The sequence below is a fragment of the Phaseolus vulgaris genome, chromosome 2 (genome assembly GCF_051622355.1).
Source record: "Phaseolus vulgaris cultivar YP4 chromosome 2, ASM5162235v1, whole genome shotgun sequence".
Taxonomy (NCBI): Eukaryota; Viridiplantae; Streptophyta; class Magnoliopsida; order Fabales; family Fabaceae; genus Phaseolus; species Phaseolus vulgaris.
This window is the reverse complement of record NC_143499.1, coordinates 5,982,513-6,126,691: the sequence shown is the minus strand read 5'-3', so window position 1 is coordinate 6,126,691 and position 144,179 is coordinate 5,982,513. Positions and strand designations below refer to the sequence as shown.

The 144,179-nt window shown below is 35.3% G+C and overlaps 9 protein-coding genes across 10 annotated transcripts; all 9 read right to left on the bottom strand.

Annotated features, from left to right (window-relative positions):
• Positions 1–14,980: 14,980 nt before the first annotated feature.
• On the bottom strand, positions 14,981–21,889 carry LOC137810482 (peroxisomal acyl-coenzyme A oxidase 1). Its single transcript, XM_068611752.2, has 14 exons — positions 21,342–21,889; positions 20,589–20,697; positions 20,414–20,475; positions 19,940–20,149; positions 19,645–19,732; positions 19,398–19,560; positions 19,019–19,217; positions 18,426–18,623; positions 17,366–17,497; positions 16,887–17,007; positions 16,642–16,752; positions 16,341–16,410; positions 15,967–16,150; positions 14,981–15,877 (listed from the first exon to the last, which is right to left on the bottom strand). Exons 1-14 carry the CDS (start codon positions 21,477–21,479, stop codon positions 15,668–15,670), a joined length of 1,995 nt encoding a protein of 664 aa, XP_068467853.1. The 5' UTR covers positions 21,480–21,889; the 3' UTR covers positions 14,981–15,667.
• Positions 21,890–40,046: 18,157 nt separating this feature from the next.
• On the bottom strand, positions 40,047–42,468 carry LOC137810481 (kihadalactone A synthase LFS; the record flags this gene model as incomplete). The annotated part of the gene is given in 10 exon segments (XM_068611751.2): positions 40,047–40,199; positions 40,201–40,257; positions 40,367–40,446; positions 40,576–40,621; positions 40,983–41,039; positions 41,131–41,189; positions 41,543–41,634; positions 41,745–41,866; positions 42,234–42,285; positions 42,387–42,468. Coding segments are annotated over 10 exon segments (720 nt in total), but the record flags the coding sequence as incomplete, so codon positions are not given.
• Positions 42,469–47,770: 5,302 nt separating this feature from the next.
• On the bottom strand, positions 47,771–54,365 carry HOS1 (ubiquitin-protein ligase). The gene is made up of 10 exons (XM_068611750.2): positions 54,045–54,365; positions 52,672–53,062; positions 52,277–52,411; positions 52,002–52,177; positions 51,132–51,533; positions 50,866–51,024; positions 49,891–50,379; positions 49,181–49,318; positions 48,335–49,053; positions 47,771–48,171 (listed from the first exon to the last, which is right to left on the bottom strand). Exons 1-10 carry the CDS (start codon positions 54,156–54,158, stop codon positions 47,997–47,999), a joined length of 2,898 nt encoding a protein of 965 aa, XP_068467851.1. The 5' UTR covers positions 54,159–54,365; the 3' UTR covers positions 47,771–47,996.
• A 6,923-nt stretch (positions 54,366–61,288) lies between these two features.
• Positions 61,289–64,028, bottom strand: LOC137810479 (homeobox-leucine zipper protein HAT4). The gene is made up of 4 exons (XM_068611749.1): positions 62,743–64,028; positions 62,252–62,541; positions 62,084–62,163; positions 61,289–61,997 (listed from the first exon to the last, which is right to left on the bottom strand). The coding sequence occupies exons 1-4, from the start codon at positions 62,906–62,908 to the stop codon at positions 61,661–61,663; spliced, it is 873 nt and encodes a 290-aa protein (XP_068467850.1). The 5' UTR covers positions 62,909–64,028; the 3' UTR covers positions 61,289–61,660.
• A 13,606-nt stretch (positions 64,029–77,634) lies between these two features.
• LOC137810477 (uncharacterized) lies at positions 77,635–82,161 on the bottom strand. The gene is made up of 12 exons (XM_068611747.2): positions 81,903–82,161; positions 81,372–81,456; positions 81,197–81,248; positions 81,092–81,112; positions 80,940–80,993; positions 80,147–80,197; positions 79,415–79,477; positions 78,982–79,047; positions 78,757–78,795; positions 78,420–78,542; positions 78,242–78,334; positions 77,635–78,069 (listed from the first exon to the last, which is right to left on the bottom strand). Exons 1-12 carry the CDS (start codon positions 81,988–81,990, stop codon positions 77,740–77,742), a joined length of 1,065 nt encoding a protein of 354 aa, XP_068467848.1. The 5' UTR covers positions 81,991–82,161; the 3' UTR covers positions 77,635–77,739.
• Positions 82,162–86,185: 4,024 nt separating this feature from the next.
• Positions 86,186–87,376, bottom strand: LOC137809915 (RING-H2 finger protein ATL22). The gene is made up of 2 exons (XM_090298156.1): positions 86,597–87,376; positions 86,186–86,471 (listed from the first exon to the last, which is right to left on the bottom strand). Exons 1-2 carry the CDS (start codon positions 87,225–87,227, stop codon positions 86,356–86,358), a joined length of 747 nt encoding a protein of 248 aa, XP_090154282.1. The 5' UTR covers positions 87,228–87,376; the 3' UTR covers positions 86,186–86,355.
• Positions 87,377–88,193: 817 nt separating this feature from the next.
• On the bottom strand, positions 88,194–92,064 carry LOC137810478 (deSI-like protein At4g17486). 2 transcript variants are annotated; one of them, XM_068611748.1, is made up of 5 exons: positions 91,926–92,064; positions 91,505–91,745; positions 89,960–90,247; positions 89,618–89,698; positions 88,194–88,684 (listed from the first exon to the last, which is right to left on the bottom strand). In XM_068611748.1, the coding sequence occupies exons 2-5, from the start codon at positions 91,665–91,667 to the stop codon at positions 88,539–88,541; spliced, it is 678 nt and encodes a 225-aa protein (XP_068467849.1). In that variant the 5' UTR covers positions 91,668–91,745; positions 91,926–92,064; the 3' UTR covers positions 88,194–88,538. The 2 variants fall into 2 exon arrangements, with proteins under 2 accessions (XP_068467849.1, XP_090154283.1); XM_090298157.1 differs by having other exon boundaries at positions 91,833–91,993.
• A 1,895-nt stretch (positions 92,065–93,959) lies between these two features.
• Positions 93,960–97,147, bottom strand: LOC137810476 (nudix hydrolase 8). The gene is made up of 9 exons (XM_068611744.1): positions 96,790–97,147; positions 96,374–96,642; positions 96,122–96,187; positions 95,833–95,970; positions 95,531–95,608; positions 95,351–95,401; positions 95,200–95,234; positions 94,754–94,862; positions 93,960–94,393 (listed from the first exon to the last, which is right to left on the bottom strand). Exons 1-9 carry the CDS (start codon positions 96,926–96,928, stop codon positions 94,187–94,189), a joined length of 1,092 nt encoding a protein of 363 aa, XP_068467845.1. The 5' UTR covers positions 96,929–97,147; the 3' UTR covers positions 93,960–94,186.
• A 27,900-nt stretch (positions 97,148–125,047) lies between these two features.
• On the bottom strand, positions 125,048–126,214 carry LOC137810475 (ethylene-responsive transcription factor 6). Its single transcript, XM_068611743.1, has one exon. It carries the CDS (start codon positions 126,052–126,054, stop codon positions 125,140–125,142), a length of 915 nt encoding a protein of 304 aa, XP_068467844.1. The 5' UTR covers positions 126,055–126,214; the 3' UTR covers positions 125,048–125,139.
• Between the last annotated feature and the right edge of the window lie 17,965 nt (positions 126,215–144,179).

The window sequence follows — 144,179 nt, the reverse complement described above, 5'->3', positions numbered from 1 at the left end:
TCACCCCCCTCCATGGTCTTTCTAGAATGTTCACACAAATATGCTTTCTACACTACTCTAATTACTAAGCACCCCTAATGGGCCTTTATGTAACAATTACAAAGGTCTTCTCTTCCCAAAATCGTAGCTTTGACCCATGTGTATGTGAAGCTAGACGGTCTAGAAGGAATCCTCATCATGGCCTAGACGCTCCTTAGGTAGCCGCTCCTCATCATGGCCTAGACGCTCCTTTTTGAGTCTAGACGCTCCTCATCACAGGCTAGACCGTCTAGTCTTGGAGGCTTGGCTTTCATCGTGTGGTGAGCTTGGGCCCTCCTCCATCACTAACTATTCTAGAATATATAATGGATCGAGGTTGGATTAATGTTGTTCGTATAAGTGATGAGTACGAAAGGGGAGTAGAGGAATTTATACAATTTGCGCAGCGTAACGCGATTATTAGTGGTCAAGATGGAGCAAAGATCAGGTGTCCGTGCGTTAACTGTTTGAATGGAAGGATACTGGATGTGAATATCATGAGGGAACACCTGCTATGTGATGGATTCTTCGATCTTATACAACTTGGACATGGCATGGTGAATTATTAAATTTACCACGTGTTTCCGTAACTGAAGAATATGTGGGTTCTACCATGGATGAAGCAATACATGATGATGGAGATGATGATCGATTGGAGGACATGATTCGTGATGTGGGAGCTGAGTGTTTTGCAAAAGCACATGGATATGGAAGTATGTCAAAAGATGTAGAGACTCCTTTGTATCCTGGATCAACTAACTTCACACGGTTGTCGGCGGTGTTAAGATTGATGAATTTGAAGGCAATAAACGGATGGACTGATAAAAGCTTCACGAAATTGCTCCAGCTGTTGAAGGATATGCTTCCAGAGGGAAATAGTCTACCTAATCGTAATTACGAGGCCAAAAAGATTCTTTGTCTAATGGGTATGGAGTACAAAAAGATACATGCATGTCCTAATGATTGTATATTATACCGGAAAGATTTTGAATTGTTGAAAAGTTGTCCGAGGTGTGGGTTATCACGTTATAAGTTGAAACAAAAAGATGATGATTCTATTGATGAAATGGACCCCCAATGAAGGTTATGTGGTATCTTCCCATCATTCCAAGGATGAAGCGTTTGTTTGCAAACCCAGACGATGCTAAGAATCTTAGATGGCATGCAGATGAGAGTAAATGCGATGGCATGTACCGACATCCACCTGATTCTATTCAATGGAAGAAATTTGATGATGATTTTTCAGAGTTTGGTAAAGAATCAAGAAATATCCGACTTGGTTTAGCGACAGACATAATGAATCTGTTTGGTAATATGAGTACAAATCACAGTTCATGGCCTGTATTACTAGTTATTTACAACTTACCTCCTAGTTTGTGCATGAAGCGAAAATACATGATGTTGTCTATGATGATATCTGGTCCGAAACAGCCAGGGAATGATATTGATGTTTATCCAAGTCCCCTAATTGAAGATTTGAAGTTAATGTGGGACCAGGGTGTTGAAGTATTTGACGGATTTGCTAATGAAACTTTCAAGCTTCATGCCATGTTATTTTGCACCATTAATGACTTTCCGGCATATGGTAACTTATCAGGTTATAGTGTTAAGGGTCACAAAGCGTGTCCAACATGCGAAGAAGACACTGCTTCTCAACAATTGAAACATGGAAGGAAAACAGTATATCTTCGGCATCGGAGGTTTCTTAGAAGTCATCATCCTTACCGGAGGTTGAAAAAAGCCTTTAATGGACACCAAAAGGGTAGTGGTCCACCAACTCCATTAACCGGTGTTGAGGTTTACGAAAAGGTAAATAACATAGACTACACCTTCGGTAAGTAAAAAAAAAAGTCATCTATGACAAATATTTGGAAGAAGAAATCAATCTTCTTTGATCTTCCGTACTGGTCGAGGTTAGAAGTCAGACATTGTATAGATGTAATGCATGTTGAGAAGAATGTGTGTGATAGCTTAATTGGTACACTTCTTAACATTAACGGGAAGACGAAGGATGGTCTAAATGCTCGTTTAGATTTGATTGAGATGAACATATGCGACGAGTTGGCACCCATAGAAATGGGTAAGCGTACATATTTGCCCCCAGCCTGTTACACAATGTCAAAAGATGAAAAAATTAGTTTTTGTCAATGTCTAAAAGGTGTGAAAGTGCCACAAGGACTTTCCTCAAATGTGAAGAGCCTAGTGTCAATGCTAGATTTGAAGTTAATTGGGTTGAAGTCTCATGATTGTCACATCTTGATGCAACAGTTGTTGCCGGTAGCTATCCGTGGGATCTTACCAAAAAATGTTAGACATACCATAACCCGTTTGTGCTCATTCTTCTCTTCCATCTGTTGTAAAGTCATTGATCCCTCAAAACTAGATGAACTTCAAAATGAAATTGTTGTTATCTTGTGTGAATTGGAGATGTTTTTTCCTCCGTCTTTTTTTGACATCATGGTTCATCTAGTTGTGCATCTGGTAAGAGAGGTTAGATTGTGTGGACCAGTGTACTTAATATGAATGTATCCTGTTGAGCGGTATATGAAAATTTTGAAAGGTTATGTGAAAAATCATTATCGTCCAGAGGCTTCAATGATTGAAAGGTACATAGCTGAAGAAAGTATTGAATTTTGTTCAGAGTACATGACAAAAGCAAATCCAATAGGTGTTCCAGCTAATTCATGGCACCACAGGCGTTCTACAAGTAAATGTTTACGTGGTGTGAATATTGTAAGCAAATCTCGATCAGAAGTCTTGCAAGCACATTTGTACATATTGAATAACACAGATGAAGTTGTACCTTACATAGAAGCTCATAAAGCCATTGTGAAGGCAAATAACCCAAGACAAGTAGAGAAATGGGTCTTGATGGAACATAATAGAACTTTCATGCCTTGGTTTAAAGACGAGGTGTTCAAGGATTCAACGGTTGGTTGCTGGATTGAAGTTTGATGTCATCTCATGTACAACGTACGAAGTGAATAATTGTATATTTTACACGAAGTCCATGGATGAAAAGAGTACAGTTCAAAATTCTGGTGTTACTCTTGAAGCCGAGTCAATGCAGTTTTCGACTTCGAAAGATACAAATCCAGTACTTGGATCAATGGCATACTATGGGTTTATAGAAGAGATATGGGAGATTGACTACACTAAGTTTTCCATTCCAGTTTTCAAGTGTAAATGGGTTGACAATAAAAGTGGGGTTAAAATTGATGATTCAGGATTCACACTAGTGGACTTTCGAAAGATAGGGTATCGAGATGAGCAATTTATAATGGTTCAACAAGCATCTCAAGTTTTCTACGTGAAAGATCCTACGTTAGAACATTGGTATGTCGTTTTACACGGCAAAAAACAAGGGGAGACCATAGATGATATTGAAAATGGTGACCCCTGTTCATTCACACCAAAGATAATTAATAAAGATGACGATGTAGTTGGTGATGTACATGCAACCCGTAAAGACCACAGTGAAGGAATTTACATATGAACTTTCAACCCCATGCAACCTGTAAATAAGCATTTTAGATTTAGATTTTTATGTATTATTTTTATAAGATTTTAATTCGATGCAGATTAACTAATGTTTGTTACCTAATTTTTTTAACAGAGACATGGATGACGATCAGACCTCACTCAAACCTCGATCCAGACGAGGCAGCAGAGGACCTACTAGATTGAAGCGTCTCGCATTGAGACGTGCTGCTGGTGAGAAGACACGTGTTGACATTGACGTCAACACTGGAGTGGCTTTTGGTCCTAAGGCATATGAGTTTATGAGCTATCTTGGAGTTGTTTCTCGTGAGAGGTTCTCCATTCTGATTAATTCATGGGATGAGGTGTCAGAGGTCGACCGTAACATGATCTGGGAGGATGTTCTGGTAAGCTTTACATTTTGATATAATGATTTTTAATATTCATTGATTAATTTTAATTTGCTGATGTTATTTTGCAGGCAAACTTTGAAATTCCTGATGTGGAACCGCTTCGATCAAAGATTATATCCAATATCGGACTCAAATTTCGTACCTTTAAGTCAAGACCGACTTCGAGATACATTTTTGGCGACCTTAAAGAAGAAAATCCATGTTTAAAGTACAAACATATTGATGAAGAGACATGGCGTCTTTTTAGAGAAAGCCGTGAAAATAAGGCTTGGATGGTAAGTGAAGTAACTTTTTTGTTTATATAACATTAATAAGTTTATCTTATTTACTTCAGTTTGTTTATTTCAATTATGACAGGATCGTCGGAAGAAAGCTCAAGACATAGCTTTGAAGAATCTTACCCCGCACGTTATGTCTCGTTTGGGGTATCGAAAACTTGAGCAAACACTGATGGTGGAAAAGGAGAAATCTAAACAGGGGACGTTGTTTGAAAATGTGGAAATAGGGGTCACCACCTTTTCGCCTTGTAAAATGGAAGAGGGCCCGAATTAAAAAGTCGGATGCACCAAGTTCTGAGCAATGGGTTATCATTGAAAAAATTGTAAGTTATTTTTGTTATTTTCATTTATTAATTAATGCTTTAAAATATGATTTTTGTGTACTCTTGCAGGATTCCTTGGAATCCGACGGTAAATTTGTTGCTGAAGGTCGTCACGATATCCTGGTTGAAGCAATTGGAAGACCTGAGCACTTTGGTCGTGTTCGTGCAGCTGGACAAGGGGTCGGAATTAAACTATATTTTGGAGTTTCAGAACGACAGTCATTCTCCTCCTCTAAAGAGAATGAAACTCAAATGAAGACTAAGATACGTGAAGAATTAATGGAGGAAATGAGAAAGGAGACTGATTTGATGTGGCTACAGATGAAAAAGGAGAATGATCGAATGCGACAAGAGTTTCTATCACAACAAGTTTGTGCTGAGCCGATTGAACCCCTTGTTAGTCCCACTCCCAAGAGCACAAAGGGGAGTTGTGCGGCTCCTCCAACATCAGGGGATGATATCAATGGGCAGACGGAGGATTGTGAGCTACTGGTAGTGGGCGACAAACTTCCTCGGGTGGTGGCCCTTGGAAAAGTCTATCTAAACGCCACCACCTTACATAGCGTTCCTCTCTCCCCTGATGTGGCGAAGGTAGCGGTTGAAAAAGTACGATTTCCTGATGCTCGTGTTCCACTACCTTCAGATGAGGTAACCACTGTAGCCGATGCATTTCAGACATTCGTTGCCTGGCCCAAAGAGCTCATTCGATCTATGCCCAAACCTCATGTACTAATTTCATTTCATTATATTATTTTTTATTTATATTTATATATTACATATAATTTAATACAAATGTTGTTTATCTTGTAGAAACCTTATCGGCCACCAAGTCCGGAAAAGAAGCGTGAGGTTCCAATTGACGATCCTCTAGCTTCCTTACGTCTCATTACTAGTCAGATTGGCAATGAACCTTTTCCAGTTCCGTGGGATGATACATTTTTTCAAATAAACACTGAACTGCCACTGATGATTTACAACACAGATTTATCAGAATTTATATATGGGAAACAGGAGCTCAATATAAGTATAATTCCATTTTTTATGATGTAAGTATCTTTACCTATTATTCAATTTACTTTATGTTAAATTATTATTGATTATGCTTTAACTAAAAACTTGTATAGGTTTTTGCATAGAGTCTGTATCACTGAGGGGAAGGAAAATATGTATGGATTCTTAGATCCTGCATATACTAATCCCGTTGGACCAAACTCATCTGAGACTCAAGCATACATCACTAACACCCTGGAAAAAGAGGGAAAACAAATTTATTTATGCCCTTATATTAATGAGTAAGTTTAATTATATGTCCTCAATTATTATTATTTCATGTTTTAAATATTTACTAACTCTTTTCATTGATGATATAGGCATCATTGGCAGTTACTTGTCTTATCAATGGTTGATAAGACTGCTGTGTGGTTTTGTTCCCTACACAAGAAGATTCCCACAAACTTTAAGGATATCATTGATACGTAAGTACATTATAAAATGAACTTTGTATATGTTACTAATTAACCATCTACTTACGAGGTTTTTTGTATTAACCAGTTCATGGCGTAGATATAACATCCTAAAAGGTCGATCAATTTCAAATAATTTGAACTGGATAAGAATAAAGGTTTGTAATTTTTTTCTTTCTCTATTATCATTGTTTATCAATATACTAACATATTACTTTTTATTGAATTATAGTGTAATAAACAACCAAGAAGCTATGAGTGTGGCTATTACATTATGCAATGGATGATTACCATTATAAGACTAGGTGTTAAAACTGGTTGGAAAGAGGTACTATATATGTTAAATCATTTTTATAATTCTTGAACATATATATATATATATATATATATATATATCTGAAAACTAATTTATGTCAACTTTGCAATGCAGTTATTCACAGAAGAAACACCAATGAATGAGGAAGGCATTTCATATGTTAGAGATTATTGGTCCACATATTTCATAAATTTTTATAACTCTAGCATAGGTAAACAATAGTGGTTTTATTATATGTAATTTGATTACTTGTAAATGTACATTTTGATGATCTCAATTGATTACTATATTTCTGTATTTGTCTGGCTGGGTTTGATCATTATGCAGGTTATTAATTTATATGGTTTATGCACAATACAAACTGCACTTTAAAAAAAAAAACTATTTACAAATGCGATCATTTACCAAAACCGCATTTGTAAATGTGATTTATGAATGTGGTTTTTACCAAGACCGCATTCGTAAATCCTAAACCCATAACCCTCATCCCCTATTCAGAATAATATACAAATGCGGTTATTTTAAATGACCGCATTTGTAAATCTAATTTATAAATGCGGTTCTTTGACCACATTTGTATATGTCCGATTTACGAATGCGTGCTGATCAAATGCGGTTCTATGACCGCATTTGTAAATGTAAAATAGCCGCATTTATTTTACATTTCTGCACTAGTGTCACCTCACACCTCCACCATCGCAAAATCTTCATTATTCAAAACCTCACTCTCGCGAAACCTTCACAAACAATGTTTCACTCTCGCGCCTTCTCACTCCACCCTCACTCTTCGCAAAACCTAACGCTTCGTCATTTGTTTTGTAAACAATCATCGCGAAACCGTCAATCTTCACATGTCATCGTTTGTTCTTTGCACAATTGTCGCCAGCTTGAAGGATGTCTCCTCACAACGATTACAATCGTCATCGTCGCAACAACCGCCGACTTGCACGATATGAGTTCAAGATAACCTTATCTTTGAAATCTATTGTTGGATTGCCATTATAATTGTGAACATATATTTGTTTAATGTGTAAAATTGAGGTGTGTGACTATTCTGTAGAGAAAGAAGTGCCTTATGATAACTTCGGTACATTGTATTGAACATCTAATTGTAATTGATTTCCTCATCAAGCCATTTTATTACTCAAATATGTTTTATTAGTTGAATTGCTGTAAAATTTTCTTAATTGACATTAATTTTTCTGGTGTGGTGAAAATTTGGTGTTTACTGGAACAAAATTACAGCAACCGCTGTAGTGACTTTTGACACAATGTTTTTAATTTTGGTGAAATTTTTTGGCTGGTGTAGTGCATATTTTATGGTCTTAATCACTTGAAATTGAAGTTGTAAATTATGTTTAAGCCATTAGACATATAAAACTGCTGAGATTAAGTGTTGTTGGTCCTGATTTGCTATAATAAGAAGTGAGAAAATTCTGCAAACCATGTCATACAATTTCAGAACCATTTGTTGATTCTTTTTAATCTGGTGCCGAAGTTGTTGAATTTAGCTGGCTGGTTACAATTGCTTATTTTTAGTGCATAATTTTTCTGGTTTATATGTTTTAGCTTAAATTAATTTGGTGCAGAATATTGGTGTGTGAGAACCATGCATTGAACTCAATTCAAATTTGGTGTTTTGGGCTAGAAAGCATCCAACTGTGACAAATGTTGTGTTTGCTAGCTGGAATTGTGTTTGATTTGTGAAGTGATTCGATCGGTCATCGGTAGTCGATGACGTCAGCAGCAGAGAACCACGTGGACCGCTCGCGAGGTGACACGCGGACCAGGTGACAGATAGATCGGGGTGAACGTGATCGGTTGTCACTAACCAAGTGACCAACGACAGGTCAGGCGGCAGAGAAGTCAGGGAACAGATCACCAGAACGGTGATCGGTGGTCAGTAACTGAGTGGCCACCAACAGACCAGTTTCCCCGATGAACGCCTGGGGGCAGAACGCGAGAAGCAATAGAGCACCGATCAGTCATCGGGATCTCGTGTTACACGCAGTTAAACTGGGACTGAGGTTCCCAGCGAGAGCGTTACGCATGGACCTCGCATGAGCACATCTCAGGGAATCATGCACGAGAGTGGCCTGAGGGAGCTGGTAAACCAGTCAGTGATTGGTGATTCCCTCAACCTATTACGTGCGTGACACTGTGAAGGGTAAGCCGTTTACGCAGAGAGCAACGTTTGGTGAGTGTGCCTAGACCAGCCACACCTGGCGTTCTCCTAAGAGTATGCGATTTACCCAGATGGAAGAAATATCCTAAGTTACTCCGCAAGGGCGTAACTTAGGCACACAAAGAGAAGCGCTAGAGCCCTTCCAATAAGTGACACGTGTGTGGTTAGATGTGAGTTGCATGCCTCCACGTGTCATCATCTGAGAGGGGTGCGGTCCAGATAAAGGTGCACTCTGTACCACTAAGGGTACAGACAGGTGCAGCCAAGCGCAGAGACGCGCAGACACGCACAGACTCCCACGCTCTCACTCTACTGATTCTAGAGGTACGTTGTTGCAGAAAAGCATAACAGGGTTCTGGCACATGTCAGAGAGGCATAACAGAATTCTGTTAGGCCCAGATACAGGCAGAGACATAAAAGAGAGAATCAGGGTGAGAGTCAGGGGAGATAGAACAGAGAGAGCAAGAGTTTTTCACACACACTACTAGTTTTCTCATTTGGTGGTTCTGTGATCTAACTTGATCGTCGGAGTGCAAACGACCGCTAGAGGCGCCGTCTGTGTGTTTTGCAGGTCGCGTTTGGAGATCCTAGAGAAGGTTCTGAGGGCGATTTTGCAGGGAACACAGTCGCGTAGACGGGGCAGAGAGTGTTACGAAGCGATTCCTCCACGTTCCAGTTGTCGGCAGGATCATGAAGCAACTACCATTTTAACAATTTTTGTTTGTTGGTGTATGTGGTTTCTCTTAACTTTTGGAATAAAAAAATTCACTAAACTGGTGTTATAAATTGGAGTTGGTATTTTTTTTTGCTGTAGTCGCAACAACCCATATTTTAAAATAGTTAGAAATTTAATTTGAAACATTCCAGCAAATAAAAACGGTGCAATATTTTTATTGAATTGTGGAACGGTGCTTGGGCTGAAACGCTTATCACTAACAAAATTGATTTTGGTAGATCAGGTGTTAGATTTAAATTTGCTTGCTTGCTGGAAATTATGTTGCTGTGAGAAATCAGAATGTAGGCAGTGTGAATCAATTTGGAATGTTGGACAAAATGCAAACTTTGGTTCCAGAAAAGATGTTCCAGAACATTTTGTTGCAATGACAACTAATTTGGTTCATGCATCCATCAATGAGGTATTAATATATTTAAATATTTATTGGTGTCTTTTATTTTATAATTATAGACATTGAAAATTATTAACTTAAAATTATTTATTATTTATTTCAGGCACCAGATGTTGGAAGTGGTGCTCCATCACCTAATTAAGTAATAGGATAAAGTGTTGGAATCAAAACTGATTAGGGATGAACATGTTGTAATAGTTTGAATGCTATGATGATATTTAAAACTATTTTTGTGTTTTCTTTACTTTTGAACAATTATGTATCAAATTTTGAACAATTATGTGTATTTTAATTTTCAATGCAATGAATTATAACTTTATATAATATTTCAATATATTAAAGTAAATTGATCTATAGGTTGAAGAGACTTACATCATTCAAAACTGAATGACGAATATATTTAGGTACTTGTTGCCAGTTGCAATCTTTAACACATCAGACATGTGTATGTATAAAGGGATGTCACTGTTTCTTTCCAAAACAATATCATCCCATGGAACCTCCACTGAACTTTTTGTAACTATAGCCACAATAATCTATAATAATGTGGTTATAGGATCGTCAATGGAAACCAATTGCTTTTGAACTTGGTTTTTGATGCGATTGCAAGAAATTATAAAAAACATATTCATTAAACTAAATATAATACATAAATATAAATTAATAATTACAAATAAATTTCTTACAGGGGGTTCATGAATAAGTCGAACGAGGTGTCTAGGCCAGACTATGAATGTCTAAAATGCCTTGACCACAATAGTGACCTCATCAGTAGGCAAAGGAACAAGAACATCAACAACTCGTACTTTTTCTACTGTAACATTTATCATATTAGAGGTGAGAGCCACATTATGTAAGGTAATGACTCATTCATGCTCATCACTTATGCAAAATGAATTAATCTAATCTCGATCCATATGTATGTTATGTAATGGCCATTGAGGTATTAACTAATGCATGTAAAATCTCACGTTTTTTATTATAGGTATGAATCTATCTTATTCGAGAATATAGACTTTTATTATAATTTAATAGTACATGCACTTTAATAAACATTGCTTGTATTTTACGAAATTTCGGCAGCATTCACATTGGTCTTTAAGTGGCACAAAATGAAAGTGGTTACATCCACAATGCACCTGAAGAACAACACAAAATGCTATGAACTAAAATTACCTAAAATATATAACATATAGATTACAAGTTATGTACTAATGAACTAATAAAAAATTATTGTTCTTCCCAAATTGCCCACCTGGACAAATCAGGACTCAATACAATTACTGTCACTACAACCTCCTTTACTTTTATTTTTTTATTTTTTTTTACAATTTGAGGAGTAGTAGACAAATACATGTATTAAATATCAAACGGAAAACTAAAGATCTCTTAATGAAAGTTTACTAAATTTGGATCTCTCAATCTAAAATCTAATAATTTGTCGGATGTCAGACACTCCCAAACTCAATACCAACACATATTAAAGAATTATAAATATACATGCAATTCAAAAAATTAACCATTCTAATTATACATGCAATTCAATAAATATAATTATAATTTTACATGCAATTAAAAAAATAATCATTTCTGAATTATGACAATTACAACTAATAATCAAATTAACCATTTAAATAATCTAACTAAAATATTAATTATACAACTAAAATTATGTTCATATTAATTATATAAATTTACTGAAAATCCTAAACCCTAAACAAATAAGTTTACTGCAAATTTAACAGATGAAGAATATTTTTTTATCACATTTGTTATTTTTAAATAAAAATACTCAGAACAAGCCAACACTTCTAAACTGACAAATATTTTAAAGCAGAAACAAACACATCATAAAATCAATAATGCATTAGGAATTAGGACTAAACGTGGTTAAAATTATTCACGAGTTAATATTGTTTCATTTATTGCTGAAATCACTGGGGGTAAAGTAACACGTTATTAATAAGGGGAAAAACAATTATTCATTAATTTATTTTGTATTTTCACCTTTTGACAAAAAAAAAAACAACATATTAGTTCATGAATAGTGTCAAAGTTTTATATGAGTTAATAACTTTAGAAACAACTAATTAATTCCTTTATTGAATAATTTAAGACTATCTTTTAGTCATGTTAAATGTTAGTCCAGAATAAATAATATATACAATAACAATGTATTCAATTGTCATATATGATAATTTTTTAAATCTCTACAACATGTATCTTAAAATTTACATATGCAATTAATGATTAATGAGTTGATCGTATAACACTGCATACATCAGCAATACATAGAAACTAAACTCCTTAAAAATGAATATTTGAAAATATCAAATAATATAAGTTTAATAATTTAATACTTGGCATCAATTATGTGAAAAATTATTGGAACAGTGTATTGTTTTTGTTTGAATTAATTATGACATTACCGAAATTAGTTGGCAAAGTGTATTATTTGTTGGGTTGCGCCATTCATTTCCCTTCATTTGTAATGTAATGTGCATAATTAGATGTCCTACATCTTTAAATGGTCTTCACTCATATGGATTAGCTTTTTGGTTGATGTGATGGATTAGCTTTATCAAGTGGAGCCACTGCTACAACCACTCATCAGTTTTTCAGAAAAAAAAAAGTATTGTTGTGTGCTGAGAAACATGTAAAAAGGTCAAAAATATAAAAAAAAGTATACACACCATAATTTATGTTGTTAATTATTTTTGAATTGTATATGTTTTTATGTGTATATTTTCACTCAAAAGTAGTTTTTATTTATGGTTGACCTTTTAAATATATGTACTAAGAAATTATTAAAATAAATTTTAACCGATTTTGTTTTGATAAATAAATTTTCATTATAGACAAAAATGTTAAAAGAAAAATTGGTAATAACATACTACATGAAAAACATGAAATAAAAATTAATTTTAGAAAAAAATATAAAGTAGTTGCTATAATAACTAAACTAGAAACTATTTTAAAAACTAAAAAAAAAAATTCTAAATTAGTTTATATTATTGTTAAATGATTTCAATTTGGTATCTAATTAGCAACCAATGTTTTAGCTACCAATTATTTAATTTTTAAATTTGGTAGAAAAACCTTAATTGCTAATTAGATACCAATTTAAAAACCATTTAATATTCAATAATTTATCATAATTTCTTCATTATAATATTCACTAGATCTAAAATTATAATCCATCAAATCTAAAATTTGAAGTAGGGAGAAAATTAATTTTTAATCATAATAGAGTAAAAAAAAATATTTAACCCATTATTTTTTGCAATTAATTTTAAGTTAATTGTATGTAAGTCTAAGCGAAAATAATGTAATTTTGTTTAAAACGATTAAAAAGTATTCTTTAAAAATACTCTGGAATGCAGTTTTTCAGTTAAAATATACACAAAAATGTTAAATTTTCAATTGTATTTAATAATATTTTAACATAGATAGACTCTTTTATATCTTCAAGCAACTTGTGGTATTTGTTTATCAGAATTTTGATGTCCTTATCTTCAATCATCTCCCATCGTTAGTAGTTTCTGATCGAGAACTTTTGTTTAAGGATGTTTTCAAGTGTATATTTGATAATAGAAGAATCCCAAGTATCTTTTGCTTTCTTGTAAAAGCAATACACATTGAACAAATCATTAGATAATCCACCTTGCAAGGTGTGACAACATACCTTATTTGCATGGTCCAAACATCAATTTGTTTCGTATGTGTGTTGGAGTCGAGTTTAGAAGTCGTAAGTGTAAAAGCGACTTCATACATGTCCATTAGGGTAGACACGTGTTCTTACTAATTTCAAAAATTCTGACCAGTGAGGACTTCAATTTTTGAGACATCCAAAAATGGTTTTCCAAAGAAGTTTGCATGGTAGAAACACCGTTTGATGTCTCCGGTGTAGAGTTGTTGTTGTTGTCTGTATTTCAAACATAAGTTCTTACGATTGTAGTAAAAAGGCTAAAAACACGAACAAAAATGATTTTCTGATTTCTCAAGATACAACAAAAACTTCTCGAATAATATCGAGAATATTAAAACTAGAAAACAACTCTTAAAGAGTGAAATCCAAGATACTGAAAATATTAAAAAGAAAGAGAGAAAGAATGAAGAAGAAGGAAGAAAGTCGTGAGAGATATATATCTAGAGCAAAGTGGAGACATACATTTATAGATGAAGAAGGACTCAAATCAGAAAAACCGCTACATGATACAGACCGTCGAACTTGGAGGGAACTGCCAAAAAAAGGGAAAAGACCTCCAAAAAAGGAAGAGGGTAGAGGATTTTTAACATTTTGAAACTCTGTCCGAGATCTGAACCACCCAAGAAAAGTGGGATGTTGTGCATGCCATCTTCAGAGAAGATTTAGGCTTTGTTTGGATTAGAGGGTGTGAGGGAGTGAAAAGTTGAGAGTGTGGGGGAGTGGAAGTGTGAAGAAAATTGAGATTGTTTGGATTGAGGTAGGTTAGAGTGGATGTGTGAAGAAAGTTTATTGAAATATATGAGTAATTTAATGGTTGTAAGGATATTTTGAATTATTTTTAATTGTATAAATTGTAAGATTACAAATTTACCCTTGTGTATAAAAAAATAAAAATAAATGATAATTACTTTATACACATTTTATTTAATTAAAATAATTTAAAATTTTAACTATAAATAAAAAAATAAAATAATGTAGAATTTAAATAAATAAATAAATAAAATATAAAATTTAATTCTAATTAAATTATTTTTCAATTTATTATTTTAATATTTATATTGTTAATATTAATAATACTTTTTTATTATAAATATATTTATATTTTAAGGTATATAAGTATTTTTTATTAAAAATATATTTAATATTTTTTTATTATGAATATATTAATATTTTTTTTGGATATTTAAAGTTTACTTGAAATAAAATTTCTATTAAAATGGAATTCTATTATTTGTATTTTTAGAATTTAAATATTTAAATGGATTTTGTATTTTCATTAATAAATCAAAATCTAGATTATTATAATATATAATTGAATTCTATTATTTATACTTTTAGAATTTAAATATTTAAATATATTTTTTATTCAAAAGCCTATGTGGCTTTCTCTTCCCTCAGTGCACTTTCTCTTCATACATGAGAGGCACCAAAAAAGCTCCATCTTCCCCCTCACCAATCACTAGAAACAAAAGCAGGGTGCACTCTCACATCTGTCCGCGTGAATAGTGCACCACTCAATGCAAACATGGCCATAGTCTCCTCTACAACGTAGCAAGATATTCAACAACTCCTTTAACAACTTTTGCAATATCTCGATTTTGTTTTACAATAATAATGACTTTTAAATTATACAGTCCAAAAAATACTTTTTACTTTAAAATTGTACAATTAAAATAAAAATAAAAATTCATATTTATGAAATGCAGACAAAATGTACGGAGGTGCAAGAAGAGATGCTCCCATAAACATACGTGAATTAGGCCTAGAACTAGAAAATATACACTAGAGAAGAAAAATCATAGGCATGAGATTTGACATCAAATATGGTTAATGTAATAAATGAGTTTTTCGAGTTCCAGATGCACCTTTGTGCGATGGAAATAAGGTAGCTAACAAGGCTTTTTCTTCCTGCACCTCCATATATTCTTCTCCCACCTCCATACATTTTCATATTTCCAAAAATACCCCTCTGTAATATTTCGGATTACATAATCCAGAAGTCTTTTTTTAAATTCATAATTAACTTCCAGATTACATAATCCGGAAGTATTTTTTCATATGCATGATTAGTTTCCGAATTATGTAATTCGAAAGTCTTTTTTAGCTTTCAGATTACATAATCCGGAAGTCTCTTTTAAATGCAGGTATGAATTACATAATCCGAAAGCTATTTTATAGGGTGACACAAGAAGGTTAAAAAGGTCTTTTCATGTTGTGTATGGGGTGTCAGAAGAACCTATGGAGGTGCAGGAAGAAACAGTCAGCTAACAAATATGAACGCGCAATTTTATTTATCGTTCCACGAAGCTTAGTGAGACTTATTTAGAGCTTCAAGGATAAATTTCTTAGATGGAACTAGAGTCTAGCATTGCGTAGTTGTTGCTTGAGCATGGGTTGAACATACTCTTTAAAGCCATCAGGAACAACTGAATCATTCAAAGGATCCTTCCATGCCTCCTCGTACAACTTAGGATACACATTTCCATCGTAACGTCCAAGAATTGAACCCAGGTAGTGATCAGTGTAATTATATGCATCAACAAGCGCAACTGCATTAGGACGAACCTACACACACGTAAAATCATCAATAACTCTTCATTCAATTGCTTAAAATATAAACACCACAAGATGCTATTGAATCGTTGAGGACAAACCTGTGAATACAAGTTTCTCAGCTGCTCACTGGCAAGTGATCCTTGTTTTGGGTCAATGCAGCCAGTCGAAATAAAATCACCCAGATGCTTATGAAGTAGAAACAAAGCATAAACGCTGCAAAGAACTTCTAATATCTCTTTCACTCCCTTTCCAGGTATATCTTGCTGCAACTTCTCAATAAATCTGAAAAAACAGGTTTGATAAACTTAAGTGTAGAATATTCAAGCAAATCCTAGTTTCACTTTGATGCTCCTCTTCACCGGAAAGAAGTATCTTATTATGTGTTTCTCTGGATTAAATATTTGACTCCCTCTATCCCAAGATTATGCAATGTAATTGTAAATCTATAGATACAATAATGGAAGAAGCTCACTTGGAAACAACAATGAGCTGGCAATGAGCAACAGCCGCCTCAACTAAATCAGCTGCGAGTTCTTGAAAACCTGTTGTCAGAAAAATCATTAGCCTCCATTAGAAAATCTATTCCACCAACATGTTATTAGCCAGCATTATATATGTAGTCAGATGGTTTCTTACTAAAATCATCACACAGATCACTCAACACAAACCAACTCCTAACCCCCCACTCTCCACCATCTCATATCAAGAAAACAAGTCAACCACAAGGACAATTGCATATAGCTTCTGACTTAAAAGATGATCGAATCATTTACCCTCTTCAGGATTAGAGAACTTGCTAAGATTTTGAGCACATGCAACACACATCCTAGCAGCCCTGGCTTCAAATGCTTCCAACACAACATTAGGTTTCAACCAATCCTCAGCTGCAAGGAATAAAACAAGTATAATATTACAACTCAGTTACTAAGTACTAGAAATATTAAATAAAACCATATTTGATTTGGATATCATGAAATTGAACTGGTTAGAGTAGGCATAATCTCCAATTTCATTATACCCTTTTTAACATCTGAGTGGTATTGCATCAGTTGTTCCATTCGAGCCATATAAGCTGTAGTACCAACAGGCTTATTTCCAGTGCCCAGTTGAGAAACCGTCTTCATGAGATGCCTTGACACCTACATCAGATTTTCTAGAAATTGTCAAAACAACATAATTATTCCTAAAGAAAACCTCCAAAACCAGAATGCATGGGGATGTAATATGAAGAACACATAAAAAACAACAGTACTATTTCGTATTTAAAACCATACAAAACCCACAAACATGAGGGCTTTGCCCCAAAATACAGGTCTTTTAAAATATGTATGAATGCATGTCAAATAAACAAAAACCTAGCTCTCAAGAAAAAAAAAAAGCTAGTTCTCATGCTGCACATTAAATCTTATTAACGGCTGTGGAAGGACTTAGTTAGTGAAGACTAAATTAAATAACGATTAACAAAATACAGAATGCATTATTTAACATTTAACAAACCTGTAAAAGCAGCACAATATTGTCACCTTCATAAGTGCAAGCAGGAACATAAACAGCAAATAACTCAGGGAGACCACTGCTACAAAGGTAACCATGACCACCACATAACTTGCGGCATTCTTCAATTCCATCCTGCAAATTGAAGTTACTTTGACTTTAATCGAGCCTAAAAGTTCAGAGTTACATAGTGATGTTATAAGGATAACATAAAAGATAATAGCACAACGACAACAACAGAAACACTTCATCCCTTTCTATGCAAGGATTACTCATCCAGTCAATTATCCCACACACACATAGATGACTGAACAATTCATTAATGACAATATATTGCAGTACTGCAGTTCAGGGATATTAAACTCTTCTTTTTATCAGAAGCCAGAATTTAAATAACTATTATTTACAATTGAGCTTGCAAAATATATAAACCTGAACGTACTGCTCTGTAGTGTTAGTTTTTATTTCAAATTGACAACTAGCAGATGCAGGGTTGTAATGCGTGAAGGGTCATAATTGTAAGGACCTGTTTGTTTGTGTTTATATAAAAAAACCTTTTTAAATTAAAAAAAAATGTTTTACAAAAATTATGTTAATTTAAAAGACAACTATTTTAGTACTTTTAATTTAAACTAAAAATGTAGTTTGAGGAACAACAAGCTCTAAAAAACTAAATCATGAAGCTGCTTTATACAAAACTCTATACAAATGCACTTAAAATCTGCACACGGTTCATTTGAAAGGTTTTAGCATTGATGTTCAGTCAAACCCATCAATGTCTTAATAATAATACATATTTCAAGCAAAAAAGTTAAATGTATAAGGGGTACACCAAAGCAATGAGAGAAAAATAAATTTCAACATGTGGAGAGAAGTAAAAGGAGGAGGACCTGTCAATATCACTCATGGACTCTCCAGTTAGGACAACAAAGCATATAAAGATAGGAAAAATCCCCAGATAAAACCATATTTTAAGTGCTATATAAAGCGGCTTAATAATTAATTTAATTAAACTGGTAAGTCTAAGATCAATCAGTAAAGAAATACAGAAGTAATAACATACAGCAGTGGCGGTAGTAGTCAAGGATTTCAATCCAGCAGTGCATGCATGAGCCTCAGGCAATGTTGAAAAATCATTAGCTTTCAATCTTTCTGTCACATCTGTATAAAGCCATAGCAGCCACTCACCAACAAATCTGAAAGCATAAGCAGAAGCCAGCAAAGGGAAGAGCCTAGACTGCTGTGTTTTGTAATCAATCACCTAAAAGAAATGTATAACCACGCATTAAGCACACTAAACTTTGAATGAAACTAATTGGAATCACATTTTTTATGTTGCCCATTTAACAACATATAAGTGCAGAATTCAACGTCATACAACTAAATTTAATACACCAGATAAGCAGGGATCTCATCACACTTCCCATTACATATCATTAAAAAAGGCTGTTAACAAGTGAGACTTCCAAAATTAGACAACTAGAGGCAACTTAGCATTAACAAAGCAGCTTATTTTAAAATTTAGTATGTAATTTTGGTTTTAGCCTCCTTTTTATTAAGTTCTAAAATTTATAATATTTTTTAAAAGAGATTTTCGAGCATATCTCAATAAAATACGAATTATCATCAAGCAACAACATGCATTTTAACGCTTACCTGTGTTTCTAGACCTCCATTATGCGATCCAAACTGTCTTCGAACAGCACTATATCTTGTAGCAATGCAAACTGCTCGAGACAAAGCAACTGATGCATCAGCTACAATTTTTTGTCTCACGTTTACCATAGTGCCATAAACTAGTTGTTTTGGAACATTGGAGTGTACATATTTTCCTTCTCTGGTAACCTGTGAAACCCTGGTATATTAAAGAACAGAGCAGTCACCGCATGATACAATTGGCAAAAGAGCACTGCTAGAAGCACTATTTGACACATTCCCTATTTAAGCATTATTAGTATTATACACCACAAAACCACAAACTTGGATTTTTGGATTTTCCATTGGCGAGGCTAGACAATATGTAAAATGGAAATACCTCATTAACATTTGACTCCTTGGAATTCGTACATGGTCAAATGTTAGAACTCCATTGTCCATGGTGTTATATGCTGCATTTCCAAATTTCATGCCAATATCACCAACAGTAATGCCTGGAAGAGGTAAGTGGTTATCCAAGCTCCGCAGCTGGACAATGAACCCTTCAAATTGGACAAGGAATTATAGTCACTTAATTTGCCTATGAATTCAACACCAGAATTTGGATGAGTAAATTTAGAAATTACCATGCACTCCATAGTCTTGACCATCAATAATTAAACGGGCATAAACAACAGCATGAGTGGATACTTTACCCAATCCACCAGGCCACCACTGTTTAAATCAATGTCAGAAGCATGATATATATATAAATATATCCAAATACCTTTACAAAAGTACAAACTGGGAATGCATAAGAAAAGTACCACTTTTTCCCCTGAATTTACTTGTTAACCACAAGGTAACATGTAAAGTAGAATCTTATTTAAAATTGCAAGAGACTAGTAAAGGCATACAGTAGTCATCATCAATTTCACTCACTTTGCTGGAAGTCAATGTGGGGCTATGGATAACAAACTCGTCTGTTTTGGGATCAAATGTTGCAGTTGTTTCTAGTCCTTGAACATTGGATCCATGACCAAGTTCAGTTTGGGCATAGCAACCAATTATTTGCATCCTATAAGCTAGAGGTAACCACTTCTGCTGCTGCTCATCAGTGCCCGATCCTTTGATAGCAGGCACAAACATTCCCTACAAAATAATATAAATAACTAAAATTTAGTACACAAACAAATGATACCCCCTCCCCAAGATTTATCCCATGCAAAGCGAAAATACCAGGTCAATGTTACATTTCTCTGATCAAACACACAAACTCCTTTGAAATCCTTAAACTAATATTAAGTTCATTCTCATCCATATTTTTTTTATGTTATCAACACATTTCTTCCACATAGATAAGTAAGACAGGCACAGAAGATAAAAATGCAATCAGGAAAAGAGTTTGCATTATACCCAATGAAGATCCGTAAATGCAGGTTGATCCACAAAAGATCTGAGCTTATAAGCTTCCTGTTCTGTAAGAATACAGTTTGCGAAATTATAGAGAACAATAAATATTAATATAATAGGCAACTATATGCGTCCAAAGGAAAAAAAAAATCCAAAATACCAAGAACAGCAAACTCACCACTGAGACGGAGCTCGATTACCCTTTTCCATGCATGAGCTGCTTTCCTCAAGGTGTTTTTAAATAATTCTTTTCTATCAAGCACGGTTCTGTCATCCTTTCTAAACACCTACAAATGAAACAGGTTTCAGATTTTCAAAGAAGCCATGACCACCAAAGTAATAGCTAAAGTGAAGGAAACAGAATTGAACTACTTTACATGCTCGAGTTGAACATGATTTGTGAAACAGTAGCTACCCGCTTATAGCACGAAATACATAACTGGAGTTTGTTTACTAATACATTTCAGTTTCCGGAAAGTTGATTTTGGCTTGTACGTGAACTAATCTTATTTCACAGAACAAACTTGATTCATTTTATCTTTTTATTGACTGCTACTTTACACTGTTCCAAATAGGACCTATGCAAATTTTCTTTTCACTATTGATAGAAATTAAATCAAGTTAATATAAAAGATATATCTTTTTGCATACACCGGCCACTGCCATTTCTCCACCTATAAAAAGGCTATGGGCTGCAAACATGTAGTTTGCAAGAGTTGAAATCAAATATAGAGATACACTTGTTTCAATTCTCCTCTCTGGTTTCCAAGATCCGTGTGTGTGTGGTGAAGTTAGAAATATTGAATCCCAATAATCTACAACTATTTTGGGAGATAAACTGCAAGTACCATAACATGATTAAAATAACTTTTCAGTAAAGTTGACTACACGATTTAAAAAAAGGACTTTAGGATTGAAGAAGGGAATTCACCGGATCGCTAGCAACAAGGCGAGAAATCCGATCAGAAAGCTCAAAGTCTTCACGAGAACCAGCCCAAACGATCTTCATCTCTTCCACATCGAACTGCGCCTTGTTCCTCTCGAAAGCCAAGTGATCAACACCATCCATTTTCCCCAACCCAAACAATGTCTCTCTGAAATCTGGTTTCCAACACCACAGCGCAACTTTTAATTCAGTGTTCCGTCCTAAGAATGAATGAAGATAAATTGTTTGTGTTGTTTTTATACCACGTTTTCAACGGACAAAAAACACAAATAAGAAAACGTGATAAGGTTGACTCTTCGATGAAAACAAGGCTTTGTGTTGGCCGACACGCATGTTTGGTATAAATGTTGTGTTTGATCTTTAATCCTAATGGAAATGGATATTTCTGCCCTTTCTTTCTCATTTTTTTTTAATATTTTTCACACTTTCCATTTACTGTCACTGCAATCTTCATTTTGCATTTAATCAAGTGTTTATGTAAATCTTCATTTTGCATTTAATCAAGTGTTTATGTAAAAGTAACAAAAATCGATAAACGTGCAAAATTGTGGTCGGTGAAATTCATATTTGACTTGGTTGCTCAGATGGCGATGACTTTTCTAGAAGAACAATTGAAAAACTCCAGTTCAAGATTTTTTTGTTTGGACGACTGGGAATGAGAAAAAGAAAAAAAAAAGACTAAATATGGAGTTTATAGCTGATTTAATTGATAAGATAAAAATGATTAATTAAATAATGTAATAAATTCAAAATGTTTTAAACTTAATTTTAATATAAATAACAATTTTAATTCTTTTAAGATATTTATATTCTAATGAAATAAGAAAAAATTGCTTAGAATTTTGTCATAAATTATCTAATTAACTTATTGTTGTTAAAGTAATTAGGAAAAATAATAAAATTTCTTTTTATAATTAAAATAATTTAATTCCATTGTTTTGCAAGTAATAATAATATAGATTGATATTGTTTTCAGATTATATAATATTATTTTATTTAATATAACACATCACAATATTCGATATATAATACTTCATATATATTCATGAAATGAATGTTCTGTCACCACTCTCTTATCGTTCATGCTTTGATAATATATTTAAAAAACTAAATTTTAAGTTGAAATTGATTGGAATGGAAAGTTATTTGGATTTACGATATACTGAAAATTTTAAAAAAATTATGAAAGTTTGAATAAATAAATAATTTTTTAATAAATAAAATGTAAAATTATAAAAAAAAATATTTAAAATAAAATGTGGCTAAATTATTTTTATATATACTAGCGGGAACACAGGCACGTCAGTGCCTGTGTATCCGCATTTTTTATTTCTCTAGTATTTTTTTTATTTTTCAAAAATAATTTCTCTTAATAACATTAAAATGAGAAGTTAAAGAGTAGTGAAGAGAGAAAGTAAGAAATAGGTACCTATATAGGAGAGAGAAAGTGGAAAGTAGGATATGTGAGTTATATGTAGTGAAGAATCATAAAATCTGTTTCTTAAATCAATTTTAATAAAAAAAATATCAGTTTAAATCAGAAAAAGTAATTAATCAATCTCTCCATTCTCCAGTTAAATAATAACAAATAAAATAAATTTGAAAATTAAAAAAATATTTTATTAATTTTTGAAATTATAAAATATCCAAATAACCAAAATAAATTAATACAATAAATTATTAAGTAAGGATAAAATGGAAAAAAAATTAAGAGCAAGAGGAGAATAAGAAATGACACAATGACCATAATACAATAATAAAATTAAATATTAATATAAGTAGAAAATAGAAAAAAAAAATTAAGAGCAATTAAGAGGGAAATCCCCTTTATATATAGGTATAGATAAAAAATAAAATATTTTACAAATTTTTCGACATATTATTTTAAATTATTAAAAATATTAAATAAGTACAAATCATAAATTATTTAATATCCTACTTAAATAAAAATTTGAAATACATAAAATTATTAAATTATTAAAATTTTTAAATAAATATAAATTTTAAATTATTAAAATAACTTATTTAAATAAAAATATAAAATAAATAAAGTTCTTAAATTATTTAATTTTCTACTTAAATAAAAAAACTTAAATAATTTTTTTTTAAAATTATTCAAAATATTAAATATAAATCCTAAATTATTTAATATTTTATTTAAATAAAAATATGAAATAAATAAAATTTCTAAATTATTCAAAAATCTTAAATAAATATAAATAATAAGTTATTTAATTCTTATTTAAATAAAAATTTAATAAATAAAATTTCTAAATTATTAAAAATTCTAAATAAATACAAATCTTAAATTATTTAATGTTTTATTTAAAGAAAAATTTGAAATAAATAAAATTCCTAAATTATTCATAATATTAAATAATTTTTATTCATTAAAAAATTTCTATTTAAAGTTTAATTTAACAAAAATAACAATAACATATATTATGCGTTAAATATATATATATATATATATATATTATTTATGTTATACATATAGTGTTAATTTTTTCTAAAAAATCATTAAAAAAATAAATAAAACTCAAAACATTAATGTATATACTTTTTACGCGGATGGGAAGGAAGATCTTCCTTATTATCAAGATGTTATAAACCAATAGAATAATCAAAACACTCCACAATTGCAATACTCAAGAACGACAACGCAAACATCCTTAAGCTTCACACAGGTTGATAAATATACAAAATTGTTAAAAATATTCATAAAATGTTTAAATGTTTGGCCATGATTTTTTAACTTTTACATCTATTATGGTAATTGTATTTCTTCTTATTTTATTAATATTATTAATACTTTATTTATTAGAAAGAATTAAATTCTCGTTTTATAAGTAAACATACCACATGTAACCAGATAAATTTTATTGTCAATTATTATTATTATTGATAATAAAAATATTATTATTATTATTATTATTATTACTATTATGAATAATAATAATATTGCTATTGTAATTTTTAATATTATTAATCATAATAATATTAATATTAATTATAATAATAATATTATTAACAACATTAATAATAATAATAAGAATTTGGATTTTAATTTTGGAAGGAGAGTTTATTTTGAGTTTTGATTTGCAAACGAGTGAAATAAGTAATAATAGTAGAATATGTAATTTTTTTTTGTCGTAGACAACGGTTTTTTATCTATTGCATTTACTTATGTGTCATTGGCCAATTTTAGACCACAATTTTATTGTTTAGTTCACACATTCTAAAGCCAACACTTAAAAAATGTGGTATAAATAAGCTACAAACATAGCTTTGGTAGTTCTTAAACCACACTTGTAAAATTGTTGTTTTTCTATGTTTAAGTGACCATTATATAAGTGTAATATAGTTCAATGATGACAAGAACCTTAAGATGATGGGGGCATGGGAAAGTGTTTTATCGGATCTCACGGGTGTTAAGATGTTATGTCCAAAAGTATCTCTATGATTTTTAGGACTTTTAGTTACATCATTTAGAATTAAATATGTTTGTTCATAGTAAAATGTGAATTTTAAAAGGCTTAGTTAATTGTTCTATTATCTTTTGAATTTAAATTAATATTATCTAATATTTTAAAATTTGTATTTTTCTTAACTCATTTCAAAATACTATAAGTAGATATTCTCGTATTTTTCACCTAAAATTTTTGATATATTAGATATCTCTGTTAGTAATTACTAAAAGGTTATTCTAACTAATTATACATGTATGATATACATTATAGAAAAAAACCTCCATAAAAAAATATTATATCATGCCAAAATACTACATAGCCTAATAAAAAAATTATTGTCTACTTTAGAAAGAAATTAGTGCTCCATCATAGTTTTATCCTTAAAAAACTTCTCGATTATTCTTTATAAGCCTTAATTAATTGTTCTATTATCTTTCGAATTTAAACTAATATTATCTAATATTTTAAATTTTGTATTTTTCTTAACTCATTTCAAATATTACAAGTAGATATTCTCATATTTTCCACCTAAAATTATCTATATGTTAAATCTCTATGTTAGTAATTACTAAAGCATTATACTAACTAATTATACATGTATGATATACATTATAGAAAAAAATCTCCATAAAAACACATTATATCATGACAAAATACTACATGGCCTAATAAAACAAATTAGATTATTTGGTAGTGTCTACTTTAGAAATTGGTGTTCCATCATGGTTTTGTCCTTAAAAGACGTCCCAATTAATTGGAGGAAGAAGTATATAAATTGTCATTGATTCGACTCCTAAACGATGTGACACTATATTCGTACCGGAACAAATTGCAGATGAAAAACTAACATAAACACAAGAATATAAAATGAAGAGTTTAATTGACATATAGAGTGAATGCAGAAGTTTTTATATAGTTACCCAATTGAAAATTTGTATATTTCCTAATTTACTAGTTAAACCATTAGATTTTGATCACAATATAAACATAAACATCTTTTGGTAGTTCCCCTCAAATATCTCAATATCAACTTCAGTGCATTCCAGTGCTCCTCACTAGGATATGACAAGTATCGACTCACAACATCAACTGCATGGACAATATCTGGTCTTGTGCAAATCATGGCGTACATTAGGCTTCCTATCACAAAAGAATAAGGCACTCTGCTCATATCTTTCTTTTTTTCTTCACTAGTCGGACATTGCATTGTGCTTAGCTTGAAATGTCCAACAAGTGAAACATTGACAGGTTTTGCCTTATCCATGTTGAATCTTTTGAGAACTTTCTCAATGTACTTCTCTTGTGATAGCCATATCAACTTCTTGGAGTGATGATGCAAACCCACAAAGACCCCAAAAACAAGTCAACAAGAAGATGATCAAGGATGCCAACTATGAAGGGTCATCTCAACAATCAAAGGAAGACCTCATCAATAGGAGGAATGGACAAGGTACACAACACTTGAAGTTCTTCCTACTAGTCTTCTTAAATATTTAGAAAAATGTTGTAAATAAGTTGGGCTCACATGAGGGGTCCAAATAGTAAAGAATAAGCAAGAGTATGTTTAAATAGCATAATTAGAAGGTGAGGACATAAGTTTGGGCCTTAAGAAGTCCATTAGGGTAGAAAGGAACCCTACCTTCTAGAAACACATAGTATGGTGCGGCATTAACCTATGGTCAACACCTAAAACCGCAACACATTGGCTATTATCCTTTAAGTTTACTTTCCAAGGCTCCTAAATCTATAAATAGGGAGGCCTACCTCATGTATTAAAAAAAGTTGAATGAAGACTAAAGTTACTATACACAAATTGTGTGAGATTAGTGAGACTTGTTTCTCCCAGCTTAGTCTTATCTTGTGAGTGTTTGGGAGCTCTCAAGTGGCGACATCATCACTTATCTTGGAGCAAATTCACCATTCTAAGTGGCGTGATCTTCTTCCCAAGCTTCATCCATATAAGCTTTCCTTTCACTCATCTTTTTACATTTCATTTCCATTCCTATTTTCAATTCCAAAATATGTCTTGTTCTTGTGTTGCTTCTTGAATTCAATTCGGTCATTGTGTTTACCTTTGCTCACCTTGTGTTTGCTTAATTTCCACACCTATATTTGTCATTCATTTTCGCCATTAATTGTGTTTTTCCTTTGGTCTTATGGAAATGAACCTTCACATATACTTAACACTTGTTAAGTTAGTGTCCAGTGGGAATTTTTCTTAGGCTTTTCATCTATATTTGTTCTAAAATCTAAATCTAAGTGTCACTAATCAAATGAACAATCTTAAAATCAACTCACATCAAGTGATCTCTGATCACTTTCACCCCAAGGATTTGCTGTTGCAGGACCTAAGTCTTTCATGGCAAAAGACTTGCTTAAAGCATTATTCAAACCAACAATTTTGCTTTTACTTTGTCCAATGATCAACATATCATCGACATATAATAGTAGGATAATAAAGTTTTCATTTTCATACCTCTTGATGAACACACAATGATCAACAATTGTCTTCTTGAAACTCTGTTTGGTCATGAAGGATTCAAACTTCTTATCCACTGTCTGGGTGCTTGCTTCAGACCATACAAACTCTTCATCAAACGACACACTAAGTGTTTCTTGCCTGGTTCTTCATAGCCTTCAGTCTGCTCCATATAGATTTCTTCGTTGATGTCTCCATGTAGGAAAGTTGTTTTGACATCAAGTTGTTCAACTTCTAGGTCTAGGCTAGTTGCTATACCCAATTCTACTCTAATGCAGGAATACTTCACCACTGGTGGGAATATCTCATCAAAATCAACTCCTTTCTTTTGATTGCACCCTTTCACAACAATTTGAGTTTTGTACCTTGGTCTCGAGCTTCCTTCTTCAGTTCTAAGCTTATACACCCATTTGTTTTTCAAGGTTTTTCTTCCTTTGGGTAGCTCCACCAGATCATAAGTATGGTTCTCATGTAAAGAGTTCATATCTTCTTCCATGGCTTTTTGATCCACTCCCCTTTCTCAATTGACTCCATAGCCTCTGAGAAGTTTTGATGTTTACCATTATCTTCAAAGTAATAGAATCTTCTTCAGGGTACTTTGATGATGACTTTCTTCTTCTTTCAGAGCGTTTCAATTCAACTTGCATTTATTGCTCTAAAGGCTCATGTTCTTATTGTATTTGAGGGTCTAACATTATTTGATCATGATCTCGTTGTTCATCAGTATGGTCAGGAATTGGGTGAACAAAATATGTCTATTTGTCTATTTGATCAGGATCTATTTATTGAGGAATCTCTTCCCCTAAATCAATGCGATCTCTGGACTTGCACTGATTTTTCTCTTAAATATCTTTGATCCTCAAAGAACACAACATCTCTGTTTCTAACAATTTTCTTCTTTATAGGATCCCACAATCAGTACCCAAATTCATCCTTTGGGGACCCAAGGTATATACACTCCTTGGCCTTAGCATCTAGCTTTTTTCTTTCATCCTTTGGAATATGAATAAAGACTTTGCATCCAAATACTCTCAGATGGTTGAATGACGCTTTCTTCTTGTACCACACTTCCTCTAGAATCTCTCCATCTAAAGGTATTGAAGGTGTCAGGTTTATGAGATCAACTGCACTCTTTATTGCTTCACCCCAGAAAGACTTGGGGAGGTTAACACCTTGTAACATGCATCTGACTTTCTCTTCAATAGTACGATTCATCCTTTCGGCTACTCAATTCAGTTGAGGATTCTTTGGTGGTGTCTTTATCATTCTAATGCCATACATCTTGCAATAGGCTTCAAAAGGACCACGGTACTCTCCACCATTGTCGGATTTCATACACTTAAGCTTTTTCCCAGTTTCACGCTCCACTAGAGCATGAAATTCTTTAAATGTTGATAGTACCTAATCTTTGGTTTTCAGCAAGTACACCCATACTCTTCTTGAGTGATCATCAATAAATGTGACAAAGTAGTAGGCTCCACCAAGAGATTTTTCAGATGGTGCACAAACATATGTATGTACAAGTTCAAGTACCTTTTGCCTCCTTGAGGGATCACCTGATATTTGAAAATTGACTCTACATTGTTTACCATAAATGCAATCAGTACAAGATTCCAAAATTTGACCCTTTATATTTGGCAAGTGATTTTTGGCGAGCATCTGGTGATGGCAAATTCATGAAGTTCTTCTTAGAATCATGTGAAAGATGGTGCGGAAGCCATGGATGTGTATGAGCAAGATCCTCCTAAGAGCTATGGTGATCTTGAAGGTGCATGGTATGTATGGAAGTTGGGAGGTTCGGCCAGCCCAATGAGAGGTGAAGGATGTGAAGATTAGAGCCTAGAAACTAGGTAGAAGCAAAGCTTGGCACAAAGTTGGCAGCATAACTTTACTATCAATAATCTTGGAAAATACAAGAGATGGCCTTCCTATTTATAGGCTATAGGGGCGTGAAAGCTAAGCTAATTCCTAATGAAATGAGAGCCAAATGAAATGCAAGGCACATGGCACATGTGCTCATGACCGGCCAAGTAAACAAGTTTCTAGAATGTTCACTCATTTATGCTTTCTAACACTACTCTAATTACTAAGCACCCCTAATGGGCCTCCATGTAACATGTACAAGGTCTTCTCCTTCCAAACCGTAGCTTTGACCCTTGTGTGCGTGAAGTGCTTGGTCCTAGACGGTCTAGGCTTCCTCCTAGACGCTCCTTATGTAGCCGCTCCTCATCATGGGCTAGACGCTCTCCACATGGTTCTTGACTGTCTAGACTTGGAGCTTCGCTTTTCATAGTGTGGTGAGCTTGGGCCTCTTCCATCATCCCCTCCCTCTTGAAAAGGATTTGTCCTCAAATCCAATGCGTTTGCTTCCTAAGGGAATGGTTGTGGCCATCATCTCCTCTTTCTTGAGAAGACCTATCCTCAGATCTTCAGACTTGATCTCAGATAGCAGCTTCTTGCTTCACCAAAGCTTGTCCTTCTGGATCAAACGTCCACCTATAGAAATAATCAAATAAAGCATAGGTGTTAGTTTGCAATTTAATTTTACTAGGTTGCCATTTTTGTTTTTCTTTTGGTTTTCGCAACCTTGGACAAAGTTTCTCTTTTAATGGTTGTGTGTGGTCTCTAATTATCGTATGCATTTTAAAATATTCATTTGTGGTTACTTTCTCTTTAGGCATAAATCCTATAGGAGATGGTAACAACCTAAAAGGAGAAAGATGATTTAGGCCACACATAACTTTAAAAGTAGAAAAATAAGTAGTTTTGTGAACTACTTTATGGTATGTTGGCTCATCTCTAGAGTTGTGTGTGCACTTGATTATGCTAGGCATAGTAGAAAGAGCTAGGTTTTCAAATGTATTTTGACCATGTGTTTGAGGATGATAAGAATGTAAAGGGTGTGACTTAGTTGCAAGTTTTCCAAAGGAAATCGTCAAATCATGGTTTGCAAAATTTGGAGCTCTATTCAACACTATGCTTGAGGATAAATCATGAAGATGTTTCACCTCTCTAGAGAAGAGTTTATCCATAACCATGAAGATTGAATCAAAACCTTTTGTTGTCCTAGGAAGCTCTAATATGAAATGTGTGTCTTCCCAAGGATCATTCACAAAAGGTGAAGGAATATAGAGTTCTTGAGGCTTTGCTTTAGGTGTAGTTTGAAAACATGAAATGTACCTAAAGTAATGTCTTTGAACTTCTTTTCTCATGGGTGACAAAAGTTTTCCTTTTAAAAGCTCTAGAGTTTTATCAACTCTAATTTGGCCCATGAGTTCTCCTTCTTGTAAACTTTTTCTCTCATGTGTAAAGAGAGTCTCGTTGGTACAACCATTGTTTATGAAAATTTGTACACTTGGCAATGGTTGTCTCAATAAGACATGGCAAGTTATTCTAGGTACTACTTCACATAAAAATTGGTTTTTGTAGATGCTTATAGGTAACTTGTCATTCTTTTGGGGATATCTTAACACATTTGAGAAATAGTCTTGATCTATGCAAGCTTCTTTTAAAGACTCTTCTTTGGTGCTCATGCTTGCAAGTGTTCCTTTACAATAGGTAAGGCTAGGTTGTTCAACAAGAAGCATGTTTGCAAGGGTATTTTCAATGTGCTTGACTTGTTGAATGACCTTGTGGGAAGGAACACTCTTCTCCCACGCATTTTGTTTTCCCAAAGTTTTCTCTTTTTTTTATTTTCTCTTCATCCCTTTTGTGTTTCATTTGTATTTGGTCTTTTACCACTTGGGAATGTGGAAAAGGGCTAAGTACAAACTTTTTGTGTTTGTGGATGAAAGAAATCTCGTTAGTTAGACAAACTTTTTCTTATCAAATTGCCATGGTCTACCTAATAAGATGTGGCAAGCTTCCATAGGTACTACATCACATAAAACATTGTCGTTGTAGTTACCTATAGAAAACTTGATTTCCACTTGTTTGTCTACATGTAGTTCTCCATCCTCATTGATCCATTGTAAATTGTAAGGTTTTGGATGAGGAACTACTTGTAGATTTAGTTTCTCGATCAATATAGTGCTACAACAATTGCACCATGATCCACCATCCACAATAAGAGAGCATATATTTTCTAAAACATTGCATCTAGTATGAAAAATGTTCTCTCGTTGTGTCTCGATGGATGCACTAGGTTGATTGTGGAGGATTCTTTGAATCATCAATAAGTCCCCCTCCAAAGGATTTATCCTCTCTCCTTCCCCCTTTTCTTGTGTACTAGGTTCATCCTCACCACTTGTGTACTCATCTTTTCCCTTTAAGAACAAAACCCTTTGGTTTGGACATTGTGCTTGCACATGCCCTCTTCCAAAACATTTAAAACACTTGGTGTCCTTAGCACGGATGGATGGGGTGGAGGCATCTTTTACTAAGGGTTTGGTAGTTTCTTTGGGTTCGTCTCTAGGTGTACTACCCTCCCTTTTAAAGTCTTTTTTGGGATAAGAGTTGGAGTAAGAACCCACCCTTTGACTTGAAGTTTTGCGCAAATTTTGTTGTTCAACTTTAATGCAAAGTTGAACCAAGTCATTCAAGTCTTGGTAGGGTAGAAGTTCTACTCTATCCCTTATCTCAAGGTTGAGCCCACTTAGAAACCTAGATATGGTGGTGGTTTCTTCCTCTCTAATGGATGCTCTCATCATGCAGAGCTCCATTTTCTGCCTATATTCTTCCCCACTCATGTTCTTTTGTTGGAGTCTTTGGAGCTTGTCCATCAACTCCCTATGGTAGTAGGAAGGTATGTGGCGATGTCTTAGGGCTCCCCTAAGGTCATTCCAATATTCTACGGGAGGCTCCCTATGAAGACGTCGGTCTCTCTCTAGAGAGGTCCACCAATACATGGCATTGCTTTGGAAACTAAGGGTTGCTAAGGGTACCTTCCTCTCTTCACTCACCCTATGGCAAGCAAAGAGTTGCTCTACTTTCATCTCCCAATCTAGGTAGGCCTTTACATCTTCCTTACCATAGAAATGGGGTAGGTCTACCCTTACTTCCCTTGGGCTCTCTTCTTCTCGTCTTCTAGTTCTCCTAGGGGGTGGTTGGTAGTAATCATGGATTCTAAGGCTTCCCTCCCCTAGAGACTCATTACTTTTAGATGCATGAGTAGGAGTTTTTTTTTATTTTTGTGATTTTTGTGATTTCTCTTCTTGGGCTTTTTAGCCAATTCATTAATTTTTGTCTCATTCTCCAATTGTCTAAAAGAAATAATTTGCACAGCTTGTGAAACTTCTTTCAAAAGAGATTTTATAGATTTTACTTCACTTTCAATAGACTTTGGAGAGTGAGGAGAAGACATGGCTAAAGTTTTATGTATACAAGTTTTTTACCTTGAGAAAATTTAGGAAAGTCAAAGAAGGTAGTTTTCCAGGTAAGGGAGGTGAATCTCAAAGGACTACTTAAGTACCAAGCCTTTGCCTTAGCCAAAAACTATCCCTCAATGTCTTCACACAAAACTCTCTCTTAGTAAACTACTTAGAACACAATGAAGTTGAGAAATCAAATTTTCAATGCAAGAAAACAATGCAAGCTAACTAATTAATAAAGCTAGACGATTTAACAAAGCTTAAACAAACCAACCACACATGCAAAGCGTAACTAACGAAGCAAGTTATGTAATTAAAAATAATTAACAGTTGCTAATTAAAACTCTAACTAGTCGGCCCTAGGTGAGGCTTCTTGGACACTTTGAGCCCTTGAAGACACACTCACCGTCTAAGCACGTAATTAAGAAGTAATTAACACAAATTAAGTTGCAAAGAAATTAAGAAAACTCCCTTTGTTGATCCTCTTTTTGCTATTGGCACTTCCTTGGTTGTCTTTGCTTGTTGGGCCTTCCAAGTGTTTGTGGTGTTTTGGGAAAGTGTTTGATTCTGCCTTTGTCTTTGTTCCCCTTAGAATAAAGGTCCTAATTCTCCAATTCCAACACCTATCAAGAAGACTAGACCTTACCCAAGTCAAATTTCCACTTAATCAAGCACCAAAAGAGAATAAATTCCAGCATATTCCAGAGAATCAAAATTTTCCTATAAGTGAAAATATTTTTCTGGAACAAAACAGCCAGCACAGAGAATGTGAAACAGGGGATTTTGGAAAAACTGGAAAAAACAGTAAGATACCAAAATTTAAACACAATGGAATTGAGAAAAGGAATTTGTGTAAGATCTAAACACAAATATGAACTCAAACTAAAATTAAAAAGGCACCAAAAGATCAAATGAACAGCAGATTCAAAGCAAAAGTAGATACCCAAAATCAAGAAACAATCAAACCAAACAAAGGACTACTATGAATTGATGATATTGTGGATGAACATGACTTGACAAAACATATATGGATTCAGAAATTAAAAACTCAAAGAGCATAATATGAACCAAATTAAAAGTGCAATAAAGACTCAAAAACCTAAAAGAAAACAGCAACTCAAAGGTGTATGGAATCCTATCACAATTTGCACTAGAATTGTTCAAGATCAATTGAACAAAGTGCACCGGTTGGATCTTCCAAATAGCACACTGATGAGCATATATTTATTCACACTCATTAGCCTTATTCATAGATTATTGGACTATAATAATAATAAATTCATTGTTTTAATTAATATTCTTATAATTGGGTTTATTTGGGCCTTAACTATTATTATTGTTAATTTTGTGTTTTTAGAGTAAATTATCCGGAGGAAACATCTACCTTTGTGAATGGGCCAAATATGCAAAAGTCCAAGTTGCTTCTTGAACCAAAACAGAAAACAAATTCTGAGGAGAAGAAAGAGAAAATAAAATCTACAATATCTCAGAAACAGAATTGGAAGCAAATCTTCTGCAAAATAAAAGAATTCTGGAAAGATGGAAACTTGGAAACGGTTAACAAAATATAAACTACAATATTCTCTCAAGATCCTTGGAGCATAAAAGCCTATAAAAGGACACAAGCATCAAGGAGAGAGCTTCATAGGGTTTTCTTAGTTTATTTTCTTCTTAGTAATTCTTTTGTTTTGCCTCCGCATGGAAGGCTAAACCTTTTTGGTTGATTCTTTTGTAATTCCCCATTGAGTTCTGAGGTTTTGTTCAATAAAAGTTTCGATTTTTAATTCTCTATAACAGTTGTTTTTATTGTCTAATCTCCTGGAAAACTGGTTTTTGTGAGAGGTTGTACTTGAACGCATGATTGAGAGTCTTCCTTATCTTAAACTTTGGTTTCTTAGTTAGTTCCATTGTTCTAATTAATTTCTTGGGCGCATGATTCAAGGGAGAGGAGGTAAGCATTCCCATGGAGTATACGCATGGAACAAAGTGGGTATTGATTAAACTAGTAGACGCATGCTTTACTAGTGAGTTTCAGTTGAATCAGATCGGCGCATGTTCAATCTGGTTTAGCTCTGTTGGAGGATTGAGAAAAGATTAATCTTTAGAGAACCTGTGAAGAATTCAATGGTGGAAGAACTTGGGATCAACCGCTTTTTATTTGCTATTTTAATTTCTTTTATATTTTTTGTACAACTATCTCAAACCCCTTTTTCATCTTTATTGTTATTGCTAACTTTTATTGCTTGCAGATAGATTTTAAACCCTGATCAACTGATTTTACTATTGGATTCGTTGGAAGACGACTTGGGGACATTTGTCCACAATTATACTATCATCTCTCTAGTGTTAGACAAGTCTACGCTAGAATCATATTAATTTGACAGCAAAACGACAGCTATCACACACCAAAACAAATTAAAATGTAAAAAACAGCAAGACAATTATGGAAACAAGATGAACAACATGAAATAAAGAAGAACTAAAAATGAAAAGACCAAGAACAACTCATCTTTGAAGAACCTATGCTCATGATACCAAATGATGGCAAATTCATGAAGTTCTTCTTAGAATCATGTGAAAGATGGTGCAGAAGCCATGGATGTGTATGAGCAAGATCCTCCTGAGAGTTATGGTGATCTTGAAGGTGCATGGTATGTATGGAAGTTGGGAGGTTCGGCCAGCCCAATGAGAGGTGAAGGATGTGAAGATTAGAGCCTAGAAACTAGGTAGAAGCAAAGCTTGGCACAAAGTTGGCAGCATAACTTTACTATCAATAATCTTGGAAAATACAAGAGATGGCCTTCCTATTTATAGGCTATAGGGGCGTGAAAGCTAAGCTAATTCCTAATGAAATGAGAGCCAAATGAAATGCAAGGCACATGGCACATGTGCTCATGACCGACCAAGTAAACAAGTTTCTAGAATGTTCACTCATTTATGTTTTCTAACACTACTCTAATTACTAAGCACCCCTAATGAGCCTCCATGTAACATGTCAAGGTCTTCTCCTTCCAAACCGTAGCTTTGACCCTTGTGTGCGTGAAGTGCTTGGTCCTAGACGGTCTAGGCTTCCTCCTAGACGCTCCTTATGTAGCTGCTCCTCATCATGGGCTAGACGCTCTCCTTTTGAGTCTAGACGCTCCTTATCATGGGCTAGACGCTTTCCACATGGTTCTAGACGGTCTAGACTTGGAGCTTGGCTTTTCATAGTGTGGTGAGCTTGGGCCTCTTCCATCATCTGGAGTGCTTTCTCACTCATATGCCCCAATCGTTTGTGCCAAACATCTTTGGAGTCTGTAGCACCATTTTCTTCTCCATGACCAATTCTTCCTTACTTAATGTAAAGGGATCCTTCATTTGAATCTCTAGCAATGATGAGGTTCCATTTTGCTAGTTTCCACTTTCCAGTACCAAATTGGCTTATAAAACCAACATCATCCAACTTACCCGTTGAGATAAGGTTGAGACACATATATCTTTCTTGTAACATGATTTTCCATTTTCACAGTACCATAGTCACCTTTCTTGTAATTTGAAAAGAAATCTTCATGTGGACTTACAATGAAAGAGGCACTAGAATCAACGATCCAAGAGAAATCACCATATGCAACATTTAGGTAATTGTCTTCTCCAATAAGAAAAACATCATTGTCAACGGCGACGACTGTGGTTGGAGTACAATCCTTCTTCTTTGGATCAACTGAGTATGGATGGACAGTTTCGGCTTTCTGATCTCTATTTAGAGATCTGCATTCAAATATTTTATGACCTTCTTTGCTACAATAAAAGCATATTGTTCTTGTGCGAGATTGAGAACGCCCTTTGACTTTGCTTTTGTTTCTTCCACGGGATTCATTTTTCCCACGGGTTTCACCTCTTCCTCGCTTCTTAATAACATTTGCTTCATATTGAAAAGTTATACCTCTTTCTTTCTTTCAGGATTCTTCATTCAACAGACTATTTGAAACAATGTCCATTGAGATCTTCCCATCAGGGATTGAGTTGTTGAGCATGACTACTAGTGTGTCCCAACTCTTAAGCAACGAACTAAGTAGCAAAAGCTCCTGCAACTCATCATCAATCTTCATATCTATCTTTGTCAATTGATTGACAAAACCCTTGAATGAATTTAAGTGCTCAATCATATTTTGACCATCCGTGTAGTCAAGTTTTACCAGTCTTCTGACAAGAGATGCTTTATTTCTTGGAATTTTCTTTTGAATCATAGATTCAAGTTTTGACCATAACTCATAAGCATTTGTGTATGTGGACACATGCTCAAACAAACTTCTATAAATATACTTTCAAATCATTGCAATAGTTTTTCGATTCAAAAGTTTTCAATCTTTATCACTCTTACCTTCTGGTTTGTTTATGCATAAATGAGCTCATGCATATCCTTAGAGTATAAGTGATCCTCCATCATGGATTTCCAATAGAAATAGTTGTTTGTTGTCATCTTAAACATGTTTCCATCATAAATGACTCATTCTATCTTGTATCAGAACCAAACTCTGATATCACTGTTGGGAAAATCAGGATCCAACAAATATGATATACAAATAAAACATCAGTGTTAATTTGTTGACGAAAGTGACTAGGGACATGAATAATAGATGTCATTTTACATTATGGTAAATGTCGTTACCATGATTTCAAAGAAATAAATTATATTTTTATTTTTAAAAAAAAGTTTAAATTGACAACATAGGATAAAATTATAAAAGTTATTGTAATATTATATTTAACTAAAAAATAATTTACTTTTTATCATTTATTAAAATTTATATAAATAAAACGTTTTAAATCTTTTTTTCGTGACATTATAGCTAAAAATCAATTTCATCTTCATTTAAAAAAATCAATGTCGTTCTAGTTTTCTTTTAAAATTTAATATGGATCTAATTTTTTTTTAAAGTTTAATGTGATCCTATCTTTTTAAACGATTATATATGATTTTTTTTAAATAATTAATACATATAATCCCAATGCAATAGTAGAATCACTGATTTACATTACTTTTTTAAAATTTTGGAATTAAATTAACTTTTAATCTTTAATATAGTAATTAAAAAAATAATTAAATCTTAATTTTTTATGGTTAAAGGATAAAAGAATATGTAAAAACAAAAACCATGACGCTACCATTTTTTCTACGTCTTCTTCGAACTCTCATCCTCTCTATATCTCCGGCATGCACACAAAAATGGAAGGTGCGTGAGATTGAAGAGGTATGAATAGAGAAGCATAGGAAGAAAGTAATAAAATAATATAAAATATAACGAAGTAAATACAAGTTCTTTTAAAGTAACAATGAAAAATAGATTTATCATAGTAAAAGCATATTTAACAAAAATATTTAATATATTTTATATTTTCAAAACGTTAAATATATTGTTTTTTTTAAAGGAGTTACAAGATGTAATATTATTCAATTAATATTAAATGACATAAAATTGCATCTTTTTGCTTACCAACAAGAGTAATAAATCATGAAGAATATAATTTTAAATTTACATTAAACTTCTCTTCTATCTCATTTTGATCCTTTCTCTCTATTACATAATCATATTGCATAATTTATTTTAATTTTTCTCTTTATGCCCCCTTAAATCCATCTCTACCACATTAATGAGTTTGGCAAATTCTTTCTCCAACTCCATACCTTCCCTTTCCATCTCTATATTAACGGGTGAAAATTTGATTTTAACATTTATTGTTTTTTAAATAATCCTAAATAGCATAATCTCACTTTTTTAAATAACATCAGTTGCACACCTTATACCTTTTTTCCAACTGCATACCTCCACTTTTTTTATTCGTAGTTTTTGAGAGAGGAATTTCATCATTTAAGCATGTTTGAGAGGGTTGACAAGAAGATTCATTGTATTCGACATTCAGTGCAAAGATAATTTTTTTTTTAGTTGTACTTCATTTTTGCATCTGGTTAGTCTTTTTCTGGATTTCATGATTTTCAAAAAAATGAAAAAAAAAAAATGAACGAGACACAACCACCATAAATAAAAATACCACAAAATTTACCTCAATCACTAACGTTTAGCACCAACCACCACCTGCCACACAAGTAACCACCACCACATAAAAATTAAGAAAAATACATCACACTCTCCCAATATACTCATAAGAGTATTGTTGGAATTAAAATAAAATATGAAGCTATAGAGAGAAAGTATAAAGGTACAATCACATATTCACACAACCATTCTTTCTAATATAAAAATACATTATTGTTGCATTACCTGATATGATATTACTAGTTACACTAATGAAAAAAAATTTGGATTATTTAATAGGATGACATGTGAATTACATTCAATATTAAAAAAAAAACTCTGATAACATATTGAAAGAAAGGATATTGATTTTTTCTTTTGAATGGTAAAGTTCGTATAGACTGACTCGCGACTCGTTAAAAAAAAATATGAAGTGGACTTACTATTTCAATCTGCTCGTTGGCCTGCTTAGATACGTCCTGCATAATTCGAAATCCGTATGAGTCAAGTGTGGAACAGAGTAAGCTGGCCCGCACAACCCAAATATTTAAAAATTTAATTTTTTTCCACCCTCATAATTTCTTCTTGCGGTCTTATATTCTTAAAGATTATAAAATTATCCATTCAAAATTCTATAATCTAGAATACAAATTGTGTTCTAAATTGTGCAATCTGAAATATTGTACAATCTTAAACCCAAATTTTGACTTCCAAAATCTATAACGTAGGAAGTATCTGAATTCTACATTCAAGAATTAAAAAAATACATATTCAATGAAAAATGTTAAAAGATAATTTGAATTTTTTTTTTAAGTATGAGATTCAAGAAGAAATACATGAATGTGCAAAGAGAAAGTATCCTAGTTCATAACACATTCACGAAATTCAATAATAATTTTTTAATATTTAATATTGTTTTACCTTTCTAAAATGAATAAATTTAGATTTTAATACTTATCAAATACTACATAGAGTAGTCAAACCTTATGTTTTTATAATAAAATTTAAATATAATATTATTAAATATATATATATATATATATATATTATTTTATATTATTTTTTAAATTAAAATAATAATCACGTATTTACATATATTACTTTAAAAAACGTATATATGATAATACTAGATAATTTGCCAAATTCATCTAAGAAAAAAATCAACTTAATAAAAAAATATATTTATTCAAAATTCATATTTAAAAAATTATTTTTTTATGTGAGTCAGCTCAAATAGATCAATAAAATCAACCAACATTATTTTCTATACATAGGAGGCTAGCCCGATTTGCCATCTTTCTAAAAGTAAAATATTATGTTACACTCTAAATATTAAAGAAAATAAATCTTTACAGTATAAATGTTATCATACTTAAAATTGTAAACTTCAAATATTAAAGCTTTAGTTTATAATAAAATCTGAAAAAGTTTTACTCTGGCATATTTATTTTACTGAGATCTGATAAAGTAGTATTAAGTGTTTTTTATGTCAAGAAATTTATTTTACAACCCCATAAACAAGCTTAACTCTTCTACCTAATGAAGAGATGGAACATTTTAAATTCTTGTCAGGCTGATTGGATTTTGAAACGCTCATTCAGATATTCTCCACTGCGGATTGGAGCGAATCTGCAGTGAAACATGAACAAATTTTTACCTCAATTAGTGTGTAGTAAATGTAAGGAATGTTTTTGTTCATGAAAATTAAACACAAAAAATGTCAAGGAATTTAGTTTACCTTGGAGGAGATGATTCACTACAGCAACTTTGAAGGCATTCCACTACACATTCGGGATGTGGGTCTAAGAAGAATGCCATCTACATACATGTTTTTTTGCAATTGATCAGAGAAACAGAAACACACATACATATGCTTTCTTCATGAACCAACCATTAACCAAAACGACATATAACAGAAACAGGAAAAATGTTATTTCTTGTGTTTACCGAATAGCGTTCCCTGCCACTCTGTTTAACGCGATGCATTGTTGACCTACAAAATTCATAGAATATCGATAGATTAAGAATAACATGCATTATAGTATTTGGATAATAAAACTTTAGATCATCCATGTAGTTGTAATATGAAAATGATTGTAATGAGTCATTTTGTGAGTGAAATGATTAGAATGAATCATTTTATAAGTGAAATTATTGTTAGTTTTTTTCTAAAGATTGTTATTTAAAAAATTCATGTTTTGATTGTAGACTGACCGTGTAACTATTTCCAATGGAGTGATGAAATGGAACTCTAATTCAATCAATTTCAGATAAAAAAAAGACTTATTCTAATAATTTTTCATGGTTTAAAGTTTGCACCAAACCAATTTCACGTTGTAACCATAATTAATCACCTGTATAAACAATTTGTCCACCTCTCCATCAAATCTCCAATGTTCACAATAAAGGCCCTGGAACATCAAAACTATATTAAGATTGTACATTGTTAATGTAGAGTATCAATGAATTCTGCACAAACTCATTATATATTCATGAACTCACCCCTCCATGTGAGGTACATCCTCCCACACTTGCGGTTCCTCTAACTTGTTCCGGCAGATCTGAAAGTATGTAAAAGAAATATTAAGTACTTCAATATAAGAATTACAAACGGAAGAAATTACTAGTCTTAATAGTCTTAATTGTTGGACTGGGATTGGTGTTCTAGCTTTGGTTGGAGATTTTGTAGGACAAATGTATTCGAGGCATGGGTAATCCCAGGATTGAACAAATTTTCTGACACAAATTTCAGGGATTCATGATGAGCTAAGAGTCTGATAGAGTAAGATGGACAAATATATTTACAAGGATGTACAGATGTTCTGTCTTTTGGGTTGAAGATGGTGTTTCAGTCTCTTGTGTTCTTAAGATAATTTGTTTTAAAAAAATTACTTTCAAAAATGGAAGTGAGAACCTGCAGTCCTTGGACTCCATCTGTCAATAAAAGGGTGAGTGTACCAAAATCTGTATGAGCAGAACATATCTCTTGGTGAGGTCCCATTTCACCTAATAAAGTCCAAAAACATATATTATCAATACAAACAATGAGATGGCTGCACATCAGAGTAACGCTATAGAACAAACTAGGATGTTCAGCAAAGTCAATGCTACTAAACCTGGATAGTGCAACAGCCGAAGAAAAGCTGCTGGTTTGTCTATGGCACCTACCTTCTCAAAGAAATCCTCGTCGAGATTCAAGGAAAGGGCAATTAGAGATAACACTTTTTTTCCAACTCCACTGTGCCAGAGAAGAAAAACAAGGAATGACCTCTAAATTGATAAGAGAAGGTGTAAATGAATAACACACATGCACATGCAGAGAGAAAGAATCCTTGAATATAAAATTCTTCTAAATCAAATACATGCATAGATTTGTAAATGATTTGGATTTCTAATATTTCTTAATTCAGAGACTTTCAATTCAGCTGAAAAAAATATTTCTTAATTCAGACACTTGCAAATTGCAGAGATTTGTTTGAGAGTCCAAAGTAACCGAAAAGAACAGCAAAATATGTTGCTACTTTATTTTGCTGGTAATTAAGAACTCGTGATACATATTTGGCAGAGAAAGCCACTACAAACAAACCGAAGGTGATTCAACTTACAAGAATTTCGAATACAAGGATTCCATTGAAGGTCTCCAATTTCTTAGTAACTCTGAAGGTTCCTTGCAAGGCAAATATCCACAAATGGTTGATGTGTAATGAAAAGATTACAATATATGTAGGATATGAATATCAGTTTGGAGAGAACCGTACCATCTGAAGGCCATTGATTCAGATTAGCACTTGTTGAATCAGCTAAAGGGCCAATATAATAGAACTCTTTTGAATCACCTGATCACTATTAACAACGGTGAGAAGAAGAAGTTCGTCTTCTTTCTAAGAATGAACCATTTCAAAAGGGCATCAAAAGAATATATGTTGATTGGAATTCATGTAGGTTTCACACTTTCACTATTCATATATTTAGTGAGAACTACATGAAAAACATAGCAATAGATAGATAGTGTGTAGGAAAGAAAGTATGATACTGACACAGTTCTCAAATAGTTTTCAGCTTTGATCATGATATCAGGTTGGTCTAATCCAACATACCCTCAAACTCAGAGCATGTTCAAGTAGAGTGACTGAAATTAAAAAGAAAGAAAAATAGCAAAAATACCTTTGGAGACTAAGGTAGGATCGAGAGGACTATAACCTCTATTTTTTCTATTTTTATAAAGTTTTCGTGTTAGGCATCACTATGCAACTTGACATCTCAGCTAAGCTGACACCTCAAGTAACAACAATCATCTGCCATCACATGAAAAAAAAAATATTATTAAAAAAAGAAAAAAGAAAGAAAATACAAAAATATGGAGGACTAAACCAAAACTCATATGTTAACACAAACTATACATCTACCTATTTATAAAGAATTCTAAGAACAGACTAGTTGGGAGTCTATTATACCAATGAAAAGATTCTCTATGAATAAATCCTAAATTAGCCAACTTATCAGCACACGCATTCCCTTCACGAAAAATATGAGTTATCCTAAACCTGATTGTCCCACAAAAATTAAGACAAGTATTCCATCGATTATGAAGCATCCACGGAACATTGGTCTAGCAGTAAACGCAGCACAAACCAAGGCAGAATCACATTCAAGTCAGACATTAGTAAGTCCCATTTTTTGAGCTTCCTCCATAGCATGTATAACTCCATAAAACTCAACAACCAAAGCAGTTTGAACTTCAAGAAACGCTGAAAAAGCACCAATAAATTCTCCCATACTCCCACAAAAAATACCTCCACAAGTAGCAAGACCAGGATACCCCCTAGCAGCCCCATCAGTATTAATTTTGACCCAGCCTGGTGAAGGAAATTCCCATCTAATAGGAAGAGGACGAAGAACTTTACCACTACGAGTCTTAATACCGAAAAACTTAATCACGTTGAAGTCCAACATATCATTATTCATTGAAGCTTTAGACGAATTTCCCACTAGACAAGTTAAATATTTAATTATCGAAATAGCCTTAGAAATTCCAATCTTATCCTGAAATCTAGCATAATTCCTCATACGCCATATCATCCATATAAAAAAGGTTATCACCGCAAGCTTAATCAATTTAACCAAAGGACTACCATCACTCTTACTAAAAGAAAGTAGATCATCCTTATTAGAGAAATGAGAAGTAAGAAAAATTTGTCGTACCCAACTCCAAATATGCAATGCGTTAGAACATTCAAAAAATAGATGTTGAATAGATTCCTCTTGCTTTTCACAAAGCGAACAAATAGAACATATATGCAAACCCTTATTCTGAATATGTTGATATGTAGGAAGTCGCCCATGACAAATTTTCCAGAGTACTAGAGTTTTGGAAGGCGGAATAGATGAAGACCAAATGAATTTACCCCAACCACCTGGAACTCCTGGTTCCAAGAAAAAAGTCCTAGCCGATTTAAGAGTGAAACGACCAGACTCATTTAGAATCCAATTAGGAATATCCTGTTCCTCTCTAATCATGATATGATTAAAAAAAAGAGGCATCTGCTGTAAAGAGAAGGGAATATTCCAATCACAACCTATCCAAAATGGAGAGACTGTATCCAGAATGCTAACGCCATCAGATAACCCTACAATATTTGCTAAAGAAGTAGTAGAGCACCATTTATCATTCCAGAAATTAATAAAAGAACTTGTACTAACAGTCCAATAAGTATAGTGTATGGTAGAATAAAATTGCTTAATTCCAGGCCAGAGAGAGGAAGATCTATAAACCGTTCGAAATTCATATTTTGATTTAAGAACCCTGGCTTTCAAGAGTAAAGACCAAGGTTTGTCGCTATAAGCAAAGTTCCAAGCAAGCTTAAGAAGATATGCATTATTTTCATGATGAAGATTAATGATATTCAAGCCTCCATCCTAAAGAGGTGAACAAATTTTCCCCCTATTAACGGTAGCAATACCTTTTTTCAGAATATCACCGGTCCAAATAAAATTCCGACACCACTGCTCAACTTGCTTAATAAGTGAAACAGGCCACTTATACATATTAAAACTATAAGCTAGAGATCCAGTAATCACTGTATTGACCAGCTGAATTCGACCCATCATGCTAAGAGATTTACCTTTCCAAGATGCTAGCTTCAATTTAACTTTATCAGCCAAAGGTTGAAGAAACCGACACTTTGGAGCACCAACAAAGAAAGGCACTCTTAAATAATGGAAAGGCAAACAACCATGACTACAGGAAAGAATATTTTGAATTTTGGTGACAAATCTTGGAGAATTATCCATGGTGAAGAAACTACTTTTAGAGTTATTAATATATTGACCAGAAAAATCACCATATGTTTTAAGAAAAGAACTCAAATTTCTAAGAGACTTAATATCCCCCCTACAAAAAATAAATATGTCATCAGCATACAAAATATGAGAGGGAGTGAGATAACCGTGCTGACTGACCATATTTAAAATCTTCTTATCATTCACAAGCTTAGAGAGACCTCTACTAAGAACTACCTCTGCAAGACAGAAAAGTAAAGGAGACAATGGATCACCTTGTTTTACCCCTCGACTGCAAGGAAAAAACCCCTCCAAACTACCACTTATTATAGAAAGCATAGCTGAACGGAGAATTGTACTAATCCAACCAACAAATGAGGGGTGAAAACCAAAGCGTTTTAAAACTAATAATAAGAACTTCCAACTTAAAGTGTCAAAAGCTTTATGAATATCAACTTTGTAAGCCACATTACCTCCTCTAACCTTTTTAGAAAGCAGGTTAATAGTTTCAGAAGCAATACCAATGCAATCCTGAATCTGTCTACCCTGCACAAATCCATATTGATTAGGAGAAATGATTCTAGCAGCCACAAGTGCAAGCCTATCCGCCAGTATCTTGGAAATAATCTTAAACTTGAAATTAGCAACAACAATTGGCCTGTAATCTTTAATGGAATCAGCACCCTGAACCTTTGGAATAAGAGATACCACATTACTGTTCATTCCAGGGAGAACCCAGTTTTGTTTAAAAAACTGTTGAACAGCATTGCAAACATCTGTCCCAAAAATTTCCCAGCAAGAATGATAGAAAACACCACCAAAACCATTAGGACCAGGAGCACTATTACCGTGAAGATTAAAAACAACATTTTTAATCTGGACACTTAATCAACATCATATTCTCCTTAGAGGAAACCATCGCAGGAATATAAGTACCAATAAAATCTTCCATATTATCAGTATCCAGAACATTAGAAATAGACTCAGCATAAAGATTTTTATAAAAGTCCAAAATATGATCCTCAATGATTTTAGGATCCTCCGTAACCTCATTATCAATCCGTAGACGATGAATCCCACTAGAATTATATCTCCTTTCGACCACCGCATGGAAAAAAACAGTATTTCGATCTCCATCCTTGAACCATAACATCCTAGCCCTTTCTTTCCAAAACAAATATTGACAGTGAAGAGCTCCTCCTTAGCAATCTTTTATTGACAGAGAAGTCCATCACTATCAGAAAGAGAGAAGAAGTCCATCATTACGAGCCTCTATTTTCGTTGCGGGCAAACTTCATTTTCTCTTGGAGTGGAAGAGAGAAGAAGCTTCTACTGTCATCAAAGGCTTTGGCCAAATCATTCTCCAGGCCGTGGTTGACAAGGTAAAAGAAACCATACTCAATGCACACCTGTTATATTTTATTAGGATTTGATGAGTTGGTTGTGCATGATGCGAATATAAAGACTTGTTTGATGATGAAATGAATGATATATGAAAAGGAAAAGGTTGTGTTTTGTGAGGATGGAAGAATTGACCTGACGGATGGAAAGGAGAGTCGAAGGACGATCTAGGGAGGTGAGATCTATAATAGGAAGATTCCAAGTTGCAGACATCTCCTTCCGAGCTTCCTCACTCCTGCAACTGATACTTTTTCATCAATTTCTGTTCATCCTACAGAAGAAAAACATTTAGCATAAAATAGAATTAGTTTTTTTGTCTAGTTGTACTTTTTTTTCTCTCTCGTTTCATCTAGATTATGCGCAATTTTTATTTTCTGAACTTGTTCGAAGCAATTAACTTCTTTTTATTTTTAAATTAAACAAATTTGTTCAGCAATCTCTCTTTTTTTTTCCTCCAAAATCCTTAAATTCACACTTTTCTCTCAAAAAATCCATAATATAAAAAAAGTTTCCAAAAAAAGTCTCAAATTGACCCTCTTTAAACTCGAACTTTATAATCTACAAAATCTTTCATGGTTTAAAATATCTTACTAAAATTACAAAAATACTTAGGTTGAAAAGAATTATTATAGGATTTTAGATAAATAATAATAATAATAATAATAATAATAATAATAATAATAATAATAATAATAATAATAATAATAATAATAGACAGGTTGAATTTGCCTAATCTTAAAGAAAAAAACAAGTTAATTAACTGGAAAAAATGAAGATCAAATTACGTGGTCCAAATTAATGAAATTTAAGTTTCAATTAAACCTTGTTTCAGGTCATCATTCATATATGGACTTTTTTTTTTCTTTTATACTATTCAATTTAGAATTTAGGCTAGAGGTTGCTCTTCTCCGATTCTAAATTGTATAATTACTTTGTGCTCCTAACCTAACACCAATTTATTGCCACATTTGTCGCTTTAGATCTCAATAAAAGATAAGTAACAAGTAATAATTAACAAACTCCAAACTGAAATTTCGGAACACTATTTTTAATCAACAATTCTAAACATTAATCCAACTTCATTACAAAGAAAATCAGGTAATTAAATGTGAAGAAAATATTATATCGATTCAAAACAGAACATCATTCCCTCAATGCACACTCTAAATAGACTAAATCTGATGCCCCACTACCTCATATTTAGAAGATACAAAGAAATTCCTTATTTAGAAGTACGTTAGGCAGGGTAAACCTTAATCCAAATAGAAATTAAAAAAGAAATAGAAATACTATAAAAATTAGACTATCTTATTAAAATTGGACATATGATCCTTTTTCCCGTAATTAAATATTCTGTCAACTCGATCTACCAACACATCAGATACACAAGTATCTAGGAGGAAATGGAAAGTTACCACTTATGCGTTTGCTCAAAACATTCATTTTAACCGAACCACTCCAAAAAAAAAAAATAACGTGGATTAACATTGAAGGGATGGGATACAAAAATGCACCTTTTGCATTAAAATTTTTGTCATCAAATATTAGCTGCATAACGGAGACCAGCATAAATGTATAAGTAAAAACTCCCGAGTCCCAAAAAAGCGAAGCTCTCATCTTAAAAACAACTCATTAATTGTTTCTTCCCATAAAATTTAACCAAAACCTTTCACCAAAAACTTTAGTTTTCATCTCCTGAGAACTCTGCTTCGTCTTGTTGTCCGAGTTGGAGGAGTTGCATAATAAGCCATGTCCATAGCTCTTCCCAGATTTACATCGTCTTCTTCATCACTTGCTTCATCAGATCTCCATCTAGGACCACCATTGATGTTTTCTTCAGTATTTAATTTCTTCTCCACAAGGCTAAAGAAACAAAGTACACAAGGATTCAGTTTACACCATTTCCAGTGAATATTAAAAAACATTAATTAGCACACATATCTTCGTAGACACATATTATTCAAAACAGGTAATATGGAAAAAAAAAAAAAAAAATCAATGTGCGAAAAGGTAACTAGATTTTTACCCCTGAGAAACATCCATCGGATCATTAGTGGACCCCACGTTCCAACTTCTATCATCTTTATGTGACTGGAAATTCCAACTAGATACATTTGGGAGATCATTTGCAAATTCTTTAGGATAGCTGGGTGTGGATCTAATAACAGGGTTAACTGTAGCCTTCCACGAGTACAAAGGACTACTAGTAGTTTGATTATGGCCAAAACGTAGATTTCGTTCAACTCCAGGAGAGACTTTGTCTGGCATATTTTCCTGGGAATTGCTTGGTGATGTCCTCTTAAATCCCTTGAGAGGTGAACCATTCATGAAATGGATCCTATGATTCATTGGAGTAGGAGTGTTATCAAATCTAAGATTTTTGCCAATTTTACCTTGATGACTTGGAACCCTCTCATTACTGTTAAACAACCCATCATGATGATTAGACGAGGAACCAAAATTACCAAGCTCAGGGCCAGTATTAGGGAAAGACATGCCTATTTTCGCTGAAGTTCCTAAAGTCGACGAACTCAAAAAGCCAGTTGGATGGTCTCTATGCAACAAGAGGGAAGAATTTACAGATGAAGGAATCAATAAACCCGTGGACAAGGAATCCGGAATCTGGGGAATATCAAATTTGTCAGGAACTTCAACTTCTTCACAATAACTCACACCACCCTCAGTCAAATTTCCACTCCTCAGTTGCTGCTGCTCAACTTCTGGCAACAACTCCAAGCATCTATTCTGTTTTATTCAAAAGATAAAATAACCACAAATCCAGTCTAAGAGTGACATTTTCTCCGAACATGTTAAATAAAAAGTTAGCAGCACAAAACATTTGCTTAAAAATTAAAGAATTTAAATCACTTACAATCAAATTGGCTCTCCAATGAATAGCCTTTTCTAATTTTGGCAGAAATTCTTGACTTACAGAACCTTTTGAAATGCTGTCTTGCTCCACCTTTTCAAGTTTAATATGAACTTGATATGCTTCTAAGTATCTGTGACGCTGAAACCCAGATAAATATATAAGCCATAAATTCTTTCACAGGTAGGGTAACCCTGACACATTTTAAGAATAAAAATGAACTTCGTATTTATTGACAATGGAAATGATAATCGAATAGAAAAGTGAGATATGCAGAAACTTCATATTGATATTGAGGTTAACAGCACACAGAATCCATGTTCAGCATGAGGATTGCATGAACTTTTGGCAGATGATTCTCTCTCAGCAGTGGATCAAAGCAGGCAGGTGAAGTGAGTAAGAATGATATTTGCCCCTGGTTGGGGTATTTAGCTAGCAAAGATATGAAGATGGTACATGCCAAAGATAAATGAAGGAGGAATTGTTTTGTTCTAAGAAAATAAGCTAAGTAAATAGATGCTCAATAGTGTTGTATAGTGTCATATACATTATATTTTATAATTTTACAGAACTTGACATTGGGTGGCCGAATAACACTAAAAAGATTCCAAAGTAAAAACTGAATAGACTGTAAGACAGATGCACTAACTAACAAGATCAATAAACCAGGAGCATCAATGATGGACAAGGAACCAACTAATGAAATTAAATACCTGAAAATAAAACACCACAAGCAGATTTCCAGTTGTCCTTATCGGGTCATCAATAGCATAATCAAAAAGACATTTATGTATGTACACCTCTTCCTCAGAATTCCATGGCAATTCTACAATTCGATCCACCAAGTTCCTCCTAATACAGAGGCAACAAATCTCAGTCACCAGGACCTCCACCCAATTACTACATTGGCCTGTTAATTTCTGAGAAGCATCCCCAGAGGCTCTTTTATTGAAATTCTTTTCCTTTACTCTGGTGGACAGAATTCTCTGGTGCATAAATGCTTCAGTCAGAAGCCCACACTGAACCCTCACCCGCACTGCAGTGACAGCATCCCTAAGTGAAGTCATATGTGGTCCACCATCACGCCCAGACCACCTCAAAACCATGAGAGCTGTATGGGGGCTACCCCTTTCTAACAGTACTTCAGCAATTTTAGGATGTGATGTTGGACCAGTTATTTCAGGAAGAAGGCGACAAGCTTCCTAACAGAATAATAAATTATTAGCCTAAATTCACTAAAGAAATTACTCTAAAAGGAACAAGTTCAATTTAACATCCAATACTAACATGATACAAAAAATTTACACCTAAACCCAAGCTTCATTTTACCCCCCTATATGGGAAGAGGGGATTGACGGAGCCATTATTAAATTCCATTTTTTACTTGAGTAAAAACAAGATAACATGCTAAATAAAAGAGATGAAGGAAAACCCAAATAACACCTAAAACTAAAGCCTAATCATGTTTTAGCAGCTCTATAATCAGGTCACGAATAAAATTCCAATATGATTATTAAAATATGGTGCCCATGTGTTTTCTTAGTTATAATGCTTATCAATCTTTAGTTAGCACTACAAGGCAAATCTGTAAAGCAACATGGATACAAATAGTTTCAATATTTTTTTTCAAAACCAGGGTAAACACACATCCCCGAGACACATTGGGTATAATATTTTGTTGATGTTACCTGTAAAGCCTCCTCAGTGTGATCATCTAAAAGATAAAAGGTCAAAGACTCAAGTAATGAGTGTCTGCTAATACTAAATGTAGCTGCAAAGTCCTCCAGTATGAATGTCCATTCTTCTTCAGGAATTGTCCAGTGGCGATCATACAAATAATACAGAAACTATAGATGTTAAGGAATGAAAGAAGTATTGCTTTAAGTAAGAACTATTATTGGCAGGAACAAACATAGTTCTACTCTCACAATAAAAGTGGTAGGTAAAAGGATACAATGGCCTGTTTAGCAATCACCATATCAGAACCTCCATGTAGAAAGAGCAAGTCAGCAGCAGAACGAAGATCTTTGAAGGGGTAGTAACCCAGCACCTGGTCAGTATTTGACCCCAAAAATGTGGCACCATCCTTTTGCAAGGATGCAATTTCTAATCCTTCCACAGTTTCATTCATAAACCCCTCCTCCAGATCAAGATTATTCAATGCATCTTCAATAAATAGAGACCCACCATGTCCTGATGACTCCATAGATTGATTTATTGCATCAGGCCAAGAACGACTTGTTGCTTCTGATTTCCGCATCCGAACATCCGATGACCATAATGAACTATCAGTAAAACGTGATCTCACACCGTCCAAAAATTGATGTCTTATACACCAAATAATAATATCCATATGCTGGGTAGAACAACATACAAATTAATCAACAGAATGAACATTGTGATGAGCTACTTTATTTTTAAGCAACATAAAGACAGATAGAGGCAGTATAAATCTAGTTAACCACCATTTATAAGCAATATTTATAAGAGTGTAAGGCCAAATATCTGTCATTTCTACAAACATCCCTCTTACATACTGCATCACACTGAGCTGCAACACAACAAAGGTTACTCATTGTCATCCACATTTTTGAAGATCAGGTATAGAACACCTTCCAACAAAAAACAGAATATCATTTGAAGAACACAACACAACATACAAAAATAGTAATACCATTTAACAACTAGATAATAAGCACAAGTTTGTCATGACGACTTGACAGCCCATTAGCCAAGCAAGAAGTGTGTAAAAGCTCAAATATTAAAGCAATAAGCACAACAGTTATACATAACTCCATTGAACATGAATTCTAGCAAATTAAACCTGCTTTGTCTTTAAGATGCTCTCTTGGAGATGGTGCAAATCATGAAGTCGTGCTGAAAGAGTACCCTTAAAAGATGACTCCAAAATGTCAAGCACATTTGATATGCCTTTCAAGTATAATGAAAATTTCAAAAGTACACTCAATCTCTCTTTCATGCCAAAAACATCCATATTATCTAGTACAAAATGTAAGGGGGCACAAATATTATTATGGAAAAAAGATCATACTGATAATTGGCTTTAGAAATCAATACTAAAACAAGGTTTAAGGATACAAATTCCTTGCAGTTCAGTAATGATGTTTTTGAATGCTCTCTTGCACCAATCCTTCACGACCACTTCATCCAACAAAAATGCTATGACAGGATCGCTGGAAACAGCAGTTTCATCCATACACACATCGGTGATGTCTGTAAAATTTATGGTCAAGAAAATGCAAAAGTGGGGACAAGGGGACGTGACGAAACAATGGGACAAATACAATAAAGGGGAGGATAGAGGAGAAAAGCAAACTTTAAGTTTCTCGATAGATAGCATTAATTGGACAAAAATGTATTTGTATCATCTAACCTTACTTACCAATTGATAGGCATTTATATTTTAAATTTAATAAATGAATTACTAATAAAATTAAATATGCCAAGAAAAGGAGTAATGCAGAAAAGGATACAGTGGCAAATTAAAGAAACCAAGTTATTCTCAAGTGCAACATCAAACAAAGAATAAAGGTGCTGGACATCAGCATTTAGTTGTTTCTCCCCGTCTTCTATTTCCTGAAATCTCTCATCAAACCTTTTTGAAATAAGGCCAGCTTCAATGCACTCATAATAAAGTCGGAGATGTAGTTTAGCACCACTTTTTGATATTGGGATTCTACAAATTGGGCAGATATCACACCGTTGACTACATTCTTGACATAAAGAGGCATGCCCACATGAATTCAAGACATGGTGGACATAGCGGCCACAGCTTCTCAAGTCTCGAGTTGCTCGGCAGCGCTCAACTTTGGCTTCTTTGCACAAGTCAATCAGATCGATGGATGCCAAGTGTTCCAGTGTGTCCTAAAATTAAACATCACAAGTCATTCATTTTCTATATTTTCTCAATACAGTTGTTATATATTTCACAAATATGAAACACTAACCTCTATATTGCACTATTAACATGAAAATTAACTCAATTAAAGCATAAATTCAATCTTGTAATTTTAACAAGGCACAACAGCTCAGACTTAAACCAACCAAATCAAGCCTTCGACAAAAATAACCCGGATCCGTGATTCTTAAAATCAAAATTATGAACCAGAAAAGTAGATGTCAAGCCTTCACTTTATCACAGGTTAACTCACTGGTTATCATCCTACCATAACAAGCTCCCATGAAACAAACCCACAACAAATAATCTATTTTTCAATTTTTTATTTTCCATCATGTGAAAAGGCACAGTGAAAATGACAAAGAACCAAATCCATTAACATAATTAACTAGGATGCACGATTCATTATCGTATTGCAACAAGTACTCAAGCCACAAACCAATAATAAATCATCACTCTGATCTTTAAAGGACAGAGAAGTAAAAAGTTCATAAAATTAAGAATATCTAATTAGATGACAAATGCTCAATTACTTAGGCTCCTAAATTACTACACTGATGATCTCCGTTCACAGTATACAGCTAAAAACTGCCACCTGAGTCTAACTCAACAGCTACGAATCTAAAAGCATTGTAAACAGAATAAAAAAACCCACTCGAACGTTAAACAGCAAGTCGATAGAATGAGTGAACTATAGCGGAAGCACATAATTTCAATGAAAGAAAATAAAAACTAGTAACGCCAATTAGCTTAACTTGCAGAAACAGCAACAGTGGCAGAAGCCTTTCATAATTCAAACATTAACAAAATCTCTGTACAAGTTGAAATGAGAAAGGTAGGAATACACAATTGCCAACCAAACAGCACGTTGGTGACAGACAGCTAGGGTTTACGAAGTAGTTCAGCAACAAGGAGCACGGAAGTTAAAATTGAGAGAATTAGATGTACCTGAACTAATCGGCTACTGTAGTTCGGTTGCAGCGTCGGAGATGAAGAACTTACTGCGGCGGTGCCGCCGTTGGAACTCGCCGGAACTGTAAGTCCATTGAGCCGCCCGTCCATTTCTCAGAGATAACCAAACGGTGAACTCAGATAGATTTAGCAAAAAATCGAAATGAGGCTCGAGATTACAAAACGGTGCGGATTTACTTCAGTGAAGGAACGCGTTCATGCTCACAACAGAAACTACTCTGTGTCTCGTAGAGGGAAATACAGATTGGAATTGGAGGGTTTTTGAAACACTTTTTTGTTTTTTTGTTTTCGTTCTATAATTTCATTTTATTGGATTCGTATATTAGTCGGGTTACGGCCCAATTTAATTGGGCGTTAAGCCCACTTTTCAAACCTGAGTTTCTTTTATTTTCTAGGCAATTGCTTTCTGCATCCAATCAATTATGACTGGCACCCGATGAATTTTTAAGACTTCCATTGTGCCCTTCTCTTCTTCACTTTGAAAAATAGTGTATGGTGAGGTGCATAGGAAATTCATTGTTGTGGTGAAGCTTTGAGCTGCAGAAGAGGAGATTTTAGTGGAGTTGTGCACGTGCGTTCAGTGTAAGGTGTTGTTGCCAAGTTAATGAGGTAAGTAGACGTTTGAACTCGTTTCTGGTGTTTCGTTCGAACTGAGCTGGTCCTAGATATCAGCATCTGGAAGTTTGGTTTTTGTATTACGGATGTCAAAATCTGTAAGCAAAGAATAGTTGCTTTTGTGGCTTCCGAACGCCCATGTCCGTAGGTGAAAATTGGCTTATGGATACGCTTATCCGAAATTGTTTTATGCAATCCGGATATACATATCCAGAAGTTAAGTGTTGATTTTTTTTGCCTTATGGATTTTTTTATCCGGAAGCTAAGTGTTCATTTTTTTTCAGTAGCCCAATGGATACAGCAGAGTCATACATGGGAGTTTTAGGGGAGATTGATGTGTGGGATGGATTAGATGTGTTGATCTGGAGCAGTCAATAAGTTATAACACATTAAATAATGAACACCAGGGCACATGAATGTAGTGAGGCATTTTCTACAAATGAGGTATGGTCAATGTTAGGGTTGTGAATTTTTTTTTATGAATGGTTTTAAAATTTGGCATATGTATTGTAGGTATTTCGTGATTGAGATGAGCTGTTAGAGTGGGCGAGAAGTGTTGACTATAGTTATGGGTTTGTTATTGTTATATTAAGGTCGGATACATGGGCGGGCCAACGAGGAAGGATGACCTACGTATTGTTAGGTTGTGAGAGAGGAGGTAAATACAGATGGTATGAAAAAGAAGTAGATGTCAGTCGAACGGGAAGTAGGAAGTGTGAGTGTCCTTTCAGATTGCGAGGCAAACCAATCAAAGGTGGTCAAGGGTGAATGGTTTAGGGATGTTTAGCGTATTTGAATGTTCATTTGCAATGCTTATGTTTACAAATGTATGTATTCAGTACATTTGCAATGCTTATGTATTCAGTACATTTGCAATGTTTAATAGCTTATGGAACTGTCCTACACAATTACGGAAGCCATTTCTAAATGTCAAAATCCGGTATTGAATGATGACCATATTCGGAAGTCACAAAGGTGTGTACGGATGACCATATTCGGAAGTCACAATGGTGCCTGCGGATGACCATATCCAAAAGTCACAATAGTGCATGCGGATGACCATATCCGGAAGTCACAATGGTGCCTGTAGATAACCATATCTAGAAGTCACAAACGTGCCTGCAGATAACCATATCCGGAAGTCATGGAGGTGCCTACGGATGGCAATGTCCAAAATTGATGTAGGTTTATTAACATGGTTTTTTTTTAAGTAAATCAATATCCCAAAACAGTGTAAATAAAAATACTAAAATCCACATTGAAATATATAGATAAGGTTGAAATACATCGTCATAGATAAAAATATTACATAAAAAGGAATCTTAATACATTGTCAATCATTCCTACGTGAATGTCTCCTGACATATACGGCTCTATCATCAGTCGCTCCTCGTGCTAACATAATGGTTGCTTGTATACCTTCCCAAACAGGGTTGCCCTCCACGACATCACCATGATTAAATAATGGTTGCAATGTTTATGTAATTCTACGACAAATACCCTACAAGCATGAATGTCATACTATTAGAAAAAGATAATACAAATTAATACGTTAATAATGTTAGAAGCATACCAGAGCAGGATGTTTGAGATGTGACTCCTCAGAATGACTTTGTATTGATTCGTGATCACGTGCATCTGAGGGTACCAGTATAGGACGCTCATCCAATGGCCCTCCTGGATAGCCTTTATCATCAACTTCAACTTCTTGTTCAATATAATCTTCAAAGTGTTCATTTGGAATTGAAGTACTAGGGTCACCCCGTTTTCTTCTCACCAATGCAGTTGGTCGCACACGGTCCAAATTAGAACTTCCTCCACCTCTAGTCCTCACCATCTTACATTTCATAAAAATCACATTCAATCCAACATATATAAAAAATTATAACACAGATAGTATAAAAGAACAAATCAAAAATTCCATAGAAGCAAAGTGCCCTAACTACCTAACACTAATACGGATATTAATATCCACAAAACAACAACAAATTCCAGATAAAAATATCCACTAGTCAAAAATCAATTACGGATAAAAATATCCGGAAGGCAATAATCAACTACGAATAAAAATATTCAAAATACACAACTCAATTACGAATATAAACATTCGGAAGCCATGTGAGTGTATCTTGACTTCTTCGACGATGGTTCCTTCTCCGAATTTCGCTGCCTTGGAGTATAAGTGCGAAGTCGAAGCTGACCGTGGCGGTTGCTGCTCTGCCTGCGAAATCGAACAGAGACGAAGGTGGTTGGCGGTGATGGTTGCGCCTGCGCCTGCTGGTTCACGCACAAACGAAGAAGAATAGGGTTGGGTGCAGATCTCACTTAAGGTAATTTCAAATTCATTAAGGGTAGTTTAGTCTTTTCTTATATGCGATTGGGTGTCAGTTCAACATGATCGAGTGCAGGGAGAATTAGCCTATTTTCTATCCATATTAATTCTTTGTAGGCTTATAATAAGACATTGGACACCTGTCATGTAATGTAAGAATCCATTTTAGATTCTTGATTTACTCTTTCGGTATATCTATCATTATTTTTCATGCAAGACTTAAGAACATTCGTTGTTCTATTCCAATAATAAAAGCTTACCGACTGAGATCCTTAATTTACTTTTAATAAGTCTCACAATAAATCTTAAATCTTATATGTAATAAACTTGTATGTACTCTCTCTCTAGTATCCACAATCACAAATAGTCTTTTAAGACCAACAAGTAACGAGTATTTCATAATAACACCCATAAATTAAGGATAATTGAACTTTATTTGGCTTAATCTAATCATTCGTATAGCTAAACGCCCAACACAACTACTATAAATAGGAAAACATTCTAAGATCAAAAGTAATGTAATTCTGATCTTGAATTAATACCCTTTACATATATTGAAATTGACTTGAATGTTAGAATATAATTGCAAATACCCTTGTCGAAAATATTAAGACCCAAGAAGATCGAAGACCTTAGACACGAGCATAAAAAAGAGAAATTTAACCTTGTAAAAATATTATATGTATTGCCGATATGCCGAGAAGTTGAGATTTTCCTCAGCCTCTCAACCATTCACTAAAGTGAAAATTGACAACTTAAGTATGATTAATTGTCAGTGAACACAAAACACCTCTTCAAATCACGATTAGAGGCACGTGGACCTAGTTTAATCCTCCATATAGGTAGGGGTCCAAATTAAACACTATAGTATGGGTAAAGACTTAAAAATAAAAGCTAATGAAAACGTTGCTTTAAACACACACACACCTTATTTAAACAAATCATAACTTGAGCATCGAAGTATAATCACAGTTACCCCCTCTGAATACCAAAAACATGAAGATGACAACTCAATGTTAGTTATAGTAGTTATTACTGCAGAATCTGCATAATTCTGCAATATCGAGTATTATAAATAACCCACTTCCTTCTCTTCAATATACAGTGCTATAGTCAATAAAACTCTCTTTTCATATCTTTCCCTTTCTCTCTCTCAAACCTTACATGGTATAGGGCCATTATGGCTTCATCATCATCCCTTGCCAATAATTCTGAAATATTTTCTTCCAAACCAGCTTGTGCCTCATATTTTCCATACTCCCATTCCCTTGAAACTTGATCGTGACAACTTCTTGGTCTGGCGCCAACAGGTCATTGTCACCCTACGGAGCATGGATCTTTTACACTTCTTGGATGGATCGTGTATCCCACCCCGCCTCATCACTTCCGAAGGTGATTCTCCAACTTCTATCGATCCCAAATATCTCACTTATGATCGCCAAGATCAATCCATTCTTGCATTGTTATTGGCTTCCATGACTCCCGACATTCTCACAAAAATGGTTGGTTTGGATACTTCTCATCAAGTTTGGAGTAAACTTCAAACTCACCATGCATCTCAAACATGAGCCCGGATCCAGAAACACAAACAACTTTTGCGCATCCCCAAGAAAGATTGTTATGTATCTACCTTCCTTATTGAAATCAAGAAAACCGTGGACAACCTAGTTGTTGTTGGATGCCCAATTTCTACTGAGGATCACATTGAAGCCATTCTCGATGGGTTGTCTGATGAATATGATCCATTCATCCCCTCTATAAAATCTCGTCATGACCTCTATATGGTGGAAGACATTGAATCTCTTCTCCTTGCTCGAGAAGGTCGTATTGAAAAAGCTAAACACTATATAGATCATATTCTACAGGCAAATGTTTCATATGTTCCCGCATCATTCTTCCAGTCACACTCTACTCGCACCAAGCCCTTTTCTTCAAACCCCACATTTGGCAATGGCAAACATCGTTTCTATTCCAAACCATTTTTTCAAACTCCAAGAACTATAACAAGGTGCCCACCACTACCTTATCTTCACGGGTGCAATGTCAAATTTGCGGGAAATATGGGCACACTGCTCTCTATTGTTGGCACATGTTTGATACCTCATTTCCTTTTAAGGTTATTGTTAACACATATTGTGTTTTCGCCTCTTGGCACACTTGCTAGTCTTCATGATCCTCTTTGGTACCCTGATAGTGGTGCTTTTCATCACCTCACTGCTCACAACACTAATCTTTCAACAAAAACACCTTACATAGGTTCTGAAAAAGTTGTTATAGGTAATGGTTCACGGTTACCTATCACCTTTATTGGTATTGCTACCTATATTGATCTTACTACACATAATACGTTTTCTTTAAAGAATTTGCTGCATGTTCCCACTATCTCAAAAAAATTTGTTAAGTATTTTTAGGTTTGCACATGATAATCATGTCTTCTTTGAGTTTCATGTTGATACTTGCCTTGTCAAACCTCAGGAAACATGATAATCATACTATTTGTTTTAATTTACGTCGATGATATTCTCATCACAGGGAACTCTCAGACTGCCATTCAACTACTCATTGCATCTCTTAGTCAACATTTTGGCTTAAAGAACCTCGGACGTCTCCATTATTTTCTGGGTGTTGAAGCTCATTGGACAACTGATGGTGGTTTACATCTCTCTCAAACAAAATACATTATTGATCTTCTACAAAAAACCAACATGGGTTTTTCAAAGCCTCAACCAGCACCAATGCTTTCCACCTCTTGACTAACAAAAGATGCCACTACTGTTGTTGATGATCCTTCACTATATCGTTTTGTGGTTGAGTCTCTCCAATGTATTCTTATCACTCGTCCAGAACTCGCCTACAATGTTAATTGTGTTTGTCAATTCATGCATAATCCTCAACACCATCATTGGAAAGTTGTCAAGAGATTTTCACATTATTTAACTTGCACTACTACTCATGGCCTTCATCTTCATCGTTCCTCACACCTCTCTCCCAATGCCTTTGTTGATGCTGACTGGGGCTCCGATCCAGACGATCGAAAATCAACCTCTGGTCTTGTTGTTTATCTTGGATCCAATCCTATTTCCTAGCTCTCAAAGAAACAAAAGGTCGTCTCCCGCACTACAAAAGCTGAATATCACAACATTGTTGCTACTTTAACGGAACACAAGTGGATTCAAAATCTGTTATCCAAACTTCATCTTCCTTCAACTGTTCCCACAATTCGGTCACATAATCTTGGTGTAGTTCTTCTTGCCTCCAATCCCATCATACACTCTAAAACCAAGCATTTTGAGTTAGACCTCTACTTTGTTAGAGATGTTATTCAACAAAAACAATTGCATCTCCTACTACATTTCAAATTGTTGACATATTCACAAAATCCTTAACTATCAATACATTCAGTAACTTTTCAAGTAAATTAATGGTCTCTTCTAAATTCAACCATTAATTTAAGGAGGATGTTAGCTATAGCAATTACAACTGCATTATCTGCATAATTATGGAGTATCGAGTATTCAAACTCTCTTTTCCTATCTTTTCTTTCTCTCTCTCTCAAACGTTATACTCGAGGAGCTGACGGTAGATAAAATCTCATGCAAAGGATACCGTACCTTATAATAACAATATAAATATTTACTCTTATTACAAAATAAAACGCAAATTCATACTTATGAGAGAACAAATATTAAAATAAAGTCGCACAACACCGAAACATTAGAGCATATGCAACGGTTGAAATCTTGATTTATTTTGTAGTTGTTAAGATGTTGTGTTTGCAGATGCTTATGCGAGTAACAGTTTTTATAAAAAGGAATCCGAGTCATTTGCTTTTATTGGAAAATATTACATTCAAGGAGTCGAATTGAACTTGAATTTTTATATATAAAAGAAAGAAATGTTGGGAAGGCGAGCTTAGAAGAGCTTTATATTAACGAATTTAAGCAGACAATAAGGTGATAGCCGTGTGAAGGAGGGTGAGGGGAATTTGAATTAAAGCAACTTTGAAATCGTGCATGCTCACATAATCCATGGAGACTAGGTTCACATAATTCTACAACTAACTGGGTTGGGACCCATATTCAGCAAAATATTTTGAACCATTGTTTGGTCATTCAGGGCAAACTCCTTTTAAAAGCTCTAATTCTCATTTTATTTTGTCAAATCCGTACCCAAAACCCCTAGTTAGCCCACACTATTTCCCGCATCATCCAAATCAATTCAGGATCTTTTCAACATATAACAAATTTGACTTCATATGAGAACAAAATCTGCGTACACAGAACAAAGCTATATTACATATAATTAATTAATTAATTAATCAAGACCATTCAACTTTACACAGAGTCTCCTCGGATTAATCACGAGACGTTTTTTAACGCAGTAAGTATTAGAGACTAAAAAAACCTAACTAACTAGCTAGACCAGGTCATGCCCCCGAACCCAAACCCAAACCCAAACCCCCCATAAGAAGAGACGAAGGGTCAAACTGGTACAAAACATTTGAGACCCACAAAATCAGTTTTCCTAACCACCATATCTTAGACCATACTTTGAACGCACAATTCATGGCTCCGATTCTATTGCAACCGTTTTCCCCTTTCTTTTATTTTTTTTATATTCAATTTTGTCCTTTTCTTTGTAGGAGTCAAGATCTGGGACGGAGGGCATCGAAGGGCCTGTGTGAAATAGAAGCGGCGGAGGTAGCCCACGGGCCAATGGGGAAGGGCCGAGAGTGGGTTTGGGGCACGTGATGGTGACGCGTGGCAGCATCAACGGCAGAGGAAGGGGGAACAGCGACACGCTCACAAGAAGGGCACATGGTGAGGGTGGTGGGGGGAGTCATGTGCATGTAGAACTGAGGGGAAAGTTTGAGTGTTCTAAGCTCTTGCACTTCCTTCTGCAACCTTCTGTTTTCCTCCGTCAGATTCTCACAGCACCTTTTCAAAAACTCGCAGTCCACCTCCGTCTGTTTCAGCTTCGTCCTGAAAAAAGTTTTTATTCTATTTTATTCCATTTTTCTCGTGATAAGGACCACACACACAAACAAATATTAGTGAAATGAACCCACCTTGCCCTTCTGTTCTGGAACCACACCTCCACTTGTCTTGCTCGAAGACCCAACTGTTTCGCCAGTGCCAACTTTTGTTTCTGCACGCAACATATGCACTCACACGTTAGAGAACAAACCAAACCAAACCAAAACAAACACACACATTAATCAGAACCTGTTACTTACGGGGTTAAGAGTGCTGTGTTCTTTGAAGCTCTCTTCAAGAATAATTGATTGGTCTTTGGAGAGTCTAAGTTTCTTTCTGCAAGTTTCACCTTCTTCTTCGTCGCTGATGCCTCTGAAACAACCTCTCTCCGTGTCGTGTTCTTCTTCCCCATTGGCTTCCCTCTCGCTACGCTTTTCGCTCACACTAGAAACCGTGCTGTTGGGAGACGAGACACCGGCTTCCTCTTCGCAATCAAGCATGGAAGGTAACCGGTTCACATCGATTCCGCGGAGGAATGATCCAGCTTCACCTGCATGCAGAAAACACCGTTTAGTAAAACCATAAATGGTAAATTAGGAAGGCTTGAATGAGCATGGAAAGAAGTGAAAAGGATTGTGAAATAGTAATAGTTGTGGAAAATGTAAAAGAGGAAAAGTGAGGTATGGGGATATTGGAGCAGATCTGGAAAGAAAGAAAGAAAGAAGGGATTGAGGAATGGAATGATAGAGACCTGAAGAAGTGAAGGGCTGGTTCCAGGAGGGTTTGTGAGGGTTGTGGCTTGGAGGAGAAGAGGAGTAAGTGGAAGTTGAGAGGAGATTGAGATGAAGAGGAGTTGGAGCGTTGTGAGGGAAGCTCAAGCTTAGACTCAAACCCAAGTCTTCCTTTTCAGCCGTCATCTCAAATAATGTAATAACCCTTGTGAGAGAGATTTAATGGGTGAATGTGAATGAAGTGGAGAAGCTGGGTGTGTGGAGGGGATTTATATAGAAAGGAGGGAAAATGGGTGGGAGTGGAGAGTTCAATCATGACTTTATGTCAGGAAGCTCCAATTATCTGAATCATGGCTTTTGCCCCACAAATAATACAACTTTCATTCTCTCTCCTTATTATTTCCTAACTCCATTCCTAACCAACTCCCTCCCCCGCACACCCTCTTTCTTTGCCTTTTCACCATTTCCTACACACAACCTTTCATGCACTTCAAATACAGATCCTACTAGAATTAACACTTAAAGAAATTGTAAAAGATATTATAGGAAGAAATATATTATTATGGAGCATTTAACGCGGTGGGGCCTGAAGAGTGATTTCCCCTACATCAACGGGTGAGGTCAAACGTGAATGGTAGGGACCCATGATCAGCCTTTGTTTTACGCTTTACCGCCATCAGCTGTTGTCGAAATCAACACCAAATGCCCATCATTACAACCAAATAGTCATAAGGTTTTCATTATTTACCATGTCCCTGAGTGGGTCCCCAGTGCTATTATCTCTTCTATTATGTGATGCAGTTGCAAGTGTTGAAAGTGTAGTGTAGTATGTGATGGATGTCTATTTGAATAAGGAGGAATGATAAGAGAGGTTTTGGTTTTAGAAGGAGATGAGAGAGGGGGACAGGGATGAGTCGAGTTCACGTGGGAAAGAGGGGCTACGAAAATGAAGGAAGGTGTGGAACAAAAACCTGAGGTGCCCCCAGTCACGTGGACCAACATGCCTTCCTCCATCACACGTGCTCCAACCACCGTTTCCACCACCCCACCTGACCCCACTTCCCGGACAAATTCGTGGGTGTCGCCCTGTTTTGTCCCTTCACGCACCGACACCTTCCTCATCACAATCATTTGAACTCCTTCGTTTTCATCTTCATTTTCCATTATTCATTCATTCTTCATTATTTAGTACCACCACCACTTCCCATCATCACCACACCTCCAATATTTCCTTAACTGGACCACGCCACGTCCGAACTTTCCATCTTTCCCTCTTCTATTCTATTCTCTATTCTCTATTCCCTATTCTCTATTCTATTCCCACCATCCCTCTCCAATATCTAACGTCTTCTACGTTTCCTCCAACTCCCACCCCCGAATCAATTCACAACCACATACCCTTACCCTTACCCCATAATCACAAAATATGTTCTTCTTCCCCCACCAAACTCTATTCCATATTTATCGATACCCCGTTTCAATTTTAAGGATCTATTTGTTTTTGTGAATATAAAGTAAGAAGATATTAGTTATTTGGATAAAAGGTTTCCTAAGGAAGAGAGAATGAGAGTATACACTCTAAGAAGATATCAGGTATTTGGATAAAAGGATTTTTAAGAAAAAAAAAATAGAATATACTTGTCAACAGATCTTTTCTTGAAATGAATCTTAAAAAAAAATATGTAAAAAGAAATGCACGTATTATTTTTAAATTTACTGTCATTTATTTTACTGAAGTGGTATTTTTTATTTTTCATTAGTATAAAGTTTTTTAATATTAAAAATAATATTTTTTATTTATATAAAATGTAATTTATTTTCTAATTTTATATTATATATTTAATATTTTAAGAAATTATTTGAAGTTATGTTTTTATTTAATTTATTGTTGTATTTATATTAATATGTTTTTTTCTATAATTATTATGTCTGTGAGTTATTATTATTTGATAATAGGTTTTTCTTAAAAAAAAATTCTATCATTAATTACATTATATTTTTTTTAGTATTTTTTATTTTTTATTAATATAAGGTTTTTAATAAAAAATAATAATATTTTTTTATTTATATAAGATCTGATTTATTTTTCAATTTTACAATGCATGTCTAATATTTTAAGAAATTATTTGAAGTTTTGTTTTTATTTAATTTGTTAAATACATATTTTTTTTTTTAATTATAATTTTTAAATTATCTATTTATATTTAATACATATTTATTTTTAATTGTAATTTTTAAATCTACAAAATTTGTGAAAGTTGTTTATTTTTAAACAAAAATAACTCATTTTATTATTAAAAAATTTTAATAGGAAAAGATAAATTTGTAAAGTAACATTTAACATATTTAAAAAAGATTAAAATTTTCTCACAACCATCTTATCACTTACAAACTGTCAATAAACTTTCATCAGAGATCCATTCTAACATATCTCAATCAAAACACTTTCACTTTTTTCACACTTTTCTCTCACATTCTCACACATCTATTCCTCAAATTCTCAAAAATCCTTTCCCCCGATCCAAACACATCCTTAGTAATTTATACCAATACTCTAACTCTTTTATACCCCCACCACTCTTGTGTTATAAATGACATCGTGAACATGAAGAGGATAATGGTAATGATAATTGCTTCACTCTTAAATGCTGCTTCATTATTGTATGCTTTCATCACAGATTGATTCAAAGAAAAAAATACAATGTGTTGAACATGAACAGGATATAAGCAAACTCATGGAACTAAAGAGAAGATGATGATATACGTTTTTAGGCGCATGCATGTGTTGTGCTGTGCAAAAGCTATATATTAATCAATGATGTATTTAGTTTCATGCAAGAACTAATGTAATTTTTAACATTTTAAATATTTGGTCAGAATCTAATAATTATATTTTAGATGTTTCATAAGTGATTTCCTCATCCGAAGGAAACCAAAAATGGTCTCCAAAAGCACGTCAGTGGCTTTTTGACGAGGGATTGGGGGTTTCCTTTTCTGCTGAAATGCAAGTTAGACGGAACTGAAACAGCATGATGAAAGTGAGATAGCAGTACCATTTTGCAGTCTGAATAAATCCAGAATTTACTGTCTCAAAGATATTAAGAAGTTATTGTTGTATTTATTTGCAGGAGTGTGTATTAATTTTATTGGTGAGAGGTGAAAAGGAGGTGGTGTGAATGAATTGTGATTGGGCACCCAATAATAGAAACTGAGTGTTAACGACAATTGAATTATGGGGCCAGTCTTTTCCTCTTGGGTCCGTTCGTCACGTGATGCGCGCGTGAACTCCGGACCCTGATTCTGTGATGTTCATTCATTCATTCATTGCCACAGTGTTTGGTTTCGACTTTGGAGATATATGCGGAGAGGGGTCAAATTACTAACTTGCCCTGCTTTGTCCTTTCCTTTCCATCATTGGATCGGATTGCTTCTGCATTCAATCATCTCTCTTCTTCGGCTGCTCATATTTTTCACCCAATTAATTAATCAAAATCTTAACTTATTATTGTACTACACGCTGCATAGTTCAGTCTCCCTGATCAAGATGATCGAGACATCCACGGATAGTCTTGTCGACCGACACATGTAACTATTAACGTTCAAATTAAGGTCAGTGAAGCTAAACTACCATTAAGAATTAGATAATACAATCATAAGTGTGATCCATTCCACTAATCAGGTCCAATGAGTTAAGTCCACTAAAATAATATAAATAGCACACATTCCAAGAAGCAAGGTATGTCGTACACATCCGAGCGCCGAATAATCTCTTTATTGACTTGAGTGTCGGAGTGTCTTCTGCAGGTACCTCCTCCATTCGGCATCCACCCGGAGAGCCGAAGGAGTAGCGCGAAGACGAGAAAGATCTCAATAAAACCCTAACAACTTGTCAGAGAAAAGAAAGAAGACGGAGACTTTAATAGTTCTCTAGGTCCCATCTCCATATCAGGAATACTATCATAGTTTTCAACTATTTATTCTTGAGTTAAATAGAACATAAATATGTTATTTTTTTAATAAAAATTATAAATAATGTGTTTATTGGTTTTCTTTTAGTGGTTTTGGTGCTAAATAATTGCTTGTTGTGGATGTGATTTTCAGTTGGGAATCCTTACACCCAAACTGATTAGACTTCACACCTCACTTAGTCATGTCTTCCTTTTTAAGAATCTCGTTTCGATTTTATCTGCCCCACCAATCACACTACGCCTGTCAGATACTTTTCTCACAGCCGTGACATGATAAATTATTGACACCCCTTCCTTCCATTATCAACAATTTCGTATTCATATCATTCTAAATGGTATATGAGTGGAGAGAATGGGGAAATGAAGTGCAGAATAAGATTGGTGACAACAAAAATTATGACAGTTTGCAGCAAATGAAAGTTTGTGGCTATTACAGCAACTACTTGGTGGCCTTGCCGCGACGCACGGTTATTTTCCATTAATGTTCAAATCATATTGATTTAAAATATTGTTCAATTATTATAATAAATAGTAAAAAAATGTTATTTTTAAGATAACATAATATTTTGTTTGAATGTGAATCACATTTCAGCTAAAAACCTAACAATATAATAATTATAATTATATAACTTTTGTTCACCTTTTATGATAAAATAAATAACTTTAAGTAATTGGTGAAAATAGAAATTTGGCTTATAAAATTATAGTTCAAATTATTTGTATGTTGAAAAAAAAAAGTTATAATAAAAAATTAAATGTAAATTTTATATTAACATCGAATCGAATAAATAAATGTAAACTCAAAGTTATATAATTTAGTAAAAACTTGTTTGTAAAGTGTACATATCCGTCTTTATGTTGGGAATGATTAACAACTTGAAATAACTTTTCGACTTCGTAACCGAGTCACTACTTGTCATTAATGACCATTATAAGTAAAATGGTCTAATTAATGAGTCTTAATGATGAACGGTTATTTATGGGACAATGGAAATAACAATTATATGATTAATTCAAAGGACTCATAACAATCCATTTAGAAGATACCACTTAACTAATCTATAAACACCTACTCTCCAGGAAGTACAATTTATCTAATCACATACTCTTAACTCTCATACGGTTAAGAATTCACTATCTTTGTGCTCCTACTGACTTCTTAAGCATCAAAGAGTCATTTTCAAGTGGATCTCCCCCTCTCACCCGAGACCACTTAAAAGCTCGTTCCTTGAGGAACATCCTAACATCACTGAGTTGCACTCTCCGAGTTCATTTTCGGTAAGAACATTTGGCACCCACCGTGGCGCCCTGACAAAACTCTTCCCAAGACCACCATAATGACTAGACACACTTTTGACATGAGTACACAACAGGATAATACAAATCAACCACTCGAGGCTCTCCTTTGGAGGAGTGAGGAGAACTTACAAAGAACCATGAGGGATGCTTTGGGCCAAATGCAGGAGAAAATGGAACATGACATGGCATCCCTGAAAGAACAACACAAAGTGGAGTTAATGACACTACATGACCAGATGGCTCGTAGGGATGACAACCACACTCAGGGCGACCTGCAATACTCAGGTCATATCGTTGAGTCCCAACGAGTCTCCTCGAGGGATTCCACTCATCGGGAGAAGTCGATATCTCGCACTCCTACCAGAAGGTCATCTTAGATGGGGACCCTGACGAGTATCGCTTAGGGTATGATGAGGCAAGGAAGTCGGGGACATAGGCACCAACCCTTTAAGGCGCTCCCCAACCCGCTAGTCAACCTCACGATGAAGGAAAACCTGAGGGGTTCCCATCCCTTCATCGACGAGGTTATGAGAACCCAACTAGCCCAGAGGTGGAGATGCCCCAATTTGGAGAAGTATTAGAGAGCCTCAGATCCCAAAGTCCATGTTAAGGCTTATATGACACATGCCCACCTGTTCTCAGAAGACATGGATGTGCACTACAGGCTGTTCCTTACTACCCTGGCAGGGGTAGCCTTAGAATAGTAATACTCTCTACCCAAGAACTCGGTAGACTCCTTTGACATTCTGTGTGGTCGGTTCCTAGCCCGGTTCGCAGATTGCAAGTCCTTAGTCGCCACCTCCGCATCCTTGCATAATGTCATACAAGGAGAAGGGGAAGGCTTAGACAGTTCAGTGTCAGGTTTGCTCGAGCCACTCTAAACATACCCAACCTGCATTCGGCGATGTTAATGCATGCCTTGCTAGTGGGGTTACAACCAAGGAAATTCCTTGACACCTTGTATGCCAAATCACCAGATAACATGGACCAACTGCGGGCTAGGCCAACAAGGTATATGAGCATCGAGGAGAACGTCGATGCACATAGGAAGACAATAAAGGCGCCAATCATAACGACCTTCACAAGTTACAAGAGAAAGAGGTTAAGGAAGTTTGAGAACTACACCCCCTGAATGCCTCAAGAGAAATTGTGCTACAGAAAGCCTACAACTTGGAGCTAATATGCCTGACATCTCTAGCCCCTAACAACCCCCTGGGATATCAAGCTAAGCATTGCAACTATCACCGAAATCAGGGGCATAGTACAGAGGAATGCTTTAAAGTGAAGGATCTTTTGGAGGAACTTGTTAGGTCAGGAGCCCTGAACCGTTTAATCTATCGAATTGAGAACAGTCAAGATAGGGGGACAAGTCGGGGACGAGGTAAAAGGCGATCAGGTCGAGGACGAAGTGGTAGAGCGAGGAGCTCACGCCAAGTTGACACCCTGAAAAGAAGCCAGGCAAGAACCACCCAGCATGAAATGAGAGAATCCCAACATGAGCCTGAGAATCGTGAGGGACATGGGGTTAGCATTAACTACGGGGAAATCAAAACCATCGTCGACGATTTTGCAGTGGTGGTCCCACCAGCTCAACAAGGAAAAGGCACCTCCGAAGTGTCAGTATTGTTAGCCTCCTACCACCATATGACTAGCCCGATTTCGTCTTTACAAATCAATCAGCTTGGGACCATAAGCAGGATGATTCGGTGGTAATCACAATCATTGTGGCAAATTGAAGGGTGAAACGAATCCTGATTGATCAAGGTAGTTCGGCCAACATGTATTCTAGTCGATGTTCAAGAAGTTAGACATCTCTAAGGATCAAATACAAGCCTACCCCGATTCCTTGCTCAATTTCGTAGGAGGAAGAGTCCATACAAGGGGATACATATATCTCCTAGCCACTTTTGGCACGAGAGAAGCACACAAGTCCATAACAGTACGATACATACTAGTGGACGTTGACACCTCATTGATCATAATTTTCTATATACATGTTTAATTTTTCTATGAGTTTTTGTGGAGTTTGGAGCTTAAAGTTGTTTTTGAGCAAGTTAAAAAAATTTAGAAATGGCTGTTAAATTTTTTTTATAGCACCTTAAGGTAGATGATATGGATGTGAAGATGACTTGATCACATTATATTGAGTTTGTAGGGACAGTGTGTTGATTGATTTGAACTTGAAATGAATTTTGTTTGGACTTGAATGATTTAAATTATTGTTATATTTATCGATTTTGTGTTAGAATATTGTATGTGTTGGTTCAAGTTGGGGTTCTTTTGAACCAAATAGGTCACACGCCTTATTTTGCGGAATTATTTATTTTTATGCAGATGTGTTGGATGAAATTTGTTTAATTAAAAACTTGAGAGTTTTGGTTACAAGACAAGTTAAGTTTCGTTGAGCGAAGTTTAATAAAAACTCCTAGTGAATTGGTTGTTGGGCGAACAAAACTCTCGCTAAACGAAATGTTTGGTCATTTGGTGAGTCAAATTCGTTAGGTACACTAGATCTTGTTGGACACTATGTTTTAATGAAAATTTGTCTATGGTGCAGTCAATGGGTGAATTGTATGACTAAAAGTTGTTGGGTGTGCTAACATCTTTGACTAGGCAAACATAAAGTGGTTGAGTGAATTGTAATATGTTTTTAATTCGTTGTGTGAGCCAAATGTTGGTTGAGTAAGAGGATATTTTCTAAACTTTGAAAAAAAAATATTTTTAAATCTCTCTAATTGCTTTGTTTATCTTTCATTGATTGTTATATTTGAATGATATATTGTATTTGAACATTATTATAATGTAAAGATGAATCTTAGTTTATTAGCATTTAAACCGAGTTGGGTATGAATGAAAATCTATGATGACTTGATTGTGATATAACATGCAGTGTGTTATGAATAGTTGTGAACAATAGTTATCTCTAGGGAGGGAATATTATGACTATATTGACATTGGATATAAAGGAAAATATCCAGTGAGGTGGTGAGGTTTTCATGACCTAGTCTACGATGTGAAAAATAATTGTGTCTGGATTTCCTACCACGTGAGTGAAAATATGTTCATATTGTTGTTGAGGTGACAACTTAACAAAAGTAGTGTAACAAATGTTGATCTTTAAGTATAGTTCAACACATGTATCTTCCAAAAATAGAGTCAATTATTTATGATGATTGATTTTAATAGTATTCTGACATGATACGTAGTCGGTAGATTGATAGTTGGACACTTGATTTTGTAGTTGTTTTAAATAGAAGAATTAAATTTTATTTCTATTAGACTATATGTGTGTATACATGTATGGAATTTCATTTTTTAAAATATAGTTTATCCTGTTTGATTGTTTGTGTTTTTGTTTATAAATAGTAGTAATCATACATTATAGACATCAAACTTTGGCAAAAGGTCAATCTCAATTGATATATAATGAAAAGAAATAAAAATTGTTTATTTTAAAAAGTTTATTTTAAAAAAACTGGTAAAAATAATATATATATATATATATATATTTTGAGCTATTAGATATATTTTATACCAAGAAAGTGTCACAACGAACCATTCAACTTTAACCCTAAACCCTATATCTTAATCATTATCACTATTTATCAAAATCTGTCTTTATTATATTATAAAATTACTATCATATAATCCGTATCATTATCGTAAATACTATTATTACTCATCTAGTACACATTTGTGCTAAGTTTTAGATGTCAGTGTACATAATAAAAAATACTTAGATTTATTTATCGCTTATTTTTTATGTTATCATAACGCATTCGTTGTTTTTTAATTGTTTAAACAAAAAAAAACACCAACTTTACCATGCACAAAGAAAGTGCACTTTAACAGCAACTTTAATATCATCAACCTGTGGGTGCAAAACTAGATCTTTTATAACTTAGTTGAAAGCTATGTGACTAAAAATTATTTACGAATCATGACACCAAAAAACAAGTCCAAGAAGAAGCAACTAAAGTAAAGGAACTGTTCTCATAATTTGTAATTGGACACAATATGCATTATCATCACAGTATTAACCAGCACTCTAATTTTGTACCCAAATAACATATAAAGTACAACACCAATTACGGAAACAGAAACTCTAATCAGAAAGAAAAAAATATTCGATGCAACAAAAGTTATCGAATAAATATATCACTAAACTATATTTAATTGAAAACAACATCGTGAATATCTATATGATTATATTCATATTTTGTCCTTTGTGTTCTTATTACGACAAAAGAGATCAAAATCAGAAATGAAAACGTAGATAGTATAGAGACAACAAATTGAAACATTTTAAGAACCCTATAATTTTTGTCAAAGAAAGATGAAAATTGACGATAGGGATTGCCAACTTGCATTATCATCAATATATATCTCTAAGGCAAAAAAATTGGGGATATTCATTTCATAAAAATATTGTAATCTAGTCAGCATTTTCAACGAATATGTATGAACACCAATTACAAGGTTTTTACAACTATGATGTTTATTTAATGCTTATATTCGTTGTCAAAGATGATAATGCTTCAATAATTAATAGATTACACCAACGATATGAGTTATCACACTGTTTTTGTTTATGGAAATCTGAGAGTGGAATAATTTTAAAAGTGGACTAATGGTGTTTATTTTCTCCTCCTCCCTCGGAAATAAATGATGGTGCTATTTCATTATTGTCTCCTTCGTCCACATTTTATCTCATTCTAATCATTATATTGCATTTTCGTACCATAGTATAATGATTCCATGATTGAATTTAAATTTAGGTTCGAATGTATCTGGTTTACAGAGTTTTTTTTTCTTTGGTACACAGATTTATGTTCTAACTCTAATACAATCCTCTTTCTTCACTCATTTCCATTTCTCTTGTTTTTGAACCATTATTTTCAAACATCATATTAAAAAAATATTACTAGTACTCCTCTATTTTTGAAAACTATTATTATCACAGTTTTTTTCTTACATGAAAATGCAATGATCGAGATGGTTTAGAATGTAGGACATACTATCGAGTACTACTTCAACTATCGTATTGATAATATAAAACAAAAATTTTCACTATAAGAAAATCATTTATTAGAAACTAATTTTAGAAATGAAAAATAATTAAGGATTATAGTGACTAAATTAGAGACATTTGGTAGTAAAAATCTTAGTAGCTAATTAGATACAAATTAAGAAACTATTTAACAATAATAGAAACTAATAGCAAAAAAAATTGGTTTCTAGATTAGTTTTTATTATTGTTAAATAGTTTCTAAATTGGTATCTAATTAGCTACCAAGGTTTTTGCTACCAAAACTCTCTAATTTAGTCATTATAGCAATTAATTATTATTATTTTTTCTCTAAGATTGGTTTCTATTCAATGACTGTCTTGTAGTTCTTTTAAACATGAATTTTACATAAAATTCATACTCAATGTCAAATTAATATTAAGATTAATTGTGATATTCGTGCTAATTTGGATCCATCAACACAAGAACCCATCACATATCTAAATTTTGTTGATCAATGTCAAATCAAAATACATATTGAATAATATTTACTATTCTCATCTATTAAATACTAACTTACTTTTATATATATATCATTCACATTCCGATCGAAAATCAATAATCAAAATCTAAAACTAACATCGAAAAAACTCAAAAATACAATTGAAAACAAAATCTTTTCAACCACACAATAACATAAAAACATTAAAGAAAACAAACAAATAATTTTCTGTTATAAATCAAAACTATGATTGTAAGTTTAATAAGAAATGAAAGGTGTTATATTCTGGGCATAAAAAAAATGTTAATGATAGGGTAAAAGGAAAAGGGTTTATGATGGAGAATTAAAAATGAAAAGAAAGTTAACTGTGTTGCATGGTTGCAAAAACAATGTTGTGCATGTCCTTCAAACCTCGAGTTGTGAGTAAACCCACATGGATCCTACTTCTCTCACCAATTTCCATGTCCAACTGCTGCCGACGGAAACCGAAGCGCACGTGTAGAATGTGTATCCCACGTGTACTTTTCTTTAAAACTATTCTTTCAATTTTATCTTATACTATTAACTATGTGTATTAAACTAATAATAGAAAAAGTATGTCCTAGTATAAATGTGTTTAAAAAGTATTTTCATAAAATAATGTTCCTAGATAAAAAAAACCTTATCAATAATGAATATTATTATAAATGTTAGAGATTCTACCTTGACTAGAAATTAATATATTTTATTATATATAATTGGGTACAAAATCTCATCTCATAAACTGGTTTTATGAGATGAGTTAGGCTTAAAGCCTACTTCTTAATATCAAAACCATTTTGAACCTATATTAATTAGTGTTTATTGATCTTATCAAGCCACCCGCTATTGAGCTGTTATGGAAAAAAAAAAAACTACCTTCGTGGCACTTTCTTAACTAGAAGCACTGTGAGTTTTAAGTCTTAGATTGTGTGATCTCCACACGTGCATGTGCAAGACCACTTCGAGGAACATTTGCAGAGGCAACTTGGTTTATCATAATACATTTTAATGCATCTTAAAGACGTGGCCATGTGAGTGCCTGAGCTGGTAATCATGTGATTAACGGTTAAATGATTCATTTAATTGGAGGGTTATATCGTTAATCCATGATTCACTTCATGTTGCTTTGCACGTGCACTGCTTAATCATAAAAAGCCTTCACAGAGGGTATAGTCGAAAATAAGAAAGGGATGTGTTTGGTTAAAGCATGATTTGATCCTTGCGGGTGTTAAAGCTAATTGCATTTAAAAATGGAGGAACAGCAGAGAATATTGTGTGTATTATAGCACATGATGGTGCAATGATTATTTATAAATTTCATGATCTGGGGTAGATCATTTCTTTATTCGATGTAGCATCAACGTTGCCTCGCATTAACCCAATCATTTCGCTTCCTCATTCTTCAAATCATCAAAGGTTCCAATGTAATTAGTATTAGCATATACTGTCTACGACTACTTTTTTCAAGAAATAAGTTTAATTTAATTTTATTAAATTAATTTATAATATTAACTTACATCCATTTATATATGATTAAATGTATTTATCTTGTATTTTTTTATATATGATTTTATAGTTTTTTAGATTGAGACTAACAAATACGTGAAAATATATACGGATAATATATAATTTAATAGATCCAACGAATTTTCATTAAAAAAGATGTTGGAGATTTCACATCAACTAGATATTAGAGAATTTCATAGTATATAACTAGGTGCAAACCTCACTTTATAAGCCGGTTTTGAGGTTGAGTGAGGTTTAAGTTCACTTCTTAATATGGTATCAGAGTCATTTAAACCCTATCTTAGTGAGTGTTTTGTGGACTTATCATGCTATTTGCTATTGGACCGTTATCGGATCACTCATAATATATTGTCCGCGCATGAGCTATCACTCTTGGCGTGAGAAGTGTGTTGGAGATCCTACATCGACTAAAGATTATAACATTATCATAATATATAACTGGGTGCAAACTTCACCTTATAAGCTGCTTTGTGAGATTGAGTTAAGCTTAAAGTTCACTTCTTAGTAATAGAATCTAAATAACTCTATTAAGAAATGAATTTTAATCTCTTAACACCCCTTTTAATATTTATTCTTAGCGTTCTTCATGAAATTTGTCTTGAAATTCAACTATGATGGATGGAGAGGTCCCAAAATAATAGGAAAGATATATAGTTGGTGGCTTGTTGAGAGCATGAGAGGGCCACCCTCTTGCTTTAAATAATGCATAAACAGGTAGTCTATTTGCAGTGTGTCCCCTACTCTCCAGATTTAGTGACCAATTGGGGAAGCTTTTTTTTTTTTAGTAAAACGTGCTCTGCTTAATGCATATTATAGATACAGATTAGTTGCTTATTTGCTTTACAAAAACTTTTGCTTACAACTTATTGCTGTTGGTGTGGTAGGAGAATATCTATAAATTTCCAAGAGCTTTTTATATTGGTGGTAAGAGAGTTAAGAGTTAAAGTGGTTTCAAAGTTTGGATATCCTTATTATACTTTCACTCATTTCCCTAACATATATAACCTCTTTCATGCATCACCATATATATATGTGTGCTTACTTTTGCAGACACAAAGAGTTCTTCAATTGTACCTTTGTCAATTGAGGTTATGAAAACATGTTTATTGAGAAGACTTATTTTAGATATTAACTTAACACACAATAAGCATTGAAATTATTGCTTGTGATGATATATTTGGTCCCAATGAATGAATCTTTTACCCAAAACCCTGATATATGACACAAAAATGCAAAAAACGTATATACTTAGTAGTAGAAGATGAAACAAAAAAATTGAACCATACATACACTGTGATAATTTTACTCATTAGATGTCAAACAAATAATATATAGTATGTGTGGAATTAAAATTGGAGTAAGTAGGAAAGTAGAAACCCTTCCAAAAATATTGGGTTATCACATCAAATTATCCCATCTCAAACTGAAAATCACATTATTAAGTGGTTTAATACCCTTTTATTATGACTAACAAATGTTAATGTGAATTTGGTTCAAATAAAGCAAAACGAGTATTGAATTACATGTATGATTTAGTCTTTAATTTTTTTTTTTGCTTTAAACTTTCAAAAGTATCCATCTATGAAAATTAGTTTACAAAAGAGTTTGTTAGTTGTCGAAAGTTGTCCCAGGAAAAGTTTAATAGAACTTTTTAAAATCAGAACTATATACATTTTAAAATTTGATTATGCAAGTTTTAGTGCTGAATCTGGATATGCATTTGTATTACTTATTCATTTTCAACGTGCTATTAAATGCCATGCATAAAACTTAAAAAATGATTCATTTACTTAAATTACATCACTATATTAGTTCACCTAGATAGTTAACAAAATGCAAACTAATTTACCTATATTTGTTAAAAAAGGATTAAAACTTTTTAAATTATATAACGGATGTCATAGTAACTAGTTTAATTTGGATCAGCTCTGCATTATGAACGAAAGGAGATTTTGGTTAGTTTTTTAAAGAAATTAAAGACCATAACAAAAATGGTAAATCTAACTTTCTGCACTCAACATATTTATTGGGTGATTTCTATTTATTTTGAAATCTTTTTTTCTGAAACATATATATTTTTACATTCTGTAATATCAGTTCCAAATTGAATGGGAGACGAAACAAAAAAAATACTTTGGGTAAAAAGAAAAACACCCACCCCAAAATGGGTCTTAGATTTAGTGGTTGGATCCAAGTTAATCTAATCATAACCTCCTCATTAAACCAAAAATTATTTGGGTCCAGCTTCTATGACTAAATTAAAGATGTTTCTTCCTGCACCCATCATTTTTTGAAAAAACTGTTTTACCCTTCTTAAAAATGACTTCCGGATTATTCTTTTCGAAATTTTCTAAACACATTTTATGAATTCTGAATTTACCATTCTAAAAGTTAAAAAAATGTGTTCAGAAAAGAATATTCTAGAATAATTTTTGCCTTCTGAATTTCTTATTCCAAAAACATATTTTGCTTATGAAACACTCCTATTCTAGAATCATCCAAAACTGTGAAGGGTAATTTGGATATTTCAAAGAATGTAAGAGTGGAGGAAGGAACAGCCCTAAACTAATGTCAACATATGATACTCTTATGCTAATATGATGCAACTTTTTTAATCAGTCACCATCCACACACATTTTTGTTCAATTGAATAGACTTAGTTTAACAATGAAGTGTAATGTGGTTGTTTCCTTTATGTAGATTCCTCTTGGTTAATGCCAATAAATTCACCAATGAAAGTCTTGAATGGTGCAGGCCAGGAATATGATAATGAGCCATCAAGTAATGGAGTGGTTGATGGTTCTTCTACCTCCATCATGTTGCTTTGAATAACTTTCTGATTAACTCCTCTCATGCTGAACCTAGCTTCTAGGGATGTTTGACCCTTCAAATATGGCACTACATACTTTTTCATATCCGGTTCGGAGATTCCAAGATGCTTTCCTGGAACACTAATGAAGTGAACCTTACCAGCTTCATCTAGAGTTCTTAAGCCTATCCAATCCTCAATGTAGAGTTGTGTCTGTGAAACAGATTAATAGAATAAAACAAAATCAATAGGTCTATTATAGTAAGAAGCCTTGCACCAAAGCTTGTTTGACAAAGGTGTCACCTAGTTATTTTTTGCTTATTTGATGTAATATGACTTCCAAAGTACAGGATATAAAAAATCGAAATTGGATTAAGGATCATACTGATTGTGGTGGTAAAATCGGGTTGAAGTAGCCATCTGGGTAATATCCAAACCAGGAAGTTTCCTTTGGTATTAAAACAGTGTCGTGCTCAAACTGTTAATGTGTATAACATAACAAGATAATATCAAATATTCTACTCATAATATCAAATCAACAAAAGTGATTTTAAAGGACTTACCATGATGAGTACCAAATTCTGCAAGCTACTAAATCTTTCCTTGTAAGTGGAATTTCTCTTATCTGGTATTTCATTGTTAAGCACTGGAAGAAATCTACAGTTCTCCAAATAATCAGGTATGGCCTGAAATCAAAATTTATACCATTTCATGGTTTTGAGAAAATTTAGAGCAAATGAATAACTAAGATACATAAAAAGGAATTATTGTGTAATTAATAGTGAGTAAAAACAAGGACCTAAGCAAAGTAACTACCAAGGATGACTTTTATTACTCAATTTGCACTGTTAGACAAATAAATAAGTCATCTTCTAAACTATTTAGCTGAGTCTAACTCACATTCGGTAATTTAAGATATCCACTAGGAGCCAAGTGTTCCTGCAATATTTTAAAAATTGAAGTAGGTCAGAGAGTAAAGTGTGCAAGAAAATTAATGCTATGCCAATATAATGAGACAATGAGTAAAAGTGCACCATAATATGCTACAAAATATATCAAAAAAAGGAAAATACTGTAAAATGAAGAGAGAGTAAAGATCAGATAAAAGATGGAAATGAATAATACTTGAATATAGCTACTGTAAACCTCTCCTTTGATGAGTTGGTCTGCAAGAATACAAAAGATACCTGACTGTTGAAACAACACCATAAAAAATCATTAGAACTAGGCAAAATAGAAGCTTAATATATATATTGAATTTTTCTAATTTGTTCTTTTGCAGATATTAGCACCATGACCAATCATCTTCAGAGACATGACATCAAGTTAAATGTTGTAATATGTTGCAGACAACCATAACATGGGGCATTACCTAAATAGTGAACCTAAAGTACGCTGTAAAAGGAAGGAGTGCATATATGTGGATATAAAACAAAACAAAATGCAAGAGTTTTAAAATTTTATTTGATAACACTCTACAAAAAGATTAAAATTTATATTGTTTCACTCTTTCATGATATAAAAAATTAAGGAAAGAAAAAAACACAATGATACTCACACCACACAGGGGAACTGAAGCGGTGCCAGCATGAGGGCCTCCTAAAGAGACGAAGTTTTTCACCTGTTTCAAAAATAAGAAAGAAGAAATCCCATGAATAAGTTGACAAGGATGGGATTTTATAGAGACTAAATATACAGAGAAGAAGAAGAATACTGAGAGAGGGAGAAAGAGGAATACTTACAAAGATGCAAGAAAGAAGAGAAGAACAATAAGAAGGAACTAAATTGATACATTTTGAAAGAACATGAATAGCTTTTCCATTTCTTATTTTGAAACAACGAAAGATGAATAACATTTTGAAAGTAAAAGAATAGCATTTTTATTTCTATCCTCATAATTAGAAACAATGAAAGATGAAACTAAAACTACATAGGTTAAAAGAAAGCTTCAATTGTAAATGGAAAAATGCATGTGCAAATGTATAACAAACCATGAATTTGTCAGAAATAATCTCTGCATTTTCTTGTACCAGTCACTTATTTTCTTTGAACTGAATCCCTCACTTTAAAACAGAGAACTGGTAAAATCCTATAATTTGAGTTATTGCCTCTCAATTATGGACTACACTTCCTAATTAATATTTCCAGGAAACCGAATAATTCTCTAGTGTATTTCTGATTATGAAAATGTATAAGTACAATTAACAGTGGAATATGCAGAAACACAGATAAAACAGTAAGTTACGAGAATTGAAAAAAGAATTGCACATCTAAACTTGTGGATTCTTACTGGAGGTCCTCCTTCACAAAATTCCACAACGCCTCGACCAATTAAATTGCCCTGTAAGATGAGAAATTCAAGAATGAATAAAAAAGAATGAAGATGAAGATTGGATATTGGTGATCTGCCCCAATAGTATATCGATCACTCTTTTCAGTAAAATAAGTACATAAACAATGTGAGGTGTTTAAAACGTTATCACAACTTCTTGAAAACATGCTAAAAAATATACATAAGCGCGACGAATAAAGTGAAAATATAATCTTCACCAATCACCATATATTTTGCCAAGGGGACTTGCCTTGTTCAAGCCTTTGCAGCTGACAATAAACGACATTTTTTTTTCATAAAGCAAGCCTTAAAGCACAGACACAACTATGTCAAGGATGTGCTTTGACTGCAAGGGTTTGTGGTAATGCAGCAAAGAAAGAGGAATACAAATATCTTGGCATTCAAAAGAAGATCACTGATGAAGCTGAATGGTGACTAAGGTAATTTATATAATTTCATTGGATGGTTTAGAAATTTAATAAAGCTTAAGAAACTCTACTCAACTTCAGTTTTTACTAGAAACGAACATGGTTCTCTCAATATAAATTCCTCACTTTGTTGACGCCATCAAATATCTTTCCTTTTAATTTTGTGATGTTACAATGATCAAATGCTTTCTAATATGATAGAGACATAACCAGCACTCTTTTGCACTCTACTACAAAAACTAAAGTCTCATCCCACTATGAATCCACTTTCCATGAACATAACAAGAGGAAAAATGAATAAAATCCTAACTCTCGTGCTTTACCTGGGAAAGTCCAACAATGTTGTACCCTTCCTTCAATTCTTTCATTTGCTTCACCTGTACATGGTTGGAAGTGGAGTAGCAAGTTTAAATTGAAAAGCCTAGAAATGTGAAGTGTTATCAGTACCACAACATAGCAGAAATCCTTTTATCACCTTTTCGCAAACAATCTCAGCCTGCAGACACAGAAAACATGATAATTTAGAAAATATTCAATACTGACAATACCTCCAATACGGCAAATCCTTCTGACCTATTACCTGCTCTTTCAAAGACACAAACCATGAATCCCATGATCCATTGCCAATCTCGCTGAAGAAATAGGGAAACTTTATTAGTTGTGAAATCAACATTACGTTACAGTCTACTTTCAGAGGATAAAAATAGACCAGGGAAGATTATAAGAAATTAATACAAAAAGTTATACGAACATACATGCAGTATCCTTCAACACCAGAAAAACTGCTCAATTCCTGAGTGAATTTTTTCAATCCGCGGTTAGAGCACTGATCCCCAATTCCTGCAATCAAGAATCAGTGTACTCTATAATTCAACTAAAAAACATGATATACCAACACTAGAATCCAAGCACAACCAGGTAAATCAGACTTCAAAAAAATTCCAAAATACAATGCTGCATCTTTCCGAACTGAATCAGGTTATTTCAATATTTTTGGTCAAACGTAATCTAAGACAGTTGATTAACTACAAATAGGGTAGGAAAAAAAGTGTACAATGAAAAAAGTTTATTTATTTTTAAATATCTACTGATTCGTTAGAATCCCCACTTGAGCAAAAGGAAGACACTTTCCTCAACCCCATCAAACAAGGACATAATATGAAATGAAAATCTCAACAAATTAATGATAATTGAACTCCCTAGTAAGTTCAATCAAGACAATAAGCAACAAGACTACACTGGTTATATAAACAGATTGGAAAACTGAAAAGAAAAAAAAGAATTACCATGAATAACAATGAAGGGTATGGAGTGTGAGACGGAGAAGATGAAGGAGGAGAAGAAGAAGAGAAAAGATATTGAAGAAAGAGCCATAACGGTAGAAACAGAACAAGTGTGTGATTCTGTGAGATTAAGAAAAGGGAAGTTTTCTGTTAGTGAAGGCTACCAGCAACTGCTAACTGCTACTTGTTGGATTGAGATTGGTAGCGTGCACCACCAAACAAGAAAGGGAAGAAAGAGAGCTAAAAGGGTTTTATTTTAAACATTTTATTTTAAAAATATTAATATTTATATTAAGGTTAACTATTATAAAAAAAATATTATGTAGGACAAAATCTTAAAACTGTGATATATTGATAAAAAATATTTAATTAACATATATTTAAACAAAATAATTTCTATGACTTTTTTCAACATGGATGATATTATGTTTAATTATTTGTAATTATAAGTAGGAATATTGTCTGAAAATATATTTTAAAAATTAAAAAAAAAACTATTATTTTATACTAAAAAAATTGAAAGGCTTTTGAAAGGATTACAACGAAACTTTTCTTTGAAATAATTGAGTTACAAAATAGGTATATTTTAATGTTATAAAATAGTATAAAAAAGTAGTGAAATTTCATTATGATGTGTTATGAGCTGTAATGGATAAGGAACTTTTTGTTATGAATCATAAATGACAAAGAAGAAATTAAGTGAGTAGCACACTAATGATTGATGCTATTTACACTTATTTGTTTGACTTATGATGAAAAAATGGGAGGAAATTTCAATCTGAATGGATTAAATGAACACAATACCACTACCAACCAACAAATCTTTATTTAACTGGGTAGTTGGTTTAGTTGGCAGATATAGCATTTAACAAACAATAAATATATTAATTCAATAGTTGATTTTTATTTATTTATTTATTTAATCTGTGAATGTTTTATAAAAGAATTTGTATTAACAAAACTTTTTGAAGACCAAGGCAACACAAATAATTTTGTTTATAGAATCCAAGAGTACATTTTGTGTTTTTTTTATATGAAAATTTTAGGGTCCAAAACTTGATGTACATCTATGACAGATTGAGAAATATGCTTTTAAACATTGAGATATAATTTTGATGGTTAATATAAACTACATTTCATAAATAATATTTCAAAAAAATTGAAAAATTATTTTGAATTCTAACTATTATTATAGAGTACTAATACTAACATAAGTAAGTTAATATTTTCTAATATTAAAATCATTTAGCTTCTTTTAGATTTTCAAGTAGAATTTTTTAGAATCCAGCGGATTGTATGAGACTGGTTGTTTAATGCTTTCTTGAGTTGCTTTGGTTGTTCCTTATTTAAGTTGGAAGGTGTTTTTTGGTTGTAAATTGATAAGGCGCTAGCTATTTATGTATAAAGGTTGGACCGTTCCCATTTATTTATTTTTTATTACTGATAAAAAAAGTACAATTTTTTAAAAATGTTCTAAAACTGAATATTTGATTAATTTTTAATTCCCTTTACATTTTAAATATATTTTTCTAAGTACTTTGTATATAAAAATTAGTAAAAATTGAGATGTTATAAAATTTAATAATTCTTTAAAAAAAATGTTTCCGTTGACTTCAATGACAAAAGATTTTTTGTTTATATTATATTTTAAATTTGTTGTTGTTGCAATTGTAATTCTTAAAAATTTCAAAATAAACATTTAGTATCAATGGATCATCGCACTTAATTAAATTAGGTGATTGATATTAATGTTGACTTTTAAATAAAAGATTTTAGGTTTTCTTTAAAATATATAATATAAAATATAATTTAGGTCAATTTTCAAAGAATGTTTATTAGTTGTATTTAATCTTTAATATTATTTTTCGTACAAATTAAAATTGGGGTTAAGAGAGTGGAAAATGTAGAATAAAAAAATAAATACGTAAACAAATTGTAAAAACGAAAATTAAGAATATGAAAAAGTCAATTAAAATAGAAACAAACAATTCATCTTATAATACATTCAATTTAAACAATTAATTATCTAATTAATCAATTAAATTAGTTATATGAAAAAAATCAAAATATCATTTAATCTAATTCATATATAATTACCAAATCAAGATTCATTTGATTTCTAAGATCGCAAGCAAATTACAAAACATAAAGTGCAAAACCAAATTTAAAAAATAACAGTACAAAATTAAAGTTCTAAACTATTAGTGTAAAACTCTTGTTTGTTTCATCTTGATTTCATGGATTAATTCTTTAGAATTAGTTTTTCATGAATAAAAATACAACAATAAAATCAAAAGAAATGAAGAGACAATTTTTAAAACTAAAAAAATAAAGAAATGATTTTTGTGTCCATACATGCTCTTATATAACCTACAAGTAAACTTCTAATTAAACGTGGACTCCTATTAGTATAATAATTGTAATTACAAAAGTCCAGTTAAAATAAGAAGAATTAAATCCACATGATTTTTTTTTTAAAAAAAAACTCCAAATCTAGACAAAATCGGTGAGCAGATATCATATTAACTAATAGTATAAAATTAAAGCTAATATATTCAATAAATTTAGTTTACTATTATTAAAAAGAAATGAGTTAAAAATTGAAAATAAAAAAATATAAAAGATAATTTAATGTACACATGTATAATAAAATTATAAATGTGCCCACAAAACATATGTGATTGGTAATTTCATTGAGCTTTTAAATTATAGTTAATAAAGTATTTTTTTCGAGCTTTGGTAACTTAAATGGGCCTTCAGAAAAGAGTTGCTGATAAAGTTAGGGTGTTCCTTCCTGCACCTCTATACTTTTCATTCTGCACGTCTACATTCTTTAAAAATAACGAAGTTACTCTATTTTTGTTTATCTGTTTTTTGGAATAAAAAATCCAGAAGACAAAAAATCATTCCGGAATATCTTTGCCAGAACAAATTTTTTTTATTTCTGTATTTATAAATCCAAAATTCATAAAACATGTTTCAGAAAAGTGGTTCTGGAAATATTTTGGAAATAACAGGGAGTAAAACAGTCTTTTCAGAAAGTGAAGGGTGCAGGAAGAAATTTGTAAAGGTGCAGGAAGAAATTGCCTAAAGTTACTAGGCTAGAAATTGGGCCGAAAAATCTATTATCCGGATCTGTTTGGCAGTTTCTTCCTGCACCCCTGCATTTTTCTTCCTGCACCCCCACAATTTTGTAAATTCCGAAATTGACCCCACAATTTCGGGATTTGGGAGTGTGCTACGGATTCATCAATCCGGAAGTGAATCATGGTGCATTCTGGATGAGGGGGTGTTCCAGAAGCAAAGTTTGCATAAATTATTGATTTTCGGATTTCTGAATCCGGAAGCCTAATTTCTATTACGGATTGGTGGATCCAGAATGATTTTTTTTAATTATGGATTTCTGAATCCGGAATGCATATTTTGAATTACGGATTGACAAATCCGGAATGGTTTTTTCAATTATGGATGTTTTGTATTTTTTTATTTTGAATTGACACTATTATTCATGTACTACCGGAAGCATCAATCCGGAAGATTACTGGATGCGCCAATCCGAAAATTTACTGGAAGCGTCAATCCGAAAATTTACCGGATTTCATAATCCAGAATACAAAAAAAAATGTACAGTTTTGTCTTTGCGCAACCTTGTGAGGGTGCAGGAAGAATCTGCCGATCTGTTTTGAGTAAAAAATCCAACTTCTTAATTAATCTTGTGAAAAATCTAAATCCCGTGTTGCAAAATCAAAACAGTTAATTATTATTTTTTTCATTTATTAATACAGCACAATTGCCATTACCTACCCCCGTCAATTTGTTACAGATTAACAAAGGTGTCCCCTACCCTAAGTATGTATAAATTGGCTTCTATTTTCACCATTCTCATTGAGTGTAGTGTAATCATCTCCCTTCTTTCATTTCCTCACTGATTGTAACCAGATAAATGGTCAATTTCCACTGTCAATTTAATCAAGATCCAAAAAAAATGATTCAGTCCTAATTTATAAAAACTCACATAATTATCTCCTGCTACTAAGTTTTGTGGAATCATTTCTTCATTAAAATATAAGGTCAAGAACCAATTTTGATCTTAAATCAGTGATGATTTTGTCAATAAGTAATAATATTCAAAGATCATTTTGTACTTTTTTATAATTGAGCAATAAATTATTAAATACACAATGTCTCACTCGTTCAAGAAACAAATCGATGATTTACTTGTGTAGTAATATATGTAACGAGCAATTTTTTAATATCGTATATTGTGTGCTAGGTTTCCCCTGACGTGAGATAAGAAGAAAATATATATATTTTAGTGGGAAATGTAACAGGTACAAGTAACGTCATATTACAGGAAGAGAGAAAAAAAGAGAAGGTAGAAGTGATATAAAAAATATTATGTAACTACAGGAATAGTGTTGAAAAAGTCTTTTACTGCTGTCTGCTAGAAATCCGTCTAACTATGCAATAACTGCTCTTCTTTCTGATGGTTATTCCTCGCGGCCACACGAATCTTTGTGCTTATAAGCAATAACATTACCATCACAAAAACACACATGCTGGACCCAATAACTGCACAGCACAACAATAAAGAAATTTGTAAACTAAAGAGTAATCTAAAGAAACAGTGATGTCAAAACTATTCAATCCAAATTTTCAACAAGGAGCAAGGAAGAAAAAGAAATAGTTTAATTTACCTAAGTTACGCGATGTGTGGGAACCTCTAGTATGGTTTATTGTTTTGCTGTCTTCAGTTTCACTCATGTCCCATGTTAATCTGAGACCAAGTATACTGTCCGAGAGATAAGGGCTATATGCAAAAGGAATGGCAACGGTTTTGACTCCTTCACATGAACCCGGCACAGGTAGTGCAGAGTCAACTGTGTATACATGATAACTAGCAGCACTTAAACATGGAACCTCCACGAAAGGAGGTGGAAGGGCGGTCGAGCAATTGAGGTATGTATAGTTTTTCAGAACATAAAAATAGTGGAACGGAGTGAGGGAGAGATTGAGGTTCAGAAAGACATGATGGACACATTTTTTGGGGTCAAGGAGGTGAATATTTTTGGTGTCATAGGAAATAGACTTCACTTCTAAATCTCCATAAGATGGAAAGTGGATGGTGGTGAGGTTATCTTTGCAAAGAAGCTCAAAACCAGGAAGGGAATCAGTGTGTTGGTGCTGACCTTTTATCTTATATGGATAGTGGATGTCAGGACCTGCATCTCCGCACTTCGTTGCTTGGAACCTTGCATGAGTCACCTTAAGAACAGAGCTTTGGAAGCTGAGAACACATAAGAGGAAGAGAATGATGAATCCACCCATCACTTGGGACTGCAGAGGATGCAGGGTCAAGTTTACCAAGGCAATAGACTATATGAGGCGTTTTATTTTTCCAAGTCAATAATGAAGTACCTGTTGGTGGGGAGGATGAAGACCAAGATAAACAAATAGATACAGTAAAGAAACCTCAGCCGCCTAGAAGAACTCTGCAAAAAGAATAGTAAGCATTGGTTTCTTGCAGGCTTCAACAAGCTTCAGATGGGGGCTACTTAAGCAATTTGTAAAGAAACAAACAGGTAGAATAAACTTTTCAAAAGTCACATCAAGTGTCCAAACTTCAATTGTTGACCAATTCAGCGCCTTGCAGCTAGGGGCTTGCCACCCAAGTCGTACTTCTTCCACTATTTTAACTAAATTTCTCTGTGGCTAATTTGCTTGACTTGGAGTAGTCATCTTTGTCAACGGTTTTGGACATTATGCAATTTAGGAATATTTATGTTAAGTCACTTAAAAATTACTACCATATAAACCAATCGGCTAAAGATAATGGTATCCGAATATAAAATATAGCTCTTAAAAAGGAAAGAAAATTATATTAAGAATCCAGGGCACGATCAGCAGACTATTTTTAGCTTCCTAGGAGGAAGATGAAAGCAAGTAACTAATCTAAAGTCGTTGAATTCCGTCAACTCATCATCCACAGTAAAACCTAAATTGTAGTAATAATTTTGAATGAATGAATTGCTTAATAGAAACTGATATATTGAGGGTTATGTCCATAATGGAGGGATCTGTAAGGCAGAAGATGGAAGAACTCAGGGAGTGCCTGTATGAAGAAGAAAGAATGGGAAAAATCAGGACTAGCGTAAAATTAATATAAGCACTTAACAACGTGTTTGCTACGAATGAGCAACTCGCATCTCTACATACTTACCACGAATCTATCTTTAGAGCAGTTGTCATTATAAAAGCAAAATAGAGCATCCACCTTTGCGTGACACTTTCAACTGATGCAGGTCCAAATCACAACTGATAAATTTTCATTCATATAAGGAGCAAACAAGAGATTTACATGAATTAGTCATTTTGTGCCTTACAAAAAAGATGGATTGGCAAAGGAATTGCTCAATCAGATTTAACAGTATACCCAAACATTTTTGTCTGTACTCCTAACCAGTCTATTTTGACACGTACAGGACATACAACAGATTATAGTCTTTGTTCTACAAAGCATGCATTTTGAGTCTTAAATATTGCACTTGAGAAACTCGATGCACTAAAGCTAGGATCATAGATAGGTACAAGCCAAGAGAACAAAGAAAGAATATAAAACAAAAGGTAAACCAATTAAAATCATAGGTGCTCCCGCGCCAGCCGAACTGGTTTTTCCTTTAGAAAGGCAACATCACCATTTGGTGCAGTTAGCAAATGGTGATTGGGCTCATCCTCTTCACTCTCAATGGATGCAGAATGACCATCAGATCCTGATCCATCATCATCTGCAATGGTGGAAATTTAGATCCTTCATCACATGGTTTAGTTAAAATCAAGCTATGGAACAAGGAGCCAGACTCCATTATACTACAAGATCCAACGAACAAGGCAACAACAGAATTTATATTATACAAAACACCACAATTTTTTGCTGGATATCTTCGAGATATTGCAGGAATTCAAAAGCAAATTATTCAATAATTAATCAAAGTGTTTTAAAATGTCAAATATGTGTCCATGTATATTTTCGCAAGGGAAGAAATAAAGCCCCATTTACTTCTCGGTTCATGATGAAGTCCATACTTTCTTCAACCTTTTTAACACAAGTATTAAAACGGACTTTATATAAAAATCCATACCAGGCTTACATACAGTGGTGGATTAAAAAAAATAAAAATTGTGAGGACAAGAGATTAATCAATAATATTTTTTATAAAAAAATGCTTTTTACAAAATATATAATATAATGATAAAAAAAAATCCAAAATACCTAAGTTCCTACAAATTATAATTGCCCTCTACATACTTCCATATTTTGAGAGTATTGTATAATTTAATTGTCAATATTATTAAAATATTTTGAGAGACTGGTCTCCAGTGAAAAGGAAATATGCAAGTAGAGATGAGGGATGATAATTTTGTTTCCAAAGAACAGCAGCAAGCAGAGACAATATTATCAAAGTAATAAAATTAGCATAAATTTATTCTCTTTTATTTCTTTTAATTTCTACATTTATTTTAAAAAACAAATGTCTCATGGGAGCAACACCTATTCTTTTATTAGGGGGCAAAAAAAAATATTAAATATGTTCAAGTAAAAAAAAATCTTGTCGGAGCAATTTGAATGTATTTGGACCCATAAATCAAGTAGAGAAGTTTATTCAATCAAACCCATAAAACGTGAATCAATTTGGACCATTACAATTCTAGTATCTTACCAGAAAATGCAAGCGGTTCTGGGTGATGTCTAACTGCGGCAACCTGGAGGCTTTCTGGCAGAAGACAATTGCAGAAAGAACCTACATGATTAAATCACACATGATTAGATGAGAACAAAAGTAGTCTCCATAATCACCAGATTCATAAAATGAAACCCAATGTAAACATTCTAGTTTCCCTTGTCCCCATATAACCTATTTCAGTTGTAATGTGAAATTCACATTGGTGCAACCAGGACCATATTTTCTTAAAACAAAAAAGAAGAGGTATATACATGTGCATTATTCATGCAAATCAAATTGTGATTTACAATAAGAATAGGCGAGCATAAAGATTCTCACCCACACGAGCCATACGATTTACCCATCCAGGGATAGGACTTCCTGTTAGATGCTGGCAAACTTCATCTGTAAAATGGTTGCAGTTTTTTGCAATAAGATGATAAGTGTCTCCATGATATTTCGCTGACAGGCGCTCAATGAAAGATCGAAAATCTGAATTAGACATATCAGTCCTGCCCAACAACACTGATCGTCTGAAGATGAAGCCAGGGCAGCTTCTAGGCTCCACTTCAAACACACCACTACTTGGATATTCATGTGCTCCAAAGCCATATTCAATATCATGCACTGTTCATGAAAACAATAAGCTTAAAGTTGTTGCCAGATTGTATTAAAAAACAAAAAAATAAATAAAACAAGACAAATATTCATGTACATCCAAGCTCCTTGTCAACAATTTGTTCAGGGGAGAAGGTTCTATCCAGCCAACTAACTAAATTCAAAATAGAACATGTAACCAAGTTTGGTCACAGTACCAAAAAGCACATTTTAGATATTACAATAGTAGCTAGCCTCTAAACAACTACAGTAATCAAACATAAGCGGAAAATCAAAGAAAAAGAAGGTACAAGTCACCTAGTCTTGTCTTCCTTTAAACTATTAAATTACACATTTGCTAATCCATCAACTACTCTATACATAATGTGTTACGCTTTTAGTATGATGACCTGGACTAAAATGGCTCACACATCAATATTCAGTGGAATGCTTGTATTTGCTTGTCAAAAATATTGACTACACCATTTACCCTATGGTTCATAAATTCATCACTGAGGGACTTTAAGTACACAAACAATCCCAAAATAGACTAATTACGGAAAACTAGGTGAGGGGGAGAGAGAAATTTGAAAATACATGGATGAATAAAGAGATAATATGAGTGCAAAATAAATCACTTATTTAGTAAAAAAATTAAGGTGCCAAACTAACGGCTGCTTGGTACATCACCATGCGATCCAAATAACACGCAATGCTGGCTAATAATGTACTTTCTAACACACCTGCCTCGTTTCAGGTACAATGCACACAGCGACTTCATTTATAATACAACAACTTCGCTTTGAATTACACTTTATTTCTCTTTTAATAATAAAATATTGTTAGCAGTGATAAACTGTAAATTCATGTTCGGAACATCAGCAAGTTATACGTTGGTTGCAGAAGGCCTAACACAGCCCTTCTCCTTAATTGTGAGTAGAGTATATTGCTTGACTGTTAGTCCAATATAAATGAAGAAAGAAGAAGGGAGACCAATAAAGACGTTGGAAGAAGCAGTCAAAAGAGATCTCATGCTAAACAATATTCCTCAAGCTTTGGTTTCTAACTGAGCCGAATGGTGGTGACATTTAATCTCATTTAGTGGGGCAAGTTCTTTGCTCTAATAAACTGTGAATTGAAGTGATTCTCTCATTCATAAGTGGTATGTAACCTTCAACCCAGCTAAATTTTGTAATAAGCGGAGACAAGAAAAAGAACAGAAACAAGATCCATACAAGGATAGGAAAAAAGAACAGGAAAGGAAGTACAAGGAAAACAGTCACAAACCTTGTATACCCGAATGAAATATTCCAAGGCCAAGCATGTAAAGATAATTGTTTATGGGAGTAAGATCATATACATTGAGATACACCGAAGCACGAGTAGTATTATTCTCTCTATCCCGTTCTCTTTCCGAGTTTGAAGTTGTACTCAACGGAAACCACCGCATTGTGGTCTCGACGGTGTTCTCCCTCCTCCCCCCTTCTTCAATTACAATTCACATCCCCATCCTCCTCCCGTTAAAAACCTGTAGAAGCATCAATTAATCAAAACCAAGAGATTCAATTTGCGGTGGAAATATAAAAGTGAGAATTCAATTTGATGAAATGCACACATATTTGGAAAATGCAATGAAAAAGTGAGAGCATTGAAGGTGTAGAGCATGATCGCTGAAAAAAGAAGCCCTATAAAGGGAAGAGAAAGTTACCTAGGAGTGGGGATTGATAATTGAAGAGGAATTGGGGATGAAAGTTGGATATGGAAATTTTGGTGCTTGAAATTAGGTTGGTTTTGGGTTTAGTGGCTTTGCCGTCATTATTTTAGTTCACAGTTCGGTTGCCTGAATTTATAACTGGATAATAAGATTTATTCTTACCACCTTTCTTATTTTTCTTTCCTACTTTACTCCAATAGTGATTCTTCTGTTCTCTTGCCAAACACTATTAAATTTAAGGTTAAATATATATATTTTTTCATGCAATATTATAATTATTTTATTTTATTTTTGGTTCAAAATTTTAAATCATTCATATATTTATAGTATAAAAATAATTAAAATGAATATATGAAATGATTGTTAATTTTTTTTAAAGATTATTAATTTTTTTTTAAGATTCATTATTGTTTTAATTAGAGGATAATATTCACTATAACTACTTTTAACGAGTTGAAGAAGTAAAATATCAAAATGAATAAATTTTTTCTGTAAAAAAAACTATTTCAATCATTTTTATATTATAAATATCTGATTTAAAATTTAAATCATAAACTACAACTAATTTTGTGTTATAATATATAAATAAAAAATATAATTCACTACCTTTACCTTTGTATAATTAAAATTTAATAAGAAAATTTGAACTAATCTTATCTTAAGTGCCTAAATATATTACATAAACTTTTTGTTTACTTGAGGTTGAGAAGCTTTGCACACTTTGGGATACATATAAATTTGGAACAACTTGAGGTATTGAGTGTATGATCTAATGATTAGTTAATGTGTAAAATAATATTATTCACTTAAAGTATGGTGAAAAAAAAGTTAAAGGTGATTTCTTAAAGATAAGAGTAGCTAGGAAAAAAATTAACCAGAATTCTAAACTTATAGATAAACAATAAGATGAAAGAACAAAATTATTAACATGCTCCAATTTGGGTCTTGATCAAATATCATAAAAAAAACTTTTCTGAAGTAAAAAACACAGTTGTGATTTTTTTAATTATATTAAATGACAAATGGTTATGAATTATTGTAAACATAAATATAATTATGACAATGATAAGCAAAATATTTTAGGACCAATTACAAGCATGCCTTTTTTTTTTCTATAATATTTTGGCATTATTTATATTTGCGAGTGATTGAAATAGTGAAGATTTACTATGATGAATGTTGTTACATAGTTTTGTTGAATGAAAATTGTAAAGCATGGACCACCATTTTGGTTAGAAAATGATTGAAGCTTAATAATGAGGTCTTGAATTTTCTTTGTTATGGATGAAGCTCTGAATTTTCTCACATGATGCTGTCGTTCCCTGGTTGGGAGAAGAAGCCAACCTACTCCAAGTTCTTCGCTATGTTGACTACAAATTCAGTGGCAATTTTTAGGTGAACGCAATGTCATGGCAGAACATGAAGCTACAGGTCACAACTTGTTCATTTTTAAATTTCATGCCATCGGACACCTTACAATGTTAATTAATTAAGGTGGGTTTTAATATGCCAAAAACAACTATAGACACGTTGTTGCGAGTCTCATTCATGGGATAATGTCTGTAATAAATAAGTTAATGATGGAAAAAAAAATCAAAACGTAACAATCTCAATGAGCTGCATCTAACCAATCAAAGACTTGGTTCAGCGTCACGTCCAATATATAAGACAAAACACAAGTAACTGTTAGGTTCTTTAAGACAGGCTCACATCCAACACTTTGGTCTGATAGGACGTACGTTACATATTTTTTGTCGACATATGTATAAGTAAAAATTAAGATTTACTTTTTCATTTACTATGTAAAAAACAACAACCTGATGGCAACATGCACATTAACACTTATGATGCTACTGTATGTTGTGGAAATATCATCTCTTCTCTTGATTGTTTTCTATTTGGGTTTCTTTAGACAATTTCTTGTTTTTTTTTTGGGAAGGGAATGTTACGTGATGGATCAACAATCATTTTGCTTGGCTCAAGTCGGAACGTACACAATGAAAATTTCCACTGCAAAGGCGTGATCAGTGAACGAGGAACAACTGAACAAGTGTGACAGTTACGCATGCTCCATTCATCGTTGCTCTTAAAGCCATCATGTATGTAAAATCTCAGTTTCATTACTTGACAAATTAGGCATCACTATCTAGAGTTTAAGGTTATCTCAGGTATCAACTTGTTGCTCAAATTTGAGAAGAATTAAAGTAGTATAGTGAGCTAAAAGCACTTGCACATGCTTTTGAGTTTTGAGTGCTTTAATTGCCAATACAGTGGCTATCTTCCATGTTGATGACATTATAGTACAGGGAAGATGACTTGCCATCAAATTTGGAAAGCATGTGATGTGCAGATTGGCCACTGTAGCGCTTCTCAACACAAGCAATACAGATATCTATGATCTTCTTGAACATCGAATCTTCTTGGATAAGTGGTTGCTCTACAAACTCAACCAGAGGCATCCACTGCATGACATCACATCAACTATTCTGAATTAGCAAAACAATCATGATTCGTGAGAAACCCAAAACCATGGTTGGACAGGAATCAGTTTGTCAGTGTCCCATCTCAGATCCAATTTCTAGAATTAGATAAGTAATTTAGTGTTACAAATTATTTCTGTATGCATGAAAAACAGTATAACAAACAAGTGACTCGAATGTATAAAAACAGTGTTACACTAATCATTTTATGCTATGGACTAATATTCCTCTTAGTGGATGTGTGATTTATCTCCAGCAAGTTTGAGAGAATGGAAAAGAAAGGCTACTCGATCTTAATTGGTCGTTTTCATTTGTCATTGTCAATGAGTAAGATTATCTAACCTTCGCAGCTTCAATTTCAGGATCATCAACAATGATATCAGCTGACAGGGGTCTTAACATGCAGATGAAGAACAGATCTGACTTTTCAAATGCCACCTTATGTGCATGTCTGGAATTGATGATGCAATCAATCAAACTTTGTAGGTTAAGAAAATTACAAGAAAACTACTGCCACCATGCAATGAAAAACCTTTGTAGCACATTTTATTAACAACGTTGTGAGTATTGTCTAGCTAAAACAGGCCTTTGACCACACTGGACTCGGTAATTAGTTGATTGACACTTGCGAGATAAAATTTTCAAGTAATGAAATTCTTTCAATTTATATCACATCGTACTCAATTGGTTAAATATTTGTGGGAATAGGATTTAATATAACTCAGAATCATCAAAAGCTATTTAAACTTTCAAGATTACATAAAAGTGAGTATGGAGTTTGCTCTTACCTGAATGCTATGACTTCAATGAACTCGGTACAAATCTGCAACATGGGCAACAAGCAATAAAAGAAAGCAGTAACTTTAAGCAATGATTCTATATTATGCAGCAAGAACAAATTTAATATGAAGTAACACCAGAGAAATATCTCATTCTCACCCCAGTTTCTTCCTTCACTTCTCTTACGGCTCCTGCATATATCTCCTCTGACTGCCAAAAGTTAAGACAAGTGGTAAAGATTTTGAGTTGGAATATAAAATGTAGAGAAACCACCACCTCTATTTTTATTTCTGAAGCATTCAAGAAACTTGGGTGAAGTGAACCTTCAAAATTAACTACCTGTAGAATAAATCCAGTTGGTATCTTCCAAAGACCACGATTTGCAGGAGCACAGTACTTCTCTTGGACTACAAGGACCTTAAAAAATTTATAAGATGAAACTATATTAACGCAAGGCTTATTAAATGAATTAACTTAGCCAATCACGGTTTGAAATCATATAACAGAAACGCAAAAATTTAGTAGGAAATGCAGAATAAGGAGATCATTTTTTTGGGGAAGAAAAGGAAAAAATAAACTGAAGTTTGGGTTTCTATGTTTTTCGTTTAGTATCATCTTACTTGAGTTTGTTATGTTAATACCTCATTGCTGTAGTTGATGACAAATCCCCCAACTCCTACATGATGTGATGCATTGACTGGAAGCATGCAAGGTCCTTCAGGAATCCAGTATGTTAACATCACATATCCTGGTTCCGCATGGTGGTATCCAAAGCCTTCCTGAGAGCAGCATGAGATACCTCACAGTCATAGGTTCAACAACTCTTCTATAATTAGTAGCACAGGAAATAACTGAATATATGGCAAAACAAAACACTTCTATAGCCAATTAGTTATCTTTTTTAGGTAATCAATCAACAAGTTGTGTTACCTTAATAGCTATTGGAACAAGGTCAGATTGCTCTAAAGCCAATCTAAGCCAAATCCCCTTCTTTCCCTGCAATCATCAGATAAGCCTCTGTCAATCCTTCATGAGGCAACAAATGCAATCACAAACAAAATAAAATTGAAAATATCCATGCCCTTCATTCCTCAACTACATTATATATACGCTTCTCCTGTGGTTATAGTAACCGAAGCTAATTTCAGAGGAATTAACAACAGTATCAGTATCAGGTGTTACCATCCTTTTCCAATGAGAAAGAGAAAAACGCAAAATAGCTGCGAAGTTAGTAGGGTCGTCTGGTAACCGGTCTGAATCAATTACAATTCCTTCATACACATCATCAAACGCATCAAGTACTCTCACATTTCTGTAACCCGAGCCATTTATGCCATTCATATGATGGAAACTCGTTTCTGCCGCAAGATTATCTCTACCAACTGAACTCATGACAGTCTTATGAGCCATGTAAATGCTATTCAAGGCTTCATAGTTCCTTAGAAATAAGCCTGACAATGAAGATAGCAAAATGTAAGTTCTAGATACGCCATGATGAATAAAATAAAACACATAAAATTATGTATACAAAAACCCTAAAATTATACCAACCATGCATGTTTTTATCCGTACACGTACAGAGGAAAAGAAAATGTTACCTCCGAAACAGTTGAGTTGTCTAGAGAATCTAACGCTGTTGAAGTTAGAGAGCAAAGAGGAATAGGTTCCTGTTCTTCCCGCATGGACAATCTGAGAAGGAAACACAAAATTGGAAGATAATATTGAATTGAGCTCCATCGATATCAAAAGTCACAAGCTTGATAAGAAATGAAAATTAAAAGTGGATATATATATTAGAATCTTCATCTAAATTCCAAACTACTTTAAGCATCACATTCAAGTGATTCACGGTGCTTGGTAGTGTAATGTGACTTTATTCCCATGTTTTAGTTAAGAAGCTTGATAATCCAACTGGGCACGCAATAATGGCAAGGTGATTCACAACAGCATTATCCCAAGTTGATTATTGTTGATGTTGGTATAAGACTTTAACCATAACTTAACTTACATTACTTATATTTAGAATCTTTAACAAAATTAGATTGTGATTACGAAAATATATTTTTGAATTGGTATGGATCGATTGGTCATTATCACGATTCGGTCTTCTTGATCGAGCTGATTGAGACCTGCACAGTCATGCAGGTCGACCGACACACCTAATTCATTAACGTTCAAATCAGTGTTTGTAAGGCTAAACCACTATTAAGAATTAGGTAATATGCCATTCAGTGTGAGTACTCCACTAATTCGACTCAATAAGGTAAACTCATTAAAATAAAATAAATAGCACACACTCTAAGAATAAAGGTATGTCATTATCACTGTACACCCCGAGTGCCGAATATTCTTTTTATTGATTTGATCGTCAGAGTGCCTTCTGCCGGTACCTCCCTCATTCGGAATACACCTGACGACTGAGACTGAAGTAGTAGTATTGAGGCCAGAAGAATCAGTGAAGCTCTAGTAATCTGTCCAAAAAAAGAAAGAAGACGAAGTCATTCAATAGTTTTCTAGGTCTTATCTTTCTAAGAGTAACAATTTTATTTTGTAATAAACGGGGAAAAGGAGGGAAGCGAGTCATCAAATAAAAAATGACAGTGTAGTCACTTTTCCTTTTGGAAGGACAGCAAGCAATTAGGTACTGTTATGCAGGAACGTTGTTATTGTTGAAACTCTTTAACGTGTTTTCTTTTATATATTTGGTAAAAACGTTGTTGGAAGATCTAGTCATGGAGCAATTGCACATGTGCACTGGAATGCTGCACGACATTAAAGTCTGCACCTTATCAAATATGAAAATCAGAATGTGCTACCTATTAATTGCTTTTTAAACCATTTTTATTCTTGAACTCTGAGTTTAACCGTAATTAGGACACACAAGTAAAACATAAAAATTATGCATAGATTAAAACAACATTCTTTATATTATATCATGGTGTGTGATTCCTTTTATAGTCCGATTTATGAATCTTACACTCGCTTTTTTAAAACAAAAAATACAATTAATCTATCAAGAAATGTACACTTAAAAAAATAAAAAAAAATTAAATTTAGAGAAAAAAAATAATTAATCACTATATTAACTAAATTAGATACTAATCTAAAAATTAAAAATTTATTTGTATTTAAAATGGTTTTTATTATTAATAAAATTTATAAAATAATTTTTAAATTGGTATCTAAATTAACTACCTAGATTTTATCTAACTAAAATTTTATATTTCAAATTAGTTTCTAATAGAAGAATAATAAAAACTAATTTAAAATATAAAATACTAAGTAGCTAAAACCATAATAGTTAATGATTATATACTAATTTAGAAACTATTTTATACTTTTTTATTAATAATAGAAACTACTTTAGATAATAATGATATTTTTAGTTTATAAAATAATAACTAATTATTTTTATTTTTAAAATTAATTTTTATTTTAGTAATTTTATTACAATAGTATTCTTACTTTTAAAAACATGTTCATAACACTGAACGTGTAAAAAAACAAACATCAACATGATGTTTATAATCTTATGGAACCGAAATTACACAATCCAATGAAAGCAAAACAAATTTACATTGCAATTACATCAAAAGACTCATTTTACACCCTATATTTTTCGTGTGCCCTTCCACAAATAGGAAAATTCCTACTTTGGCCTTGAGTTTAAAGTTCTTTTTGAATGGTATAATATAGAAACTTTTTGATTGTGGAATCCAAAACTAAAAATTGTATTAAAGAAAATTCATAAGAGTAAAATGGACATCAATTAAAGGTCTCTTTTTTATGAAAAAAAATATGACTTCTAGGATAGTTTGGATTTGAATGAAAAAAATATGACTTCTAGAATAGTTTGGATTTAAAGTAACTTTCAAATTGCACAATTTTCACATAAAATAAAATTTTAAAATTATATAAATTAAAAATTATTTTTTAATTTTTGAATTATATAATCTGGATGTTATTTTTGAATTATACTATTTATAACACTTTTTCTTTAAATCCATCAATAACATAATACATAGGCAAAAATTATACTATGACAAGAAAACGAGAAAAACAAAAGACAACAACAATAAAAAAAAAAAATACAAGAGTGATAAGAATAAGAGAGACAATTTGATCTTTTAATCCCATAAAAATTCACATGGAATTTATTCCAAAAAATTCATAGTGTTTACGTTTTTAGGATGAATGACCAAAACATATACTCACAAATATGTTTGCTTTAAAATTTTGATTGAATATTTTTCAGGTATTTCCTCTTGAAATAATCTAATAAAGTACTTACTCTTTTGTTTGATACAAAGATTTATCATTTATTAGGTTCAGTGAAAGAAAAAAAAAAAAAGAAAGTCATTAATAAAACATATAAAAAGATTATTTTTATATAAAGTTTTTTTTTTCAAAAAAATAGTAGTATGATTTTTTTTTGCAAAGGTCTCGAATATGAGTTGAACTCTTCCTATTTATTTTTATCAATCTTCTTTTAAACAACCATATGTTTAAAATCAGAAGAATCAAGATGATCCTGCCTGTTGACCAGAACGTTGGAACCTGCCTCGTCAAAGGATCAACGTATGCACCGCTTCAAACCTCCGTCCTTCTTCAAGATCCACCTCAAGAACCTGCAAAAGAACAGAGCGGCGCCGCTGCGGCCGATCGCACTCCAACGCCCAAGTCAGTGACCGAACCACCAAATACTAAGAGCAAGAACACTCAAGAAATCTCAAGGAACCGTGCAATGTTCTCTCTCACAGTAAGCTCTAGAACTCGCAAGCGTAAAGAGTATAATCTGAACGTGCGTACCTCAGAAAGTTCGTTGAGAATTCTTATATACCTGGTTACTTTCTCTCTCCTGGCAGTTACAGACCTGGACACGTGGCTCGCATCCAGTCGTACACGTGCCATCATCTGGAGCCTCCTTGACTTGGGCGCTGCTTCTGAATCTCTTTTTGGCTAAGTTATTTATGCATGGTACTGCCCAGTGCATAGCTAACTTGGGAGCGCGATCTCTACTGGAGTTGGCGAGTTAGGGTGCCTTCGTACACCTTCCCTGTGGTCTCACCGGCCGCCTTCATAATCTGCACCACCTTCATCTTCGGCGATGTGCTTGCTCTGGCGATCTCCAATCGCTTGGTCGCCTGAGTTTACATCTGGCGACTTCACCTTCAACTGGGCGATCGCCGGTATGCTGGAGATCGGAACACGCCAACTTAATAACTAGCGACTTCACGAGCCCCCCGACTTCCTCCTCTTCTGTCAACCTGGCGCCTTGTCAACACGCCCATACCGTAGCTGGATGCCACATCATCACTTCTGACTGCCAGGGCGGTACACAAGCCCCCCAGTCTTAAGCGAAGACTTGTCTAGCGAAAAGACTAAAAGAGTCACGTCATCTACGTGGCACTGGCGCAGAATTCCAAGCGGTTGCACTTTCTGCTCCTCTGTCGCTCCACCAAACATTCTCCATCGTTCGACACGTGGCTTCATCAACGGTTACCTTCAGTTAACGTTTGCGCTTCCCAAACCCATTTCGAAAAACCCTTAAACCCATTTTCACTCCACTGTTCCATCACTTTTCTTCGTATCCTCAAACGCTCCAACTCTCTTATGCAAAAAAGCTCTCAGCGTTCTTCAACATTCTGAATCACCAACATTCTTCATCGCCTTCCTGATTATAAAAAGGTACTTCCTTTCCTTCTTCTGCTGGTTTTTCCTGCATTTTAACCGATTCGCATCATCCTTTAACTGTCTGGTGCATACGTTGTGGGTTGTTTTTGCGATTTCTCCTTCTTCGTAACTTAGGGCTCTGTCAACGTCTCAACGAACCTACGTTCGTTCGTTTTTCACCTTTCTTTCATGATCGAGTCAGCCTCTGTGAACCCTGATCATTTTTCCTTTTCTTCTTCCTTTGCAGCTTCAACAATGACTCGCTCAAAGATCACCCCAAATCCTCCTCCTTCATCACGAAACCCCTATTCACAAGCACACGACCCACTGCGAGTACGTGGCGCTTCGTCTTCTCAGGCTGAGAGGCCTGCACCTTCCCGCCCCAACCTGGCCCAGGCTACTCCGCCTGTCACCGGAGGAGCCTCCGTCCCCCCACCAGACTTCAAAAAACTATACCCCTGGGCCAACTCGACCCTGTTGGGGGAAACATCTTCTGTGAACACTGCTGGGGCAGTTCTGCGATTGACGAAGGGGGATGAGCCTCACCAATCATTCCACAAGGAGCACGATGAGAAGATGACAGTGCTACCTTGCCCCCCTAGCCTGCCAGTTTGTGCTGACGACAAGGCAAACACCGGTGGAGCCTTCTGTTTCGTCTACACAACCCTATTCAAGAAGGTGAAACTCAGGTTTCCCTTCACTCGCTTTGAGAGGGAGCTTCTCACCGAGCTCAACATCGCCGCCGCCCAGCTTCATCCCAACAGCTGGGCGTTCGTGCGAGCATTCCAAGTCATGTGCGACCACCTGGGGTTGCCAGCATCGGTGGATGTCTTCTTATTTCTCTTCGAAGCCAAGCACCCAGGAGACTGCCTGTGGGTAAGCTTGAATGGGATTGTTGGGAGGTCGATCCTCTCCATCTTCCAGCAATCCTATAAAGACTGGAAGGGCAAATTCGTCCAGGTGCGTCCCAATGACAAAGACGCTTCCTTGCTCGACGGTTTCCCCTTGTATTGGGTAAACAAGGGGAACAAAGAGTCCAAAAACTGCTTCAGGAGACCCAGAAGTCCTGATAGCATGGGCGCTTTGGACAAAGATCTCTGTTTTTTCTGGAAGAGTGTGGCAGACGCCAACATCACCTTCCTCGCCACCACACTTATCTGCTTCGAGTTCTTCGAGGACCAACTCGAAATTCGAATAGGTTAGAGCGTTTAAATTCTTGTTCTAATACTTACTCCTGTTAACTGTTTCTGGGCGTCTTGTGCGTTGTGCGCAAGACTTTGGTTTTATTTTTCTGCACCCTTTATCTGCTTTGCTGCGTATTGCCTTATGCATTCATTTTCCTTCTGAACTAACCCTTGCATTCTTGCTCTATGCAGATAATATGTTGGGCCAGGGCAAGCTTGCTGAATTAAGGGCGCTCGCCCGAACCCACGGGTTGGCAACGGGTTCCCAAACAGTGCCAAATTCTGTGGTGGAGATCGCCGCCGCACAGGGCCGATCGCCACCCAAGGGCCCAGCTCCTTCCGATGTCCAACCCGCCGCTCAACGCAAGAAACTTGCCCTCAAAAGACCCAAGAGGAAAACCCCCCAGGTAGCCCATGAGGAAGAGGAGGAAGACGACGAGGCCACTGAAGATGGCCTTGTTACGAAGAGGAAGAGGGTGGCACCTTCTTCACCATCTGCACCACCCCCTCTTCCAACATCAACACCGCCATCCACGCCTGCTCCACCCCCAACACTGCCATCTCCACCAGCTCCTGCCTCACCAGTCCAAGCAATTCCACTGGCAACTGCGCCACCTGCGGTTGAGGCTCCCAAGCCAAACTTCATGGAGGATCCCCCGAGCGCCTCCACGCCATATGTATCAGCTGGAGGGGGTCCTCCTTCAAATGCCTCAGCCGCAGATATTGCTCCAATCGGGGATGAGGTTGCCCATACCTCTCCAATTCTGATTACCGAATCCCCGACGTCGCCACCACGCCCAGAAGCGCCTACTGAAGAACCAACTAAAGAAGGTGGCGGCGAAAGCCAACAACAGGCCCTCCCGGTGCCTCTACAAGCAGCAAACCTCCCTCTTGAGGTCACAAGGATGTGGGAGCCTTTCTCTGCCAAGCTGAAGACTTCCCCATCATTATAACTAGAGCTGTGGAGAGCTCCACCAGGAAGCTCCAGGATGACCTCTTCAACCTTCGAACTGAGAACAGCACTATGAGGGTTGAGGTGGAGAAGTTGTCCTTCAATCTGACACTCGCGGAGATTGAACACTCCCGAGTAGAAGATGCAATGAGCACCGAGCTCCGGTTGGCGTGCAAGGAGGCCACCGATCTTCGCCACAAGGTGCAGCTTCTGGCTCAAGAGAAGATTGAGCTGGAAAGCAAGATTGTGCCTTATCGCGTTAAGGTGGCTGACTTAGAGGCCCTAATAAAAACTGACACCGCCAAGGTGAAGAAACTGGAGCAGAGGTCCGCTGATCGGGAGATCTTCCTGGGAAAGGTGGAAAAGGCGAGGGACGACGCCATGGCTGAGCTTGCCGAGGCCAACAAGGAGAAGGGGAAGATCGCTGTTGAATTGGGCCAAGTGCAAGCAGAATCCAAGAAGGTTGCTGAAGACCTTCTCCAGGCTCAAGAAGTCAACGAAAAACTCAAGAAGCAAGTAGAAGAGCTGGAGCAGCAGAACAAGGGGCTGAAAGAACAAACTGAAGAACTCAAGAAACAGATTGAAGAGCTTAATCTGAGTTCTGCCCAAATTCTGGCTGCTGGATTCGAAGCTGCACGGGAACAGTTCGCCTGCTTGTTCCCCGATCTGGATCTCAGCATGGTATCCCTCAACAATGAGGTGGTGGATGGGAAAGTGGTTCCCGCCGAAGACTGATCAATTTCCCCTCATCCACCATCTTTATGCTTTTTCTTTGCATTTTGTAATGAACTTTCTTCTTTTTTTGTTTACGTACCCCGAACTGATATTTACTTAATGAAATTGCCTTTGTATTTCTTCCTGTAACTTCTTTGCCTGCTTCAACTTCCCTTGCGCAATTTACTTTAGAGAAATGACTTAGTAATTTCGTAGGCACGATCTTGTACTTAACTGTTTCGAACCATTTCAACTTCGAATAATAATCATATTAACAACTTGTAATCTTAAGGTAGTTAACCTTAGTGCAAAATCACTCTTCAAGCAACGAACTTTAACTCAACCACTGGCTTAAAACATTTCTTCACCCGATTTGTTTCATCAAAACGGGTCTTTAACTTTCTCGCCACTGTTTGAACTTTTCCTGGTCGCCAAAGACTCTTGGCAATATCAGCTCCTTTTCGGCTTCATGCCTTGGCCATTGTTCTTTTATCTGGGGGTAGAGGCGCCTTTCGGATCCTTCTCTACCTTCCTGAACTTCAGAACAAAAGACCGGGTGGCTAGGCGTTCTCTTCGAACCTACCTCAACCACCTTCCAAACTTCGTCCACCCTCAACACCATACCTGAACTCGTTCGAGACGAGAAGGATTTTACCTTGCCTGAACTCGCTCATCGGCGAGAAGGTCTTTAGCTCGCCTGAACTCGCTCATAGGCGAGAAGGTCTTTTACTTGCCTCTGCATTGCTCCGGGGATTACATCTTCTCGCCCCCAGAAACACTGAGGACTTTTCACTGGTGCCTCTACATTGCCCCAGGGGTTACATCTTCTCGCCCCCAGAAACACTGAGGACTTTTCACTCTTCCTCGCCTGCGCTCGCTCGACGGCGAGGAGGTCTTTATCTTGCCTCAGAACGCGCGAGGGCGTTGAGGTCTTTTAGCTAGTGTCTCCGATCGCCGAAAGACGATGAGGACTTTAACTTTAACTTGTGCCTCCAATCGCCGAAAGACGATGAGTACTTAAAACTTTAACTGGTGCCTCCGATCGCCGAAAGACGATGAGGACTTAAAACTTTTAACTGGTGCCTCCGATCGCCGAAAGACGATGAGGACTTAAAACTTTTAACTGGTGCCTCCGATCGCCGAAAGACGATGAGGACTTAAAACTCTTTAGAAAGCATGCAATATATCTTTAACTTGCCTTAAGCCACATACAAGTGACAAGGTCTTTCTTCAAAACTTTCTGAAAACAACAGGCACGCAATCTAAAACAACTTGTACTTTGAAAACTTCTCTTTATTGGGTGGCCTCATTAAAAACCCTCCTTAGGGAAAAAAGAGTGCCCCCTTCAAACTGTTTTAACAGAGACATTGTAATGTAACTTCGTGTTTATCTTTACTTACAAAGTTCTCAACTGTAATATAACTTGAGGTGCGTGGCGTTCCAAGTGCGAGGAATCGCCCCTCCTTCCAATGTCTCTAAGCGGTAGGCGTCGTTCCCGAGCGCCTCGGTTATTCTGAACGGTCCAGTCCACTTGGGCGACAGTTTATTCTCCATCTCGTACTGGTGGGCTTTCCTCATCACCAGGTCGCCTTCTCTGAACTGTCTCGGCATCACCTTCGAGTTATATCTTCGTTCAATCCTTCTCTTCACCGCTTCAGCCTTCAATCTCGCCTCTTCCCTGACCTCATCCAGTAGATCCAGGTTCAGCCTTCTCTCTTCATTCGAGTCTTCCTCTACGAAGTTCTGGAATCTCGGCGAGCTCTCCTAGATCTCCACTGGAATCATTGCGTCGCATCCATAGACCAAACTGAACGGGGTCTCATGGGTTCCTGACTGCTCAGTGGTGTGGTACGCCCAGACTATACGGGGTACCTCCTCAGCCCAGCTTCCTTTGGCTTTCTCTAGCCTTCTCTTCAAACCTCTCAGCAACACCCGATTAGCTGACTCCACCTGGCCATTTGTCTGAGGGTGCTCGACGGATGCAAACACTTGTTGAATCCCCACCCCCTCGCAAAGCTTGTTCAACAGGTGGCTTGCAAACTGAGTCCCATTGTCCGACACCAGGCGCTTAGGCACACCAAACCGGCACACAATATTCTTCCACACGAAACCTTCGATCTTGTGTGCGGTGATCTGGGCCACTGGTTCTGCTTCGATCCACTTGGTGAAATACTCAATCGCCACCACCAAGTACTTCATCTGCCTGATCGCCAGCGGAAATGGTCCCAGGATGTCGATTCCCCAAGTATGAAACGGCCAAGGGCTGTAGATCGACTTCAACTCCTCGGGAGGCGCCTTGTGCCAATCGGCGTGCTGTTGGCATTGTTTGCAACATTGGGCATACTTCTTGCAGTCTTCTCTCATCGATGGCCAGTAGTACCCTGCACGGAGAGTCCTCGCGGCCAGAGCTCGACCCCCGACGTGGCTTCCGCATATACCTTCGTGGAGCTCTGCCATGATTCTCGTGCACTTCTCGCCGTGTACGCATTCCAGGAGTGGGTGAGTGAACCCAAACCTGTACAGATCGCCATCAATCAATGTGTACTTGCTAGAATTTTTCTTTACCTTCCTAGCCTCTGTCGGATCCAGTGGGAGAAGGCCATCTGCCAGGCATCGCTTGTACTGTGTTATCCAGGTGTCTGGCTCATGGATAGCGCAAACCTGCGTCATGTTCACCTTCTCTCCTTGACATGCTCTAATTCTTGGCGATCTCAAAGTTTCTTGCGTCAGGGACTTATGACTTCTCGCTGCTTTCTCCGTCGACTTGCTTATCTGAAGAACCAGGTGATCTGCCACAAATGCTCTCGGCGTCTTCAGAGTTTCTTGAATCACCGTCCTCTGTCTACCCCCCTTGCCTGAACTGGCGAGCTTAGCTAGCAAGTCAGCTCGGGCATTCTGCTTTCTGGGCACATGCACCACTTCAAAGGAGGCAAAGGAACTCTTCAATTCCTGCACATACTCCAAATAAGCCGCCATTTGTGGATCTTTAGCCTGGAACTCGCCTGTTACTTGCCCTGTGACTAGCAGCGAGTCACTCTTAGCCATTAGCACCCTGGCTCCCATCTCTTTGGCCAGCAAAATCCCGGCGATCAGCGCCTCATATTCTGCTTGATTGTTACTGGCTTTGAAGGCAAATCTCAAAGATTGTTCGATCAGCACGCCGTTGGGTCCTTCCAAAATGACTCCAGCACCGCTACCCTGCTGGTTCGACGATCCATCCACCGAGAGTACCCAACGGAAGTCGTCCCCTTCAACTCGTGTCGCCTCCGATGAGAGCTCGACCACGAAATCTGCAAAGATTTGTCCCTTGATCGGGCCTCGGGGCTCATACTTAATATCAAACTCTGACAATTCTACTGCCCACTTCACCATCCTTCCTGCAACGTCAGGCTTCTTCAAGACCTTCTGGATGGGCAGGTCAGTCATCACCAGTATGGTGAAGCTATGGAAATAGTGGCGCAACCTCCTTGCCGAAAATACCACAGCCAGCGCAGCCTTTTCCAGGGCCTGATATCTCGTTTCGGGGCCCTGCAACACCTTACTCACAAAATAAATAGGCTTCTGAGCCTGATCCTGATCCTGGGCGAGCACCGCACTCACCGCCCTTTCAGTTACAGCAAAATACAACCTGAGAGGGGTTCCCACCAGCGGTTTGCACAAGACCGGCGGGCTCGCCAGATATTCCTTCAGCTTGACGAAGGCTTCCTCGCACTCCTTCGTCCAAGCAAACTTGTTATTGCGCCTCAAGCACTGAAAATAGGGATGACCCTTTTCTCCGCTAGCTGACACGAAGCGAGACAGGGCTGCCATCCGACCTGTTAGCTGTTGAACTTCCTTCACCGTAGCTGGGCTCCTCATCGCCAAGATGGCGGCACACTTATCAGGGTTGGCCTCTATGCCTCTTTCAGTCAGGAGGAAACCCAAAAACTTTCCAGCCTCCACGCCGAAAATGCATTTCTCTGGATTAAGCTTTAATTTGAACTTGGCGATCGTCGTGAACAATTCCTCCAAGTCTGCAACGTGCTTGCTTTTTTCCGGCGAGGTCACGACCATGTCATCGACGTACGCTTGCACGTTCCTTCCCAGCATCGGTGCAAGTACTCGATCCATGAGCCTCTGGTACGTGGCCCCCGCGTTCTTCAGCCCAAACGGCATCACCTTGTAGCAGTAGCACGATCTCTCCGTCATGAAGGCTGTCTTCTCTTCATCCATGGGATGCATCTTGATCTGATTATACCCCGAGAAGGCATTCAGGAAGCTCAACAGCTTACACCCTGCGGCACTATCTACCAGGGCGTCTATGCTTGGTAAAGGATATGAATCCTTTGGGCAAGCCTTGTTCAGGTCAGTGAAATCGACGCACATGCGCCATTTCCCATTACTCTTCTTCACCAGCACGACATTTGCCAGCCATTCAGGGTACTGGACTTCCCTGATGTGGCCTGCAGCGAGGAGTTTCTGTGTTTCGTCCCTGATCGCCTGCCTCCTCTCCTCGTTGAACTTTCTTCTTCTTTGTCGCACTGGTCTCACCAAGTTGTCCATCGCCAGATGATGGCATAAGAAGTCGGGATCGATCCCGGGCATGTCCGAAGCGGACCATGCAAACGCGTCCAGTTGCCGCTCAATCACCTTGGCGATCTGGTCCTGGAGCTCAACCTCCAGGGATCTTCCCAGCTTGAAGATCTTTCCCAGCTTGAACGTTGTCCTCAATTCTATGTACCCCCTGACCTCCACCTGGTCACCAGCGAAACCATACAAACACCCTCCATAGGGCCTCAACTGGTCAAGGGGCAGCTCCAACTGCGTGAAAGTCGGCCAAAACATCACATCTGCCGAGCTTCCTTGGTCCATTAGCACCCTGTGGACCTTTCTTCCTGCTGTTATCAGCGAAATTACTATGGGATCGTTGTCATGAGGCACAACATCCCGGAGATCTTGCTTGGTGAATGTAATATCCACTTCTGGCGAGTGGTCTTCAAACATATCCACCGTCATCACAGACCTCGCGTACCTCTTCCTCTGCGATGCGGTGCATCCACCTCCTGAGAAACCCCCTGCAATGGTGTGGATTTCTCCATGCGTGGGCATCTCGTGCTGCTGAGCCTCAGCACCTGCTGGTTGGGAGCTCGACGCGCCCCCCGTCCTTCTATCCAGCAAATAGTCGTTTAGGAACCCGCTCTTAACCAGATCGTCGAGCTGGTATCCTAATGCTAAGCACGAGTCCACTGTATGGCCAAAGCCCTGGTGGAACTCACACCAGGCGTCTGGCTTTGGTCCCAGCACCTTGTCGCCCACCTTTTCTGGCGCCTTCAACCTAGCGGATATATTGGGAATGGCGATCAGATCCGCCAATCCCATGACAAACTTGTGCTTAGGCGGGCGATTGTATTCCCGGCGTGCTGGTTGCTGGCGTCCTTGGCCCCTGCCCTTGTTCTTCCTTGGATCATAAGGATGGCGAGTCCTCTGATCCCTTCTGGCCGCCGCTGTCTCCAGCACCCTCTGCGGCTGGATCCTAGTCTGGGCGCGTGGCCTAGTGGGGGCCACGCTCCCTCTCTTCTCGGCAACTTCGCTCTCGTCGGCGATGTGGGCCACCGCAAGTCGCCTGACCTCAGCGAACGTGGCGGGGTGTGCCCTGATCAACGCCTCGCAGAATGGTCCCGGCAGCACGCCCTTCTTAAATGCATAGACTAGCATTTCTTCATCTTTGGCCGGCGATCTGACCATTTGCGCCCCAAAGCGATTTAGGTAGTTCCTGAGGAACTCTCCCTGATACTGCCTTATATCAAACAGGTCGTAAGACACCCTGGGCGGTGCCTTATTCACGATGTACTGCTCGACGAAAATCTTCGAGAACTGCTGAAAACTGGTTATGTGACCGTTAGGCAGGCTCACAAACCATTCCAGCGCCGTTCTCTGGAGCGTGCTCACAAACATCTTGCAATACACGACGTCTGATCCTCCTGACAACATCATCTGCGTATGGAACGTGGTGAGATGAGCCTCAGGATCCTCCACGCTGGTGAAAACAGCCTTAACAGGAACCACACTCGCAGGAATAGGCGTGTCAGTAATCGCCTGATCGAAAGGCATAGGAAAAACACGAGGTGGCGACGACGGCGCGACCTCTTCAGCAATAGAACGCCCTTGCTGCTCCTGAAGAGCTTGACGCAGCTCCTCCGTCACCTTGCTAAGCTCATCATTCCTGGCCCGAGAGGCGGCCAGGTCCTCATGCATTCTCGCCTGTTCTATGCGCGAGGCTTCCACAGTTGCCTGCAACGAGCGCATAATCTCTACCATCTGCGCCATGGTCATGGCGGCGGCGCCTTCAGCAGCGACGGGCGCAACTGGACTTGAACGATTGCTTCTCATTTTTCTCATGAAACTTGGCGAATCACAGAATGCAGCGAACAACACTTACTTCAGCTACGATCGATTCAGCGATCAATCGGAAAAAACTGCGCGAAACTCTGCAAGAAACTCAAGAACACCGCGAACCTCCAAAGAAACCTGCAACTCCACCAGAAACCACCGCTTCTCCCACGGATAACCAAACGAGCGAAGGAACTCAAACTCCACCAAACAAATCACGCGTAAACAGCAGAAAACCTCACTTCACCGAATAAAAATCCAAACGAACGGTGGAAAATGCGAAAACACCGAACAAATCTCAAACGAACAGCGAACGATGGTTGCACCAGCACACAACCACGCAGAAAACTAAGAAAACCTCCAAGAACTCACGTTGTGGATGGGAACAGGTTTTACACGGCCCCACGGTGGGCGCCTGATGATCCTGCCTGTTGACCAGAACGTTGGAACCTGCCTCGTCAAAGGATCGACGTATGCACCGCTTCAAACCTCCGTCCTTCTTCAAGATCCACCTCAAGAACCTGCAAAAGAACAGAGCGGCGCCGCTGCGGCCGATCGCACTCCAACGCCCAAGTCAGTGACCGAACCACCAAATACTAAGAGCAAGAACACTCAAGAAATCTCAAGGAACCGTGCAATGTTCTCTCTCACAGTAAGCTCTAGAACTCGCAAGCGTAAAGAGTATAATCTGAACGTGCGTACCTCAGAAAGTTCGTTGAGAATTCTTATATACCTGGTTACTTTCTCTCTCCTGGCAGTTACAGACCTGGACACGTGGCTCGCATCCAGTCGTACACGTGCCATCATCTGGAGCCTCCTTGACTTGGGCGCTGCTTCTGACTCTCTTTTTGGCTAAGTTATTTATGCATGGTACTGCCCAGTGCATAGCTAACTTGGGAGCGCGATCTCTGCTGGAGTTGGCGAGTTAGGGTGCCTTCGTACACCTTCCCTGTGGTCTCGCCGGTCGCCTTCATAATCTGCACCACCTTCATCTTCGGCGATGTGCTTGCTCTGGCGATCTCCAATCGCTTGGTCGCCTGAGTTTACATCTGGCGACTTCACCTTCAACTGGGCGATCGCCGGTATGCTGGAGATCGGAACACGCCAACTTAATAACTAGCGACTTCACGAGCCCCCCGACTTCCTCCTCTTCTGTCAACCTAGCGCCTTGTCAACACGCCCATACCGTAGCTGGATGCCACGTCATCACTTCCGACTGCCAGGGCGGTACACAAGAAGTAGTAAAATATTATATTTTATTTTCTTATTAATTCATTAGAAATATGACGAACTCACCTACACTTGAAGAAAAAAGAATTTCATTAATCAAGGGTCTTTTGGTTCCAAGATTTGGAGATGGCCGGTCCTCAAATTGTATGGCCGAGGAGATAACATTATATAAATGTAAAAATTGTCCCATTAACTTAATGTCATTTTATGTTTTTTTTTCTTCCATTCATTGTATTGTAAGAATATTATGTGACACCTCAGAATTATTTATCTTGTTAATTGATCAATTACCATAATTATCTTATTATATTATTGGTAATTACTTGATGGACGTAATTACTATTACCATAAATAATTAGGCTTTCCCCTTGGGTGTATTATAAATAGAGATTACCGGACAACTAAAGAGACACTCTCATATTCTAACATCACACGGTCGAAACTCATTCCCTAAAGGGATTTTCGAGCCTCTCATCTCTTTGTCTCTCTGCTCACATAATTCCATTCTAAGCGATACACCCTAAAAGGGAACTCGATCAAGATCATGTCTTCGTCCCTCAACCGTGCGATCACGGGTTTACCAGGTATTATCTAATCATTATTCTCGTTTCATTATATGATTGAGGAATCCTAATCCAACATGTGGTATCAGAGCGTTTATGTTGCTTAATCGATTCTTCTTTCGTTTTTCCTAAATTTGGAAGAAACGAGGATTTTGATGTTGGAGATCCCACATCGACTAGAGATTAGAGCCTTTCATTGTATATAAGTGGGTGCAAACCTCAACCCTATGAGCCGGTTTTATGGGGTTGAGTTAGGCTTAAAGTCCACTTTGTAATATGGTATCAGAGCCATTTTGAGCCTATGTTGGAGATCCCACTATTGATTTTCGATGTTTTTATTTTGGTATATTATTGAACCACTTATTTTCGAAAATTCACCTTGATATCATAAAATAAATTTTAATTTTTTCGAGATCCATAATTATTTTAAGATTTTGAAAATTAAAATTTAATAAAAACGTTATGTGTTCTTCATAATTTTCGTGAGTATTCCTTATTTGGAATGGAATTAATTTTGATTCTATGTTCATCATCATTATTTGTTGTTCGTATGAATTTTCGAAAATTAGGAATAAAGAATTTTCAGAAATTAATTATTCCCTTAATTAGGAAATTTCGAAAATAATATTTTTCCTTAATTCAAATTTTCGAAATAAAATTGATTCCCTTAATTAGGAATGAATTTGATTTGATTGTGTTTTCCTAAAAAAAAAAAAAAAGAATTGATATCTTAGTCTCCAAGTTTTTCCTTATTTAGGATAGTATATTCTTGCCTTATTAATTTTCGAGTATTATTATTATTATTACTATTTTCGAAAATAGCAGTCGTGTCAAACTTGGAAACATATCAATCTAATTAAAATTTTGAAGACCAAATCTAAAATCAAATCCTTAATATTCCGCTACTCACCTTATCAGGTTTACGAGTAACATATTTACGCGTTTCCTTTTATTTATCGAATTAAATAAGGTAAATCTCATGATACCGTAATTATGTTTAAAAAAATACTTATTTTGTTAAACTCTTAAAAAAAAATAAAAAAATATTAAGTTTGACAAAATTAAAATTAAATTTTTTGCTTAAACTTAATAACATGAGTCTCCCTTTTGTTCAACGATGATGGGTTATGTCTTGTTATTTGAGTCTATTTAAGCACCTTCACTTACTTGTGAGTACACTTAATTATTAAATATTCACATGACATTTGCCTAAAAACACAATTATTTTTATTCTGTCCAACGATGTTTGTTGCACTTGTGTTTTGCAAACTTAATATGTGCATAAGCTTAAATGTTCACTTCTGTCCAAAGATGATGTGTCACATTCTTATTGCACATACCTTACTTATAATTGTTCATTATGCTTAAATAATTGGTAATTAACCAAAGTGAAAGCTGATTGTTTAAGTAGAACCTAATCTAGTCTATTATTTTGATGTTATAATAGATTTTATCACATCTTCATTATCATAATGGTTCTTACTTATGCCTGCTTTAGATCTAAGTTTCCCTATGTCACTCTAACTTTTTCCTTAGCCTAAGTTTCTCAAATATGGGAATTGAGACCTTGACTGGTGAAAATCATTCTTCTTGGAAAGATTCCTTGATGCTGACTCTTGGGATGCTGGATTTTGATCATGCACTAATTGAAGCTGCTCCTCTTACCCTCACTGATAAGAGCACTCCTGAAGATAAGATGGCTTATGAGAAATGGCAAAGGAGTAACAAGATGTGTCTTATGCTTATTAAGAATTCCATCAGCCCAATCATCAGAGGAGGCATTCCTGATTCACCTAACGCTAAGGCTTATCTAGCTTATGTGGAGGAACAATTTCAAGGAACCTCTAAGGTGCATGCTAGTACTCTTATCTTGAAGTTGGTGACTACAAAATATGACGGGCGCACCGACATTCGCGAGCACATCCTGATGATGAGCGACATGGCCCGTAAACTTAAGGGATTGGCCATGGAGATCAGTGAAGGTTTCCTAGTCCACTTCATTATGACTTCTCTTCCTTCTGCGTTTGAAGCCTTCAAAGTCAACTATAATACTCAGAAGGACAAATGGTCCATGAGTGAGTTGATTGCTATGACTGTTCAAGAAGAAGAGCGGCTGAAGCTGGAGAAACCAGATGTTGCTTACCTCGTGGCTACTGAATCGAAGAAGCGAAAGGGCAAATTCCATAAAAAAGGAATCTAATAAGGTCCCTAAAACTGATGCAAGTGCACCCTCCAGCTCTAACAGATCCACTAGCAAGTCCTACTGCAAGTTTTGCCGCAAGGTAGGACATAAGCAGTCTGAGTGCTCAAGCTTTAATGAGTGGCTGGCTAAGAAAAGTAATCATCTAAATATGATAATTGAGTCCTTTAATTTAAATGTTCCAACTAATACTTGGTGGTTTGACTTTGGTTCTATGATTCATGTGACCAATTCAATCCAGGGATTCCTTACAATCCGGAAGCTGGAAAGAAACCAAAGAACACTTAAGATGGGGAATGAACAAGAACTATTTGTCGAAGCTGTGGGAACCTTAGAATTACTTATGAAAACTGGAAAATGTATTAAACTTTTTGATACCTTATATATTCCCAAAATTACTCAGAATCTTGTATCAGGACCAAAGTTAGACATTGATGGTTTTTATGTTTCCCATGGTCATGGCAAACTTACTATTTCTTTAAATTCTCAATTGTTTGGTACTGGTTTTCTGGATAACGGTCTCTATAAGTTATAAATAGATGATAACTTCTCCAAATCTTTGTTATCATATAATATTAATGAGAACTTAACAAAGACCAAGAGAAAACGAGACTTAGAAACTTCATCCATGTTGTGGCATCAACGTTTAGGCCACATTTCACGAGATCACTTATCTCGACTTGTGAAGGATGAAGTCTTACCATCTCTCGATTTGACTGATTTTGGAACATGTGTCAAATGCCTCAAAGGAAAAATGACATCCACGACTAAGAAAGGTGCCACTAGGAGTTCAAAATTATTAGAACTTATTCATACTGACATTAGTGGCCCTTACAACATCGTTGGAATAACAGGACATAATTCATTTATCGCTTTTATAGATGATTATTCTCGTTACATGTACTTGTATCTCATTAAGGAAAAATCTGAATCACTTACAACTTTTAAAGATTATAAAACTGAAGTTGAAAAATAACTTGATCTTCAAATAAAAGTTGTGCGATCAAATAGAGGAGGTGAATACTATGGTAGACATACTGATTTGGGACAAGCCCCTGGTCCATTTTATGAGTTTTTTAAAAGCCAGGGGATTGTGAACCAATACACCATGCCCGGTACTCCTAAAAAAAACGGTGTTGCTGAAAGGAGAAACAAGACCCTAATGAACATGGTGTGTAGTATGTTAGCCAACTCCAATTTGCCCTTATTCCTCTGGACCGAGACATTAAAAGCAGCAGTTCATATACTCAATAGAGTTCCTTCCAAATCTGTCCCTAAAACTCCTTATGAACTTTGGACTGGAAGGAAACCGAGTCTTAGATATATGAAAGTATGGGGCTGCCTTGCTGAAGCTAAAGTTTATAACCCTTTCTTAAAGAAGCTTGACATGAAAACAGTAACTTGTCACTTCATCGGGTATACCGATCACTCAAAGGGTTATAGATTTTATTGTCCTTCCCACGTCACCCGCATTGTAGAAAACCAAGCATGCTCATTTCCTAAAGGATTTCAAGATCAGTGGGAGGAGTGACAATCCTTACCTGGATTTACTAGAAGTACAAGAGGCGGGGGGGGGGGGGGAGATCTACATCGACTACTAATTTGCCTCTGATCACTCCTCTTGTACCCACTCCGCGCGTCACTGCACCACCTACTCCACGCTCAGAACCTGATCCTACTCTGAATCCATCTGAGAATGAAGGCACCCTGAACGACAAACATCAGTACAATGCAGAACCCGCTAATCAGCTCAGGAGGTCATCTAGAACTAAAACTGCTACTAATTTTGATGATTATGTAACCTACCAGACTGAAGCAGAAATGGATGCCGGAAGGTATACTGATCCTACCTCTTACAATGAAGCCATTACTAGTGATCAGTCTTCTGAATGGAATAATGCCATGCTCGATGAGCTTGACTCCATGAAGAAAAATAATGTTTGGGATCTAGTAGAATTACCCGACGGAGTAAAACCCGTAGGATCTAAATGGGTGTTCAAAACCAAGCTAGATCAGAATGGAAACATTGAACACTTCAAAACAAGATTGGTTGCAAAAGGGTTCACTCAGAAAGAGGGAATTGATTATCAAGAGACCTTTTCACCTGTCTCTCGAAAAGATTCCTTAAGGATCGTAATGGCCCTCGTAGCTCACTTTGATCTAGAGCTACATCAGATGGACGTCAAGACCGCTTTCCTTAACGACGACTTGTATGAAGACGTGTACATGCAACAACCAGAAGGTTTTAAACCTGAAGGTCAAGAACACCTAGTCTGCAAGCTGAAGAAATCCATTTACGAGCTGAAGCAAGCCTCACGGCAGTGGTACATAAAGTTTGATGAAGTTATGAAGAAACAAGGTTTCCTTAAGAATAGAGTGGATCAATGCACCTACCTCAAGACGAGTGGGAGCAACTTTACTATACTTGTCCTTTACGTAGATTACATTCTATTGACAAGTAATAGTATAGACATGTTGCATGAGTCAAAGCGCATACTTTCGCATAATTTTGACATGAAGGATCTCGGAGAGGCCGCTTATGTTATTGGCATCGAAATATACCGAGATAGAGCTAAGGGGATTTTGGGATTATCCCAAAGGGCCTACCTTGACCGTGTCCTCACTCGTTATAACATGCAACATTGCTCTCCTTCTGTGGCTCCAGTAATTAAGGGAGATGTTTTCGGTTCTTTTCAATGTCCGAAAACAGAGGCTGAAAAAAGAGCAAATGGCGATGATACCTTATGCATCTGTAGTTGGAAGCATTATGTATGCTCAAGTCTGTACTCGTCCGGATATCGCGTACATTGCTGGAATGCTAGGCCGGTATCAATCTAATCCTGGTCTAGATCACTGGAAAGCAGCTAAGAAAGTATTTCGATATCTACAAGGCACAAAAGACTATAAGTTGACCTATTGGAGAAGTGACAGTTTAGAAGTGGTGGGTTATTTTGACTCTGATTTTGCAAAATGCAAAGATGACAAGAAATCCACTTCTGGGTATATCTTTATGTTAAGAGGCGGGCATATCTCATGGAAGAGTCATAAGCAGCAATTAACAAAAACCTCAACAATGATGGCAGAATATGTTGCAGTGTACAATGCAACTTGTCATGGAATGTTGTTGTGAAATCTTATCGCTGGACTCAAAGTCAATAACTCCATTTCCAGGCCATTGAAGCTTTATTGTGATAACAGCTGCCGTTAGTTTTTCGAACAATAACAGTTCGAGTGGCGCTGGATTATATCTTGATACAAAGTACTTGTTCGTACGTGAGTGAGTTGAGGAAAATAAGCTTTGTATTGAGTATATTAGTACTAAAAATATGCTTGCGGATCCGATGACTAAAGGTCTCCCACCTAAAGTATTCGAAGAACATGTTTCGAAGACCTTATTTAGCATATTTGTACTTACTTATGTTTAATAAAATTTCTTCATTTACCTTGATTTGTGTGTCCTTAAATATGTTTATGCATGCCTAAATATACATAGACACTAACTGTACAAATCAAAGTCTAAAGGGCTTACTTATCAATTGATCCTAAAATTTACTTAAGTTTTAAATTTGTATTGTAGTATGATTAATGGGGGTCTTGTGTTGAATACTGATTCAAAGACTGTATTTCTCTGCTACAATTACGGTTTAGAACTAAAATGAGTATTAAAATCTGGCCAGACTTATCTAATGCTCATAATAAATAATCCTTTGGCCAAGTGGGAGAATGTAAGAATATTATGTGTCACCTCACGATTATTTATCTTATTAATTGATCAATTACCATAATTATCCTATTATATTATTGGTAATTACTTGATGGACGTAATTACTATTACCATAAATAATTAGGCTTTCCCCTTGGGTGTATTATAGAGATTACCAGACAACTAAAGAGACACTCTCATATTCTAACATCACATGGTCGAAACTCATTCCCTAAAGGGATTTTCGAGCCTCTCGTCTTTTTGTCTCTTTGCTCACATAATTCCATTCTAAGCGATACACCCTAAAGGGGAACCCGATCAAGATCATGTCTTCGTCCCTCAGCCATGCGATCACGGGTTTACCAGGTATTATCTAATCATTATTCTCGTTTTATTATATGATTGAGGAATCCTAATCCAACATGTATGTCATCTTTTATTTTCTTTTTGTATTTGTAAAATTGTCATTATTTATCACCTTCCAAACAAAATATACAAATATATCACAAAAAAAGAAATTGTTAAATCACTTCATCTTCCTTAATAACCTTATTGTAAAGACATAAAAAATAATTTTATAATAGAAGTGATATATTTGAAAAGATAGTTAAATATTTTATTATTAAAATAAAAATTGTATATAAATAGAAAAATCAGTTATTTAGATTTTTTTTAAAGAACCACTATCTCTAAACTTTTTTTTTCTTTGTCTTCTCTCTAACTTTCTAAACCCCTCTGTCATCAGACTAATGATCGAAGTCCGTCATTAAACTCCTGGCAGTAAATAATACAAGATTGCCTCATCAGAATCTTAGTTAGAATAAGTTCATTATGTTCATTTTTCCTTTGAGTCAGTTTTGAACTTTTTAGGTTTGTTTTTGGTAGATGTTTTGCATGTGTTGTTTTTCGCTTTAGAAAAGAATTAGTCTCTATTGGTTCAAAGTCCTAGTGATATAGTTAGATCTTTGATCATGACTTTGTGGTGTAGGTTAAGCTACCCTTGGGCTTTGTAAGATTGAAGTTCTTTGTGAACACATCTACTTCTTCTCAGGTAAAGGAAACTGATTTAATTTTATATAGAAACCTAGGTTAGAAGATCTTGATGTGGGGGTGACGTGGTCACTAGTTCCAATTTTATTGTATGATTGTCTGTTTTTTAGTGAAGTAGTTATCAATTGAAATTTTAAATTGTGAAATGGTAAATTTTGAATATTATGTATTGATTTTGATGTGAATATAGTTATTGAATGTGTTTTGATTGAGATTGGAAGTGTTTAAATGTAGTATAAATGAGTTGAATTGTTTTATGATATAATTGAAGTTAAGAATTTGTGATTATTGGTTATTGATTTTGATTTAGAGATGTTGAATATATATAGATGGTATTACAAATGAACAGGTTAGCTTTATTAAAATTACCATCCAACTATGAGCAAGAAATTGTTTATTTTTTTCGATCTAATATGTTTTAGTATAAAATATTTGTTGAAAAGCTTGAATTTTAACACTTTTATGTAGTTTTAATCTGCATATCTCACTTAAGCAAGATATTTTCGCTTAAGCAAGATATTTTCGCTTATGCAAAATATTCTCGCTCAAGCTAGCTTGGGACAATGAGTTTGACAGAAAATTCTTGCTCCTTCTTGATTAACTATGAGAATTTAATTTTAACTTTTTAAATTTTTTTAAATAATCTTAAATGAAACATAATTCTACTTTTTTAAATAACATCACTTGATCTTTAAAAATATGGATATTCTCATTGTTGTTGGTTGTCCTATCTCTTCTGAAGACCATATTGAAGCAATCTTGAATGGCTTGTCTGATGACTATGACTCCTTCATCACCTTCGTTACCTCAAGACTGGACCCATACACCGTTAAAGATCTTGAAGCTCTTCTTTTGGCTTAGGAAGAACATTTTAAGAAAACCTTCCTTTCTATTGAGTGTCTTATTCAAGCCCATAATACCTACGTCTCCTCCCATTTTCGTTCTTACAATAAACAAGGTCGTGGACAGTCTTGTTCGTCTTCTTCCAAATCACCTCAACATTCTCCTCAACACCTATATCATTCCAAGAATACATTGTTGTCTCCTTCTACTTCTTCCAATTTTCCCAAAATCATGTGCCAGATATGCAAGAAATTGTGCCACTCTGCTGATAGTTGTCGGCACAAGTATGATAGGTCCTCTCAATTTGTGATAAGTGTTAATACCTCTCACTTTGCTCTTTCAGTTTGTGATGACAGCGAACCCTCCATTCTTGGTGCACCACCGCTTGTTCCAGACAATCTCTGGTATCTGGATAGTGGAACAACCCATCATCTCACTCATGATGAATCATCCTTCACAAACAAGACTCCCTACACAGGTTCTAATTCTGTAACCATAGGTAATGGTGTTGGCTTGCATATCAAACACATTGGCTTCGCTACCTATACTGATTCCTCTTCTTCAAATCTTTTTTTTTCTGTAAATTAACTTTACATGTTCCTTATATTACAAAAAAATCTTTTAAGCTTTTCTAAATTTGCTCGTGACAATAATGTCTTTCTCATGGCATCATCGTTTTGGCCATGCACATGCTAATATCATTAATAAAATATTGAAACATTGTAATCTTCCTCACAATATTAATCACAATTTTTGTGACTCCCGCATGCTTGGCAAAATGCATCAACTACCATTTTTTAATTCTACTACTATTTTCAATGCACTTCTTCAACTTGTTTATCTTGACATTTGGGGTCCTGCACCTATACCTGCTTCTAATGGTTATTTCTACTAAATTACTTTTTTATATGCTTATTCTAGATATGTATGGCTATATCTCCTTCAACATAAATCTCAAGTATGTACTGTTTTTCAAACTTTTCACAAATTTGCTGAAAAACAAATTGGTTTTCAACTCAAATGTATTCAGTCAGACAATGTTAAAGAATTTCTCTGTTTTAAACCTTATCTTGCTACTCATTGCATTCTTCATCGCCTTACATGTTCTCACACCCATGAGCAAAACGACTCTATTGAAAGAAAAAATCGCCATATAACTGATATGGGTCTTGCTTTGCTCGCTACTGCATCTCTTCCAATGATATTCTAGGGTGAAGCCTTCACCACAACAACATCTATAATCAATGTTTTACCTTTTTCTACCATTCACTATGACAATCCATATCATCAGTTTTTCAACAAACAACTTAACTACAATTTTTTTAAAAGTTTTGGTTGTGCATGTTATCCTTTACTTTGTCCGTATAACAAACATAAGTTTGCTTTTCATTCCACTATCTACATGTTTATTGGTTATAGTCCTACACATAAAGGTTACCTATGCTTATCACCCTTTGGTAAAATTTATATTAGTCGTCATGTTTTATTTGATGAATTTTTTTTCCTTTTCTCTTACATTTTTCTACTATATCTCTTGTTGAACCTGATATGCTTTCTACTTTTCCTTTAACTCTTGCTTTAATACCATCTTCTACTCTTACTTCTTCTTCTTTTGTCACTCTTGATATCACTCATTCTTTATATATATCTCTATCTCTAACCTCTTATGCAGGTTCACCATCTTCTCCTTGCATTCAAAATAACCATCCCATGATTACACGTGGAAAGTCTGACATATTCAAACACATAACATTATAATACATCTTTCAGTTCTTTTTTTGTTCCCATAACAGTTAAAGATGCTCTTCACCAACCTCACTAGTATGTTGCATGCATGAAGAATACAAAGCTTTGTGCGCTAACCAAACCTGGACCTTGACTACTTTACCTCCTGACATTCAACCCATTGGTTGCAAGTGGGTTTTTAAAAATAAATACAATCCTAATGGCACCTTACACAAACACAAATTGAGGTTGGTTGCCAAAGGTTTTCATCAACTTGAAGATTTGGATTACTCTGAAACATTTAGTCTGGTAGTCAAACTAACTACAATACGCATTATTCGCACCCTAACTTTATCATATAATTGGCATATTAATCAAATAGACATTAACAATGCTTTTCTTTATGGTGATTTACAAGAGGACGTTTTCATACTTCAGCCCCCTGGTTTTGAATATGCAAATTCCAATCTTGTTTGTAAGCTCCACAAAGCTATTTATGGTTTCAAACAAGCACCACAATCATGGTTTCAGAAGTTAAGTATGCAAATTCCAATCTTGTTTGTAAGCTCCACAAAGCTATTTATGGTTTCAAACAAGCACCACAATCATGGTTTCAGAAGTTAAGTATTGTTCTTTCATCCTTTGGTTTTTCATCTACTAAATCTATCTCATCACTCTTCATCAAGTCTCAGAATAACGCTACCTTATTTGTCCTCATTTATGTGGATGATATTATCATCACAAGAAGTTCGTATACAACTCTTATTCACTCTTATTTATGTGGATGATATTATCATCTATTATTCACTCCCTTCAATAGCATTTTGGCCCAAAGGATCTTGGCAAGCTTCATTACTTTCTGGTGTAGAAACTTCGTGGACAACTGATGGCTCTCTTCATCTTTCACAAAATAAATATATTAAAGATCTCTTACATAAATCCAACATGCTTCTGTCAAAATCTCAGCCCATACCCATGGTCTCTTCTCCTCATTTATCTTAGGATGGAACCATTGTGTTTGACAATGCCTCGCTCTATCGCTCTGTCGTTGGCTCCCTTCAATACATTCTTATCACTCGTCCTGAACTCTTCTATAGTGTCAATAAGGTCTTCCAATTTATGCACCATCCTCAACAACATCATTGGAAGGTCGTGAAGTGAATCATACATTACCTAGCAGGCTCTCAGACTCATGGTCTTCTCCTTCGCAAGTCTTCACACCTTCATCTTCAAGCCTATGCTTATGCTGATTGGGGTTCAGATCTAGATGATAGAAAATCCACCACTGGGTATACAGTTTTCCTTGGTCTCAATCATATATCTTAGGCATCCAACAAACAAAAGGTAGTCTCACGAAGCACTACTGAAGCTGAATATCGCAGTATAGCAGCAACCCTCGTAGAAATCAAGTGGACAACTAATCTCCTTCATGGGTTATGTGTTCCTATTCATACTCCATCCATATACACTGATAATCTTGGAGTTGCTCTCCTTGTTGTTAATCGTGTCATGCATTCCAAAACAAAACATTTTGATTTAGATCTATTCAACAAAAGCACCTTCATCTTACTCATATTCCTGGAACCACTCAAATCGTTGATATTCTCACCAAGCCATTGACTGCTACCTCCTTTCACTCATTTCGGAATAAACTGATGGTTGTTCCCAATCCAACCATTAATTTAAGGAGAGATATTAGTTAACAACAACAAACTCTGTTATCTATTCATATGTTTCTATTTCCATGTACTCTATAAAACACTGTATTTATGTTTTTTGTTATTATGAATATACATACTCTATTTGAGCTTTCTCTTGTATATCTTCTTTGCCTTCTGCATATTACTCTCTTTCCTTTAGTTACCACAAACAACCATTACCACTCATAATGATATTATTAAAATTAAAAAAAAAAGCACAAATTACATAGAAGGTATTATATGTGATCACACGATATGTCATTTTCAGTCCTTTATTGAAGATAATGATGATAGGAAACAGAAGAAAATAAGTGCAGCCACTTGATATAAAACTTAATCATTGATTTTAAGTTGGAGTATTTTATGTGTATGTGATTGTGTTAAATATTCTTAAGTAAAACTATCACGTGCAGTGATCTTGTTAGACTCAGGCAGTTCTTGTAAAAAAAATATTTAGAATATAAAAAATAAAATAAAATATTTTTCTAGGTACGACTTTGACCAGACACCATATGCCACATATATGAGATTTTGTGTCATTATTTGGTATAATTCAATATTTGCACAAAAAAAGTAACGTATAAAGTCAAAAGTAGGAAAAAGTCTATCACCCTTCAGTTGAAAAACAACGATGTAGAGTTTTCTTTTCTTTCTTTAATTGACATGTATTACATTATAAAATAATTCCATTTTTTATATAATTTTTAAGTTAAGTATCATAAAATTTTAAAAATATATATTATCTTAAATATAATTAATATTTATCCTTCTTTTGTATCTTTATTATTTTCTTAGTCGTGCAAAATAAGAATAAGAATAGTAATTATTGGAGTTATGTTTTGTTTGGAGCATAGGAAAGTGGTAAGAGAGGGGAGTAACAGTTAAAAATAAGTAGATTTAAATGAAAAAAATGGTAGATCATATTATTAATGTGACTGTAACATAAAAAAAAAATATATTATTAATTAATTTACCAAATATCTTTATCTTAAAGTTATGAAAATTTTAAAATAAAAATAATTATTTAAATATTAATAATTATACATATATTTATATATTTATGTTTGAAATGTGTAATTAAAAGAAAAAAAATCATAATTATTTTTTTAGAACCAAATTAGTGCTGTGGCCGAACACAAGTGAAACTTCAATAAAAAAAAACTAACATTTCAATATAAATAAATATTTTTTAAACCTTTGATGAATTTAATTTAGGTATTTGGTGTTGGTAATCACCATTCATAAAATAATTTCATATAATGAAATATACTATGTTATTTTTTATTTTTAACATTAAATCAATCGTTTTATTTCCAATTTTCTGTATCAATATAAAATTTCAATCCTTATGGTACCCTTATTTTACACAGCCAATTAAATCTTATTAACGAATCACTCTAACTCTCACCAAGCCACGTGAACTTTCTAAACAAAAATGATAATTTGAACTTAAAAAGTTGTATATAACTTTTTGATGTGATGAGAAATGAGCCAATTACCAATTTGATATTACCAGCACTAACACTTTATCTGAGCCTTCAAATCCACTCCAAGAGTAAATAGTCCAACCAAACTCAGTGTTGGATCCATGTTTTGAGTTCTAAAGTCCCTCTTATGGAAACTCTCCTTTTCTGGCCACGTTGTCTTCCATTGTTGAGCATTTCTTCTCTCTGGTTATTCTTAGCCTCATACATTTCTTGTTATTTTCTCGTTGCTGATATGAGATTGCTCCACACCTAATTTTCCTGCATTTTCGTGAGTTGATAACTCTAGAATATGCATTTTCAATCCAAGTTCCATTGCTTATATCGCTATTAGCATGGTCATTAGACAAATCGATGGTTTTATTTCAGCGTATCTTTAATATTAATGAATAGGTTGTCTGCACGTCATGTTGCATGTTGCCATGTACAATGAATGTTGCTTTGTTTTTTAATGAACGCAGTAGAATAGGCACAAACAATAATTCAATTCAAACAAACGAATAAACAAATAATCTCGATTTTCGAGGAGGAAAAAGGAAAAAAAGGGTGATTTTAATTTCACACAACCATAAGCTGTGGATAACCCATCGCCGGATGAGGAGATAACGGCGACAGAGGCGGCACGGCGAAGATTCCGTTAGCATCAGAAGCCCAGAAGCCTGGCCAGCTAGACGGCGTTAAGGGAGCATCCCTAATACGGGTGACGTCGGAATCTTCTATCTTTTCCCTCTTAACCACTTCCGGCACCGGCTCTTCCTCTTCCCTTTGGCGTTTGCGGTTATCGGCGCCGGCTTCGAGGGGAAAGTTGAGGATGGCTTTGGAGCCGCGAAGCCTGAACGCGGCTCGGTCGTAGGCTTTGGCAGCTTCCAGAGCCGTTTCGAACGTCCCGAGCCACACCCTGGAGCCGCGTTTGTTGGGGTCGCGGATCTCCGCCGCGAACTTCCCCCACGGTCTCTGTCGAACTCCTCTGTAGTGCTTCTTCTCTTCCGCCGCCTTCTGCGCAACCTTTCCCGCAACCTCGCCCTCTCCGAACTGGATCCACTCCGTCTTTTTCGGGAGAGAGATTTGCAGCGACGGCTTTCGATTTGGTTGAGGTTTCTTACAATCCTGTGTGTTCGGAAACGTGAATTCCGAGGTTGATGTTTGAGGGTGGGGTTTCGGGGTTTGGTGATCAAGTATTTGGGGTTTGGAGTCGATTTGGAAGAGGGGGAACTGGTTTTGTGTGGAAGTAGGTGAGAAGTCGAAGAAATCAGAGAAAAAATTGTCGAGTGTTGCGGATGAGTTAGAAGTTGAAGATTGGGAACAGAGGGAGCTTGATTGAGAGGAGGTAGGGTCTGGTTCCTGAAATAGAAAAGAGAAGTTGGTAGTGGTGAGGTTAGAGGAGGGAGTGAGTGGAAGGGGAGAAAGTTCTCCAAGAAGATGCAGTTTTATTTGATTAAGAGCAGAAAGTTGAAGAGGGTTTGGGTTTGCCATCAGTAATGTTTCTGATAGAAATGGTTTCTTAAGAGTAAGAGGAAGAAGAAGGATGGAAGGAAGATTTTGAGTGGATGAGATAGTGGAAAATGAACATATATAGCCTTCAAAACATGTTTTAGTTTCAACGGAGGTGCCTTCAATGATTGTTGCACGAACCTTCCCCTCACTTACCTTCTATTACTCCCTGTGTATCCCTATTACATACCAAATACGATACGGACATAGACACACGTAAATGTAGAATACGTACACACGAATTTATATATTATATAATAATAAATTATATAAATTGACAACAAAGATTTATAGAAATAATTATATTTCAATTACTTTTTTTTTTATAATTGACTCATAATAATTTGTTTCTTATTTTTTAATTATAATAATAATTTATATAATAAAATTTGATTTTTTATTAAAATTATGTTAAAAATGTATTAAAATTATCAAAAATTTAATAAATACTTTTTAAATTGAACACTTTACGTATCGTACCGATCTCGATCTCATTTAAGACACCATTTAAGTTGAGAACTTATTAGATTAGTCTACTATGCTGAAACATGACCCGAATCCTTTTCCTAATTACCCGACCCAATTTGAATTTACTTCAAATCAAACCTAAGCCTCGTCAACTCCATGTTCTTTGACTTTTTATCTATCATTATACCCATTCTTAGCTTCTGCTGTCACTTGTCAAAAGGCTCTCTTTTTTTTTTCTCTTCTCTCTCTCTGTTTGAATTAAAAAATATATACTTAACTAAATAAATATTTACACTGTTGGTAAATCGTTTGTTAACACATGCTCGTTGAATTCATTTTAAAAATGTTAATTACTCAATGAGATAACTTGAATTATGAATAGGACATAATATTATTTATATTTTGTAAAAGAAAACGTAACTATTCATATCTTTTATGGAGTAATATAAATATTTATACTACTTACGTCTCTTACTCCTTCATTCAGTATAGTTTTAAAATAATGTTAACTAATTAAGATTGCTTTTGCTTTTGACTAAAATGGTGCAGTCCAAAACAAATAAAAGCTAGAGTGTTGGCTAGGTTAAAGGAAGATACTGAAAGTACAAGCAAAGTTTATTTGTATATTTGTTAATAGTAAAGTCTTTAATTCTAGAAGGCCTAAAAGGTATACACTTATTTAAAAGACCAATCTATTTGAGCATATTGAGTCATGTGTTAATATAATATAATATAATTTCTTATGATAAATTATGAAATTTAAATCTAACTCATTTTTATAATATGAATATTTTATTCATTTGTAATATTATATAATCTAAAATTATTTCCTAAGATTTTGATAGAAGAAGAATGGTGTTATATAATACACATTTTAAAAGAGATTAATGAATAGATGCGGTGAGAAATGGAAGGATAGAAGAAGAACTTCTAGAATGGTCATGGCTGATTTGAATGTCGTGTTACTTTCTTCTATTAAATAAAGGATTCATAACCCAATTTAATTAAATAAAATCAGAAACATCAATTTAATGCATCAAGACATTTCAAATGGACATGACTGAGTCTTTAGTTTCAAAAATTGGAAGAAATTTCAATTTATAAAATACACGTTGGTTTCATGTTGTATGAGTAGTATGCAGAATAGTTAAATAAAACAATAAATTGAAAATAAGTCATGCCAACAAGTAAAGTTTGATTTAAAATTGGGTATCCAAAAACTGAGAAGAAAAGAAAAACAATTTTGAATAAACTTAATATCTGAAATAAACAAAGTGAGGAGTGGTGAGAAAATGAAACAATATTTAAATATAGAGTGCTAAATTTACAATATAATATTGATTGCAATGTATTAACTAAATATAAATATGTGTGAGCAAAGTCCACTACATGTGGATGTTGAAATCGAATTTTGCATAAATTATTAAATGGAAGATTATTAATTTATTCTAATTATTGATCAATGAAGATTTTGGACAGATGCTATAATCTTAAAAGCTGATTAAATTGGCCGTTACATATAGAAAAAGTCATTTTGGGATGCTACATTGAATCAGTTGCATTATTAGGTGGATAAGGTTTTGTTTTCTCCACTATTTTGCTATGGACATTAAAGTGGCTGAAAATATAGATTATAAAATTGTCAACTTGATGAGTTTATGTCGACAAGGTTTTCAACTTGTTTGAATAAAAAGATTTCAATTAAGATGCTACCAGACTGGTTCCCTTGGAACAATTTTGCAACAACTTCTCTAATTACATCTAGTTTTTGCACCCATTGAACCATATGATAAGAGTAAATTATAATCATGGTTAATACGTGCAACAAATAAAAGCATTTATATTATACTTTTTAGCATGTAATAAATAATCTATAGAAAAAAATAAGTGATATTTCTAATAATGAATTATAGATGGTCAAATTGATCTCGAACATGCATGAAAAAAAATTATCTATGAGACATTTATGGATATATGTCTCTAAAGTAATAAGTGATTATGTAAGGTAGTAACCACTAAAGAGATTAAACTATAATTTGTTTAACTAAAGATTTTTTTATCGGACTAGTCCAAATCCATTTTTACAAAGTTTCATTATGATTTTATAAATGTACCGGTAGGCACCGGACAAACACACGTAGCCGACCGACCGACCGCATAATAAATGTAAGTGCACCCGTAACAAGCTAAAGCAGTTAAGATACACCTCCGAAAAATAAGGAATACGCGTTGAAAGAAGATATGTTCCCCGGGTATTCTGGAGCACGATTGACAAGACCTATCCATAACCACCCCGAGCCCAAGGGATAGAAAGCCCATTAGGCAATCCTATAAATACTGTGCTCAAGCCAGAGAAATGTACGTTTTTCATTCACTTACTAAACCACACTTAGAATCTCATACTTACTTGAGCGTCGGAGTGCCTTCGCAAGTACCCTCCCCCGCCCGACTGAAGGAGACATCAAGAAGGAGCGACCGACCGAAAGAGACGAAGACCGACACGTCAGCAACTATACTACATCAACCGACTGTGCCTGGGCCCCATCTCTCCACTCAGGTACATTTGGATTTTTCTTTAATATGTTGTTTACTTATCATATTGGTAGGTTACAAAGATACAAACATGGTCGGCGGAGGCCGAGGCGGAGACTCCTGGCCCACAACCGGACGCCTCATTTGAAGAATTAATGAACAATGTTCCATAGAGAATTTGCTGGACCCGGCATGTGGGCAATATACACTTTGCATTTTGTATATTTATAATTTCAGCTAGTATGTATGATGTGTAGGCCGAATTAGTTTCTAAACATGGTGTGGTTTATATATAAGTAATGATTTTGAATTCGGGTGCCGAACGAGACATAGGTAATGCCGAACGAGGCATAAATAATTCTGAATACGTTAACGTAATAAGTTGATTCTGATGCCGAACGAGGCATAAATAATTTCCTCATTTAAAGCAATAAGATAATCCTGATGCCGAACGAGGCATAAATAATTCTGAATACGTTAACGTAATAAGTTAATTCGGATGTCGAACGAGGCATAAATAATTCTGAATACGTTAACGTAATAAGTTAATTCGGATGCCGAACGAGGCATAAATAATTCTGATTACTTTAAAGTAATAAGTTAATTCGGATGCCGAACGAGGCATAAATAATTATGATTACTTTTAAAGTAATAAGTTAATTCGGATGCCGAACGAGACATAAATAATTCTGATTACTTTAAAGTAATAAGTTAATTCGAATGCCGAACGAGGCATAAATAATTCTGATTACTTTAAAGTAATAAGTTAATTCGGATGTCGAACGAGACATAAATAATTCTGATTACTTTAAAGTAATAAGTTAATTCGGATGCCGAACGAGGCATAAATAATTCTGATTACTTTAAAGTAATAAGTTAATTCGAATGCCGAACGAGGCATAAATTGAGAGTAATAAAAGGAATAGGAGATTTTAATTTTGTAGTGCCTCGTTAAAACCTTCTCGGTCGTAAACCCTCCTTAGGAAAAAACTGACCGAGCGAGGAAAGAGTACACTTTTATTAAGTTCAACTGTAATAAAATTTGAGATGCGTGGCATTCCACGTTCTCGGTATGTCCTTTCCAGATAAATGTTCTAAGTAATAGGCTCCACCAGCTGCCGTATCTACTATGCGGAATGGTCCTTCCCAATTGCTAGAGAACTTGCTTCCTTCCTTCCGGGCGCTACTCCGCATTCGCCATACTAAGTCGCCTTTGTGGAACAGTCTCGGTTTGACCTTGGAGTTGTATCGTCTGGCCGCCCGAATTTTGCATGCTTCTTCTCTAATCCTACACTTGTCTCGAAGTTCGTTGATGAGATCGAGGCCGACCGAGAGGCTTTCCTTGTTTAGATCAAGATCAAGGGTTTGTCGGCGGAGAGAGGGTTCTCCAATCTCGACGGGGATCATAGCTTCAGTGCCATACGTTAGGCTGTACGACGTTTCTTGTGTAGTCGTCTGAGGAGTACAGCGATATGCCCATAAGACCTCTAAGAGTTCTTCAGTCCAGTTGCCCTTTGCTGGGCCGAGACGTTTCTTTAGTTCGTTCAAGATGACCTTGTTTGCCGCCTCTGCTTGTCCGTTTGTTTGCGGATGTTCGACTGAACTGGCGATGTGTTTGATGTGGAGTTTCTCGTAAAATTCAGCTAACGTCCGGTCGGTGAACTGTCGACCGTTATCGGTGATGATGATCTGTGGAAGGCCGAAGCGGCAAACAATATTTTTCCACACGAAATTTTGCACATTGCGAGCGGTGATCGCAGTCAGAGGTTCGGCTTCGATCCACTTGGTAAAGTAATCAATGCCGACCAGTAAGAATTTACATTGGCCTTTACCGGGGGCGAAAGGGCCAATGATGTCCAAACCCCATTGGACAAACGGCCAGGGTGATAGCATAAAATGAAGTTCTTCAGGTTTTTTATGGGACATAGTACCAAACTCTTGACATTTGAGGCATTTCTGGACGAAATCGGTACAGTCACCTTGGACGGTCGGCCAATAGTATCCGGCTCGGACTACTTTGGCAGCCATTGTTCGTGCGCCTGAGTGAGTACCACAAATACCTTCATGTAATTCCCGGACGACATAGGAGGCTTGATCAGGTGTCAAACATTTAAGGAGTGGCCGGGTATAACCTCGGCGATAAAGGTCGTCACCGATTAAGACGAAACGGGCGGCCTGCAACTTCATGGTTTTTTCACCTATAGGACTACATGTACCATCAAGTAAATATTGCTTAATTGGGGTAATCCAAGTGGATTCCGCGTCAGTCGTTAGGCATTCCTGTAGGTCGATGCTTGGGCGTACAAGCGTAACATGGATTACCGACCGATGTATTCCCTTACACTTCGTGGTTGCCAACTGGGACAAGGCGTCTGCGCGAGTATTGTGATCGCGTCGAACGTGTTGCATGGAAATTTCAAAAAATGTACTCATCAACTGTTTGACTAAGTGATAGTATCGTTGCAGAAAGCTTTCTCGGACTTCATATTCGTCATTAAGCTGACCGATGACTAGTTTGGAATCACTTTTACAAATTAACTTAGTGATTTCCAATTCTTGAGCGAGGCGTAGGCCGGCTAAAATGACTTCATATTCGGCCTGATTATTTGAAGTTTTGAAGTCGAATTTTAGGGCTTGCTCGATGACAATCTCGCCGGGGCCTTCCAAAACGACTCCAGCGCCGCACGACCTTTCGTTGGAGGAGCCGTCCACGTATAAGATCCACGATGAGGGTTCGGTCTCGGCTGAGGAAGGGGTGAGTTCGGTTGCGAAATCAGCAAGAGCTTGCGACTTGATGGCCCCTCGTGGTTGGTACTGAATGTGGAATTCGGATAGTTTTATCGTCCATCCGATCATTCGTCCGGCTAAATCTGGCTTAGTGAGAATCTTTACAATGGGGTAATTTGTCCGAACAATAATCCGATGATTTTGAAAATACATACGCATTCGTCGGGCGGTAATGATGAGAGCCATAGCCACCTTTTCGATCGTTTGGTATCCGATTTCGGCGTCGTGGAGGGCGCGGCTGACGAAATAAACTGGCCGTTCTTCAAAATTAATTTCTTGAACTAAGACCGAACTGACGGCTTCGTTTGAAACGGCGAGGTAGACTATAATGAGCTCTCGGGCGTCCAGTTTCTGGATGACCGGTGGGGAAGATAGAAAAGTTTTCAATTGGAGAAAAATTTCTTCGCATTCGGCCGACCACTCAAAGCGAGATGCTTTTTTCAATAATCGGACGATGGGTCTCGTTCGTTCTGCAAGTTTAGGAACAAATCTAGATAAGGCGGTGAGCCGGCCGATGAGTCTCTGAATTTCCTGAATGGAGTTGGGGCTTCTCATCTCGGAAATAGCTTTACATTTCTCAGGGTTAGCTTTTATGCCTCTATGGGTAAACATAAAACCTAAGAACTTCCCCCCCTCGACGCCAAATGCACACTTGTCAGGATTGAGTCGCATCTGGTGCTGGCGGAGGGCCTGAAAAACTTCTTTTAGGTCGGCAATATGTTGCTTACATGAGTCGGATTTGACAACAATGTCATCGACATAGACTTCAACATTCCTGCCGATCATGTCATGGAATACATGGTCCATTAGTCTTTGATAAGTGGCCCCGGCATTCTTGAGTCCGAAGGGGCATAACTTCATAATAGAAATTGCCGGAATCAGTCATGAAGGCTGTCTTCTTTCGGTCGGCCGGGTGCATTTGGATTTGATTATAACCTGAATAGGCATCAAGGAAGCTGAGGATGTGATGTCCGACCGCCCCATCAACAAGACGATCAATGGTAGGCAGAGGATAAGAGTCTTTTGGACATGCCTTATTGAGGTCCGTGTAATCAACGCACATTCGCCATTTTCCATTTGCTTTCTTTACCATAACTACATTGGCTAGCCATGTGGTATAATGGGCTTTTCGAATGAATCCGGCTTGTAATAACTTATCAGCTTCGGCACGTGCGGCTTGGCGTCGTTCGTCCCCTAAATTTCTTTTCTTCTGAGCTATTGGTCTAGCTTCTTTATATAATGATAGTCGGTGGGTAATGACCTTCGGGTCTACACCAGGCATGTCAGCGGTTGTCCATGCGAACAGGTCGGCATTTTTAGCAAGCGTTGTGCCGATGGCCGATCGGTCGTCCGACGTTAGTGAGGTGCCAACATGTGTAGTGTGGCGATCATCGCGAAGTGGGAATGGATGCAGGTCTTCTCCTGCTTCCATACGGGGATCGTCCATACGAGGGTCGAGATCAACAAGGGCTATCATCTGACGACGGGACATGTGTCGTTCGGAACGTCGTGTGGGGGATCGTCCTCGTTTTTGTGGGAGTCGGTCGTCCGGATTGGTCGAGTAGAGTCGCCGAGTTGGCTCACTTTTCAAATTCGCAACATAACATTCCCTAGCGATTTTTTGATCAACATGGATTGTTGCTATGTCATCATTTGCCGAAGGGAATTTCATGGCCAAGTGTGGGGTGGAGACAATAGCTTTTAATTTGTTGATGGACGGTCGGCCGAGCAGGATGTTGTAGGAAGTCTGGGCGTTAACCAGCAGATATCGTACGTTTATTGTTTTATGGAGACCGTCTTCCTCACCAAAGGTTGTATACAGGTCTATATACCCCTTAGTGTCGACCCGTTCACCTGAGAACCCTACAATTTGCTCGTTATAGGGTTGAATGTCTGCTTCTGGGATGCGCATTTTCTTGAAAACTTCCCAGTATAATATATCGACCGAGCTACCCTGATCTACCAAAGTCTTGGCAATTGCGAACTTGTCAATTTCTACAGTGATTACCATAGGGTCGTCCTGGGCTGGATCTATAGCTGTGAAGTCATCGTCAGTGAAGGTGATCGGAGGTATGTGTGGACGCCTCCTTGTGGTAGCATGAGCGGACTAGATGTCCCGGAGATGTTTCTTCCGGGCGGAATTTGAGCACCCGCCACCGGCAAAGCCCCCGGCTATATAATTTGCTTCGTGGTTCGGCTCGCCCAAGTTAACGGGTCCAACAATCATGTTGATGACTTCGCGAACTCGTTGGCGAGGGCGGGCGTTTCGATCGGGACTTGTGTTGCGGGGGCGTGTACGCCGAACGGGGCTTTCACTGCGTTTCCGCGAAGTCTGGCTATGGTCAGTTCGGCGTTTATAATAGTTACGGTATGATCGGTCGACACCACGAGATGGACGGTCGGTACTCCGTGGTGGGGATCTTGAATTCCTTGTCCTCTTGACGAACTGCCGCAAATGGCCAGCTTGGATGAGCTCTTCGATTTTGTCCTTCAAAGCCTGACATCCTTCGGTCGTGTGGCCGAAGTTTCGATGGTATTGACAATGCTTAGCGGTATCTGCATTCGGTTGTGTTTGATATTGCTTCAATATCGGGATTAAGTCCGTTTGTAGTGCTTCATCTAGGGCTCGTCCCCTCGGCACAGTTAAGGGGGTGTAACTGTTAAACCTGGGGATTCGGCCTCCTTTGTTCCGGTCGGACCTTGGAGTGGTTCGCACGGTTCGTTCGGTCTCGACTTCTCTTTCTTTGCTCGGGGTTTGGTCTTTGAGGACTCCGGATCCGACGGTTTTGAACCGTTGGTGGTAATCAATGTGTTCCTCAATTTGCATGAATTTGGTTGCTCGAGTTCGAAGGTCTTCCATGTCTTGAGGCGGCTTCTTGATGAGACTTTCAGTAAAACGGCTCGGCCGGATGGCCGAGACCAAATGGTGCAATGCAACTTCCTGCTTGAGTCCTCGGATGTTCATACATGCTTTGTTGAACCTATCTAGAAAGGTTCTGAGAGATTCACCTTTTTCTTGTTGTACCACTAGGAGAGACATGGAGGACATGTGATGCGGTCGGCTGGTGGCATACTGAGTGGAGAATTTTACGGCTAGGATGTCAAAGTCATCAATGGAGTTCGGAGGCAGCTCTGTAAACCAGGTAAGAGGTTCTCCCTGGAGGGACGTGGGGAATACTTTACACCACACATTATTATCTGTGGTATACAGAGTCATTTGGTCTTGTAGACATTTAAATGCTCGTCCGGGTCGGTCGAGCCGTCATAGAGTTTAATAGCGAGACCTCTCCATTTGTCAGGAAGTGGTGTGGTGATAATTTCGTCTGTAAAAGGATGACCCCTTTTACTTGATTTTCTTTCGACTGTTTCAGCTCTGGAAGCAGGATTGGTGTCGGCCGGTGTAGGTATGCGAGAGGCGGTTCGGTCGGCCATATGGGATTGACCTTCTCGTTCGGGATTATCGACCTGTCGCTGGAGTCGTGCATTCTGCTCTCTCAATAAGGTGATTTCTTCCTCTTGGCGGCGTCTATTCTCTTCGTGTTGACGACGGTCTTCCATCCCCTTTTGCTGCAGTTCCTCCATCTGAGTTTGGAGGGTTTGAATCATAGTCATCTGTTCTGCCATAGCGTCGTTGTTGTTCCTTGTCGCAACCATTATAGCTTTAACAATTGGAAATTTGCCTCGGCCCCACGGTGGGCGCCAATTGTATCTGAGTGGAGAGATGGGGCCCAGGCACGGTCGGTTGATGTAGTATAGTTGCTGACGTGTCGGTCTTCGTCTCTTTCGGTCGGTCGCTCCTTCTTGATATCTCCTTCGGTCGGGCGGGGGAGGGTACCTGCGAAGGCACTCCGACGCTCAAGTAAGTATGAGATTCTAAGTGTGGTTTAGTAAGTGAATGAAAAACGTACCTTTCTCTGGCTTGAGCACAGTATTTATAGGATTGCCTAATGGGCTTTCTATCCCTTGGGCTCGGGGTGGTTATGGATAGGTCTTGTCAATCGTGCTCCGGAATACCCGGAGAACATATCTTCTTTCAACGCGTATTCCTTATTTTTCGGAGGTGTATCTTAACTGCTTTAGCTTGTTACGGGTGCACTTACATTTATTATGCGTTCGGTCGGTCGGCTACGTGTGTTCGTCCGGTGCCTACCGGTACACCAAATAAACCTGATAAGTTTGTGGATATGGTTTGACACGTGAGATATGATAGTCTATATAAACAAAGCACTGTAATGAAAATAACTAAATTATCAAAGTGAAAACTGTAACTAACGATAAAAAGTTTCACTCAAATTGAAGGAGGTGTTTTATTGCACTTTTTCATATCTGGCTGTCGCGTGCGTGTTACATAACAGCGAAAAATTATTAAAAAAATATAATAAATTTTGTTTTTTAATATTTTAAAATATAAATTTAACTTCACTGGAATGTTTTACATTTCAAAGTTGGGTCAGGAACCGGTCCATTTAAGACGAATCGCATTCACATTCTTTTAGTTTCACAAATAAAAAAAAAACGTGTGTGATAATTTATTAAATTAAATACATGAGAATTTGTTTTTCAATTTAAAGTGTATGAATATCTTTAAGAAAATCTCAAGAAGTAAGTATGCATAATTTTCCCTTGTTTCTCTTTTCAAACTCCATTTGATAGCATGTTTATCATATGTTTTCATCAAATAGACGAGTTTTTTTAACATAAATTATGGATATAAGAGTGTCTAAATAGAATATAAATTTAAATATATTTTTTTTATCAGTAATAAAAAATAAATAAATAAGTGAGAATCACTTGGTGGTTCAACCCTTATATAGAGAAAGAAAAAAAAACACTTTAATATTTTCCTAACTAGGAACACCTATGACCTAGATACAACCATAAAAAAACACCACAGGACATTAAGGAACTAACCTCATACAAGCCAAAGGATTTAAAACCCAATAAGAATAAGAAAAAGAAATATACCGGGACTTTGCATAGAGCCAAGACCAAACCTTTATTTGTACCAATGCGAACATTTCAGACGCATCTACCACTCCCCTATTAAAAATGACACGATTCCTTTATTTCCAGATTTCACTTTCACTCACAACAATATAAATTTAAACGTAACGTATAAATTAATAATATTTGATATTATATTTTACTATATTTACTGGAAACATATGCTTTCTTGTACATGTTTATCTGCATTTTTTAATTTAAATAATATAATTTAAAAGTTGTATAATTCTAAAAAAGTAATTTAATTTTTTTTAAATGTAAGTGTATGTTATTTTAAGTGAGAAAGTTAAATAAATATATTTAGTAAAAAAGTTTTACGTTGTGAATATAGTCTCACATCATTCAGGAGTCGAAGTCAATGACAGTTTAAATACATCTTCCTTCCTTAATCCACTGAGACATCTTTTAGAAATAAAATCATGACGAAACACGTCAATATAGTCGTCTCACATTACTCAAGAGTTGAGGTTAAAGATAGTTTAAATACACATTCCTCGCTAAATTCACTCCTCCCTTAATTCACTAATGTGGGAACATAGTTTATAAAAAGATATCTTTGTCAAATAAAAACATCACAATAAAGGTAGTTAAACAATATATCATACAGAGGCATAGACTTACTGCATATAATATAAATATTATGTGTCAAAAAGTTGAATACATTGAATAGTTGGAGAAGAAAAATGTTTTATTCTTCGTCAATCATAATTGGGTAACGTAGAAGGATTATAAACAATTTATTTGTACAATTCATGCGTGGGGTTTTCTATTTCTTCATTTTCCAAAATTTTAAAATTCTAATTTCTACTGCTGAGAATTTTTTTGTCCTTGGTAGGCCCTCTCATGGCAAAGTCCCTGCTAATTCTTTATAAATAGTTTTATATAAATTTTATTTTTATCGATCTATTAATTATATATTAAATTTTTTTAAACTGAAAATTTATTAATATAATAAAATAACTCTATTTTTATATTTTCAAAACTGTATGTTCAATCATTTTATTTATATTAACAAAATATTGAATAAGTTAATTAAATTTAAAATTGTCAAAATAATGTAAGTTATTGAATTTTAAACCTAATGAAAAATTTCAGAATATTTTATTTAATTCATATTATTAAAAAAAAATAAAGACTATTATAAATTAATGCAGCTAAAAATGTTAAAAAAAGACTGAAAGATTGTGGGATACACGTGCTAGGAATGGGCACGTGGACACAAAACAGTTTGCATTTGTAACAATAAATAATAATGAGAAATTTCTAGTCAAAGTCAAACTTTGCACGTTGTTTTGGTCATGGGTCAGCTTCAAACTTCAAATGATGGGCATTTTTAAATTTAAACCATTTTGGTGCAAAGATTCCTTTTTTCATTCAAATAAATAAATAAATTAGAAAAGTAGAAAATCTATTTTATAATTTAAATATATTTTTCTTCTATTTTAATAATTATGATATTGTAAAATGTCATTTTCTATTTAGCACCATTTTGTTTGTCGTATTTTATCTTTTAAAATTTAAATACTCACAACATCTAATATAAACTTTAAAATATGCCTTTAAATACCAAAAGGCTTAAAAATATGTCTAAAAATAAGCTAATAATTTGATTTAGATAAAATATTTTGTTTGAGATTTTATATAATCTTATTAGTGGTAAATTGAATTTAAATAATAACTACTAATATTTGTAAGTATTTATAAATTAATTGATTAGTTATATGATGAAATACATATCATAAAAAAAATTAGTTACATATACCACATACAATTTTTAAAGCAATAAGATTTCTTAATTTTAACTTTAGTATAATTAAATATTATTATTTCAAAAATACAAATAAAAAATTGAAATGATAAAATAGTTATATCTTTACCAATAGTTTATGATTTAATTAAAAGTTTAAAATTACTTTTAATCAAAATATTAGTTCACAGTTAAATATAAAGAATAAATTAAAAAGGTAAAATGAACTCACTTTGATGTACAACTTCAATGACAAATGGATGAACTTTAATAAAAAAAATAAAATGAAATGACACGTTTAAAGAAGAATTTGTTCTTCTACCTACAAAACTCATTACATTTTTCTCCTCTATGAAACACATGGATTACCTTTAATTAAAAAAAATTAGGGTTAAATATGTTTTTTTCTACTATAATATAAAATTGGTTTCCTAATTCAAAATTTAGATCATTCAGTTACTTATAGTATGAAAATTATTGAAATATGTTATTTTATATGTGAAATAATTGTTAAATTTTTTTAAAAATTGTTAGTTTTTTTTTAAATTGTTAGTTTTTTTTTCAAAATTAGTTGTAGCTTTGATCGCATATTAATGTCCACTATAACTATTTTCAATAGGTTGATGAAGTAGAACTTCAAATTGAATCATTTTTACATACAAAAGAATTTATTCCAATAATTTTCATACTACAAGTATATACATGGTCTAGAGTTTAGATCAAAAACAAAAATCAATTTCGTGTTATTGTATAGGGACGAAAAAATACTTAACCTAAAAAATTATTACACTTCATTTTCAAGATGAATGTGTTCTACCTACAAAATTTACCATATTTTCCTTCAGTCATATTAACCAGAACAAATATTTATTTTTCAAAAATTTGATAGAGAGAAAGCAATGAATCCATGGGGATTCGATTGACTAAGAAGAAAAGAACGAAGAAAAGAGATTGAGGCAATGTAAAATATGTGAAAACTGGAAGCGGTGTGATATTATGGAAAACAAAGTTTTATGTATATTCAAAGTGCCTTTACATTTAAGAAACATAGCACTTAAATAAGAATACAAACCCAATAATTAGGCCAAGAGAGAAAACGACCCGAAGGTCCATAGATTCTTGCAAACTTTCCACAATGTTCTTGCAAACTTTCCAGAGTCATTCTTGAATGGAGAGAATCGGAAAGAGTCATGTGTTTTCTTAAGGGTCTTGGTGAAATGTATAACAATGTAAAGATACAAATTCTTCTTCTTGAACCACTTCCTAACATAAATCATGTTTTCTCTTTAATTTTACAGCAAGAAAGGTAAGATAAACAATTCCATGAAGCACCAATTTTAGAAACAAAGGTTTTGATCAATAACAACGCAAGCCAACAAACACAAAAGCCCAATCATCGAAATAGTGGCAATACTGGATGGAAGAATTATGGAAGAGGAAGAAGTAAAAACTATGGTAAGCAATGTTCGTATTATAATAAAATGAATCATACAACGGATGAATGCTATTCCAAGCATGGATATCCATCATGGATGAAATAGAAGAGAAACAATTATGTTGCCAACGCAATGGAAATGGTGGAAGAAGTTGCTGAAAAGAAATCACCTCAAGATAAATATACTAATGATCAAATAGTGAATTCGTTAAGCACTGAAAAATTGCGGAAAATAGTTGATATTTTGCTATTTTACAACAACAAAGAAAAATCAAATCGAAATGGTGAATCCTCTATTCAAACCTTTGAGAAAGGTAATGAATCCTCTATTCAAACTTATGAAAAAGGTAAAGTATGCACAAACTTTTGGATCTTGGACACTGGTGCCACAGACCATGTTTCATGTGATCTTACTCTTTTCCTAAGTCATCAAGAGATAAAGCCAATAAGGATATGGTTACCTAATAATACTTATGTTATAGCAAGATGTGCAGGAACTGTTTTTTTGTCAAGAGAATTCATGATACACAATGTTTTGTATATTCCATAATTTACTCTAAACATTCTTCTTGTACATAGTTTTGCATCTTCTTTAAACTACAAGCTCACTTTCTCTCATGATACATGTGATATACAGGAAATGAGTACATCCAAGATGATTGGACAAGCTAGGATTCATAATAGTTTGTACCGTATTCAATGTGCAGCAAAGACAAATTTTTTTTTGTCCATGCAAACCGAGAACCTGCTCGAACATATTAATAACATTGACGTGTGAAACTGCAGACTTGACCATTTGTCAAGCAAAGTTCTTAAATGTTTGAGTAAGAAATATGGTGATATACATTTTGATAAAAACAATGTTTGTATCTCTTGTCATTTGGCTAAACAACACAAATTTCCTTTTCCTTAAAGCAATAGTATTTGTAAATAAGCTTTCGATATCATTCATGTTGACATTTAGGGTCCCTTTAATGTAAAATTTCTTTTGTAAAATTTCCCCTGCTTGATTAACATTTCCGAAGAACTCTCTATTCCAAATTTTCATATCTAGTTTTAACTATTTTAGTTTTTCTTTTAATACGAGCAATCCTTCGTCGTACACCTCATAATTCTGCCATTTACTACGAACGAAAGCTAAAAACCTTTCATCTCTTTGCCACACATCCAGACTCCTAAAGGGTTTTGACCCCACGAAACTCTAAGCACTAGGACACAATGATCAAATATTGACCTGTTGAGAACGAATTGTTTATTGTTCGGCCAAACATCCAACCATTCCCTAAAAACCAGGATTCTATCTATTCTACTTTTAACTGACCCATTCGGCTTGTACTAAGTAAACTTTCTTCAAACCATCGAAATATCCAACAACTTGGACTTTTTGATGAATTCGTTAAACCGAGCAATTTCTTTACTCGTTAAACCGAGCAAATTTTGTTTTGTCCATGCAAACCGAGAACCTGCTCGAACACATTAATAACATTGACGTGTGAAACTGCAGACTTGGCCATCTGTCAAGCAAAGTTCTTGAATGTTTGAGTAAGAAATATGGTGATATACATTTTGATAAAAACAATGTTTGTATCTCTTGTCATTTGGCTAAACAACACAAATTTCCTTTTCCTTAAAGCAATAGTATTTGTAAATAAGCTTTCGATATCATTCATGTTGACATTTAGGGTCCCTTTAATGTTCAATCTATACACGATCACAAGTACTTTCTTTCTATGGTAAATAATTTACAAGATTCACTTGGACACCAGAAATCTGAAACCAGAAATCTATTAATGAATTTTGTTGCTTTTGTTCAAAATCAATTTGGTAAAAATATCAAAGTTATAAGATCTGATAATGGGCAAGAGTTTCATTGGAAAGAGTTTTATGATAAACATGACATTATACATCAAACCACATGCATAGAAACTCCACAACAAAACTTTGTGGTTGAAAGGAAACATCAACATATTCTAAATGTCATAAGAAGTCTTATATCCCAATCAAAAATACCTAAAGTATTTTGGAATTATGCTATTTCTCATTTTGTGTATCTTATTAACAGATTACCTTGTCATATTATTCAAAATAAAAGTCCATATGAAATGTTGTATAAATTGTGCCTGATTTTGATAATTTACGCATTTTTGGCTGCCTATGCTTTGCATATACTCTTGAAAATAATAGAAATAAATTGGATCCTAGATCCAAGAAATGCATCTTTTTAGGTTTCAAAAATGGAACCAAGGTTACATGGTTATTGACACTAATACCAGAGAAATATTTGTTTCCAAAAATGTTGTATTTCATGAGCATATTTTATGCAAAAACTCTTGATAATGACTCACAAAACAACATTGAGAGTGATCAAAGCTCCTTTGATCACATGCTCGACAATGGCTATGTGAGGAACAACGAAATTGCTCTCAGTGATGAAACTATCACAGAAGTTGCTAAAAATCTTGAAGTTGCTAAAAATCCTAACCTTAGAAGATCAACAAGAACTCGTAGGATGCTTCCCTACTTGGAAAACTATCATCTCCAACTCACAATATCTTCACAAAAAAGGTTATCCTCTACACTCAGTTTTGTCCTATAAGAGATTGTCAGATGCTCAACTTACTCTCTCTCTTTGCAACATGAACCGAGGACATATGATGGGTGAAGTCACATAAATGAAAAGAAGCGATGAGTGATGAAATCAAGACGCTAAAAAGAAACCACACATGGAATATTGTTGATCTCCCTGCAAGAAAGAAACCCATTGGGTGTAAGTGGGTGTATAAAATCAAACAAAAATTTGATGTTGGCATAGAGAGATACAAAGCTTGGTTGGTTGCAAAAGGGTATACACAACGTAAGGGTATCGACTTTCTTGACACCTATTCACCTTGACACCTATTCACCTGTTGCCAAATTGACTACCATACGTGTTATCCTTGCGTTGGCTGCTATCAAGGACTGTTTCTTTAAACAACTTGATGTAGATAATTCTTTACTAAATGGAGATTTAAATGAAGAAGTCTATATGGAGGTCCCACCCGGAGTCGACACAAAGAAAGCTAATCAGGTGTGTTGTTTGGATAAATCGTTGTATGGTCTAAAACAGGCAAGTCGACAATGGTATGAGAAACTAACTTCACATCTGTTTACAATTGGCTTTAATCAATCTAAAGCTGATCATTCTTTGTTTATTAAAAAATATGAAAAATCCTTCATTTCTTTTTATTTACGTTGAGGATATTTTTAGCTGGAAACAACATTAATGACATTACCACTGTAAATAAATCTATAAATGTAGCTTTTTATATTAAAGACCTAGGAAAGTTTAAGTATTTTATGGGATTAGAGATTGCTCGTTCACGGGAAGGAATCCACATTTGTCAGAGGAAATACGTTCTCGACATTTTGAAAGATATTGGCATGCTTGGAGCTAAACTAGTCGCAACACCCATGCAAAAACAAAGTGATAGGCTCTTCAACCAAGAAGATGTAATACATGATATCACTACCTATGGAAGGACAATTGGACACTTGCTATATCTAGTTAGCACACGACCAAATATATGCTTTTTCGCGTTGTTCCTCAGTCAGTATGTTCATAAGCCATCTACATATCATCATCAAGCCATGCAACGAGTTCTTCGATACATAAAAACATCTCTTACTCATGGTATCTTTTATCCCAAGTCTTCTACTCTACATTTGAAGGCTTTCAGTGACTCAGACCGGGCCTCGTGCTCCATGACTAGACGATCCACGACTGGGTTATGCATATTTCTGGGAGAATAGTTGATCTCTTGGAAAACCAAGAAACAAGGCACCGTTTCCAAATCTTCTTCAGAGTCAGAGTATCGTGTTTTTGCTTCTACATCATGTGAAATACAATGGATTTCCTATTTGCTAGAAGATCTCGAAATCACCACTACAAGTGTTGCTAATCTATATTGTGATAACCAACCAACAAGACATATTGCACACAATAACAGTTTTCACGAACAAACGCAACACATTGATATTGACCATCACATGGTTCGTGAAAGATGGCAACCAGGTCTCTTCCATCTTCTACCCATTAGATCTTCTGAGCAACCTGCAAATTTGTTTACCAAGGCTCTCGAGAAAAAAGTTTTTAAC

What these genes read in the sequence shown, in the direction of transcription:
- LOC137810482 (XM_068611752.2), bottom strand. Translation starts at nt 21,479, where the DNA reads ATGGATGGTGTTGATCACTTGGCTTTCGAGAGGAACAAGGCGCAGTTC. An exon ending in CATTTACGGATCTTCATTGG is followed by an intron (nt 20,150 to 20,413) that starts GTATAATGCAAA and finishes ATTATTTTGTAG; the next exon opens with GGAATGTTTGTGCCTGCTAT. An exon ending in CAGCTCATTGTTGTTTCCAA is followed by an intron (nt 16,151 to 16,340) that starts GTGAGCTTCTTC and finishes CTGTTTTTTCAG; the next exon opens with ATTTATTGAGAAGTTGCAGC.
- HOS1 (XM_068611750.2), bottom strand. Translation starts at nt 54,158, where the DNA reads ATGGACGGGCGGCTCAATGGACTTACAGTTCCGGCGAGTTCCAACGGC. An exon ending in TGATTGCTAAACAGGCCATT is followed by an intron (nt 51,025 to 51,131) that starts GTATCCTTTTAC and finishes TAACATCTATAG; the next exon opens with TTTCTGTATTATTTGTATGA. An exon ending in ATTGGAGAGCCAATTTGATT is followed by an intron (nt 49,054 to 49,180) that starts GTAAGTGATTTA and finishes TGAATAAAACAG; the next exon opens with AATAGATGCTTGGAGTTGTT.
- LOC137810479 (XM_068611749.1), bottom strand. Translation starts at nt 62,908, where the DNA reads ATGACGGCTGAAAAGGAAGACTTGGGTTTGAGTCTAAGCTTGAGCTTC. An exon ending in CCAGCCCTTCACTTCTTCAG is followed by an intron (nt 62,542 to 62,742) that starts GTCTCTATCATT and finishes TTCTGCATGCAG; the next exon opens with GTGAAGCTGGATCATTCCTC. An exon ending in AACACAGCACTCTTAACCCC is followed by an intron (nt 62,164 to 62,251) that starts GTAAGTAACAGG and finishes TGTTGCGTGCAG; the next exon opens with AAACAAAAGTTGGCACTGGC.
- LOC137810477 (XM_068611747.2), bottom strand. Translation starts at nt 81,990, where the DNA reads ATGGCTCTTTCTTCAATATCTTTTCTCTTCTTCTTCTCCTCCTTCATC. An exon ending in TTGTGTCTTTGAAAGAGCAG is followed by an intron (nt 81,113 to 81,196) that starts GTAATAGGTCAG and finishes CTGTGTCTGCAG; the next exon opens with GCTGAGATTGTTTGCGAAAA. An exon ending in ACATTGTTGGACTTTCCCAG is followed by an intron (nt 80,198 to 80,939) that starts GTAAAGCACGAG and finishes CTCATCTTACAG; the next exon opens with GGCAATTTAATTGGTCGAGG.
- LOC137809915 (XM_090298156.1), bottom strand. Translation starts at nt 87,227, where the DNA reads ATGGGTGGATTCATCATTCTCTTCCTCTTATGTGTTCTCAGCTTCCAA. An exon ending in CCACACATCGCGTAACTTAG is followed by an intron (nt 86,472 to 86,596) that starts GTAAATTAAACT and finishes TGTGCTGTGCAG; the next exon opens with TTATTGGGTCCAGCATGTGT.
- LOC137810478 (XM_068611748.1), bottom strand. Translation starts at nt 91,667, where the DNA reads ATGCGGTGGTTTCCGTTGAGTACAACTTCAAACTCGGAAAGAGAACGG. An exon ending in AAATCGTATGGCTCGTGTGG is followed by an intron (nt 89,699 to 89,959) that starts GTGAGAATCTTT and finishes TTAATCATGTAG; the next exon opens with GTTCTTTCTGCAATTGTCTT. An exon ending in AGAACCGCTTGCATTTTCTG is followed by an intron (nt 88,685 to 89,617) that starts GTAAGATACTAG and finishes CCACCATTGCAG; the next exon opens with ATGATGATGGATCAGGATCT.
- LOC137810476 (XM_068611744.1), bottom strand. Translation starts at nt 96,928, where the DNA reads ATGGAGCTCAATTCAATATTATCTTCCAATTTTGTGTTTCCTTCTCAG. An exon ending in ACAACTCAACTGTTTCGGAG is followed by an intron (nt 96,643 to 96,789) that starts GTAACATTTTCT and finishes CTTCATTGTCAG; the next exon opens with GCTTATTTCTAAGGAACTAT. An exon ending in ATTGAAGTCATAGCATTCAG is followed by an intron (nt 94,863 to 95,199) that starts GTAAGAGCAAAC and finishes CATCAATTCCAG; the next exon opens with ACATGCACATAAGGTGGCAT.
- LOC137810475 (XM_068611743.1), bottom strand. Translation starts at nt 126,054, where the DNA reads ATGGCAAACCCAAACCCTCTTCAACTTTCTGCTCTTAATCAAATAAAA.